This window comes from Leuresthes tenuis, unplaced genomic scaffold, assembly GCF_036924035.1.
Source record: "Leuresthes tenuis unplaced genomic scaffold, fLeuTen1.0.hap1 SCAF_14, whole genome shotgun sequence".
Classification (NCBI taxonomy): Eukaryota; Metazoa; Chordata; class Actinopteri; order Atheriniformes; family Atherinopsidae; genus Leuresthes; species Leuresthes tenuis.
In genome coordinates, this window is record NW_027325368.1 from 3,925,931 (window position 1) to 4,066,113 (window position 140,183).

General features: G+C 42.4%; 7 protein-coding genes across 7 annotated transcripts; 2 read left to right on the forward strand and 5 right to left on the reverse strand.

The window, feature by feature from the left end:
• Nucleotides 1–5,941: 5,941 nt before the first annotated feature.
• dnaaf11 (dynein axonemal assembly factor 11) lies at nt 5,942–50,420 on the reverse strand. Its single transcript, XM_072363795.1, has 11 exons — nt 50,259–50,420; nt 49,746–49,823; nt 47,368–47,540; nt 46,927–47,138; nt 44,822–45,001; nt 32,453–32,530; nt 30,714–30,779; nt 29,189–29,258; nt 20,618–20,713; nt 19,543–19,634; nt 5,942–6,433 (listed from the first exon to the last, which is right to left on the reverse strand). The coding sequence occupies exons 1-11, from the start codon at nt 50,413–50,415 to the stop codon at nt 6,244–6,246; spliced, it is 1,392 nt and encodes a 463-aa protein (XP_072219896.1). The 5' UTR covers nt 50,416–50,420; the 3' UTR covers nt 5,942–6,243.
• A 3,994-nt stretch (nt 50,421–54,414) lies between these two features.
• On the forward strand, nt 54,415–59,716 carry LOC140268685 (uncharacterized). Its single transcript, XM_072363640.1, has 4 exons — nt 54,415–54,841; nt 55,221–55,333; nt 58,114–58,222; nt 58,691–59,716. Exons 1-4 carry the CDS (start codon nt 54,577–54,579, stop codon nt 59,413–59,415), a joined length of 1,212 nt encoding a protein of 403 aa, XP_072219741.1. The 5' UTR covers nt 54,415–54,576; the 3' UTR covers nt 59,416–59,716.
• Nucleotides 59,717–61,524: 1,808 nt separating this feature from the next.
• On the forward strand, nt 61,525–77,169 carry LOC140269381 (uncharacterized). The gene is made up of 3 exons (XM_072364432.1): nt 61,525–62,006; nt 73,741–73,807; nt 74,009–77,169. The coding sequence occupies exons 1-3, from the start codon at nt 61,554–61,556 to the stop codon at nt 74,893–74,895; spliced, it is 1,407 nt and encodes a 468-aa protein (XP_072220533.1). The 5' UTR covers nt 61,525–61,553; the 3' UTR covers nt 74,896–77,169.
• Nucleotides 77,170–78,421: 1,252 nt separating this feature from the next.
• Nucleotides 78,422–85,778, reverse strand: LOC140268644 (E3 ubiquitin/ISG15 ligase TRIM25-like). Its single transcript, XM_072363588.1, has 2 exons — nt 84,047–85,778; nt 78,422–78,653 (listed from the first exon to the last, which is right to left on the reverse strand). Exon 1 carries the CDS (start codon nt 85,740–85,742, stop codon nt 84,075–84,077), a length of 1,668 nt encoding a protein of 555 aa, XP_072219689.1. The 5' UTR covers nt 85,743–85,778; the 3' UTR covers nt 78,422–78,653; nt 84,047–84,074.
• LOC140268643 (tripartite motif-containing protein 16-like) lies at nt 78,673–80,411 on the reverse strand. Its single transcript, XM_072363587.1, has one exon. The coding sequence runs from the start codon at nt 80,353–80,355 to the stop codon at nt 78,673–78,675; it is 1,683 nt and encodes a 560-aa protein (XP_072219688.1). The 5' UTR covers nt 80,356–80,411.
• A 2,420-nt stretch (nt 85,779–88,198) lies between the features above and the next one.
• LOC140269064 (E3 ubiquitin/ISG15 ligase TRIM25-like) lies at nt 88,199–90,768 on the reverse strand. Its single transcript, XM_072364089.1, has one exon. The coding sequence runs from the start codon at nt 90,553–90,555 to the stop codon at nt 88,870–88,872; it is 1,686 nt and encodes a 561-aa protein (XP_072220190.1). The 5' UTR covers nt 90,556–90,768; the 3' UTR covers nt 88,199–88,869.
• Nucleotides 90,769–91,549: 781 nt separating this feature from the next.
• On the reverse strand, nt 91,550–94,041 carry LOC140269065 (tripartite motif-containing protein 16-like protein). Its single transcript, XM_072364090.1, has one exon. It carries the CDS (start codon nt 94,017–94,019, stop codon nt 92,580–92,582), a length of 1,440 nt encoding a protein of 479 aa, XP_072220191.1. The 5' UTR covers nt 94,020–94,041; the 3' UTR covers nt 91,550–92,579.
• Between the last annotated feature and the right edge of the window lie 46,142 nt (nt 94,042–140,183).

A 140,183-nucleotide genomic window follows, 5' to 3' on the forward strand; every position in this document is an offset into this window, starting at 1 on the left:
CATGCATCAGACCAAGCCCATCATCACCTGAACCCAAGGGTAGATGTATGAGAACAATATTTAGGTAGTTTTTAAAGGTTTAAAGCAGCTTCCTCACAGGAACAACAAGCCTCCAGTGGGCTGCCTCAGATTGTGTTGTTGCAGAGCGAAATGCATCAGCCCAGCAGAGATGTTCAGGAGGATGAAGAGGAGGGCGTTGCCACGGGGAGAAAGGTTACATAACGCAGCCAAGAGAGAGAAGATGGAGAGTCCAGCAGAAAAGAAACAGGAAAGTCCTCTCAGGAAACTAAATGTCTTTGGATTTCCTTCATGTGGATCCATAAAAAGCCCATCTGGAGTGAAATTTTCTCCCCAGCAGCAGGGATCCAATCTTCACCATGTGGTTTCTGGGCTCTGCATGCAGCTGTGTGGCGTTCTCACAGCGTGGGACCCTGCAGTGTTGGTGCAACGTTAATTAAACTAAGCTGTTACTACCTCAGATTCACATACTGTTACTGACACCAGGTCAGAGAGAAGCTCCCATCATCCCCCGGGAGAGACCTGCATGCACAGGACTCAGCTTTTTATCTGATCCGTCACAAGTGGCAAACTCCAGAGGTCAGACGTCACTTTAAAAAGGTCAGAGCCTCCTAATATCATAAATACGTTTGAGAGGATGGAAAATTGGCCAAGCAGCAGTTTGTCTGATCACATGACTGCTGAAATGCTCGACTTGCTTCCTGTAGTGTCCATCATAAGAGCTTTGCTGAGCAATGTTTCATCACTGATGGGAATTATGAGCCTGGAAATCCATTCAGTCCATAAAAACAGAGAATTTCTCCCTTTAAAGGGACTCTGGGTAACTTAAGCCACTTTAATGATCACAGACCGTGTTCGAACTTTAAAAGCCAGAAAAGCTGTAAAGTGATGATGACTGAAGTGCAGACAGACATCTGCTGGGTGATGTTTTAAACCAAGTGGATGAGAGGAAATGTTGAATCCTCACGACTGTCTTCTGCCTTGTTGTTGGATATCTGTTAAATAATCAATTAAAAACTGTACAAAATGACATTTGAAGACATTTCTGGGCCCTAGAGAAGGAATCCAACTGATTATTTTGATCCCTGAGTTTTACTTTTACACCAACTACCGTTTAATGCTTCAGCTCAGAGTGAAATATCCACAGATTTCTACTGCGTTTGTTACAGAAACTCGTGAGACTAAATCCTAACTGCAATAAATCCACACTTGTCAGGTTTGGTGGTTGTGGTGTGCGTTGTGTGGGGGAGATTTGGACCTGGATGCAGATATATTTTAACGTAAAAACTTGATTTATTTAAATACAGACAAAAAATTTACAACAAAAAGCTTAAGTATGAAATAAATACTTGGAAAACAAAACCGTGAACTATGACTATGGTTAATAAATATGGAAACAAACTTGTCACGACCAACCTGAACACATGAATGACGGTGAGGATCTGACAGAGTGCGCGGGGGGGGGGGGGGGGGGGGGCTGGAAACTAAATACTGAAGGGAGGTGATTAGTGATGGAGTGCAGCTGAAGATAAAACTAATGACTAAACAGAAACCTAAAACATGAAAAACCTAAAGTCATAACAGAAAAACCAAGAACTAAACCAACAGACGTGACAACATTCATTGATCCCTGAGTTTTACTTTTACACCAACTACCGTTTAATCAGCTCAGAGTGAAATATCCACTGATTTCTCCTGCGTTTGTTACAGAAACTCGTGAGAATAAATCCTATCTGCAATAAATCCACATTCAGGTTTCATGTGTCGTCCCACGATGGTGGAATGACCTACCGAGCGCTACCAGAACAGGGGCGTCCCTGTCTATCTTCAAGAAGCTCCTGAAAACCCAGCTCTTCAGAGAGCATCTCCTATCCCAGCACTTACCTTGTACTTCCCTACCCCCTCTATCTCTGCACTTTATCTTTCTGCACTTCCTTCTATGCCTGCACCCTATCTCTACTCTGTCCCCTCTGACAGAGTCAGACTCCTGGGTTCCTTCTATGTAGCTTATTGTTAGCTTTTTATACAGCTGTTATATCTTCATTTGTAAGTCGCTTTGGATAAAAGCGTCTGATAAATACAGAAACATAAATAAAACATGAAGATCAAACTTAAAACGTGACAGAACCTGAAACATCACAATAATCAGAACATAAACCGTGACACAAACCTCTTCCAGATGAGCTGAAAACATGAATATTGGACTTTTCAGCTGTGCGGCGAAACCTTTTTCTCCTGCTGAAATGTGACGCTTCTCCAGATTTATATTTTTAAGAATGACTTTGACCTAGAAACTGATGAGTGGTCGTCTCTTCCTCAGTCATTATTAATGAAGAATCTCCTGCTCTGACATGTGTCTGCACTGATTTAACTGAGTCTTTTGCGTCTGGGAGTTTGAACGTATCCCCAATTTGTTATTAGAGTTGGCTGCAATCAGTGGGAAATGCTTCATTAATGATATTTAACAGGTCATTTAACTCCTATTTATTATCACTCTGATGTCATGATGTCAGTGTGGGTTTTTTTTATGATCTGCTGTTCCCTCGTCGTCACGCCAACCTGCTTCTGTCTTTGAGTCCAAGCTCTGATTATGTTTAAAACGGCTCGTTCAGGACTTGTTTTAGTCTTTGTTGTTGCTCGGCATCCTCCTGATTCCTGGTGTTAACCCTTTTAAACAAAGTCTTGCTCTGTCACGTCACGTTTTGAGTTCTGTTTTGTTTTGTTTCCAGGTTTTAGGCTCAGTTCTGGTCATGTTTTTTGTCACATTAGGTTCACTCACGTCACCTGTTCTTGTTCACATTTGCTCACCTCTCTCAGTATTTAGTTTCCAGGTTTCCCTCTGTTCAATGCAGAATCCTCACCGCACTTTCCATGGTTCAAGTCACGTTTTGTCAGGTCAGGTTTTGCCTCTTAGTCTTGTTTCATTATTCATAGTCTTGCCTTGTCTTGTCTTGTTTTGTTTGTTCACAGTTTAGTGTTTTTTTATATCCGGCTCAGCCACGCTTTTTGTTCTTGCCTCTCGTTTTTTGCAATAAATCAAGTTTGCTTTTTAAATTCTGCATCTGGTTCTGCATCTGGGTCCCAATATGCCTCCAAATACTTTGGACCACGACCAAAAGTTGAGGAAAATGGGAATTTAATCAACATCAAAGACATCGAATCGTCTGCAAAGAACCTCTGTTGAATGAGTCTCAGAAAGGTACCGAAACTCGTCTCCGGTTTGGAAACGGCGCCAACATTTCTGTGCATTTCTGTGCCAGAAGATCCTTTTATCTGTGGTGTGCCGCGTCCTTCGTTCCTGCCTTTGTGCCTTTTTTTAAATAAATCTCCTTACTTTTGAAGTCTGCATCTGGGTCCTCCCTTCCACCGTCGCTCCTGACAGTTTGAACATCTTGAGCTGCTGTTAACATGTCCAGAACCCCCAAAAATGAGGACTGAGGAGATAAATCTGAACTGTTTCTGTCTTTGAACATCAGTGATACAACCTGTGGAGACAAAACCCAGCAGAAAACTCATGTCTAGGTTACTGAAAGTCAGGACAGCAAGTTAAAATATGAAGTAATCTCCTGCTTCAGCCATCCATCTCATCAGCATTACTCCATGTGGTTAGTCTCATGAATACTGGCTTTAATGGGATGGGATGCTTTAATGAAAAGCTGCTTCCTCCTGATGAGTGAACTAAAACTTAAGTAGTTTGGGAATAAGAGCGCCGCAGCCTGTCGCTGGTAGTTGTTTATAACTGTTCAAATACAACACTGGAAAAGCCTCCTAATATCCACAAATGCTCCCCTGTGAGGTGCGTGTTCAGCTGAAAGAAAACAGCATTACATCACCATGTTTGCGTCATCGTGCGACTCACTGACGTTTGCAGCAGACTGAAGTCTACGCTGCATCTTCCAGCTGGATGGACAACATTTATCGGCCAGTAATAGGAGGGTTTCTGGTTCGATCGGCCTCAGATTGCAGCTTTGTTTGAGTTGGAAAAAGGTGGATTGTTGCTGCCTCAAGGGGAGAAATTGAAGAATCTCTGGGTGAGGGGAGAAGGGAGCAGGAGATTGACAGTGCACATGTTTTACATGCATTAGAACAACAGCAAATCCTCACATTTAAAGATGGCTCATTTCAGGACAAGCATCTGAGGCTCAAACATCCAAATCTACTGGATGGTGCAGGCTGCACAGCACAAATATAGATGGATGGATGATAAAAGGAGAGCGAGGACCTGATTGAAACCTCAAGGCGCTGCCGCTGTAAGAGCTGCAGGGAGGAGGAGGAGGAGGAGGAGGAGGAGGAGGAGTCCTGACCTCCGAGCTTTCCGAGGTGACAACACAGAGGGAAGCGGAGACCCAGGAGACCTGAGTGCAGATTCAAGGAAAGATGAATTCACTTCAAAGTGTGTGTGGACCGATGTCCTCTGGGCCTCTCCGACCGATCAAAGTCTGGCAGAGTTTCTGATTCTGAGCAAAAGAAAATAGAAAACACAAAAGTGCAACAGCAGCCAAAATGAAGCAGCAGGGCAGAGCTCAGCCGACTGATTTTCTGTCCTTCAGCAGCCAAAGTTTAAAGGAAAAACAGAAAGGAGGAACAACAGCAGAAGCTTTCTCCAAGAAAATCAGTTTCTGTTCACCAGCAGCATCATTTATGACACCTGAATACAGATGCTGATCAAATATATGATCAGGTTAATACCAATAAGCTCTGAGCTGCTGTATGAAGGCAGAAATGTTCACGAAAAGTGATTCATGCTGAGTTTAGAAGAAGAGTTTCAGTGATGACATTTGTGTTAAAAGACTGGAATATCTCATCTAAATATGGAAAAAAGTAAGAAATTATAAAATAAAGATCAATGTGGAAACATAAAGACAAATAAGTAAAAGAGTCAATCGATTTTTCATTGAAGTTTCCATTTATATGTTAATTTATTTATGCATGTTTTTGTTTCTATTTATTATCCATTTGTCTGTTTCTGCTTCTGTCTTTTACCTTTTACCAGTGTTTGTTCTGGACCAATCAGATTAGAGTCACAGTCTGGTTCCACCCCCTGGTGCTCTGGACCAATCAGATTAGAGTCACAGTCTGGTTCTGCCCCCTGGTGCTCTGGACCAATCAGATTAGAGTCACAGTCTGGTTCCACCCCCTGGTGCTCTGGACCAATCAGATTAGAGTCACAGTCTGGTTCCACCCCCTGGTGCTCTGGACCAATCAGATTAGAGTCACAGTAGTTCCGCCCCTTGGTGCTCTGGACCAATCAGATTAGAGTCACAGTCTGGTTCCGCCCGCTGGTGCTCTGGACCAATCAGATTAGAGTCACAGTCTAGTTCCGCTCCTTGGTGCTCTGGACCAATCAGGTTTAAAATCACAGTCTGGTTCCGCCCCCTGGTGCTCTGGACCAATCAGATTAGAGTCACAGTCTGGTTCCGCCCCCCCTGGTTCTCTGGACCAATCAGATTAGAGTCACAGTCTGGTTCTGCCCCCTGGTGCTCTGGACCAATCAGATTAGAGTCACAGTCTGGTTCCGCCCCCTGGTGCTCTGAACCAATCAGATTAGAGTCACAGTCTGGTTCCGCCCCCTGGTGCTCTGGACCAATCAGATTAGAGTCACAGTCTGGTTCCGCCCCCCTGGTGCTCTGGACCAATCAGATTAGAGTCACATGTCCTTATATTTATCCAGATGAATGGTTAGTGTGAGTGGATGAAAATAATCAAGCGTCACTATAATTTCAGACTTCTGAAAGATCACACCTTACTGTACTTCCTGTGTAATATAAAATCTGGTGACGCAGCAGATTTTGTGACCCAAACAGGAATTAAACCGTGTCTTCTCCAGAAAAATGCCAAACTTTTCCATCTTCAGAAATAATTTAATTTGAAGACAGAACCTTGCTTTTTGTGTCTGGACTTTGAGAACTTTGTTGCCCTTATTTTATTCTTTCATGTGAAACAACACTGGAAACAAACAGCTGAACATCAGGATTTTACTTTAATTAAAAACGGTTCCACTGTTGCTTGAAGTTTTCTGTACTTTCAGGAGTTGAAAATAAGTTTTCGATTTTCCATCTTAAGGAACTGTGTCAGGAGCTTTGTCATGCTAAAGAAGTTGGTGGTGCTGTCCTCATTATCTCCATAACTTCAAACGTGTTCCTGTTTCTCGGCTTTAGTGAAGCAGAGAGTCTGAGCGTAGATGTTTTTATCTGAACCTTAGAAACTGAACACAGCTCAGGTCTCCTATATGAGTGGCGGCACCTCAGGGTCGTCCTCAAACCCCTCAGAGAGGTGATCCGTGGCAGCAGGTGGCCCCACTCTGGGTGTTTCCAGTGGTCCCGGTCTGGTGCCGTCCCGTGGCACGATGTTGGCGATGTCAACAGATCTGCGTTTGCTGGGATCGACTTCCAGCTTCTCAGGAACGTTATTTTTCCTGTTGAGTAAAAAGATAAGGACTTAAGGACTGAGTGAGTACATGCAAATTAGGTGATTCAATATACCCTGACCTCTGGGTCAGATTGAACACTTTTACCCTGCAGCCTTTTGAAATCTTGTTGTCAAAATGTAAAGTTTTCTTAAAATCCAAGTGCTCTGCCATCCTGAGGGCTGAGCTGCTATATATCATAAAACTGCACAGATATTAGCTTGATTACAGCTGCTAAATGCTTTTAGGAGTTTAAAAAACACAAGCAGGGGTGTGCATAAATGCATAAATAGGCAGTTCAATCCATAACAATGAATACTTTTAAGTCAAATCTCTAAGTAACTAGCAGTAGAATACATGGCTTAATTGCCTGAACTCATATGAAAAATGTCCTGATGAATAAGTGCTGTAATTCACTTCAGCTTTAGCACAAGCACGTCACAGTCTGCACTGCAAATTAAGCCTCCTTCTGTAACTGTTGTACGCTATCTGTTCATAAAGTGGGACCCGCAGGCGAGAGAAAATGGATGAAATGTGCTGATTTTCCATGAAGAATGTGGATATTTTAATTTAATCTCTGCACAGCAGCTGACAATAAACAGCAGCAGGACACAAGAGGAAAAGTCCTTCATTACTCTGCATTCTGCACTAGTTTATTGAGAAGGGAATAAAGCTGCCAGAGGACAGTAAGCACACTGGAGCCTTCAGTTGCAGCAGAAAATTAACTGTGCTGCAGCTTTCCAAGCGGGGAAGTCATTTGGCAAATTTTCCTCCTGATAGAAAAGAAGAGTGGCGTCTATTTTTGAAAGAAAAGTTTCATAATAGGATGATCAAACAGGAGTTTAAGCGATTCTGCATCTTCTATTAAGCCCTAAACGTTCTACAGTAAGGTAACACTCACCTTACTCCAAGAACAGATACAACTCCAATAAAAATGGTCCCTTACATCAGCAAAGGTCCAGTGAATGTAACAAGTCTTACAGCCATAAATACACGTAGTCGGTTTCTGTCAGACCTCGAGTCCAAATGGTTCAAGAACAGCTTTAGATTTACTGGGCATGTCTTTTTAGGCATCTTTAGGTGGTTTTTTAGCAGAAATGATCTGTTCTTGAACCATTTGGAGTTATGTGTCTTTATGGACCACTTCACATCATTCAAATCTCAAGAACTTTAGCTTTCCAACAGGATATAGCACGTGTAGGTAAATAGAGAAGGAGGCTGAGGAAAACCCCAGATTTGTTGTGAAATATTAACATTAATGGGTTAGAGCAACAAGTGAAGATTAGATCTCTTTTAGCAAAGGACTGAGGTCATTAACACCAGCTCGTCTGAGCAGAAGCTTCAGTTTCAAACTGATTAACTGAGCCTTACAGTTTTCTCTTTTAAGGAACCCTCTTTTGGAATTAGAGCTGTTGCTAATAGATTAAAGTGTAAATTCACAAATAATTGATTGTAAGAAAATGGTCGATTCATTGTCGAATCGAATCCACCCAGAAATGTGAATAACAGACATCAATGTACTTCAAAACGAGTCAGAAGCACAGGCTCACAGATTATTCCAGTAAAGAACACAAGACATCCACTTTCTCAGCACGATGTAATGTGTACTATGGTGTGTCTTTGTGAATGAGATGTGATGTAAGCTTGGTAGTTTGTTAATTATTTACTTTGTTTAGTCTGTCGGTAGCCAGTGAGCTGCTGACTCGAGCCAATAATCAGGCTGATGGGGTTCTTCACTTCGCCGTATTTTCATATTAAACAATCTCAACATCACCACTCCAGCTACGATATCATGCAATCCCTCGGTGCCCTACATTTTTCTCGAATGATGACATTACACAATGACATTACCAAGCCTTTGGAGTTTGCTTTTTTTGGGGAATTAACAGGTTGCTCCATCACTGCCGTTAAAGGTGAAAGCTGCCGTCGTAGCCAAGAGGAGAAGCCAAACACATCCAAAACATCTAAATCAGTTAAGCTGACCTGCTAAAGTAACCAAAAAAAAACAAGCTCCACCAAAACGGCTTTGGAGGTGGAGTTGATCTGTCTCTTAAAGTTAAAATGCTTCAATTGTCCTGTTTGCTGATTATTCAACCTGTACATTTAACTGTAAATCCCCTAATATTCCTGAAATAGAACTATTTGTCAAACTCCAGGTTACTAACATCCCAGCACCATTAAAATCCCTGCAGGAGCCACTGAGCACGTGTGAAACTCTGCAGAAGTCCAACTATGACGAAGCTTTTCCCAGGACTGAGCTCCTGCCGGGTTATCGCTCTCACTTCGGTAATGGGGATGTAATCGAGTTGCCACTGGCTGCTTCGACAACATCAGCAGGTTCTGTTTTGTGTCCGCAGCCACGGATCCACAGAGGATCAGGTTTGTGAGGTGATGTCACAGGTCTGATCTTAATCCCATCAGCTCATGCTCAGATAAGAACCAGACGAAACAAGTCACGTTGATGTCATGTTCTGCTCGTCTGGATGGAGAGTCTGATGTTGAGATACTGAGTTCCTTCCTGATGAGGACTTTTATATGTTTGTCGAAGCAAAGATAAAAACATGATTTAAAGATCTTCATGCCTCGAGAAGCTCTAATGGGCGACTTCCAAACGTAAATGGAGAAATTACAGATAATCGCTTTAATACTCAGAATAGAAACACTATTTATACACATGATTTCAGAATAGACTGCAGACACAGCTGATTGTAATCATAATTTGGTTCAGAAGCAGAATCCATGACAGGAGTCCATACTCCATCGAGAGTATGGACCATGTAGATTTTAAAAAGTGGACATTAAATTACATTAAACTTGACTTTTATTTAATTCCAGACACGTTTGGTCTCTACAACTTCATCTTTGTGTTTAATATGAACTCATTTTTGCATTTCAGGCCTGCACACAAAGTTAGAAAACCCTGTAATCATGATTTGGTACAAATAAAAGAATCCACAAAAGGTCTTTCGGGTGCAAAGATGATCAGAAGATCTTCAGTTTGTCCACAAATGTGTTAGAAAATCATTGAACTGCTTAAAAATAATGTTCTTTCAAGGAAACACTGGAAGGGATCTGCATATTTCTGCCTCTACAGAGCAGAATATCCCTAAAGCATTCAGAGAATCTGGAGGAGTTTCAGGGTAAAGGACAAGGGAGCAAGCCTAAGCTGGACCCCGTGACCTCTGACCCCTCAGACGGCGCTGCATCAAGAACCGTCATTCATCAGCAGCTGATAGAAGCACATGGACAAGGGATTACTGTGGAAACCTTTGTCCAGCACCACAATACAGAGTTCCATTCACAAGCTTTACTGTGCAGAGAAGTAGCCTGATGTTAACCTCGTCCACTTCTCTGGGCTCGGAGGCGTCTGGGATGGACCGTCACACGGTGGAAACGTGTGCTGTGGTCAGACCCATCAGTATTCCACATCTTTGTTGGAAGAAATGGAGCAAAGAGCAGAAGCAGCATCCAGCCTGCTGTCAGCAGCCAGTCCCTGCAGCCAGGCTCTGTGATGGTATGGGGTTGGATCAGGGGGCAAAGCTCATTTCCACTTCTGTGACGGCAGCATTAATGCAGAAAAGCTCACTGAGATTTTACAGCAACATATGCTGCCTTCAGGGCCACATCTTTTCCTGGGACGTCCCAGCATTGTTCAACCAGACGATGCAGAACCACATTCTGACACATGGCTGAGGAAGAAGAGGAAGAAGAGGGTTCAGGTGCTGGACTGGACCAACGGAGAAGGATGATGTTGGAAAACTTGGGACAAAATAACACCTGAAACTCTTCATCATTTGGTGTCCTTAACGCCCGAAAGTCTTAAGTGTTTTGAGAAGAAGTGAAACCATTACAAAGTGATGAAAGCTTTACTGACCCAACTTTTTGGAACGTGTTGCCGGCCTGAGATGTAAAGATTGATGTATATTACCAGATAAAAGGCAGGCGGTGAGATAAAAGTTAATTATTTCTACAATAAAATAATAATAATAATAAAATAAAAGTAAAAGTAAAAGCTGGAATCACAACAACAATGACAAATGTAAAGGAATGTTCATAAAATCCCTTAAACTGACAACACAGTGTGGGATCTCCATTAATTTTAAGGTTATTAATGATGTGGACTGGATGGGAGTTGGCAGGTCTAAGCTTAGCTCCAGGTAAACCTCCCTATAAGAGATGGATGGAGTCATTAGTTAGCTCCTCAGCTAATGCCCTTTCTGGTTCGGACCCGAGGCAAAGACCCACCTGGTCGTTATGTTTCTCAGGTAATGAGGAGCGTTCAACACCTCATTGTCAGACTGAGTAATAATGAGAGCCTCAGAGGGATAACGGCACATGGTGCCATGTTCACGAAGTCTTTTGTTGGCAAAGGGAAGGGGTCAAAGGTTAGAGAACTAACACAGGTATTCTTTTGTGAACAAAGATCAACAATCAAGTCCTCAGGGACATGATCACTGAGTCTGTTTGTTACGGATAGACTCAACTCATGTGGATCAAGGGATTTCTGTTGGCCTTAAGAAGCTTTACTGACCCTGAAAGATGCACAATGTGCAGTTTTTAATGTGAAAAATGTCTGAAACCCAACAAAAACCCAAACAATTCTGATATCTGATGAATTGTTTCAAGTCAAAGTGCTGATTCTCATGTTTCGAATGTAGGAATATGAAGCTTTTCTGTGTATCATGTGTCTGGGGTGAAACTGTGGGGAGCTTGAGCTTTTGCTTAGTCATCTGAAGAGTTCTGTTCAGCCTCTGGGAGACTCTGTCCGACATTTTTCTCCATCTTCCAACGTTTAATCAATAGAAAATGTGCAGATAATTTCAGCCCCGAGACTTACGAGGCAGATGGAGCCTTTAAGGACACTGCTGTCACGGAAAATAACAGCAACATTTCAGGATGGAAACATAATGATGACACGAACACGTAAGAGTCTCGGTTTGTGCTCTGTAAACAGATCAGGATGTATGGCCTTTAAGCTTGTTTAGGGTCTCTGATACCTTTACTTTGTACAGTCTTATAGCTATAAAATGATGATAAAATGATAAAACTCATTGTTTCTGTTCAGATAGACAGAAAACTTTTTATATTTTGTGTTTCAATGAGAGGTAAAACATGCGGTAAAAGTTGCGAAGGGGTGTATTTTACAGTAAGACATGATATTTCACTTGCCAAAAACAAGTACCTTATTTTTAAGGCGCACTTAAAATCCTTTAATTTCCTCATAAATTGACAGTGCGCCTAATGCATGGATTAATTCTGGTTGTGCTTTCTGACCTAGAACCGATTTTATGTGGTACCCGGCGCTCAAAAATCTGTCAAAATGTTTTAGCACGGCCTCGGAAAGCTGCGAAGCTGCACTGCTTGATGGATTGAGCATTACGGGCCACCGTAGTCACGAGCCTGGCGGAGTAATACGAACATTAAGGTGCATTCATTTATTCATTTTCTATACCCGCTGCCCCACAAATGGCTCCTGTTCAGAGACATGCTGACGAAGCGGATTCAAACTCAATGCTATCAGTCAAGTTTGACTTATCTGAGTTTTATTTAATTTAATTTAATACGCTTTATAGCCCAAAATAGTCCTTAAAGCCTCAACAAGCCAAACAGTAAGTAAAGGCTGAATTAGTAAGTGAAGGAAATTAAGGTTTAGATTGAGGTGGGTCAGATATGACTGGATGAGGCCATGTAGCCTTTGAACAAAGACTCGTTTTATGCTGTTGGAGCTGGTAAACACTGGTAAACACTTGCTGTTGCAGTATCCTGTCGGAGCTGGTAAACACTGGTAAACACTTGCTGCAGCAGTATCCTGTTGGAGCTGGTAAACACTTACTTTGCAGTATCCTGTTGGAGCTGGTAAACACTGGTAAACACTTGCTGCTGCAGTATCCTGTTGGAGCTGGTAAACACTTACTTTGCAGTATCCTGTTGGAGCTGGTAAACACTTGCTGCAGCAGTATCCTGTTGGAGCTGGTAAACACTTACTTTGCAGTATCCTGTTGGAGCTGGTAAACACTTACTTTGCAGTATCCTGTTGGAGCTGGTAAACACTTGCTGTTGCAGTATCCTGTTGGAGCTGGTAAACACTTACTTTGCAGTATCCTGTTGGAGCTGGTAAACACTTGCTGCAGCAGTATCCTGTTGGAGCTGGTAAACACTTACTTTGCAGTATCCTGTTGGAGCTGGTAAACACTTACTTTGCAGTATCCTGTTGGAGCTGGTAAACACTTGCTGTTGCAGTATCCTGTTGGAGCTGGTAAACACTTGCTGTTGCAGTATCCTGTTGGAGCTGGTAAACACTTGCTGCAGCAGTATCCTGTTGGAGCTGGTAAACACTTGCTGTTGCAGTATCCTGTTGGAGCTGGTAAACACTTGCTGTTGCAGTATCCTGTTGGAGCTGGTAAACACTTGCTGTTGCAGTATCCTGTTGGAGCTGGTAAACACTTGCTGTTGCAGTATCCTGTTGGAGCTGGTAAACACTTGCTGTTGCAGTATCCTGTTGGAGCTGGTAAACACTTACTTTGCAGTATCCTGTTGGAGCTGGTAAACACTTGCTGCAGCAGTATCCTGTTGGAGCTGGTAAACACTTGCTGATGCAGTATCCTGTTGGAGCTGGTAAACACTTGCTGTTGCAGTATCCTGTTGGAGCTGGTAAACACTTACTTTGCAGTATCCTGTTGGAGCTGGTAAACACTTGCTGCAGCAGTATCCTGTTGGAGCTGGTAAACACTTGCTGTTGCAGTATCCTGTTGGAGCTGGTAAACACTTGCTGCAGCAGTATCCTGTTGGAGCTGGTAAACACTTGCTGCAGCAGTATCCTGTTGGAGCTGGTAAACACTTACTTTGCAGTATCCTGTTGGAGCTGGTAAACACTTGCTGCAGCAGTATCCTGTTGGAGCTGGTAAACACTTGCTGTTGCAGTATCCTGTTGGAGCTGGTAAACACTTGCTGTTGCAGTATCCTGTTGGAGCTGGTAAACACTTACTTTGCAGTATCCTGTTGGAGCTGGTAAACACTTACTTTGCAGTATCCTGTTGGAGCTGGTAAACACTTGCTGCAGCAGTATCCTGTTGGAGCTGGTAAACACTTGCTGTTGCAGTATCCTGTTGGAGCTGGTAAACACTTGCTGTTGCAGTATCCTGTTGGAGCTGGTAAACACTTGCTGCAGCAGTATCCTGTTGGAGCTGGTAAACACTTGCTGCTGCAGTATCCTGTTGGAGCTGGTAAACACTTGCTGTTGCAGTATCCTGTTGGAGCTGGTAAACACTTGCTGTTGCAGTATCCTGTTGGAGCTGGTAAACACTTGCTGTTGCAGTATCCTGTTGGAGCTGGTAAACACTTGCTGCTGCAGTATCCTGTTGGAGCTGGTAAACACTTGCTGTTGCAGTATCCTGTTGGAGCTGGTAAACACTTACTTTGCAGTATCCTGTTGGAGCTGGTAAACACTTGCTGCAGCAGTATCCTGTTGGAGCTGGTAAACACTTACTTTGCAGTATCCTGTTGGAGCTGGTAAACACTTACTTTGCAGTATCCTGTTGGAGCTGGTAAACACTTGCTGTTGCAGTATCCTGTTGGAGCTGGTAAACACTTGCTGCTGCAGTATCCTGTTGGAGCTGGTAAACACTTACTTTGCAGTATCCTGTTGGAGCTGGTAAACACTTGCTGCAGCAGTATCCTGTTGGAGCTGGTAAACACTTACTTTGCAGTATCCTGTTGGAGCTGGTAAACACTTACTTTGCAGTATCCTGTTGGAGCTGGTAAACACTTGCTGTTGCAGTATCCTGTTGGAGCTGGTAAACACTTGCTGTTGCAGTATCCTGTTGGAGCTGGTAAACACTTGCTGTTGCAGTATCCTGTTGGAGCTGGTAAACACTTGCTGCAGCAGTATCCTGTTGGAGCTGGTAAACACTTGCTGCAGCAGTATCCTGTTGGAGCTGGTAAACACTTGCTGTTGCAGTATCCTGTTGGAGCTGGTAAACACTTGCTGCTGCAGTATCCTGTTGGAGCTGGTAAACACTTGCTGCAGCAGTATCCTGTTGGAGCTGGTAAACACTTGCTGTTGCAGTATCCTGTTGGAGCTGGTAAACACTTGCTGTTGCAGTATCCTGTTGGAGCTGGTAAACACTTGCTGTTGCAGTATCCTGTTGGAGCTGGTAAACACTTACTTTGCAGTATCCTGTTGGAGCTGGTAAACACTTGCTGCTGCAGTATCCTGTTGGAGCTGGTAAACACTTGCTGTTGCAGTATCCTGTTGGAGCTGGTAAACACTTACTTTGCAGTATCCTGTTGGAGCTGGTAAACACTTGCTGTTGCAGTATCCTGTTGGAGCTGGTAAACACTTGCTGTTGCAGTATCCTGTTGGAGCTGGTAAACACTTGCTGTTGCAGTATCCTGTTGGAGCTGGTAAACACTTGCTGTTGCAGTATCCTGTTGGAGCTGGTAAACACTTGCTGCTGCAGTATCCTGTTGGAGCTGGTAAACACTTGCTGCTGCAGTATCCTGTTGGAGCTGGTAAACACTTGCTGCTGCAGTATCCTGTTGGAGCTGGTAAACACTTGCTGCTGCAGTATCCTGTTGGAGCTGGTAAACACTTGCTGCAGCAGTGAAGCTGCACTTCTGCATCCAGTTACTTTCATGTCTGTCAGTTGGCATGAAGAAAAAAGTTGTGTTTTCGAGCAGGAATCAATAGATTACGAAGATTTTCTTCACAAACTGACGTCAGACTGTTGCTTGTTTAAAGAAATTTTGGATCAGCTTGGTGTGAACCGTGTAATTTAACCCTTTCGATGTTTCAGTGACTGTTCTTTAGCTAACAGAACATTTATGGACGCCCATCTACCCCAAAGCATCTCTCACACACAGTTTAGGCAGCTAATGCTAAAAGAAATGATACTTTTGCCAAAAAGAGTCTCTCCAACCGCCAGACATTAGGGAGTTAATCCTGTCATAATGGACTTAAAATGTAATGGGTTTACTGGTTAATAATTAATGGAAAATGATTAGTTTTGAGCTACTCCAGGTGTTTGGATAGGAATGCTTCTAATATAAGAGACTTTGCACCCGACTTTGACCCTTCTGAATCCAGACTGGGACGAACTCACTCACGACTAGCTGCAGGTTTTAGATAATGTGTGATATTTCATCATTTCACAGATCAATCCACACTCCACTCTGCTTTGTCTCATCAGAAAAATCCATTTGAACCTCACTGTGACCTTCAGCTCTCTCTCCATCCACGTTCGACTCAGTCTTTGGGAAAGCTCGGGGGTCAAAGGCGGCTCCTAATCAGTCCCAGCGCTGAAATCACTCAGCATCCAGCAGCATCTTACTGCTGTGTGGGAGCAGCTTCGCATTTTTATCCCGCTTTAATTTCAGGGTGCAGGATTGAGCTGCGGATCTTTATTGTTCTTAATGGGGGCAGCTGAAGGACAGGAAGCGATTCTCAGTCATAAAATGACGAGGATGGTGATTGTGAGGTGATGAGAGCAGCTCCAGGCTTCAGCAGGGTGGAGGTAAAGCTACACCTCAGTGAGACCCACAGACTTTGTTTAACAGGCCGATGGAGCCGCTATGATGTCACCTGATGAGGATCGTTGGTTGTGCACATTTTGAGGTTGTATTTAAAGGCCTCAGCCTCTTTTTGAGTTTTTAATTGATGCCGCTTCACTTAGAATTTGATTGTTGAAGCTCAACTCTTCCTGGCTGGGTTCCAGGAAGAAGTTCAAGGTTAGAAATAAAAACTACTCCCAGACTTCCTTCTCCTCCTGGGGGATCCGGCGGCGTTCCCAGGCCAGAGGGGACATATAATCCCTCCTGGACAAACCAGAAAAGCCTTCAAAGCGAGGTGATCAGGATCTCTGAGGCTGAGCCCAGCCACCTTCTGAAGGAGGGCTGAAGGTCACGGAGACTCGTCCCCGACCCAGAGGGAGCGCTCCACCCTTTCCTTTTAACCCTGAGGTTCCCAAACCAGAAAGCCTTCGTGCTTCATTGCTTGTTGGTGTGCTGGTTGGCACCGTCGCCTCAGAGGTTTGATTCCCAGATGTGTTCTCACCTGGTTCTCCGGCTTCCTTACGCTCACCAAACATGCATGTAAAGCTGGCCGTGCACTAACGTTACGACAAACTCAAACCTGTTTAATATGATCAGAAGTATTTGGTCTTTTTTATGCGTTTTCAACAACACGTGCGCCGCTGTCCCTCCATCAGCGTGCTCTGATCCCAGCAGCATGAATCCCTGCACCAGTAAATCAGCGGTGAGGCACTGTTTTTATCTCATATTATTCTCACTCTGCTTTCTTTCTGCTCTCGATGTCAGTGGGTCACATTACTATAGTAACTAGATTACTGCAATGCACTGTACATCGAACTGAGCCAAACATCTGTCCACCGCCCACAACTGGTACAAAATGCTGCTGCCGGGCTCCTGACTAACACCCGTAAACACGACCACATCACACCTGTGCTTTACTCCCTCCGCTGGCTACCTGTAAAAAATAGGATCCAGTTTAAAACCTTATTTGTTTTCAGCACAGTTAATGGCCCTGCACCCCCCTACATAAGTGAAACTCTGAGGCTGAGGCAGAACTCTCCGCTCTGCTGGTAAACATCTGCCGGAGTCCCCCAGTCCAGGTGTAAGCAGTGGGGGGGTCTGAAATCTTGGAATACTCTGCCCACTGACCTCAGCTCAAAGCCAGATTAAAAACAGCCTTATTTAACAGCTTTTCTGCATTTTTAAAATGATATGATCAATAACAGAGGCACGTTATTGATTAGGCGCCCCCTCCCCTTCACACCCCCTCGCCACACAGAACACTCGCACTACACGACTACATAATTGAAAGTCATTGTAACCTTATTACAGTAATCTGAGTAATCTGATTACAGTGATTTAAATAATATGACTACAGTAATCTAACTAAAGTAATCTGACTACTGTAATATAAGTTTATGATTACAGTAATCTGATTACAGTAATCTAAGTACTCTTATTACAGTAATCTGATTACAGTAATGTGATTACAGTAATCTAAGTATTCTTATTACAGTGATCTAAATAATATGATTACAGTAATCTAACTACAGTAATCTGAGTAGTCTGATTACTGTAATATAAGTTTATGATTACAGTAACCTGATTACAGTAATCTGATTACAGTGATCTAAGTAATCTGATTACAGTGATCTAACTACAGTAACTTGAGTACTCTTATTACAGTAATCTGATTACAGTAATCTGATTATTGTAATCTGATTACAGTGATCTAAATAATATGATTACAGTAATCTAACTACAGTAATCTGAGTAGTCTGATTACTGTAATATAAGTTTATGATTACAGTAATCTGATTACAGTGATTTAAGTACTCTTATTACAGTAATCTGATTACAGTAATGTGATTACAGTAATCTAAGTATTCTTATTACAGTGATCTAAATAATATGATTACAGTAATCTAACTACAGTAATCTGAGTAGTCTGATTACTGTAATATAAGTTTATGATTACAGTAACCTAATTACAGTAATCTGATTACAGTGATCTAAGTAATCTGATTACAGTGATCTAACTACAGTAACTTGAGTACTCTTATTACAGTAATCTGATTACAGTAATCTGATTATTGTAATCTGATTACAGTGATCTAAATAATATGATTACAGTAATCTAACTACAGTAATCTGAGTAGTCTGATTACTGTAATATAAGTTTATGATTACAGTAATCTGATTACAGTGATTTAAGTCATCTGATTACAGTAATCTGATTACAGTAAACGAAGTATTCTTATTACTGTAATTTGATTACTGTAATCTGATTATTGTAAATTTATCATTGAATTGTTATGAATGGGGGGGGGGGGGGGGGGGGGCAGTCATGTGTCTGCATACCCACACACTGGTCTCCTCTGTCATTTACAGACTGTGGTTTAAAGACCCGGGCTCTGTGATTGGCTGCCCACCGCTCCACTGCACAAGAAGGGGCGCCAGAGCAATCGCGAAATTTATTTATCTTTATTTATCTTTATTTAACTTACCGGCTTTTCACTGAAGCTGTGGCTCACCTTTCTGCTGTTGTCTTGTGTTATATGTGATCTGCTTTTCAATCTATTTCTGGACTTGTGAAGCACTTTGGTCAATCTCCGGTTGTTCTAAGGTGCTACGTAAATAAATGTTGATTGATTGAAATTTAAGATTGGTTAGACATAAAAAATGAGCAGCTGTTTGGTGCTTTGAGTGTCTTCCTGAAGCTCAGCGAAAGATACGTTTTACTGCCGTGAGAGCAGCTTCCTTTAAGTGTGACGCTGCGGTCAGGGTCATCAGCATCATTAGCAGAGAGCGACATCATCAACACGGCTGATAGCGTGAACCGTGCACGGAGTTTAATACACAACAAGCATCTGTAATTAAGACAACAGGGACTTGATAAGTGGAGGCATTTAAAGATGTGTGTACTCAGCTGAAGGCCAAACACAGACCTGATCAGTTCATACAAACACAAAGAGGCTGCCTGCAGGCTTCAGCTCCTTAAGTCTCATTAATATTACAAACATCTCATTCCTTAAGACTTTAGCTGCTGTTGAAACAGCAAATATAACATTGTCTTAACAGGCTGATGTAGATCTGATGGTGCTTTTCTGTTACATGGTCGGGCTTAGTTTGGTTTGGTTCTGTTGGAAATATAAATATAGATAAATATTGTTTTTCCTTTGTCAGGATTTGTGCTTTTTCTGTTTTATTTTGTGACTTTCTGTCAGAGTTCCTTGTTTTTTTTCGTTTTTTCTTGTTATTACTCTGTTTTTCTTGGTTTCTAGTCTCTGTTTGATGGGCCTCACTTGTTGTGCTTTTGTTTTACATTAATCTGATGCAGTCTTTGTGTTTCAGTTCTGGTCTCAGTTTAGTTTCTAGTCTTCATCAGTCGCTGTATCAGTTCCTTTGGTTTGTTTCCTCAGCTCTCCTGCACACCTGTCTTTAGTTAGCTGGGATTAGCTGCTGTCCCTTCTGTAAATAAACCCCACAGTTCATCTCAGTCTGAGTGTTTCTCTTATTTTCCCTTCCTGTCTGCACATCATGGAGATCTCCGTCTCATCAGCTCTGCAGCTGCTATCAGAAAACTCTACCTGTTGATGTCCTCCAGCGAGCTGCTGCGTCCGCTTCGATGCGCTTTGCGTGGACGTGTGACGGTTTTTATCACTTTGATTTCCCCTTCAGCCTGAAAGAGAACATCAGAGGAGAATCGGTTCAGGAGTTTTATCTGCAAACTGCTTCACTCTATGATTCCTGGGCTGTTTATTGCCACTCTGACGCTTCGGGATGTAACCAAAGCCATACGGGTGATCAATAGCAGCAGCTCTGCAGTATCACCTGAGTCTCTTTATAGACACTGAAGAGTTCCTCCAGTAAACCTTACACAACTTTGTCTGTAAGAATGAAAAAATAAATCAGGGTTTTGGTATCAAATCTCTGTTTTTCATCATGTATTTCATTCATTCTGATGTTTCCACCTGCAGGTGAACAACACCCTACATTTGTTCAAGTTTTTGCTTCTTCTTGTGAAGCCGTGCTTAATTTTCCAGTAAATACCCAGGTCCATTTGCTCGTGTTTACAGGGAACGTTGGGCATAAAATCATCACATCACAAAGAGGAGATACTAAAAGATGAACCGGCTTCGTTCACAACTAAATAAAACAACAGAAAACATGGCTTAACACAACAGATCCTTCTTTATCATTGATAAAACTCTCCTGACTGTTTGTTGTTGCAATGTTTCCACCAGAAATCAGCAAAAATCAGCTCATTATATGTGAGAAAATGTCACTTTCACTGTCACACGTTTTATGTTTTCAGGTAGTTTGAAGGTGTTTTGTCCCTTAATCAAAGTGGAGCACAGAGAGGCAGCTGGACTTAAAAATGTTCTTGGTCTTTATAAGCGTCTTACAGAAAGCTTACAGGTACCTCTGTAAAGGAAGTCCGAGGAAATATTAAGCTTAAGTGATTAAGATCTATCCTGTGAATGTCTTCAGCTCATTTAATGGAAATAAAACTAATAAAACTAAAGATATTTAACATCAATTAACCCCGAATCCAGCTTGTGCGTCACCTGTCGGCCTCTTAAAGTTTTCCAGCGTCCTGTACCTGGCTCAGGTGTGCACGTGTAGGCAGAGTGTGCACGTGTAGGCAGAGTGTGCACGTACCCGGGGCATCGTCAGCACCAGATGTCCGGTGGTTTGGGACCTCAGGGCCGTCGAGCTGTCGGGCTTCACTTCAGCCGGCAGGACGATCTGAAATATCTGCAGAGTGAATTATTCAAAACTTTAATTAACAAGATTAATGCGCTGATCTGGTCCCGATGCTGTCCCAGTGTGTCAAATGACTTTAATCATTAGCGGGTCTTTTTATAGATACACTTTCCAGAAAGGACCTGGGAGAGAGACCAGAATAGCTCCGAATGAGAGCAGCGGCAATCAATCATCAGAGCGAAATCCTGTGAAAACTAAAGCCAACCATACAGGAGGACAAATTGGGCATAAAATTAGACTTCTTCTCATTTTTCAATTTACTTTTATTTCCAACTGAATGGGGGTATTTAATGGAAGTTACGCAGGGAAGAGGCAGTGAGGAAGGAAAACTCAGATGTGGCAGATGTGATGTACACTCCTCACAGATGATTCGTCCCCGAATGGGCTCATATTAAAAGGGATTTTTAAAGGCTTTAGTTGATGTATCGCTGCATAAATCACCCCAAATGTGCAATAAGCCAGACCTCAGGCATCAAACAACCTTAATAAATACTGGAAGTGGAGCCGGGGCGTTCAGGACTCTGCAAAAAGTCCAAAACTGCAGGGCTCAGCATTGATAAAGTTCACTGGAGGGGTTTTATTAAAACTATCCAGGTCAGGGACAGTTTTAACACTGGACTTCTACACCTGCATTGATCAAAAATGCCAGAGGAATATTGGTCAGAAACAGCCAAAAAAAAAAAAAAGACTGGAGAGAGCCAAAAATCCAACGCAGTTGAACTTATTCCGGAAAAAAGGAACAAACCTGAGTCCCTTCTGGAAAAAGTTGCACCGTACAGGCTTTTATTCACTATTTATTAAAAACACGGATATGGCACCTGGAGCCAAAGAAATGATATGTCATCACAGCACATGTAAATAACTTAATAAAAGTTTTTATAGTGTGGTTTTAGTAGTAGTTTACCGTTGATGGTACGCTGTTTGTTAGCTAGCTAGTTGTTAGCGCCGAAGCTAACTGTTTAGATTCCCACTTTAGCACTTTATCCCTGCTTTATCATCCATGGAGGGAAACATATGAGCGACTTTTCATGTAAACTGCTTGTGGTTAACTCAGATCATGCCGGCGGTCTCGTCTTATTGCAGCCAACCGTTTATTCCGCCGGTCTACGTCCTTTAAGATGGAATAAAACTGCATTTCGGGGTTTCTTTGTTGACTGATATCACAGCCGACAGCACAACATATTCCTGGCATCTTTCGGTATCTCGCTGACTTTCCTCCTACTCCACCTGTTGTAACGTGACAAAGCTGTGACCTCTGACCTGTGACCTGAGAGCTGCAGTCGGACGCAAACATGGCGGCGTGAAAATACAGTGACGTCATGTGGTCCAAATGAATTGATTTCAAATTTCTTCTGCACCTGCAGCCCTCCTTGGCCTTATCTTTGGGGAAATTCCCATCAGCCCATTTCCCACAGCGCCTTCTCAAACTTTAGTTCTTGCATTAGTGAATATGTTTTATAATCAGCTTTCTGTAGTAAATCTGCACAAAACACGGTATTTCAATGCGTTTTTTACTTCATAATAACAACTAACTTGATAACTTACAGCTGAATGTTGTGGCCTGCACAGTCCCTACTTGCTTCAGCATAATATAGAGTACACGCTGTAATGAGACAGTTTGTAAGGAGGAAGGAAACAGAATATATTACAGCTCTTGGACAATTATACAGCTGTTAAATCAGGCTTAAAGGTTGACCGCGGTGTGCTTGTGGGAGATTAAAATGGTCCCCACAATAAACTCCATTCTTATGATAACGTGTAGGACTGAGCTACAGTCTATTCTGCAGCAGATATCGTGCACATCCGCATATAAACACCTGACACGAGATAAATACATGCTCATTATTTGCTGACACTGAATTTAGCAGCCGATTGTGTCGGTCTCATCCCGACAGCTGCCGTTCCCGATGAGAGACGACCTCCCAGCAGATGTAATAAACTGCCATAACAACGTCAGAAACTGCGGTGATGATTCTGCACATTCTGACAGCCTTTATATGCTCTAAATCTATCGTGTGCCTCAACTCAGCAACAAGCTGCACCCTCTTGAACTCCCTGCAGCCACTTATCATATGAATCAATCCATACTGTCCACAAATCGTCACAGGAGGAGGGAGGGAGGGAAAACATGGAGGTGCAAACACAACACCATGATGTTATGATGACAGAGACTGCAGCAAGTTTTAGACATGAGCACAGCTTTGGTTTTACAGGCTTTTTAAGTGTTCGGCTGTGTAAAGCTGTGATGAAATGCTGCTGTGGGGCAGAGAACAAAGCAGAGCTTCACAGCCATGACACGTGGGGTGCTTCTTAGCCAGAAAACCAAATCAAGTGTGTGAGTAAACTAAGCTGTTCTGTTCAAATCAGCTTCACGATAAAACATCTGGGAACCGCTGTGTGAAAAAGCAGTTCGATCAAAAAGTTACACAAAGGCTCCGTTTCTTAATAAAAATGTTGATGGTAAAGCTCTTTCTTATCAAAACAGATTAAAATGAGGGTAAAAAAAGGATAAATGTGCTTTAAAAATCTCACAAGTGCCTTATTCAGGGGATTACACAAAACAAAGAGAAAATCCAAAGATTTGTGACAAATTCAGGCTCTATTGATAAAGTGAATGTGCTGTGAAAAAAACTAAAGCCTGATGAACAGATTGTTGCAGTTTTTGACAGACTGAGCTCATCTCTTTCCGATTTTACCATTTAATCAGACACTTGTAACACATTTTCCTGACCAGCGGTCTCTTCTGGTCGTATGAACGTCGTCTGTCACCCTCTGAAGGATGGCAGGAGTCATGTGACGCTGCTCCAGAGAGACGTTTGACAGTTGGGCTTACAAAGCATGCATCGCTGTCATCTGCTTTTCACATCCTGTCACCTTCCAACAGCCACAGAGTTCACAAAGTTCAGGAAAGCACAGACGAACATCTGTCGTTGTCATTCTGTAACAAGGCTTGTTGAATATTTCTTTATTAAGCAGGGGGGGGTGATGGTGCTTTGACACTGTGTGATGTTAAGTAGGAGCTGCTTCTGATGCAGTCTGGAGAAGATCTTCGACGTCACAGTGAGAAAACAGAGCTGCCCTGTTCAGGCTTTTCTGCACGGTCAGTGTTTCTGCTTCAGGCATCAGAGGCCAGCAAATCCCTGCAGTAGGCACAAGTGTCACCCAGACTCCCCTATTTGAATTAAATATGACACTTAGTCATTCATGTTTTTGGGGTTTGAAGCCAAAGGTCTGAGGGCGACACATCAAACGCAGCTGGAACAAATCACAATCTTTAAAATAGTGCCAGGATTCATAGCTGTAGCTTGAGAAGGACGATCCAAATGAAGGACAACTGAAGGAGGCGGCAAAGACGGGCAGTTGAGAATAACTTTCTTCCAAAATGAAGGCACTGCAGAGGCAGAAATTACCAAATGCAGACAAAACGAAATGATGGCGTAGATCCAGGGACAACAACGATCTGGCAAATGCCCGCGGTGACTGGAGAGCTATAAATACCGGGAGGGTTGATGAGTCGAGTGACACCAGGTGAGTGAGTGTCAGGAGACGGGTGAGAATGAGACCAGAGGCAAGACCAAGACAACCGAGGACATTGAGGGAGGAGGAAAAGAAACGAGAATACAACAGAATCTATGGCAGAAACTTCATCCGGAGTATGGAATGTTTTCTTTTGGTCGTTCACCGTGACCTGAGCCGGTAAAGCATGGCACAATCCATCTGAGTGTTTCAGCGTCAAAGACCTGGAAGAAAAATATTCTACATCCTTCAAAGAGAACCTCTTTTTAGTGTAAGGTAGCCTCCATAACCTGCTGGCCGGAGACATTGGAAATCTGACAATCAAAGCCCGGAGTAGCCTCGATATGGCAGGACCAGGCATGTGGTGAGCACAGCCCAGCTTGTTTGAGGGATTCACCTCTATAAACTTTACTGCATCACCAGCCTCTGGCTTTTCACGAAAGGATTTTGAGACTCTCTCGCTGTCTTTGGTTTTCATAATCCAGCCCAACGATGCGTTTTTCTTCCTCGGATGGGATCTTATCCACCGTCATTATCCTTCCATCAGCCTCTCCGACCCGGCCCCTGATTTCTTCAACACCTCCTCAAATTTACTGTCCTCTGGACACCTTCATGGTCAAAAGTGTAAAACAAAACAAAGCAGTCTTAGGGTCTGCTGCTGCTGCATCGGCCTTCAATGGAAAAACGGTTGGAATACAGTAAAAAATTCAAATATCACTATTTTTCTTTATAGTCAGTGAGGCATTTTGGCCCCGAAGGCGACCAGAGACATAAAAAAATACAAATCAATTTTGTTGCTAATCTTAGACATTTCCAAGACTCTCGACACCAATAATGACTCATCGAAAAGAGATTGTGTTAGTTTGGCATTTCAGAGTGGAGTTAATACTTTAATTAATACCTTAATTAAGTGGTCAAGAATAATGTCATGCAGTTATAAAGCAGTAGGATGTGCCGGAGTCCCAGCAAAGCGTGGCTGTTCAGCTGCTGCATCACCGAAGGTCCCAATACAACAGAATCTAACACCGAGGACTGAAAACTAAAACAGAATACAAGGAGTAAAGCTAAAAATACCAAAACCCAAACAAAGGCACGAGAAAATAACTAACCCAGAGCAAAGACAAAGAAACCAAAAGATAGAAACACTCCGGTAAACACGTCCATCTTCCTCAAAGTCAAAATCTGATAAATATCCTGCCATGTTGCACAAAACTAGCAGCAGAAAACTCTGTGTGAAGTTAGCCGACTGTCACAGAGCACGGAGTAAATAAACTGTGCTGCAGGGGGGCGTGTGGATGAAGTGGGCCCAGTAGAGTGCCTGTGTAGAAATCCCTCCGTTAGCTCTCCTATAGCTGCAAGTAGCCACATAACAGCAGCTATGAGCTAACAGAGCTATAGCACACGTTCATTCATTCATTCTTCTTAAAGTATTGGTGAAATAAAGACAGATAATGCCTTATTTAGAGGCTGCATTGTATGGAGTCCAGTGGCTGAAGCCAGTTGGTAGAAGGTTGGGTTCGGATCATTTTGGGTAATATTGACATTTTGACTGCAGCTGTTCTACCAGTGAGATAAAGTTCATCCAGCAGTCTAAAATGGTTTTTAGTAGTGGGGTGAAATTTAATTTGAACAACTCTGACAGCTTGGGGGAGAATGTTTATTCCAAAGTATTTAATGCTGCTAACAGGTAAGGGAGGGGGAGCATGCAGGGATGCAGCCATCCAACCCTCCCCCCCACTCAGTGGCAGGATGGTTGATTTAGTCCAGTTTATTGAGTAATCTGATCATTTTGAGAAATGATTAATGAGCTTTATGGCTTCTTGCAGTGAATTGGATGTGGACTGGAAGTACAATAAAATTTCATCTGCTCATGAGCTAATCTTGTGATGTAACTGGAAAACACAGATGCCTTGGATATTGTGATCCTGACCTATTGCTAAAGATAAGGTAAAAAAATAGTGAGTGAATGGTTTTGATATTATTCCATTTCTTTTTGTCTTTTTAGTGCCTTTATTGATAGTACAGTAAAAATCAATATCTACTCTTGAGCAAGTGCTCCAAACCCATCCGTGGGTAAAACCTGTTGTCTGGTAGCCTCGGTTGGGCCATCAGAAATCAGAGAAATGGGGCTGTGAACGGGCGGTCACTCCCCTCTCTGAAACCACTTCTTGGTTAACTCTTGATGGGCGGCCCTCTCACTAAAGCAGGAGCTTTTAAAAGCTCACTACAGCACACTGAAAGTATCGGAACTGCGTGTATCGAGACTTTTGTGTCTGCTAGTGTAAGTTTTTCTAAGTTTCTTTGCTAAAATCAATAGCTACTCTTGAGCAAGTGACTGAAACCCATCCGTGGGTAAAACCTGTTGTCTAGTAGCCTCGGTTGGGCCATGAGAAATCAGAGTAATCGGGGGCTGTGAACGGGTGGTCACTCCCCTCTCTGAAACCAATTCTTGGTTTAACTCTCGGTGGGCGGTCCTCTCACTAAAGCAAGAGCTTTAAAAACTCACTACAGCACACTGAAAGTATCGGAACGGAACGAAAGAGCCTTGTGTGTCTGCTAGTGTAAGTTTTTCTAAGGTCAATACTTGCTGTTGAGCAAGTGAGAAACCCATCCGTGGGTAAAACCTGTTGTCTGGTAGCCTCGGTTGGGCCATCAGAAATCAGAGTAATCAGGGGCTGTGAACGGACCATCGGGCCCCACCTGCGGACCATCGGACCCACTTCCATCAGGATAAGGATGTCGCTGCTGGGTGTAAGTTTTAAAACGTTCTCATATGAGCTTAATTTCTATTGATAAACAAATAATCACTCTACCTTTCTAATGTGAACTGTTCTGATTTCTAACTTCTAGTTGGGTTTAATGGACCTGACGGGACCGGCAGTTCTGAAGAAGATTCGGATGAAGGACTCCACAACTTTCTGAATCTGTGTGTTTAACTGAGAATAAAGTCTTTGTATTCGTATTCCTGTGTTTTCCCCTTCTTTTAAATACAAACCGTATGTTTAATCACATCAGACATGTTATCTCCAACGTTCCGGTTTAAGGCCCAAAGAGAGCAGATGATACCAAGATGTACAGGTCATGAACAGTGTCTTTATCCCAGAACTACATGGAGGAATTTTCTGAGCAACCCACTGTCTTTAAACATGTTGGACCTGCATCATTGTGCCTCAGAAAGGTCATCAGAGCGTGAACCTCAGAGCAGGTTCAACATATTCAGTTAATCTTTAACAGAGTGAAGATCTCACTGAACGCTGCTATGATGCTGGTTATCAGCTGACCAATCACAATCTGCCATCCAGCTGAACAAAAGGGTTTTTGGGTGTTCTGTTGATATAAATTAATCTTTAAAACGTTTATTTTAATTTAATTTTTTTTCCTTCACCAGCCCGCTTTGATCATCTTGTCTAACAAGCTTTATTCCTAAAAAAAACCCAATATTTCTTTAGTCAGAGAGGATGAGAATCATCAACAGATATGGACAGAAAACAGACCAAGACAGGTGTGTGTTGAAGGTGTACGGTGGTGCGTATAGATGAATATGTGGAAGTTTGTGTTGTGGTCTGTAAGTACCCTCCTTATCCACCAAAAAATGGATCCTTCCCACAGTTAGATATAGAGTAGTGATTTTGACCTTCAAAACTTACTCCAGTTACAGTCAGACTCACCGTTAACACACCCAGGTCAGCTTTATGTTTTCATTTCCTGGGAGAGCTTGAAGGTTTCCAGGGTAAGTCACCGTGGTGAAACCTGGTAAGAAGCTTCACGATGCTATAAATCCGGAGCTGAACCTGAACGCACCCTGATAATCCCAGTACAGACCCCCGATCCTCTGAGGGTCTCTTTTATTCAACTAAGTAAAAATACTGAAAACATTAACGTTTCAAAGCCAACAGTTTCTCCCAGTTGTTAAATGGAAAATCCGTAGTGGGCAGATGATATTAAAACAATACAACTCAGTGGAGAGGGCAGCTGGTGGTGAACGCATCCACACTGTCGCTGTTCCTACCTGCCTGGACACCTGGTGGCTCCTGCATGGATTTCTGAGCCACTTTTTGGACGGTGAGATGGGTCGAGAAGGTACCCACATCGAAGCTACTCTAAAGGAGCCAAACACCCAAGTAGATGGGAGGATGGCCCATCTGGTGCCATAGTACCAGTTTAAGAAGTTTCTGTGGAAGCTCATTCAGCCAATAAATGGGGAGCATTACAGGTGACTGGGACAATTCTTAAATACTACCATGTGGAAGGTTTTCGTCAAAGAAACTGCTATCTGTGAGTGGATGAACAGATTTTATGCCAGAAATAAGGTCCAGGTTTAAAAAACCGAACTTCACCTTTAATATTTATTCATATTTAAATTTCTAACTGTTCAGATATCATCTGGATAAACAGAGTTTACATGTTTACTGTAATGTTTTGTTTGTTTATGAATCCGATCACTTCTTTTCTATGTCTGATTGTCATACATGTTGCTAAATTAAAAAAATAAACTTTAGCTTGGATTTCAACGACTGACAGCAGCTGCCTGTGGCTGAACTGGTCAACTTCCAGAGGGAATAGAACTTCTCAGTGAAAAGCAGGTGAAACAAGCACAAACATCTCTGCAGTTCATGAACAAGGTGTGAAAACTCTCTCAGAGATGTTCTGATTCTCTACATCTAATTCACTTGCTTATCTTTTTATTTTCAAGAATCCAAGCACAGATGAGCCATGAATCGGCACCAACTTGCTGAGCAACACTGTGACCTATCGATGTTTGGACAAAGATTGACGGAGTGAGTTTCAGTTTGTGCTGCTGCCCTTTAAGAAGCTAGAAAAATGCATTAATAATACATTTGTCATGTCAAAAGCGTGTAGCCAAAAACCGTGGTGACACACTTCAAATATTGTGTTACTTCATCCAAAAGGTCATCAACTGATCCGGGTATGAGAAGCTCTGAGGCGTACCTTTCCTTTGATGCCGACTCTGGTGTATGTTGGCTGGACGTCTACGTCTATCAAGGAGGTGTCCATGTGTCTGTGAGGAGAGGCAGCAGAGTTTCACACAGTGTTTCCAACTTGAGTATTTACCAGTATTTCCATCAAGATTTGATGCTGCATCAGTGGCCGAATGGGTTTGATTTGTTGTAAACAACCACAACAAAAGAGTTGTTTTTATGAAGTGCTTCGAGCAGCAGGTCTTAGTACACGTCAAGAAGAAAAAAAACCTTCCACCCTGGACCAACAGCAGTTTGCCTTCAGGTCAACTGAAGGTCAACCTCACCTGGAGCAGCGAAAAAGCTGCAGCCATAAACTGAACAAGCTTGGACTGAACACACATCTGTGCAACTGGGTCTCGGACTTTCTCACCAGCGGACCACAGACAGTGCACATAGGTAACCCCACCTCCATCACCCCTTATCACTGGAGCCCCTCAGGGCTGTGTGCTTGCCCCCCTCCTGATTCTAATATCATTAAGTTTGCAGATGACCTAATCATATTAGGTCTGGCCGGAGAAGAGGATGAGAAACTGGAGCCGGGATAGCCGATTGATGCTGTATGACCTTTGAATGGTCAACATTATGATTTATACCAGTAGGTTTATAGAAAACATATGACATGCCAATATGGTGCCAGTATGTTTCCTTATAGAAACCATATGGTGAAAGTAAATAGGACCTTTGTTCGATGTCTTATATCTGATGCATGTGAGCTGTATGATCCTGTCAACACAGTATTAAAGAATATTCTCCACTAAAGACTCTTTCTTCTAGTCTCATTGAGTTCAGCCTCACCTATTTGGACTCTTGGTCCAGATGGCATCAGGATGGCTGCCCAGAAAACCCTCCTAACAAGCCGAGACAACAACCTTACCCCGAACTCCAAATAGACTAAGAAGTGGATCCTGAAATTCAGCAGAATAGAAGCACAGGGGAACAGGGGGTGGTCCAGAGCTTCTGATTTCTTAGGGTCTACATCAGCCAAGACGTGCCATAAACTATTAACACACCACAACTCGTCTTAGGAGCAGGTTTTACCCGTTTTACTTTCCGTCTACCCCCTCATGACCTCAGCGGAATAACATGACATGTATATTTATATTCCTGTGCAATACTTTACTTTTATATGTTGTGTCCTATGCTGTACAACCTACCAGCACCTCATTCAGAGTGTATTTTGTCTGTATTTATGTGTCTTTATACTTTGTACACAATCAACCAGACAAAAATGGTCTTAGGTGCTCTGTTCATGCTCCAAATTTCCATCTTTATACTTTATACTTTAAGTCATTTATGTGCATTTGCTGGCTCGTTCCAATTTTAAAAGAAAATCTACCTATTTAAATGACTTGTCCTGATAAACGGCAAATAAACTGCTACATATATTGCAAAGAAGGATCTTTGATGTTATCCATTGGGTAGAATTGTACACAACACAAGCCAGGTTTAACATAATATTTTAGAAATTAAGCTACGGAGCGTTTTCTGCTCACCTGTAAACTGCCAGGTCCAAAACAATCGTGTTGTTTTCTTCATCTTCAGTTAGAGAGAAATCCAGCCTGATGATACACAGAAAGAAAAAGTCCAAACTTTAACAACAACCTCCAGGCACTGGACAACAGCCAAATATGTCTGTTCATGCCCTTGTTATTGGTTGGGTTAGAGCAATAACATTAGTTGCTAGGGTTAGAAATCAAAAGGATAAAGAATGAGGATAAAATATATTATTTTGACAATGTTACATAATATGTCCTTATTTGAAAGTCTGAAGTCACAGTCAACTCAAAACTGAGGAAATACTCAACCCTGGCATTTTGTTTTGGACCTCGTATATCTAGAAAGGTTTCATTTAGTGAGCCGTTCATATTTTCAGGGGAAACTTTACAAAGTTATCACTCCAACTTTCTCCATATATCCTAACTTCGGCTTCAGATGATGGTGCATTCACTGTACCTTAGAAGTGGGAAGTTTAAAATGCGATATTATTACAAATTACACATGGGAGCCTGATGGATTCTTATAAACTTCACAGACAAACTGTTCATCCTCCCACTGAATCAGACCGGAGACTTCCATCTGTCCTGTTTCTGGTGAAATTAGACCCGTTTACTGGGTCTATACAGTGAGTTTCATATGTTTTATCCGCATTCAAACCACGAGAGGTTTCAATTCAAGGTCTGTTTGACCGAGTTCTCTTTATTTTATGTTGTACGGTCTGAGTTTTCAGGTTACTTTCTTTAACAATGTACTGAAAGTGTTATGAAGAACCACAGATCCGAAAAGATCTCCACAGAACCTAGGGAAAAGGTGGGCAGAATGGATTCCATTGGGTCATTTTACGACCTAAAATGATCCATCTGAACAAAGGTGTAAATTAATGGATTAAAAAGGAGCTGCTGTGCTGTCTCTGAGTTATTTTGATCAAAGCACATCGCAGATATCTAATTTAGACCTCAGGAAATTGTCTCAGCCTGTGAAAAAAGGGCAGAAAACGCCTCCTTTAACTTAATTACAAGTTATTAGTGTCTGCATGAGCAAATGAGTGTGGGGTAATTTAACGTTCAGGAGGAAGATCGTCTCCAGCTGAGGTCTACGTCTGTATTTTACATACAGTCAATAAAAATGCTTATTTAGTGCCACAAAACATCCAAAAAAGACACCACAAACCTATCTTGATATTATATAAACGCAACAAAAATAAGCAGATTCGATCTGATTAGCGATTCAAATCCAGGAATTGCTAATTATTAAAGTTACTCTGCTTCTGGAGGTGTAGAAACTGGTGGTTACAGTAATAGGTAATCAGATATGTTCTCTACTAGCATCCTTCTCAGCTAACAAGCCAACGGATTTCCATTAAAATGCTAATATGAAGCTAATTTGCTTTCACAATGGACACATTTTGCAGTATTTTCTCCTTTCTTTTGTTGGAAATGGGCCTAAACTTAACATTTTTTCTCTGATTTGGCTCATCGTAGTTTGCTCCCATTTGTTTAAATTCATATTCTTGTTTCTTTTTACTAAAACTGTATATTTTAAAATACTTTCAAAAGGCCCGATTAAAGAGATGTTGTTTGGTTTGGGTAAAGCTCGCGATCTGTAAGCCGCTGTTTAAACTCTTTAATGCTCATTAAAAATAGCTTTAAAGGTGGTGAGAAAACTGTCAATCAAGTTGTAAAGAAATACATTTTCTGTCAAAAGTTTTAGAAAACTGTCGTTTCTGGGCTCATACTTGGGCTCGTTGACGTTCATCACTCGTCCATCCGTCGTGATCAGCGTCCTCGGGGCTTTTGGCTTCTTCTCTTTCTCCCTGCAGGGAATCAGGACGGCATTAGTGGGGTAAAAACTCTGGTGTGGATTTGTTTCTAAAGATGACAGCACTAAAGTTATGGCACCTGCCCTCCAAGAAAATCCTTAGACTGGAAATAATATACGACATGAGGGCTTTCAAGAAAATATGTATTTTATGAGGTTAATTTACCTCTTTGCTCTTGATACCTTGTTTTCTTGTGATTTACACCAAACAAATTCTCTCAATTTGATTTTGAATGACATATTGTGAATCAGACAGGAAACCTTGGTCATGATTCATGGCCAGAGCTGATGAAGATAATGGATTTAAACACAGGACTTGGGTTCGAAGCAACCAAGACTTTACTGAAACAATAAAAGGCGCTGCCAGGAAACCCAAGGATTTGAACACAAACCTAACAAACTAAAGATAAGGAAACAACAGGACTGACTGACTAATGGGTGGAAGCTATGATTAAAGAAACTCACACTGGGTCTACATGATGAGATTAACTGGATTATAGCTACAGTTGGGTTCTGCTCCTTATCTGAGGGTAATTACTGGCCCAAAGCATGTCATACCCCGGTACGATAGGTGGCGCTGTCCCCATTTCAGCTATCGCTAATAGAGCCACTTCCTGTTGACGTCTTCCCCGCCAACAACAACAAACTCAGGCATTCAGAAAGATGGCGAACGCAGAGCGAGATGAAGCTGCGTCCCTCTCCATCTGTGATGAGCTGGTTATGGCACAGACGATGCACAACGGCGCATTCTCCATCGCGTTGTTTCTTTCTTTCTGACGACAACAACAGTAATATCGTCTCCTTTGACCCCGGGAAAAAGTCTCGAGCATGCGCAGAACGCTCGATCCGATCCACTGTCGTCTACAGGCACTCGCTGGGCATTTGGATCGAGTTATCTCGGGGTCTCAATTCGATCGCGAGTAACCCGATCCGATCTTTTGTCAGATTAAGGCGTCTACATGAGCTGAATAACTCAGTCTTATTGTAATTTAGCCATTAATCCGATCCGATGGCGCTCATGTAACTGCCAGAGTAACAATAAGAAGATCTGGCACTGAACATAGAAAACCAAGGAGTATGTGTAGTATAACGGGTGATCAGGAGAGTTACAAGAACAGGGAACGGATGGGGTACATTTGGGGATAGTGAACCAGAACAAAGACTAAAAGCTAATCAGAATTCACAAGAACTTAAACAGATACTAACAAATTGCACAAGGGGGGGTCAAACTCAGGTAAAGTACATCAGCAAACCAAAAAAAAAACATGAAAAGACTCATAGACCATGACGACCTCAGCCCTGTTTATGTCACGGTCCATGGTTTTTGTGTATTGGTATTCTGTCTTTTGGTTTCCTTCGTCTTTTCGCTGGTTTGGTTATTTCTTAGTGCCTCTCTGTCCTGTGTTCTTGGTTGACATTTTGTTTAAGCTTTCTTTCTTGCTCAGTGTTCAGATCGGTGTCTCTTGTCCTTAACCGTAGACATTGCCTTGGTCCTTTCCACACCTGTCTCTAGTCAGTGAACTCCACAGTATTTTTGCTCCTTTGTTAATCTCTGTCCTTGTGTTTCTCTTCCTCTTTTATCTGCTTATCTCCCTGTCAGTGTTTTTGTATGGTTTCTCAGCTCAGCAGTGCTTTTGGTTTCTTTTAATAAAGACTTCAGTGCCTCCGGACTACTGTTTCCTACATTTGGGTCCTCCATAACCGTTCTCCACTGACAGCAGAACTGTTTATAACACATCCTTGCTTTGCACCGACAGGCAAGAAGCCTACACAACAAGTTCTCCCCACTGCTTCTGTGTTTTGTTCTGCAAATAATGACAGTGTAATATATCAGGAGGTTGTTTTTTCCCTCATTCTAAGACCTGGTAAAGACCAGATATGTCCTGATATGTAATGCCGTAGAATTGACTATTACAGTTTTGTGGGTTCAGAAGCTGTAAGTACATACATGTGATATGATAAATATGAAATTATTCAACTTTAACCAGGTTTTACAGGGTGCTTTATGGGCTTTGAGAGGTTCAGTGTCTTCTGTGTGGACACAGGCCAGGATTCAAATTACCAAGCTTCCATTGACATTCGATATAATTCTAATTCAACCAAAGCTATTTACTGATTTAGTCATAAATCGGTACATTAATATTGGAATAGTAATGTTTTTTATGGAGATATTTTTAAGCTGAAGCCACATCAGAGTTAAAGGGTTTACTGTAAAGTCATTACTATCAGCAGCACAACCACTTCATTTCCATCCATCTATTAGAGCCACGGAGCTGCAGATGAGTGTTTAGCTCTCTGCTGTGGGTCGGCCATCATGACCTCAGCCACGAAGAGGAGGAGTGTGACAGCTAAGATCCTTCAATCTGCTTAACCGCAGGATGTTAAGTTAATATTTTTATTAGAGTGGTGGGCTGCACGGACTGAGAATGAGCTTTCGTGATGAGCAGCCGGCTGGTGAAACGAAGCGCTCCCTGGGTTAAAAGCTTAATGACCACCATGTTCATCCCTGTTAGAGCCACGGAGAGTCCAGCTTCACCAGATTTATAGTTATGGATATGGATTTGACGCTTTTATCCAAAGCGACTTACACTGGTAGGTGGATAGGGTAAGGGGGTCTTGCCTAGAGACCCCTACTGGAGGTAATACCTTTCATGCAGGGGTTTGAACCCTGGTCCCCCACATGAAAGGTGGCAATCTTAAAGTGAAGTAGCATTTCTCATGTTTTTGTTCCACAAAATAAATGACAAAATCTGAGGTCAATACAACCTCAGATGCCCCAAAAAAGCTCAGAAAGAGGCACCAAATAAGATGGTGGACAAACAAACTCGAGCTGCTCTGGAAATTCTTCTTTCAACATGTTCGAAACACACAAAAATCAGTTTTTAAGAGAATTTTGGTCAATAGGAGGGCAAAAAAGTCAGCAGTTTAAGAATTTCCCCATTCAAACAGTTTTCATTTCATGGTTTTAGTTTCTTCAGAGGCAGTGAAGTTTTCCAGAAAAGCTTTTTATTTATATCCATCTTATTTGACACATGGAAACTGTCTGAGGGAAGCCATCTGAGACCTTTAATGAATGACGTTTGCAGACTGCATGCGAGAATAAAAGGACAATCCTGAGTAAATGAATGAAAATGCTGCAGTACAGTTGAATTAACTTCATATATGAGAATGATAAACAGTAAATCGTGTTCTGCAGCCACCAGAATGAGCAGATGTGGGAGATTTGTGATCCTTCCAGTTGAGTTTAAAGACTTTTCTCCAGAAGGAGACATTTTTGGCTAATAATTTGGTAATTTTCATGTGAATTCACTCTGACTGATGCAAACCTTGCCCCTCTGCATATTTAACAGCTGCGTATTTATAACTCAATTGAGTTGAGCTACAGCTTTTATTTAACCATTTAACACCAGGACACAACTGGGTCCTTTTAGTCACTTTTTAATCCTAATTAGTCAACATTTTAGCTTATGTTAATGCTAATAATATGAGATTTTGTTAAAATTGCAACCTCATTTCTCGTCACACCTTCACAGTTTAAAAGTTACGTGCACACATTGGGTCCCTACTGACAGCCATTCAAACCACATTTTTTGTATATAGTCTAATTTAGCCATCACATAAAGTGATACCTGTGACTGCACTTTCAATTTGAGCCTTTGGGTCCTATATTGTATTTTTTTTACATTTTTAATCACTAGTTGGCAGCAGAGCGAATGTAGGGGTCTAAATGGAGCCCCTCTGGGGTTTTTTTTGTTGTATTATTGCAGAGAAATAGAATGATTATCACAACAAAAACAGTCTGGATGAGTTGGTAGTGAGGTAAAGGTGTGCTATGAATGCGCTTGAGAAGTAATTTTGTGTGTATGTGTCCAAAGTCGCCTCCTTCTCATGGCAACACAAATTGTTTTGATACGTCCACCACAGCCAACTCCTTTTCTTGTGAAAATGGCGGGTAATATGACAAAAATGGCATAAAAATGTAACTATTTTTTAAAAAGGAATAAAAACTTTATAGTTCTAAGCTGGACTGAAGCTGGTTAAAAGATCTAAGCTTGGAAAGTGGAAAAAAATATAAGTGTGTGTTATTTTTATAGCATTTTTTCCATTTGGGACCCCGAAGTGGTGCTTCTAACTTCCTCTGTGGGACATCACGGTCCATGTAAGGACAGCTGAATTCACTGCACAGACGTTGTCTTACTTTGTCAGATGAGGCTGCGGTTATAAAATCAGGATTTTATTAGAGCAGAGCGACCGTCTGAAAATGCTTTTAGTAGTCTGAACGGGCTGATTTTCAGTAAAATAACTGGTTAGTAATGGATTATTATACCCTTATATGTAGCTGTTTTTACTAAAAGATGGAAATTTGGAGCATGAACAGAGCAGCTAAGACCATTTTTGTCTGGTTGATTGTTTACATTTATATCCCAATGATTCGAGAAGCTTGATTTAAACCAGACTAACATGTTTACATGCATAAAAGTCTGCTTTATAAGGCTGTTGATAAGGTCACAGAGTGACTCTCTCCTCTAAGGGATGTGACACGTCGTCCATCAGTCAGCTGAGTAATGGAGACATCAGGGTGACGGCTCCTCTGCTGATTGGAGTGGAGTCCAGAGCTGAGGACAATCTGTTCAGACAGCGTTCAGTTAGCAACTTCACCCTCTCTGGATTTATCTACAGCCTGTGCAGAAGGTAGCTTTGCTGTGTATTCCTGTGACACATAACCGTGTCGTACAGTTTTACATAGCAACCACATACCAAGGACACTCAGATGTGTGGCGCTGATGCTAAAGCTAACGGTCACTGTGTTCTGATGTTACCGCGGTCCTTTGAAATGGTTCAGTTCATTAAAAAAAAAAGGAGTTAACTGTATTATACTTGAACTTAACGGTTTATCATCACATAAAAAACACATTTTACTGAAATTCTGATAAATCTAATGGGAAATTAAGTTACATTTTCTTTTAAAAGATGGAATTTTTATGTATTTTCACTATTATTTCATGTTTACATCTCATGTATACATTATATTACATAAATCTGTAAATATTACATATTTTATTAAGATGTAATTATCTTATTCACTTAAGAAAGAAATGAGCCAAAAATCTTCTAAAAGTACTATGACAAACGATTTAAGTCAAGCAGGAAAAATGTTTATTTACTTAGTAATTAACCTTTCTGTGGTCAGGGTTAATAAATCAAAGGAAAACCTGAGTTCCTGACTTTTTAAGCCTGTTTTGAACCATTCGTTTCCCTGCAAAAGTCAGTTTTAACTTGACCTGAGCAGCCGAAGATGGATGTGATGCCAATAAAAAGACAGGAAACTGTGATTCATCGATATCTAGAAGCAGATTTACTGAGAAGTCTTGAAAAGAAAGCACAACCTCTTTCAATTCTAAGGGTTTAGGTCTGGAAATTACTTTTAAACAATCATCTGGTCTCAAATTCAGTAAATCCAACCAGTCGGAAGTCAACTATGGGAACGCCGTCCTCCCCTATGAGGATTCTTTTCTGTAAACAAAAGGCTAAAACATTTGATATTATATTCAAAATGAATGTTTTCATTTCAGCATTTAGCGACACACTCCCACATGCCATCTCATGCAGACAACCCTTTTATTAAAATCTCTGCCTCCACCTCATCCGCCCACTTGATTAACTGCAGCCATTCATCAGCCTGTCAGACTCCCGGACCTCAAAGCTTCGCTGTGTTCGCGGTTCGGATCCACAGGCGAACGGTTTGATCCTCTCAGGAACAGGGAGAACCGTCTCCTCGTTGACCTTATCACGGATTCCGCCTTAAGAGCAGGAAATTCATCTTCCCTGACATTCTGGTGACGGTACGACTGCATGCATTAAGTCAACGCGCTCTGACAGCTGACCATAAAAAGGAGAGCGCCACATCGCCCCGTTTTAATGCTTGGGCAGCATCCGGGCCTCGGATGTTTCTGTAATATGGTTCAGAAAGCATTCCATCACTGGTTGGCCTCTAATCCATCAACACAAACCCACCTCTTATCAGCAGAGAGGGTTTTTCATTGTGTTTTTGTCATTTCCTTCCAAGACTCCTCAGCCACTAAGGCGGAAAGAGCTCATTTCGGTTCATTTTTTGGCAGATTGTCAGAAGACGGAGGGCTGATGAACCCACTGTGACAGAAACACTATGTGCACAGATAAAAGACACTGGAATACCTCCAGGCCCGTGGGGGTAAAGCGGCGGTGAGAGCCGGGTGTCCTCGGGTCAGCAGAGGGTGAACTCACACTGAAGAAGCTTTTCATAGAGCAGAAATATGACGCAGCACTTTACAAATAAAGTGTGAACAGGCGACGAATCCTGGACTAAGGCTGTTTGTTACAGTCAGTGCAGGAGATCTTATTTTTCCTGAAAACTGTGTCATTATTTGGAGTTTTTGTGATTTATGAGCTTTAGGATTTCAGAGGAGAGTCGTGTGAAAAAGGAAGCACAGTATTAGGACATAAAAGGAATAATCTGGGGATAAAATGAGGTAAATTCAACCTAATATGACATGTTACACTGTGTCAAAGTGAGACAAAACACAGAAGCAGTGTGTGAAAACTAAGTGAACCCTGATCCAGCAGCTTCAGCAGCAGCTTCAGCAGCAGTGAGCTGCAGTGATGGTTTCCTGTGGGACGTTATCAGTCTCTCTCATGGTTCTGGAGGAATCTCGGCCCTCTTCTCTCCAGCGCTGCTTCAGCTCATTGAGGTTTGCAGCATTGGTTTCTGCACAGCTCTCTTAAGGTCCCACCACAGCATCTCAGTCAGGCTGAGGTCTGGACTCTGACTGGACCATTGCAGCACCTTGATTCTTTTCTTTTTCACACATTCTGCTGTAGATCTGCTGCTGTGTTTGGGATCTTTGTCCTGTTGATGAGCCAGTTTCAGCCCAGCTTTAGCTGTGGGACAGATGGCCTCACATCTGACTCTAGAATACTTTGGTATCCAGAGGAGTTCATGGTGGACTCAATGACTGCAAGGTGCCCAGGTCCTGTGGCTGCAGAACCAGCCCAGATCATCAGCCCTCCACCACCGTGCTTGACAGCTGGTATGAGGTGTTTGTGCTGATATGCTGTGTTTGGTTTCCTCCAAACGTGCTGCTGTGCATTAGGACCAAACATCTCCACTTTGCTCTGGTCTGTCCAAAGGACATTGTTCCAGAAGTCTTGAGCTTTGTTCAGATGCAGCTGTGCAAACCTAAGCTGTGCTGCCATGTTCTTTTTAGAGAGAAGAGGCTTTCTCCTGCAGCCCTTCCAAACAAGCCATCCTTGTTCAGTCTTTTTCTAACTGTGCTGTCATGACCTTTAACCTTTAACATGCTAACTGGGGCCTGTAGAGTCTGAGATGTAGCTCTGGGCTTTTTCACCTTGGGGTGACCTTTAACCTTTAGCATGCTAACTGAGGCCCGTAGAGTCTGAGATGTAGCTCTGGGCTTTTTCACCTTGGGGTGACCTTTAACCTTTAACATGCTAACTGAGGCCTGTAGAGTCTGAGATGTAGCTCTGGGCTTTTTCACCTTGGGGTGAACTTGCTGGGACGTCCACTCCTGGGAAGATTGACAGCTGTCCTGAATGTTTTCCACTTGTGAATAATCTTTCTCTCTGTAGAATGATGGACTCCAGATAGTCTGGAAATGGCCTTATAACCCTTCCCAGACTGATGGGCAGCAGCAGCTGCTTCTCTAAGATCATTGCTGATGTCTTTCCTTCTTGGCATCGTGTTAAACTGACAGAACTTCTGCTTTTATAGAGCTGCTCACACTGACTGATGATCAGTTAATCAGTTAATTATTGATTAGCAGCACCTGGCTGCTTCTTCCCCTCTTAATTCCTGTGGAAGCAGTAAAGGGTTCACTTTGTTTTTTGTTGTTCATCTGAGGTTGGATTCACTGAATTTTAACACCTGATGAGGACCAGATGATTATCTACAAAGTAAATGCTAGAATTTATGTACTTTCTCTTTTGAGAATGTGGGAAACTACCATGACTTTTAATTTTCATCATCTGAAGTAACGAGTTCTAAGATGTTTTTTTTTATGACACCAAACATTTTACCCTCTTATCTGTTTTCAGTTAGTCAGTCTGTTCCTGTTGAAAAAAGCTCAAAAACAGTTAAAACCTGGACATGGACAGTTTGTCCTGCGATCGGAGCCGTGATGGTTTGATAATCAGATGCTGCCGTGAGTTCAATGCCTCGACTCGGGAGCCCACTTCCACTGTCAGATCGCCCTTGGACAGAAAATGAATCCCAGACTGACCCTGAAGCCTCGGAGGACCCGGGTGAATGTGGGAGGCTTGCTGGGTTAATCATTATTCTTCAGATCTATTACATGTCGGTTTTATTTGTGTGCTCTTCAATCACAGTTGCTCTCCTGGCTTCATGACACCCAAATTATAGAACAGAAGAGTATATATACGGCACAAAGTGAAAATAACAGTTACACAGCTGCAGACAAGGTACTTTAGTGACAACAACCAGAAAACAGCCTTCATGAAAGGAAGAAATGCAGCTTTCAACCAAGGACACAGCAGCTCAGCCTCAAAAGCTGCTCATCACTGCTATTCCAACAACTCATTTTGTTCTAAACCAGAAAATTATACTGATAAAGTTAGTTGAAAACAGGATATTTCACTCATATTTCAGTCACTCCCCTTCACACGTTACATGAGTCAAACCAAAGTTACATCAATAAGTGGAGGAAATCATTCAGTTTTTAATCAATTCAAGCCAAATTCTTTGGAATACAATAAAATCAAACTTATTCAAATTAGTCCAACTCATTTTAAACCAATTAGAAGAAAGCTGCCCAGCTAAAGGAAACCAACAGATTGGATTAAAGAAGTGAGAAATCAGTCTATCGTACCGGGGTATGACATGCTTTGTGCCAGTGATTCGATTCATATATCCAAGGATAATTACCCTCAGATAAGGAGCATTTAACCAACTGTAGCTATAATCCAGTTAATCTAATCATGTAGACCCTCTGAATAACTTGTTAGGCTGTGCACCAAAACAGGGACAGTATTTGATTTTTCGGCACTCTCAGGTGTCGCTCTGAGACAAACAATGGACCGACATGCGAAGACGTGTTTATTTCACATCACTCTTCTCTGATTTGTTGGCTTGGCTGCACAGCTTTATTGACTGAACATTACGTTAAATTGTCAGAGGAAAACCAACAGCCTCCCAAAAGGGAGTCAAGTGGATTTAAAACAGCGTCAGACAGGCTTTACAGAAGTTAATCTGTCAGAAGCTGGGTTTTCACTGGCGTTTTAGCTTAAAATGTTGAATATTTCTTTTGAATCTGCTTCCTGCTTGTTTATGAGATCTCCAGCGTCAGCGGGAAGATCTACAGTCATTGATGAGGTGAAAACTGATCAGTTCTCTAGAGACAAAAAACTTAATTAACACCCAGGAAAGAGGGTCACCGTAAAGGTGAGCGTTAATTAAGGGGATGGTAGGAAAAATAATTACACTCACAACTGACCAGTGCTGCTGTTTGATTGGTTCAGAGACTTAACAGAATTACTGTTGTGATTTATGGTCAAAGAGAAGGAGGCGGAGCAAAATGCTGCCCAAAGTTGTCTCTTTTAAACAAACCAAGGGCGCCGAAGAATTGGAAATTCAAACAACTCAAAGCAGCAGGACACAAAAACCAAGGTGTGAAGACCATGGACCAACAGACCAGAGTGTTTTTAAAGTGAATTCACATTTATGTTTGCAAATGTTTCAGTGAAGCCCTGCAGCCATTTCTTATTTTACTGGAGATATAAAAAAGAAATGAGGACCTTTGCAGAGTATCGAACCTTTAAAATGATAGATTCTTCGCCTCCTTCCATCTGTTTCATATACTTTCTGCATGTTGGCTTCTAATTGAACGGTTTTTACTTCCTTCCACTCCAACTAAACTCTAATTGTCACATATATAATCACATTTGGATGATTTAAATCCGGTAGTTTTCGACCGATCCAGAGCAAACATCCCTCTGCTCATCACTGACGTCATTCCTGCCTCTTTCAGGATTATTGGCAACCTCACAAACAGAATCCTCTCAGGCGTCTGACCCTGCTGACGCCACCAGAACAGTTTGCTCATTAAGCTCCTCATTAACCCGACAGGTGAACCTGGACCTTCTCAGAACCGACCTGCAGAAGTCGTATTCACATCTGACGTTTCAGCTGAAGCTTCATGCCGTCCTCTAAAAGAATAAAGTGACTGATGAGGTGATTAAAGGGCGTTTTACAAAAAGAGGTCGGAAATCTGCATCCAAAGAAACAGCAGCCATGATGTGGATGAGTTCATAAAGTCGCTGACTTTAAGGCTTTTTCTATCATATTTTTATGATTTCATCAAGCTGCAAACCTGTGGAGGACTGAGGTTTTGCAGTAAATCTGTTTAAATGTATTCTAATAAATGCCTTTGTTTCCCAGCAGGTGTGTCAATGCAGCCAAGCTTGGTTTTTCTTTAACAGCATCCAAATTTCCTCAGCCTTTAATGGCAAAAAGAAAGACTTTTTGACCTGCTGCAGGATTAATGAAGCCGTTCAGTGATTGTTGCCCAATGTGGGAAGAATTCAGAGGATTTTTGTCCCTTTTTATTAACCGTAACTAGAAAAACATACAAAAGCACCACAGTTTCCCTTTATTTAATGGATGTGTTAATGCAGTTTTACTCAATGAATTGTGAGAAACTACAGAAACACACCTGAACTTTCCTCTTTTAGTGTTGAAGCCTGTTTTGAACCATTCGTTTCCCTGCAAAAGACAGTTTTAACTTGGCCTGAGCAGCCGAAGATGGATGCGATGCCAATAAAAAGACAGGAAACTGTGATTCATCGATATCTAGAAGCAGATTTACTGAGAAGTCTTGAAAAGAAAGCACATCATCTTTCAATTCTAAGGGTTTAGGTCTGGAAATTACGTTTAAACAATCATCTGGTCTCAAATTCAGTAAATCCAACCTCAGATGAACAACACATGACATATTACACTGTGTCACTGTTTACTGAGCAAAAACTGAGGCAAAACACAGAAGCAGGGTGTGAAAAACTAAGTGAACCCTTACAGATCCACAGGAATTAAGAGGGGAAGTAGCAGCCAGCTGCTGCTGCTCCTCTTCTGTGTCCTGATACATGAAATCTTTGAAGCAAAAGAAGGTGTACTCTCTTTTTTACTATAACTGGAACACCTTTTTAAAGCATCTTGTATAACTAAGAAAATACAGATTTAGACAACATAATCAGTTGTTCTTCATCAGCAAACTGAGCAGCTGTTCAACAGTTTTATAACCGAGTTTGTTCCCCACAAAAAGGCATTTTTCACATCAGTATTCCCTCAATTTCCAGCGTGTTCACATGCATTTTGCTGCTGTTGGTGTCAGCAGTGATGTGTTCACAGCGACGCCTAGTGGCTGATATGTAAACTGCAGTCAAACCTCCTCAGTGTTGACTGATGCTCACAGAAGAAACTTCTTTACTTTTAAAGAGTCTTTATAATATTCTAACCATATTTGACCTGTTTCTCACCATGTTTAGTATTTTATGGTGCTTTAAAAGCCCGTGTTTGACTGTTAAGGTCACGACTAGATTGAGCTACAGGAGAAGGAATATTTGGTGACAATCCTTCTCAACCTCATTATTATAAACAAACAATTATCCATTCAGGTATCAAATATCTTTTTTTTTTTATAATTCTCTGGTATCTGGTAACTTATCTGTTAATATTAGGTAGTTTTTTGTATTTTATGGGTTAATAACCTCATTATTATAAACAAACAATTATCCATTCAGGTATCAAATATCTTTTTTTTATATAATTCTCTGGTATCTGGTAACTTATCTGTTAATATTAGGTAGTTTTTTGTATTTTATGGGTTAATAACCTCATTATTATAAACAAACAATTATCCATTCAGGTATCAAATATCTTTTTTTTATATAATTCTCTGGTATCTGGTAACTTATCTGTTAATATTAGGTAGTTTTTTGTATTTTATGAAAAATAACCTCAACATCTTTGGGTTGTTTGACAGAAAAAAGACACCTGAAAAGGGCAAAAATGTTGCTTCTAATCATTTCTAACATTGTTACCCACCGATTTGTGAATTCATAAAAGAAAATTGCATCTTCAGATTTCTCCCACTGCAACAACACAGGCTTGCTGGTCAAGGCCATAAGATGGAGGACTCCACTAAGCTCACATGGAGCTAATTTCACATCCAGCCAAATACGATAAAGCCAAGAAATGATGAGTGTTGAGGGCACTTACTGCTCCTTTGACCTCCTCTTGTCCTCCAGGTGGCGGTGAGCCTCCAGACGGGACTCAGGGGTGAAAGAACACGGCGTTTGCCAGAACTCTCGCTCCCGTTCCTCCTCATCCAGCTCCAGGTTCTTCATGTTCTGACCCAGCTCCTGGTTCTCCTGGTTCTCCTTGTTCTCCGACTCCGGACTGCAGAGGAAGATTCAGAGACCTCAGAGACTGAGATGATGACCGAGCTTTGAACTCTTTGAGGGATTTAATGACACAGAGGCTGTGACAGATGAAAACTTCAGTTTGTTTTTAATCTGTAAGTATATTTTCTTAACTTTTTGGCCTTTGAAAAATTCCCAAACAAGACATAAAAGTGTGAGGAAATAATCTTGCTATTTTTCTCACAGGGTTGAAGATAAACCATCCCAACCAGATGAAGCAGCTCAGCTGAGTCCTTTAAATGTGGAGGAGCAGATACCATTGAGATGCCTAAACTTTGCCTCATCCCCGATAGGGAGGGAGCACTCCACCTTTTTAAGAAGCATGGAAGCACAAACTAAAGATGTTAATATAAAAAAACTCCAGGTGGTGTGGTGGTTCGCTCTGTTGCACCACAGCAGGAGGCTTCCTGGCTCAAATCCCGACTGATGCACAGGCTCCACGTTTTCTGCAGCTACTCCACCTCCCACCATCCAAAACCATACATGTTAGATAAATGGTGACTTTAAGTTGACCCAGTCTGAGCATTTATCTCTGTGATTGACTGGCAACCCATCCAAGGTGTACCCCACCTCCAGGTGTACCCCACCTCCAGGTGTACCCCACCTCCAGGTGTACCCCACCTCCAGGGTGTACCCCACCTCCAGGGTGTACCCCACATCCAGGTGTACCCCACCTCCAGGGTGTACCCCACCTCCAAGGTGTACCCCACCTCCAAGGTGTACCCCACCTCCAGGGTGTACCCCACCTCCAGGTGTACCACACCTCCAGGGTGTACCCCACCTCCAGGTGTACCCCACCTCCAAGGTGTACCCCACATCCAGGTGTACCCCACCTCCAAGGTGTACCACACCTCCAGGGTGTACCCCACCTCCAGGGTGTACCCCACCTCCAGGGTGTACCCCACCTCCAGGTGTACCCCACCTCCAGGTGTACCCCACATCCAGGGTGTACCCCACCTCCAGGGTGTACCACACCTCCAAGGTGTACCCCACCTCCAGGGTGTACCCCACATCCAGGTGTACCCCACCTCCAGGGTGTTCCCACCTCTCGCCCAATAGGTCCCAGAACCCCCATGACCCTGAATTTGATTAAGCAGGCATAAGAAATGGATGCCTGGAAAACCTTTGTTCGTCTTCGCCTCCTTGTCTGTGGTCATATGAGTCGTATTTCCCTTCTGACACTTTAAGAGGCGGTCCCTACAGGCCGCATCATGCGCCATATTTAAGGGTATGAACAAACCGCCGATGTGATCGTATCAACTGGAGGATTCATTTGATTTAGATGGAAATGGGCAGTTTCTCATCATTAATTTCAACATTTCTGTCACTTCTTTATAAGAAATTCGTTCAGCCAAATTAAATTCTTCTTTAAAAACATACTTATTTCAGATGGCTTTTAATACCCAGTAGTATGGTGACACTTTTATATTATCTTATTCAATTTTGCTGTATTTTATTTTATTGTGTTTACTGTTATTTTATTGTTTTGTACTTATTCTTTTCTTTATTTATTATCTGCTGTAAAACACTTTGGTACCGAAATGGATTGTTGTAAAGGGCTCTAAATAAATTACATTTACATTTGTTTTACAGTCACTTTTGACAGCTCGACAGATCAGTATTTTATTGATCTCAAAGCGATCTGCACATAAATGACATAAATGAGGGCGAACAGAGACTACAGACCGAACTGCAGGTGCACTGAGCAGAATTGTCCCTTTTAAACAGAAATAACGATACAAATGTTTACTGGTTCCATCTTTAGCCATTTCCTCACTTCATTAGTTTCACTTATTCCACTTGTAACATGTGTCCACATCTGTTTTGTTCTGCTCTCCTCTGATTTACGGGAACTGAAGGGGTGTAAGAAGCTTGAATTAGTGAAACACAGCAGAAACTCACGCTGTGGTGTTGATGTCGGTGTACCAGCGGCCATCGAAGCCCGGTTTCCTCTCCTTCTCATTTCCTGTTGCCCTGCTCGGTGCCTCCTGCTTCTCCTTGGCTCTCCTCCTCAGGTATTCCCTCTCCTGCCCGCCGACTTGCCTCCTTACCTCTTCCAGGCCCTGCAAGGCTTGAATCCTCTCTGACCGACTGATCTCCATCCCGTCCAGCAACTGAAGAACAGCAAACACTGGGGAGTGATTTAACTGACTCCTGGCCCATTTTGGTCCAAAAATAAAGAGGAAAATGCACTTGTAAGGTTGCTAAGACCATCCATTTTGGACAGTAAAACACCTTTTTTTCCCCCACAGTTTCAGTATCCAGCAGAATTCCCAAGGACTGAATGAATAATATTAGAATGACGAGTCCCTGATGAACCTGCAGGAGGATGGGAGAGGTTACCTTGAGCTGAGGCAGTGCTGCCACCACAAACTGCCTGTAGCCCTCAAACTGAGTGCAGGGGTTCCCCACCAGAAACAGCTCTCTCAGGTGGATGTTGTGTTTCAGGGACTCCACGCTGCTCAGACTGCCCACAAAGTTCACCGTCAGGTCCAACTTCTGGAGGCTCTCGCAGCCTGAAGGCAGGAAGCAAACGTCACCTTTACACGTTTTACAGGTCAAACTGGAAGGAGCACAAACTAAAACATAGAAGAGAAGATCCACAATGACTTTGGTGTTTGTTGTTGCCTGTAGTTTTGGTCCTTTTATCACGTTTTTATTTTTTCCTCCCACCTGTTTCCACCTCAGCCCGGATAAAAACTCTTTGCCGTGACACACCCAGCTTATCAACTGTCCTTTTTGTTATTTTCTAGACTTTTCCTTTCCTAACAGTCATTGTTATCTCAGTAAGAGTAATGCTGTGTCATTTACTTGTATCTGGATCCAACAGAAAACCAAATATGACGACAATCATGGAGAATATTAGGGTATGTCACACTGTTACAGCGCTCTCCCGTTACCTCGAACAACCCCCTGGTTAGTTTTTGTTTTATTTGTCTAAAAACAGTCAAATCTAGTGGAAAAGGGAAGAGATTAAGAAAGAAAAGGAGACAGAAGATGGACCTTAATTTAAATGTGTAACTAAAGGAAAGATTTGCTAATAAATAAGCTGTTTTGTTCGAAAATCTCATCGTCCCTGTTACGACCAGCTCAAAGTCACAACATAATAACCACCACTACAGCCTAGCATTTGACAAAATCTACTGCGCAAAACAAAACAAAATTGCTCTAACTCCCCATACTCACCCAACAAGGTTTCATGTGGAAAACAAAGGCCACCACATGCTATCAATAGCTTAGAAGTTATCTTAACTAACCTATTCTAGAGTTTACCTGGTTCCCTCTCCATCTAAGACTGTTTACCTAACTTACTAGGACTCAACTAGCTTTCCTGGGCACGCCGGGGGCCACCCCAGGGTTACCGCTCAAAAACAATAAAGTGGTGATGGTCACACCAACACCCGCCGGCAAACTCTCAGAAAAAAAACCCTACCTCATGTGGCAACACAAGCATGGACCTCCTAACAAACAAACAAAATGGAAAACGTGGGTCTAGGGAAACAAAGCACTTACTCACCGACTCCAAACTAAACTTTGGATGAGCCCCCATTATGTTACGACCAGCTCAAAGTCACAACATAATAAGGAAAACCATACTGAGTGGAAAAGAATAACATTTATTTACAACCAAAAAGAAGTGCAACACAAACTAAGGATGGGATCTTGAGAGGGCGGAGGAAAGATCTGCTTATATAAGCCGCACCCTCAGCTTCATGCAGGTCAATCATCTCTCAGGGAACTGCACCTTAAACATAGAGACATGGCAGACATGGCAACAAAAACATACATGTAACATCCCAGAGAAGATGACCTGCTTTTTTGGGCTAATTTATCACAGTGAATGAATTTAATACTTTTAAATTAATTCAATAGTGGGGTTTTTAAGAGTCATATGCTGTGAGTTTTATATGTCTCTATACTGCTTCTGCCTACTGTCCTCGCTATGCTTGACTCTGCTTTGATCAATCAACATTCAACACACCTGTGAGCTTAGTATTCAATCTATGAGCATAAATATGCAAGAAAGTGTTGAGAAGGTGGAACGAAACAGTTGTAGATACTCTCAGTGAGCTAAAATTACACTAAATATACAGATAATATGCAACTGGAACTCATGACAAATCACTAAACCTGGTTAATCTCAGTTAGGGGTTGGTCCAAAGCGCGAAGTGATGCACCTTCAAAACAAGGGTTCAGGAAGTGTACGATTCCTGTTTTCCTTACTCTGTTCCTGACCCATGTACAGTTTAAACTTCAAGGTCCAGCCTGATTAGGGAAATTAAGTCAACTGACGTGTAAAACATCTTTGCTGTGCAACCAAGAGTTGATAGATTTTACAAGCTATTTGGAACATTAAACATGAGACAAAAGGTTTGAAATAAAATGCTGAGAATACTCAACCAGTCAGAAATGTTCCACCACATCAGGGACATCTCAAAAGTACCATCTCCCTACCAGGGCTGATTCTGAGGTAAAACACTGACCCCAGAACACTGTTTAGCTTGTGATTCCTGCTGTGTAACAAATGATCCAAGCTCCTGGAAAAGGTTCCTGTTGCTGAGATGCAGCTTTAAATCACTGTGTACTGCTGATGCTAAAGCGAAACAAGGTGGCGCCACTTGGTGGTTGGAGGAGGAATCTCAAAAGGTAACACAAACAGCTTAAAACTAAAGTATAATATTCTTCCAACAAATGCAGCTATTTCAGTTCCATGCACTAACCTTCAAGGTTTTCAATGACTTCAATGTTGTTCAAGGTCAGATTCAAATACTCCAGCTTCTTCAGATGGCCAAGATTTTCTACAAGAGGAAACAAAACCCAAAGGCATCAGTGGAAACTGTCTAATAATGTCTGAAAACTGTCTGAAACTGTCTGAATAATGAAGATTTTACAGGGACTTTTCAATCCCATTCACTTCTGTGTTGAGGTTATTTTTGTGTTCATATAACTGTTGTTTAGCTTTTTAATATTTCAGCAAATTAGAATACACAGTAATCCCTTTACGGTGGAAAAAACAACAAAAAAATGTGTATCTAGCACTTTTAAAGCACAAATGTAACCAAAAGTGCCTTAGAATTAATGATAAAAAAACACAAGAACAAAGAATAATAAAAAACATAAAAGATAAGCAACTATTTGGTCTATAGAACATAATAATAAAGAGTGCGGGGTCCCAGTTTGAATCTTATCTAAGCTGTAAATCAGCAGTGTTTGTTTCTTGGGTCACATCTCACCAATCCTAGGAATGAGGTTGTTTTGCAGGTAAAGGATCTTCAGGTCCCGGCACCACCTGTCAATGTGTTCGATCCGCTCGATGTCCTGCTGATGCAGGGAAACTTCCTCCAGGGAGAAGATCTCACAATCGTTGTGTTCAGCCCGTCTTCGGACCATGTCCTCCGTGACTGACCGTACAAAAAATACACAACGTGTGCCGATTACACGAAAACAGAGGTGTTTTCTAGTAGAGTATATTGCAGCGCTGGACTCCGTCAGGCCGAGCCCCGATATCCGGAAACATGTCATATTTATATTCAGCTTTATCTCACAGAGGTTGTATTCACACTTGAGTATAATTGGCCAGTTTTGAGTGGCATGATCAGGCCAGCTGCTGTCCTTGTTGTGTTCTTTGGATGTGAGAAACTGTTTTAGGCGTGGATCTAATGTACCAGACCTATCTGCCCTAATAGAGATGTTTTGTCTGACCCAGTTGTTTATGTCATTCTAAGGTCTTGGACCATTTAAGGTCATCTATTGTTCAGTATGAGCAGAGTGGAAAAGTACCAGCTAGGAACAGAGGTTATTTAGTAAAATACAGAATATGAATTTATAATGTCTAAGATCAAAGCCAATTATAACAAACAGTTAGATTAAAAATTAGATTATATCTTCATTTGTAAGTCGCTTTGGATAAAAGCGTCTGCTAAATACATAAACATAACATTAAACATCATCCAATGATGTTTCTGTCTTAGTTTTACTACATCTCAGTGGTGGATTTGACCCAGTCAACCACAACACATTGATCCAAAGAAAGGAAACTGCTTGCAATTCTACTTAAAAGACAGATACAACGTTGTGTCTATGGGCAATCATACAGCTGATCAGATTAAATTGGCAGGTGGAGTTCCTCAGGGTTAAATTCTGGGGCCTCTTTCATTCAATGTTTACATGCTCATATTTGCTCAGATTGTGCAGTGAAACAAAATATATCACCACAGTTACTATTTCATTTTAAGATGGAGGATAATGCTCCTGTTTTTGGGGGGTTAAAAAGATTTTTTACCCTGGTTTCTGCTGAAATATGGAGGTTGTATGTTTGGAATCCAAAGGCTTTGGCTAAAAATGCAGCTTTGGGCTCAAACTATGAAAAGAAATTTACTAAAAAGTGACACATTTTCACCCCAGAGATGATGGCTTAAATTCACATTGTCAAATGTTTATTATTAGCAGCTTGATTTGTTGTTTAAAGGCAAATTATTTCCTAAATATCTAAAAATAAAAAATTTAAAACTAGCAAACAGATGTGGTTCCACACGGTTGTGTGAAGGTGTGGATGTGTTAATGTGCATTTTAGACTATAAAAAGCTGCAAAGAATCAATTGATTGTGTTTTATTTCTGCATAACACCCTGCTGTTATCCTAAATTCAATGAAAACTCAGACTTTTCAACCTCCACCTTTAAAAAAAAATAAATAATCACACAAAATGCCACAAAACCTGAATTTCCAAGCTGGTTATTTGGGTAAGTGCTTCCCTGTCTTTTAAGTAGTCTGTTTTCCTACCTAAAATACAGACTACTTTGCATCTTTGAGCATGGGTTCCTCAGGGTTAAGTTCTGGGGCCTCTTTTATTCAACATTTACATGGTCCTGCTTGCTCAGATTATGCAAAACTACAAAATAAACTACAACAGATCTACGTCACTGTATCGTTGGGGCATTTTAATACCTTACAAACTCGCCTTGAGTGCCTCAAACAAATAAAAAACCGGATGGTTCAGAGTTTCCTTCAGTTAAACAAAGACAAACTGTAATGTTAAAACCCACAAACTAAGCCAGAAATCTGGGTGTTATCAAGTCAGTTATCGGGTCAGCCTTCTATCATTTAGAAAAACTGCTCCGTGCATTTATCTTCAGTAGACTTGACGAATGTAAACAGTGTATTTCCTTTTCTGTCTAAATAGATGGATCAGACAGCTGCAGCTGATTCAGAACACTGCCTTTAAGATATTCTGGTACATTATGACCCTCAAGAACAGCTGCTTTCAACTGCTTTTCCGTCCCCCGAGTTGGAACTAAACACGGAGAAGCTGCTTTCAGTTTTTATGGACCATTTATGTTGAAAAAGCTCCCAGATAAGTGAAGATCTGTGTCAGTTCTTCTTCTTTTAAATCAAACCTGAAGACTTTCACTGCATTTAATTCACTGATTTAGTTGCAGGAAATAACTCTGATTTATGACTTTGTATTGAGAATACTGGACTCTGTTGACCTTTTTTTTAAAACTTTAAAATTTGTTTTAGTTTTCCTATATTCTGTGGAAACAACTCCGTATCATTTTGTTGTTGAATTAAGTAATGTAAATACATTTGCCTTAATCTTACATTAAGAAAACCACCACATAAGGCTTGTTGAGACAACAAAAAACCCGTTTTAGAGTAGAGGAAAGAGGAAGATGACCAATTAATTCAGTTAAAAAACTGAATAGTGTAAAGTCACTTTGTATTTAAAAGGTTATTACGGAGACTGTGTAATTTTTACTAAGCATACGTTAACTAACGGTGTTTAAAGTGGAAGAAAACGTCTTTAAACGTCGAATAAGTAACTTCCGGTTTCCAAACTGCTACGTAACGTTCTAAAAAGGACGCGAGAAAGCTACAAATCTTTAAATCTACTAATTCATAAAACTCACAACAGGGATACAGAGTAAAACTGTTAAATACGAAGCGCTATAGTTATATTTTTCAGTCTCATTTTTTTAACTTACTGTAAACCATGTTTTCCTCCTCTGTTGTCAACCGTTGCTGTGGAAACAAAACTCCTGCTGCGTTCGAGGACTATAGGGGAAAAATATCACTGTTTTTCAGAATCGACCCTAATCAGGAAAATAACTGACATATTGTGTGGTAAATGTTCCTAATTACATCTGAATTAACTTGAAACCAACAAATAGAGATATCCCTTAACACTAAATGTAAATACAAACAGATTTAGATAAGATGTAAATTAAATGTCCTGGGCAGGTGCTGAATAGACCATGAGGGATGTAAACTTGTACTGAATAATTATTACTTTCCAGCGCTGAGTGTATATCAATAGAAACGCATGAAATTACGCATTTATGTTTAACTACATTAACAAAAAGGTGTGAAAATATGTTTGGGCGATTCTAAAGTGGGAAAATGCTTTTAAAGGCAGTTATACACTCTTTCTTCATTCAGAGCACAAGGCTGGAATTGTATTATTAAAAGCGATTCTTATTAAACTGACTTAATGGTGTTAGATAACATATTCTATGGCTTTATTAAGAATATTTTTTCCTATTTACTGATATAAATTCATGCAACGGAAACAGAAAAACATGAAGCTATTCATGTAGATTTGGTCCTCGCCAACAATTTCCTTCCCAATATCTTGAAAATAGAAAATAAATAGTTAGTAAAACATACAATAACACAGGTGAATCACTCTACTATATAATAAATACATGATGGTCTTATCCTAAGCTGAATGACAAGTAACAACTGGACTAATTTATATTTTATTTATATTAAACTAACCGGAGTAAAAATTGGCTTGAATTGGACAGTATCTTTAAAGTGCCCTGAAATGACATTTGTTGTGATTTGGTCCTGTGAAAAACTCCTGAAAAGCCCTCAGTTTTTATTTTTTCCTTCCAAGCAGCCAGACGTTCTTACAACCTTTTAAAATGGTCTTGAGCAATAGTTCTCCAGGCTTTCTGAAGGTCTTTCAAAAGTTTTCCTTGGACATTTTTCTTTGTAAAGCCACTTAACTCTGACTTATGAATCATTCAAGCATAAGAAAGGCTCCTAACTCGAGTGATGAACAGATAACTTAGCAAATAACCAGTTTTTAATAGTATTTTTAGGCACTTTGTTACGAGCAGCCTGTCACAAAGACACATCCTTTGTTCCCGTTTCTTTAGTTGCATCGCAGAAAAACAGCAAAGAAAACACAGTTTGACAGACAGAAAATAGTAGGTGATTCCCAAATAGCCTACTTTTATAGCCTATTGATTCGCAGTATTAATATTAACACAAATATTTCGTGTTTACGAGGCGCACTTAAACGCAGCACCGTGTGATTATTTCAGATATCTTATTATGAAGGTGGTTTACGGAAATCCCTGAACGTCACACTGAAGAGGGGCGAACAACGGTCAACGGCTGCATCCGTCCGCGGTTCAACCGCTACATGACCCGGTTTATAAAAAAGGACCGAGACCTTGGGCGACCCTGGATGGTGTTCCCTCCTCTCTGAAGCGTAAAGTTGGTGTTTTTGTGGTTGTTTCCGCGATTTTTTTTTTGGGTCAGAATGACGACTTGCAAGGCTTTCCAGTCTCAGCTGACGTCCATCATGGAGGCGCTGACTAAAGCGGCGGTGGCGGAGATCTGCGAGCTGGTGGACGGCAGCCAAGCCGTGTTGCAGCTCGAGATCACCCGCAGCCACAAGGAGAACGAGACGTTGAGGAGGAAGCTGAAGCTCATCGAGTCCATCATCGGCCGGGGAGACCGCGGGATGCTGGACTACTTCCGGCCGGTGGAGGAGGGCGGTGGGGGTCTGGTGGATTTCACTGCCGGTGAGTTTCGGGGCTTTAAGACCTACAGAACCGGCGGTGGTTCATCTGTCTGTGCGACATGTTAATACCAGGGACACAGATGATGGATAATCTGACCAGCAGAGTCTCAGATAACTTCTTTTTCTCCATGTTTGCACCAAACTTCATGAGAAAACTCAGAATAATTCGCTTTATTAGTCATAGAGACATGTTTCTGATCGGTTTATCTGCTCAATATATGTTTTTGTGGCTCATATTAAATTCGGCATATTGTACAAATGCCAAAAATTATGTGAAAACTTATGGAAAAGATTGAGAAACAGCTGATGAATGGTAAATAGATCACTTAAACCCTCCCTGAACCCAGTTAAGCAGCAGGTTTCCTGTGTTTTTGACCCAGAATGCAGCTTACAGTCCGAACTGCGCTCCCATCAGCCGAAAGCCTCAAACCTCAGAGGACATGGGCTGGTTCCTGTGTTGGAGACCACAGAGGTGACTCACGCCACAGCAGAGGTGAGAGCAACAGTGCAGCACATCTGCGGTCACATTATCTCTGAACCAGAGAGGAAATGTCGCCGTTTTCAGCCCCCAAAACATGAAGTCTTCACATTTCTATGAACCATTATCACCTGGTTGATGCTTCGTTATTTTAGACACCTGTTAGCACCTGTCTTTGTCTGGGTGTTTCCATAAAGTTTAAAACAAAGTAGAAACACTTGAACTAAACAGCCACCGCATGAGAAAAATGCTTTTTTTTTTTTTTAGAAAAGCTGTGGCTCTGGTGCTTCGATGGACCATTTAACTGTCAAATTATCTTTTGAATAAGTTTCACCATGATGGCAAATGAAAAGACAGAAGTGATTCAATGAAAGCAGGTAAACGTGGTCATTATGGTGCGACCAAACTGAAAGTTTCCCTGCTGCTGAACCTTTTTACACACAGCTTCACAATTTACTTCAAAGTCATTCTTTTTTCTGTCTCATATTTATCAATCATGGCACCCAATCCAAGGGTTGGAACAAATGAAAGCTTCTCCTTCCAGAGCAGCGCCCTCTTCACTGCTGACGAAGCATCTCCAACCTGCCATAGAGATAAACTCCTCTGCCTGAGGCGGAGACTCGTCTCCGACCCGGAGAGAGCCGGTGGAGAGCCATGGCCTCAGATTTGGAAGAGCTGAACCGCTCCAGTGCAGCTGAAGGTCACGGTTTGAAGAAGAAGAAAACAGAAGCACAACATCTTCAGAAAGCAGAGATGTAATCCTGAGGTTCTCCACGACTACGCCTTGAGATCCTGGCCATGAAAAGCACAAACTGGGGCAGCCCTGGTGGAGTCCAACAAACAAACTCGACCAAGAATGGGAACACAGCTTAGTTTGGTTTTACAGGAACTGAATAGTCTGCAAAAGCAACGGTGGCACCTTCAGAGTCCTGAGGGGGTCTTCAGCCCTCTCATGGTACCCAGCTGACATCATTCATCATCTCCCTGTGAGAAAAAACAGAACATCAGCCCAGAGTTTAACCAATAAAATGGTCTGCAGTTAGCAGACTGTCGGGTCTGGATTGAAGCTCAGGAACCGACCGGAGGGCCGAAATGACTTGTTGTTAAGGGTCTTGCTAACTTTCTACGAAACGCAAACCTTTCCAAGCCGCGACCGATGCGCCTTTGTTGCACTTCGTGTCGTGTTTGTAAGTAAAGAGGTGGAGCGAGGTCATTTCAGTTGATCCATTGCCGATACGCCTCTGATCCTGCCTCCCTTGCAGGATCAGATATAGAGATATAGTTGCTGTTAACGTCAGAAAATGGCGTGTGGAATTTTCCATCAAATTCCTGTAACGTGCTGAGTTTTGGGACCTCGTCGACCATAAAGGAAACCGCCGCTGCCGCTTTCTCTGTCGAGATCTTAAAGGGGAACTCCGGTATTTTTAAACCTAAACCTTTAAACCTTCGTTCATCTCCTCACCGAGAACAGTTTGGTGAAAGTCGGCGTCCTTTGGAAGATATTTAGATAACTGGAGATCCATATAACGGAGTGAACGGGGCTTAGAGCCTCTAAATAAGGCATTATCTGTCTTTATTTCACCAATACTTTAAGAAGAATGAATGAATGAACGTGTGCTATAGCTCTGTTAGCTCATAGCTGCTGTTAGCTAATCCCCCAGCTAACGGAGGGATTTCTCTACTGGGACCAGTAGAGATAAATGTATTTAAATCCAGAAATAAGGTCTAGGTTTAAAAATACCGGAGTTCCCCTTTAAGATCAGCAAAATGCTCACCTCTTCTATTGATGCCATGTTTGAGTGCTTCTGCTTATATCCTGTAAACTCCGGTCCAAGTGATCAGGTGCGCCCCCTTGTGGAATCACGCCGTAACAAGCGCACCACACAGGAAGTATGTGAACAGGAGGTGAAACAGCTGGTATATTTCCAGCTTAATGACACGGTGATGTCATTTTTTCTGGCCTCTATGGTGAAGCAGATATGTGAAAGATGTTTCCTGCAGTTAAACTTAAAAAAAGACTTCTGGTTTCTCCACGTTTCTGAAGATTCGACATGATGTCAGAAATACGTTAAATGATCTCCCAGGATCTGCCATCCTTGAAATAATCGGAAAAATCTTACATTTTTGCTGCATAAGCGCTTCTTGGAAGTAAATTAAACACATGAATTGAATATCTGATTCACTGCTAATAATAACAGGAGGAACAGGAACCAGAGAAAGAAGAAGAAGAAGAAGAAGAACGGTAACAAAAGGGCTACAGCAGCTTTGCTACTGGATCTGGAAGCATATCGGGTCTTATCCTGCGTCTCTCATTGATTTCAGTGCCAACGCAGGATGTGTTGTGATGATACTAAGATTGTGGTTTATTAATACAGCAGAGCAGAGTTTAGAGTCACTTCTTTACATTTCTACATTAGAATTATAGCATAATTTATCTAAAGTGCAATGCAGACTTGGAATAGAGAAGAAAGCCTCGACTGAACTCATTAAAACAAGCATTGACGTGTTTAAAGTCACTTCTTTTGCATGATGTGTAATTATATATATAGTTACTCTTTGAATTTTCTTGACTTTTACATTTAGTTTGAGCCCAACTTCTTTGTCTTACGGTCAGACTTAAAAATAAACTTTTTTTTCCTATGTTTACCACATTTTCTATGAGAAATAAAGAAATTTAGTTGTTTAAAATAGGCTGCAACTGTCACTTTTCCCTTTGAAAAATCAGGTGATGGACTCTGTGTGTGAACTGGTTTGAAAACAGTCGTAAAGTGTTCCCTCTTGTTGCTTTCTGTCAGGATCCTCTGGCTGCAGAGGAGCCCATCAGCATCCATCAGGATGTTGTTGTGATCAAAGAGGATGTGACGAACGAGGTCGACGCAGACGAGCTGCTTCTGAACGAAGACGGTAAGGCAGGGAGCAGGAAGGCTGTCATTACAGCTGTTCACCAACAGAAAAACGGGCTGATGGCAGCAGCTTTCAGCTCATTTAGCTACAGGACAGGCAGGACAAGTTCAGATAAAACTCATTCAGAGTTTACAGATTTACTTTGGGTTCCAGCTGAAAGCTTCCACAGCTCAGAGAAAGATGTCGGAGGGAATTCTGTCAACTTAATTCAAGAAACACTAATTAACAATTCAAGAACAGTAAGCCTCAGTCTAACACTTTCAAAATATATCAGGGAAACGTTCATTTCAGTCTGATGCGTTCGACCAACAGGACAAAAAGTCATGATGTCATTGTTTCGCTCACCCTGAGGAGATGGAATCAATGCAAGCAGCTGCTCCTGATCCAGCCCCATTTCTTTATATTTTAATATATTATAATATATTATTATATATTTTATAGGTCGTTTGTTGATGTTTGTGTCTCCAGGAACTGAGGCGCCGCTGTCAGAAGCAGCTGATGGTGAGGAGGGGCCCTCTGGGATGAAGATCCCCCCCTCTGCTGGCGTCATGCGGGCCTGGGACCAGAACAGCAACAGGCTGTCAGAGTCCCACAGTGCGCCAGGGTCTCCGGCCCCCGCGGGGGCCGCTGAAAGCAGCTCTGCGGAACTTGTGTTGGACTTGGTGTCGGACGGTGACGCTCCATCGGCCCAGAGGAGCAAGCCGTTCCTGCTCGGCTGCAGAGGAGCTCCGGTCTCGCTGAATCGAGGCTCGGCCCGAATCAGCTCCGTCCCCTACGACACAGATCTGGATCTGAGCTCCTCGTGGACCAATCAGAGCGTGCCCAGTCTGGTGTCCGTCCACCATCAGCCGTACCTGAAACCGGACCACGGGACCGCGCTTCTGGCCCTGCGTGGACCCAGATTTGACTCTGTGAGCAGGTACTGCAGGGACGGCCGCTTCTCCTGCAGCTACTGCGGTAAATCCTTCACGTCCTCGCGCAGCCTGGACACGCACATGCGCGTGCACACGGGCGAGCGGCCGTACAGCTGCGCTCAGTGCGGGAAGCGCTTCACGCAGTCGGGTCACCTGAAGACGCACCAGAGCGTCCACACCGGAGAGCGGCCGTTCGGCTGCGAGCACTGCGGGAAAAGGTTCGCCGGGAAGCAGAACCTGCGGATCCACCAGCAGAAACACCACAGAGCCCCGCTTTAACCCGGCAGCACGAGCAGCCAGAACCTCACTGCCGGCACTGAACTGATCACTGGGATCTTTTTCCTTCAAGGTCCGTCTATAACGGATCAATACCTCTGATTGATGAATTCAACCATATGAACTGACGTGTTTGTTGATACTGAGTCAGAGCGGTACCACATACCCACGTTTTAATGTGGTTCTGTTGGGTTTGGGACCAGGCTGCCAGACTAAAACTCTTAAAAGAAGCATTATTATTATAATTATTATTGATTTATCTGCTGATCATGGATCAATATTTGATTTCATACAGATTTTTCATACGGAGACACGATAAATAAAAAATGTCATTCCATCGTGGATAAGTTGTTTTACTTTTACCTGCTGGATTGCAACAAAAAGGGTAAAAATGAAGAGAAATGGTCAAAATTGAGGAGTCGAAATAAATAAGCCAGAATTATGAGGAAAGATTAGAAAAAGGTCCTTTTATTTTTGTTTTGTCAAAGTTACGGAAAGAAAAAATACTGAAAATTAAGTAAAAATATTTCAGATTCTGTCATAAATGAAAGAAGATGAGGAGTGATGAATAAAGTTTAAATTAAATGATTAAATTAAAACAATTTCGTTAAAATAACTCAACCTAAGTGGAAACATTTAGGAAAATGTGTTTCAGCTAAAATGTTTTATAAGAACTCAGCTGCCCCTGTCAGCCAATCGGAGGCGAGGATTTTCTGTTACCAGGAAGAAATTCTGATAAATGAACGAGCAGTTTATGGCTGCTGCCGTTTCCTGTTCTCAGATGAACAAACCAAAGAGTAGCAGTTTTATCTTGGTTAACATGGACAAAGTGAGCATAAAAAACTGCTCCAGCTCACTGAGAGGCTCAGATGTTCAGTTTCACTGCTTTTCTTTCAGTCATGTTGGACTTCTTCAGTGTCAAACTCATTTCTCCCTGAATCTAGAAGCAAAATTTCCTTCCAGACCATTGTTCAAAGTAGCTGCTTTGAATTAAATTAAATTTAAGATGACATATACTTTACATTTCACTCTTTTTACTTATTTTACTTATTTTCCATTCTACTTCCATTGTTTTTAACCCTTCAACTTTTTCTGACTTTTTCAGCCATTTAATCAATTCTGCACTTATTCCTCGCAGGTTCAAATCGATCTGCTATTGTTTTTCACATCCTTCAAAAAAAGACTTCAGCAACTGCTTTACTGCTGAACCTCACCACCAAACTTCTGATCCAGCCCCATTTCTTTACATTTTCCTTCCATTTAGTCAGACTTTCTTATCTCAGAAAGTGTTCTAGATCAACAGTTTTTCAGGCTTTCTGAAGGTCTTGCAAAGTTTTTCTTTGGACATTTGGACTTTTATTCTCAATAAATTAGTCAAGAGACATATTTTAGTCACAGTTATGAGGAAAAATTAGCTTCAAACATCTTAAAACATTACAATAGAACTGCTTCGAATTTATCGTCTTTTGGTTATTTTACACATACGTACACAGAAAGAACTTATTTTATTATTACTTCATTTTTAAGTAATTATTCTATCCAATTTTATTTGGTTTTGAGATCTTTTAGATTTAATTAAGACCATATATATATATATATATATATATGTATGTCGTTTAAAAATATATTGTTATTTTGATATTATTTACTGTTTATCTATCAGTTTAATACGACGGAGTATTAGGGCCACATTTACAAAAAAATGGTATTAATTACGAGATTAAAGTCGTTATTAAATATGGCGAGAATAAATTACGAGAATAAAGTCTAAAATATATCAGTGAGCAGAACCGTTTAATTAACTTTTAACTTGTAGCATTACATTAGCCTTATATGCTGTTTCACTCTGGCCTTTTCCGTTTTAAGTAGAACAGCCTACCAATTACGACTTTATTCTTGCCCTATTTGATAACGACTTTAATTTCGTAATTAATTCCAATAATGTGGCCCTAAAACTCCATCATAGTTTAAAGTATTTAATCCTGTTTTTATTTATTTTTCCGCTGTTCTACAAAAAATAAGCTCTTATTTTGAAATAAGCGTGTTGTTTCGGAAGTGACGTCACTGCAAAGGAAAGCCGTTTATTTTCTTTGTAGTTCTTTTAGACAACTTGAAGTCTGAGGTAGCTCGGTCAGCCGCCGATGTCAGCTAGTGTTTCCGGGGCCGCTTCGGGTCCATTAGGAGGGATTTCGGTTCGGTCCCAGTTCCTTTCGAGTAGCGGGATGTCGGTTTTAAGCAACACGGCTCTCCGGGAGCAGCTGTCCGTCATCATGGGGGCGCTGACCAAAGCGGCCGTGGTGGAGATCTGCGAGCTGGTGGATGAAGGCTACGCCGTGCTACAGATGGAGATCTCCCGGAGCCACAAGGAGAACGAGGACCTGAAAAAGAAGCTGCAACTCATCGAGTCGATTGTGGTCCGCGGCAGCGGCGGGGGGCAGGCGGCCCTGGTCGGACCGGGGGTGACGGAGATCGCACCGGCCGCCGAGAGAGCCCGGGAGCCGGAAACACCGCAGCAGCAGCGGGACGGTGACCGGGGAGAAGCCGCTGCTGCCGCCGGAAGAGACAGAGGACGCGTCGGGGCTGACCGGGAGGAGGTAAGCACACCGTTCATCCTCAGCTCCGTTAAGTGAGTAAAAAGCAGTTTAACAGTGTGTTTATTGATCCTCGTCATCGGAAACTGATTTAATACCATGGAGAGCATTTCTGATGAGGCTTGGGCCAACAGCAGATGGATCAGCTGAAGGTCCAGATGCATCTCTCAGGTCAGCTTCCAGTTTCACTACCAAAGTGTTGAGGTCAACCTGTACCTCTTTCCGAGTCCGTTGATGCAGTGAAGGAGGAAGACAGAGGAGACGATATAAGAATCAACACAGTTTTATTTGCGCAGTTTGCAAAGTGCGGAGAACAGTTCAGTACACCACATGCGAACAGCACAAAGTACGGAAAAGCTCTGTCTTTGTCTAGGGGTGTGATGTTATATAGACTTGAGTTCAGTCTCAGCCTTATGAGATGTGTGTGCGTCAATATCTTGTCTCTTCCTCTATGTGTGTGCGTGTGTGTACTTGTTTAAGGCGTTACTTTCAGAAGACCGTTGTGGGTGCGGTCCTAGTTTTACAACCTGTTGTTCTCAGAGATATTTCCTTATCAGGCTGCTGTGCAAGCACAGAAATGAGCAAGCCAGTTATACATGATATTTCCTTATAAGGCTATCCCCACTCACAATACCCCCTTTTGATCTCTTTTAAGAGATCACACAAATAGTTGAGTAACAATACATGACTAAAAAGAAATTGAAAAACCTCACGCCCCCTTTTGATCACTACAAGGTGATCACACAATCTCTGACATTCTGATGATATCGTCTTCATCTATATCAGGATCGGGAGGGTTCAGCAGTGGCATTACCAAAGGGGAGGGAGCCTTCCCCTCTATAGTGGTAGTTATAAGTCTAATGGCAAGTGAACGGATACATGGGATACAGCAACAACCACACGTCACCAAAATAGCGACGAATATAGCAAGAGATACAAAAAGTGACATTATCAGAGTCTTCCATTTCCCAAACACCTTGGTCAGCCATTCATCCAGCGGATTGTCAATCCCAGAGTGTTCATGCATCGTTTTAGAGAGCGTGCGCAAACCTTGTAGGGCTTTCGATACCGAACCATCTGGAGCCGTATTATTGGGGATAAATGTGCAACACATATCACCAAACATGGCACAAACACCACCTTTTTCCGCTAACAACATGTCTAAGGCCATCCTATTTTGCACCGCCATGAGCGAGGTGGGAGCTGTCTGTTCTGCCAAACCTGCAACAGCATCCCTGGTCAAATTGGTCAGTCGCAACACGTTATAATGTACATAATTAATCCGATCCACATTTTTATTCGGAGTCACCGGAAAGAAGGCCGCTATAATAGGAATACTCTCGAATCCTGCCGCAACTTGATCAGCCAATTTAAATTCGTTAGGAACTCCACGTGGTACTCCTATAGCATCCATGTAGGTGGGGTTATCCACTGATAAATCAAAATTGTGTGTGCTGCGCCGTGTAAGAATATGGCGACGTCGTCGGCTAGTCAAAGCCGCACTGCTGTCCCGTTCCCCATGTAAATGTCTTAACCTATCTCCTAACAGGATAAGAGGAGTACGTAATCTGACCATCGCGCAAACCCCCGTGCTGTGAGGTGGGACCCTGACATGTAATTTAGGTTGACCACAATAGAAATACAATCCTGCTCTCGCCCACCCTCCTAATTCATTACCTGGCCTCATCCCTCGACACCATGAGGGATCTATAGCGCCTAACTGAACATCGGGTGATGGCTTGGTATGATTAACCGTGCAGCGCGGGGATGTAATGTTAAAGCACACATAAGACCCATTACCCTTCTCTGGCGTAAATGGGCCAACTATAGTCTTGTTGCTAATTGGTGGGAAAAGACTGCCCAGAGTCTGGCAGCTTGTATCTCTGCCCCAAGTGAGATTCATCATACATTGATACCCTGATGTGTCATTAGTAATTAGAGGAGCTGGGACGGTAACCAGTTTAGGGCGCGCAGACGCACAGGCCACGCAATCTCCTTTACTATTTTCCTGAGCAGTTTGAGCTACCCAAGATAGCCATAAATTTTCCTCTGAGACGCCAGTGGCCATACGCACTACATCTGCGGGTTTCAGTTGAGAAAAGTCAATTACCTTAAACTTAGAATTGCTGTCTTGGATTACCGATTCGGCCAGTTTCTTATCCTGTCCAACTGGTGGGTTTACAGTTGTGTCTGGCGAAGGGGTGCTAGTTAAATTGACTGGTGGTGTGATGAAATTGACTTTTACAAAAGCCTGAGGGTCATTACCTGAGGTCTCCACCCCGAGAATGAAATACACTGTTTTGTCATGATTTTGCCCTTCCGGGTGAAATCCGCCTGTCATTTTATCAATTGATAACATGAGAGGGTTCAGACCTTGCTTATCATTAACCCATCCTTCTCTGGCTAAGGCGACTTTCGCAGCTTTGGTTGCATTCCCATACGTATAAGTGGGCGTCCATGGCCCTGTATAACCCACCGCCTGACCCCACGAGTGGCACAGACGCTTCCACCACGTGGAGCCACCTGGCGTTCGGCGCCTTGCGCAATCTTCACTTACAAAGGAGTCAGCACAGAGATAAACATCATATCCTCTCCAACTCGCTGCATTGCCTCCGCATTTAATAACGTCGCACAAATCGAATTGAAACGCCGTGGTGGAGCCTACTGTGTAATTCAACTCCAAGCCGCCATATTGGTTCAAACAAAAATCTTGTTTTTGAGTGTGTCTTTTGGGTCGTATGTGTTCAGGACTGGGTTCACATAACCAGAAGATCAGGAGGACAATCACGCACGTGATGGCTGCACAACATGTGAGAATTTTCCAACTCCCAAACAATAACATTCTAATATGTTTCACTGTGTCTCAAGTATGATAAAAATAGCAAGCAAAACTTTCTTGGTAAGTCAGACCTTATCCGTCAGGGTGCTCTAGGCGGGGTTACCCCTAGAGGAGCTTAAAACCTTATAGTTTGTCAACATTACCCAACTCCTTAGCAAATAGCACACATTATTAAAAGATAACATAAGGGTGATACTGCAATGATTATAATTTGGTATGACCTGTAAGAGCAAGTTTAAGCAAAGCCCCAGCAAACACGATTATGAGTATAACAAATCCAAAAATAAAAGAATTCAACTGCGATGACGTCATCTGGTCCCGTTCTTCTGAGAAGCACAACTCCGGGTGCTCTTTAAGGAAAGTCAGTCGCTGGTAATATGAAGAGGGTGAGGGCTGACGTTTCCAGATGAGGGTTGAGTTGGAGCCCGGGTCTAACACCCGTCCTGCTCGTCAATGATGTCGTTGCAAGGAGGCAGAAGTGTACTACTGCTGCCTGCACAATGCCACCAGGGGATTATTCTGCCCCTTGTTGGTTGGTGGTCTTTTCCTCTGTACCAGCCGGTACAGTGTGCAAATCTTTCAGCGCCTGGTGAGTCGCTGCTAGGGAGCGTTGAGGTTCCTCGGCTGCCGCACACTGGCTCCAATGGAACCACGTATCACCTTTCCCTTTGACTCGGACTGCGTGGGAGGTCCTCTCGGTCACCTGATAGGGCCCTGTCCACCTTGGCTCCGACCACTTTCTTTTGATGACCCTCAGCAATACCCACTCAGCCTCTGGAGCCGGCGCTGGTTGGCCCTCTCCTCTGCTACTCGCCACCTGCTTTGAAAATTCTGCAACGAGACTTTGGAGTTCATGGAAATACATTTTGTGGGTTAGGTGTTGTTCAATATGTCCTGTTCCTGGCAACTTAGATTGAGGTCCAGGAAAAGCTCTCCCTGTCTGGAGCTCATGTGGTGTAAACCTTGTGGACTGATTAACAGAGCTCCTGATGGACATTAAGGCTAAGGGCAACGCATCTAGCCAATTCATTTTGGTCTGTGCACAGATTTTAGCCAATTTGCTCTTCACTGTCTGATTCATTCTCTCAACCTTACCCTGTGATTGTGGATGGTAGACAGTACCAAACTTGTGTTTTAGCCCTAGCATGGCCTCAACCTGTTGCAACTCTTGGTTTTTGAAGTGAGTGCCGTTGTCTGACCTGATCCTTTCTGGAAATCCATGCCTGGGGATATAATGGTTGATCAGAAATTTTATTACCGACTTACCATCCTCTTTCTTGGTAGGCCATGCTTCAGGCCATCCTGAATATGCGTCCACACACATCAGAATATACCTATACCCTTTCACCGGTGTGATCATGTCTGTGTAATCAATGATGATTTCTTTCCCTGGCTTTACCTCCAATGGATAACGTCCAGGGTGTGGTTTCACTGTTGGTCTGACATTGTACTTTAGACACTCCTCGCATGACCCCACAAAATGTTTGGCCATGTCCTTTAGGTATGGATGCCACCAGTGCTCTAGATTTCTCATCATTTGAGCTACCCCCACATGTCCCACTCCATGTGCCTCCGCCAACGCTGTCTGTCTGATCCCTGGAGGTAGTATAGGTCGTCCATCTGGGCCCCTCCAGAGGCCGTGTACTTCTGTCGCCCCTCTCGCTTTCCATAATGTCTTTTCTTGTGGAGAGGCCGCAGCTTGCTCAGCTATCAGTGCGGTCATGTCTGTGTCTTTCTCTGTCTCAGCGCACATGAGGATCGCCTTCACCACATATCCTGCCGCGGTTTTAGCTGCCATATCTGCTGCGTCGTTTCCCTTTTTTGTAGGTGAGTCATTTTTCTCATGGCCCTTACATTTGATAACAGCTACTTTGCTCGGGAGTAGTAGGGCCTCCGCTAGCTCTTTCATTTCTGCCTCATGTCTGATGGGTTTATTTGTTGCGGTTAGAAATCCAGCCCTCAACCACTGTTTCAGTTCCACATGTACTGCTCCTGCTGCATAGGCTGAATCTGTGTAAATGTTTACTTCCTGCCCTTCCCCTAGCCTCAGTGCTGCTATTACTGCCAGTACTTCTGCTCTTTGTGCTGACTGCTGTCTTTCCAGTCTCTCTGTTTGTCGTGTGATCAGTTCCCCTTGCACGTCCTCTACAACTGCATATGCTGCTTTCAGTCCTTCTCGTTCATCCCTGAAGCAACAGCCGTCTGTGTACAGTTCTCTGGCCCCTGGTATCGGTTCTGTTTGTAGGTCCAGTCGTACTTTCTCCTCTTTCTGCACTCTGTCCGTACACTCATGTGGCTCACCTGTTCCTAGCTGATCTGCCATGTTTATGCCTTCATGAGTGAAAGTCAGGTTTGGTGCCTCGAGAATTTTGCTCAGTCGTCTTTGTCTCAGAGCAGTCAGCGTAAAAGTCTGTGAGTTCACATAGGCCACAACGCTATGTGTGGTCAGAATGTGCAGTTGATGTCCCATGACAATGTGTGCAGTTTTTTGAATGAGCTTTGCTATCCCTGCTGCCTGTTGTGTACACATAGGATGGCGCTTTTCCATATTGTCTAGCATCACACTGATATACATTAGTACTACTCTCTCACCCCCTTTTCTCTGGAACAGGACGCCATTAGTGCAAAGTTCTGTTCCAGAGACATCCAAGTAGAATGGTAAGCTATAATCGGGTATAGCTAGGTCTGCTGCTGTGGAGAGGGCCTGTTTTAGTGCAATAAAGGCTTCCTCCGCCTCCTGAGTCCAATTCAGGGTCGCTGACAGGTTGCGCATGCCTTGTTCTTTCACTAGGGCCCGCAGAGGTCTAGTTAAGCCGGTGTAATTGGCTATGTAAGTCCTACTATAGCCCGTCAACCCTAAGAAAGACAACATGTCCTTTACCTTCACTGGCTTAGAGTGATGGAGAATAGTAGACCTGTGCTGAGGGGAGAGCCCTGCTCCTTTTTGGGAAATTTGCCTGCCCAAAAACGCTACCTGCCGCCGTGCAACCTGAAGTTTGGCTTTGCTGACCTTGAACCCTGTTCTTGCAAGATGTAAAAGGACATTTTTAGTTGCTTCCAAACACAGAGCCGCAGTGGGCGCTGCCAACAACAAATCATCTACATACTGAACGAGAGTCACCTGCTCTGGTAGTGGGCAATCACTCAGGATATCTTTTAGAACCTGGTTAAAAATCCCTGGGGACAAAGCGAACCCTTGTGGCAGCCTGGTGTACTGTAGCTGCTTGTGCTGATACGAAAACGAGAAAATGTGCCTGCAGTCTTCCGCCAAGGGAAGACAAAAGAATGCATTAGCCAAGTCAATGCAGGTAAACCACTCATGTTTAGGATCCAAATTGGTTAGAGCCACATATGGATTCGGAACAGGAACTGTAGGAGTGAGGAGAATATCGTTGATTGCCCGTAGGTCATGTGCCATGCGATATTTACCTGTCCCTTTCTTTTCAATAGGTAAAATGGGTGTGTTCCACTCTGAGGACGAGGGTTCTAACACCCCCTTTTGTAACAGGCCATCAATAGTGTCCCTAAGTCCTTCTTCCGCCTGAGGTTTATGAGGATACTGCCTTATCCAAATAGGAGGACCCTCACGCACCTGGAATGTAATGGGCTTGTACTTAACTTGTCCAACATCTGTCGGACCCTGTGCCCATAGGTGTTCAGGGAGGCTGGCGAGTAGAGCTGCCGCCTCCACGTGATCTGTACGTTCACGGCCATGATGTCTAGAGATCTGTGCATGCTCTAATGTGACTGTATCTTCCCCTGAAACCTGAATGCGATATGTGCAAGCTTGCGCAGAATACTGAACTTGTGGAAGTTGTGTATTTACCCAATCGGATTGTAGGAGTGCCCGTTTAACAATACTCCCTAGCTCTTTTGCCTGATGCTGTGGGTGTAATGCCAATGATACATGTGGGGCCGCTTCTTCTGCCATCATATACCAGGGAAGTTGTGCAGAGGTCAGGGCAACACCTGCCGCCACGCCTTCAGGCGCCACATAAATATTATGTGTCTTAATTTGCCAATCTCGACCTTCAAGTTGGTCCTGAAAATTTTCCTGATACCAATCTGTCTGTAACCCATCATAAAATAGAGTAACATGGGGGGAATCTGGAGGTGAGACATAGGGTTCGAGTTGGGAAATCCAGGGTTTCCACTGGAGGTAAGCCGAGAGGATACCACGCCGCTCAGATGTTTCCGGCTGTAATAGACCCCAGTATATGTCCGCGTATTGTTCATTCACTGGCTGCACAAGATATTGACCAGTGATGTTCTCCATCGGTCCAGAGCACGGCAAATGAGATCCATCAGGCATGACAACAACCAGGCCATCGGCGCTGCAGAGTATCGTGGCCCCCAGTTTTATCAGGAGATCTCTTCCCAGCAAGTTCATCGGTACAGAAGGTGAATGTACAAATGGATGTGTCACAGTCTGTTTTCCCACCTGGGTGAGTAGCGGCTTAGTGAACGGCAGTGTCTTTTTCTCCCCAGAGAAGCCCATAAGCGTGATGGTACGTGATGACAGGGAACCAGATGGTACAACTTTCAATGTGGAACATGTGGCTCCAGTGTCAACCAAGAAAGGCAGATCTTTTTTCTCAATCTGAACTGACAGCATCGGTTCTGCCGTAGTGATGCTGTCTGAGAGTCTCTGTGGGGTGTGTCAATATTGACCGGACTGGTCAGAGTTCTCCCCATTGTCCCACAATGGGAACTGACCAGCAGCAGCTGCTCCCCAAGGCTGCTGAGGATACATAGGTGCAGTAACAGGAGGTCCGGAGCCGCGACCCCTGCCTCTCCCAGGAGGACCACTATCCACACCTTTCTGTGTTCTTGGATTATGTGGGCAGTTTCTTATCCAATGATTAGGGTCTCCACAGAGATAACAACAACGAGTCTCCCCTGACTGTCCTCTTCCTGTACCGCCCCTTAGTCCCCGACCTCTTCCCCCAAAGCCTCCACCCCGCATTGGTCCTCCCCCATGTCTTCTCCCGCCTGATGGGGGCTGCGGTACCCATGGTGGGACCGGAAATAAATCAGGAACCTGTGGTGGCTCGGCAGCTAACATGACCTTCGCAGCTTCCCCTTTTTGTTTTTTATTTTTATCATTACATTTCTGTCTAGCTTCCGTTAACTGTAATTTTAACAGCTGAACCTGCAATTCTTTTAAGTCATCCTGTTCCTTCTGCGTATTATCTTGAGCACGGGTGAGGTGGTGTATTAAGTGTTTCTCCCAGACATGTGATTCACTACCGAGCATGTCCGGGTTATTTACCATGGCTGTTTTGACATTCTCCGGCACTCCTTCCAGTATAGCCTGTCTAAACCACTCCCTCTGAGCTCCAGCTTTCCCTGGGTGGCATCCTGTGTGTTTCAACCATAAATCCTTGCTCTGATCTACATACTCCCTTGGATTCTGTTTGGGGTCCCATCTCATCTTTGGCATTACGGTGGCGTTAGGTAGGGGATATTTTTCTCTCATAGCTTTCCCTATTTCAGTGCTATGATGCGTGAAAGGGGTGTCATCTGTCACCCTGTCTGTATGAGCGATAGTCTCAATTTCTCTCATGTCCCCACCCGTCATGCATCGTCCTGCAATAGCTCTAAAGTCCCCCAATGCCAATTTCTGTCCTGCCGTCAGAGAATCCAATTTGCTGAGCCACAAATTTCCACCCTCGGCTACAGGTGGTAATTTCTCCACTATGGCCTGTATGTCCCCTATAGTAAATGGTCGGTACTGGTCACCTTGTCCTGGTACTGCTGTTAGTGGGTACATTGTGACCGGAAGGATTGTCCCACCACGTCGGCGCTGGCTAACTCTTCTGCCTATCGTATCTGTCAGTTCCTCTGCCACCTTCATTCCTTTCTCTACACTTCTCACCAGTCCGTCCCTTTTTTGACAGAGCTCTTCTATCTCTCTCCGACATAACTCATCTAGCTCTCTCTCTTTCCTGACGGCTGAATCTTCATCATCCTCCCTCCATGTTCCTGCCAAGCTAAAACTTACTGGTACTTCTTGTCTTTCACCTTCCCACTGTCCCTTTCCTTGAAAAGAAGCTGTCCCTGCTGCTTCTGCTTCCTCCTCACAATCTGAAATCTCACTTCCCCTCCTGACCTGCCTCCGTGGCTGTGGTGTGACTTCTCATTTTACCGTGGGCTGTGGAGCCTGTTCCCTTGCCCGTCTCTGCGAGAATGGGTCTGGGGGCGCCGAGAGGTTATCACCTGTGAAGGGGTTATAAGAAGATTTGGACGTCGTCCCTGTCCTTACTGAAGTCTCAGAGATTGATGCTGTAGGAGTGGCTGCACCTGCTTCAGTCACACTGTCACTTACAAGTGTCTCTTCTGAGGCTCCAACCTGAAGTGTACCACTAGTCACATATAGTGTGGGATATAACCCTGGTGTCGGTGCAGCAGGCGGTGCATATGGAGGTGGGCATGTAGGAGTGTCAGGTGCAGTTACCATTTGTTTGCCTCCTGGTTTTCCTGCGTTCTCATGGAGATGTCTCACACTTTGCCAGAAGACCGCCAGCTCAGACCAGCCCCGTCGTCGCTCCTCCTGCTCTTTCGCCTCCTTTTTTAATTTTGAACGTTGCAGCACACCTGCCTTTTGTCCCTGCTCTGCCAGCTCTTCTTTCCTCACCTTACATTCTTTCTCCTTTTCCTACAACCAGGCCCCTAACGGACCGGGGTCTGACATTTTCTTGCCCTTATATCTCACCAATTGTTCCACTTGTCCCTTCATGTCGGCTAATTTCCTGTCCCTACCCTTTTTAGGTAACACTGCCCCTGCTGCTTTTAACGTATTCTCTAACTGCAGCTCGAGGGGCCTCCAGGCACCCATACCTGGGCCCCATCCCCCATCATCTATTTCCCTGTCAAACTCTCCCTCCATTTTACTTCTCTTTTTCTAAATTCTGAGGCCAGCCGGTTTGTATGACGTACGTCCGAGCAACAAGCCTTGTAAGGTGATGGTTTATTAACGGCCAGTCAGTTTGTATGGCATAACACCCGAGCAACTGACCCTTTTGACAAACCAAGCCACTTGTGTTAACACCGCTAGGCTTCAATGGCTCAGACAGATTACGTTATCACCGTTAGGTTTCCTCTGTCTGATTGTCGAGTTTGTCAAGACACCGTTTTATGCACCATTCACCTTTAGACACCTCAGAATTTTGTTCTTCCCACAGCCCACTTCTCCTTCTCTCTCTCAAACAAATACAAAACACACAAAGCACGTTAAAATCTTCACAAACTTTTTCAAAATGCACTTATAGAAAAATACCTCAGGAACCCTGTTCCTGTACTCTAGTATAGAGGACTCTAGCCCCAAACAGACTTCAAGAATTTATGAGGAGTATAACCTCAAGGGACTCTAACCCAACTCCGTAGAGTATACTACTTTAGGGGACTCTAACCCCAGGGACTCAAACCCAGTAGAATTCGGGGTGTCTTCACCTCCCCGGGACTCTAACCCAGCAGCCTCTCAGGCTTCCGGTTCCTCGTCAGGCAACCGGTGGGGTCCGCCACGACCAAAGACAGTCTGTTTTATCCTCTTTTATATTCACTTTTCTCTTATAGTTTTACGCAGTTCTCGACATTAATTCTTATCGTCTTTTGCTGATTCAATCACCAGTTTCAGGACAGGACACGTTGTTTTAAGATATTCAATGTGCAGAGTTTGATAAAACAGGTTCTGCTTACCTCTGTGTTAACGTCCCGTCTCTGTCACCGTGAAGGAATCTTTTATCCGAATGAACTCCGTCCTCTCCTCACCACATCCCGGGCGAGCCCCCAAAACTGTTGAGGTCAACCTGTACCTCTTTCCGAGTCCGTTGATGCAGTGAAGGAGGAAGACAGAGGAGACGATATAAGAATCAACACAGTTTTATTTGCGCAGTTTGCAAAGTGCGGAGAACAGTTCAGTACAATACATGCGAACAGCACAAAGTACGGAAAAGCTCTGTCTTTGTCTAGGGGTGTGATGTTATATAGACTTGAGTTCAGTCTCCGCCTTATGAGATGTGTGTGCGTCAATATCTTGTCTCTTCCTCTATGTGTGTGCGTGTGTGTACTTGTTTAAGGCGTTACTTTCAGAAGAAAGTAACCTAGTTTCAGTTTCAGTTAGTAAAGTTCCTAGTTTCACAACATGTCTTTCTCAGAGATATCTCCTTATAAAGCTGTTTTGCAACCACGGAAATGAGCAAGCCGGTTATACATGATATTTCCTTATAAGGCTATCCCCACTCACAATAGCAACAGCTGTCGAACTTGCACCTGTTGAACTCCTGCAGGGATGCCCCTTTTCTCCGATCCTGCTTGTGATTTCGCGGTATAGTCGCTGAGAGAAGGCCACATCGTCTATGAACCTCAGGGTCGCATCTCTGCTTTTTGAGGATGATGTGGTTCTGTTGGCTTCTCCAAGCCCAGACAAAAGGTTTCAGAAAAAAAGGCGGAAAGCTCTCCGTGGGTTGGGGGATGCCTCATGGAGGAGTTCAAGGGTCTCTGGATCTCTGGGTCTTGTTCATGAGTGACGGCAGGTTGAAGCGTGAGATGTTCAGGTGCTTCATCAGCAGTAATGAGGGCGCTGCTCTGGTCTGTTGTGTTGAAGAGGAGGCTGAGCCAGAAGGAGAAGAAGATGGATGGATGAATCGTTGCAGGGGAAGAAAGACTCATTTTCATTATCCTGAGAAACTGGAGTCAGAGCTTCTATGAGAAGCTCCACGATCCCGTTAATATTTGAAGTTATTCCCGTTACAATCCCTTCCTCTAACCCTTTAAAGTCTTTAAACACCTGTGATTTACTTTATCTCGGTTTTGACATCTGTCGCGGTCGTTTGACATTAAATCCTTTTCGTCTCGGGCTTCTTTGGCGATGATGTTGTTACTCTGTGGCCTCTGCAGCTTCCAGATGTGGTGCTGATCAAAGACGAAGACTCCGACAGTGAGAGTGACAACGCCGAAGAGGAAGGTGAGAGAGCAGGTTCTGCTCCACATTTCTGACTAACAGAATAAGAAGTTGTGGCTCTACTAAAGGAATCATTTTGCAGTCATTAATTTTTCAGAAAGAGCAACAAACCGCATGTCAAAATCTGTTTTTTAAAGGTTCTGTGGCTTAAAAGCAACTTTTCAGCTTCAGATGCAGAAGTACAACTGTGGTCTTTCCCGTCAGGTACCGGGTCAGCCGCTGACGGGGGGGTGTCGGTCGTCAGTGAAGGCGTCACGTCGGCGCCACTCAGCCGGCGAAGGAGACGACAGAGTCGTAGAAATGAAGCCTCTGGGAAGTCCCCTGAGGAGCTGGCGCTGAAAAGGTCCAGACCGGGTTCAGGGACGCAGGCCCAAGTGTCCGTCTACACGCTGGACTCTCCTCGCAGCGAGCCTCAGCCCGGCGAGGCCGGCGAATCCGTGTGTTCGTACTCCTCAGAGATGGACCCGGACGTCCACCTGGTTCCTCCCAGCTCCAGCAGGCAGGTGTATTTCATCAGCAGCACCATGATGGAGGCCAAGTCCCCGTCAAGCAGAGCAGAACTGGACCTGAACGTGGACCTGGCCTGGAACAAACAGTCCAACAATCCGATGAGTTTCGCCTTTCAGCAGAGTGACAGCGTGGACGGCGACGCTTTCGGACTGAAGCTGATAAGCATCTCTGGCTCTGCCTCCACGGACTGCCAGCTCTCCAACAGTAGAAGCGCCACCTTCGAGTACGAAGATGGCGGCGAAGTGATGAACTTCGGGCTCTACGGCGACCAGCCGGGCCGATCCCAGCTCCCCGACGGGCCGCCGAGTCCCGGCTCCCTCAGGAATCGCTTCATCTGCTCCATCTGCAGCAAGACCTACGCCAACACCCAGAACCTGGAGGTCCACATGAGGATCCACACGGGCGAGCGGCCGTTCTCCTGCGAGCAGTGCGGCAAGAAGTTCACGCAGTCGGCGCACCTGAAGTCGCACCTGAGCGTCCACACGGGCGAGCGGCCGTTCGTGTGCACGGTCTGCGCCAAGAGCTTCATCGTCAACTACAGCCTCAAGCTACACATGAAGAAGTATCACCCCGACACCTGAGAGGTCCCTCCAGAGTGACTTTTAATGGACGTTTCCAGCGTTAAGAGACCGCTTTACCGGTCAGCTGATCCCCTAATGCAGGGGTCGGGAAATAGGGAGCCATGAAAGCAAAAAATTTGGAAATTTATTTCAATGAGAGCCATATAATATATTTTAAAAGTGAATCAGGCTGGCTAGCTTGCTAGTTTGCTGGCTAGCCTGCTCAGTAGCTCTCGGCACGCTTTCTTTCTGCCGTCTCCTGCCGGGTATTTTGATGCAAAGGTAGCATGGCGCGTGTCGAAGTGCCGTTTCATCGATGTAATTTTGTCTTTGCAAATTAGACACACCGCAGAATTTGCTCTCTCCACAAAGGCGAATTCTTCAGTCCATTCGGCCTGAAATGTACGATACTCGTCATCTTTTTTTCTTCGTCGAAGGGTTAGCTTTGAGCTAATGACCGAGCAGACTGATTCAAAAGGGGGCGTTTACCTGTTTTACGCTGCAACGTAGTCCAGTATCATCCAATTAAAATAATGCTCCTGCAGCCCTGAACAGGACATGAAAAATCGATGGATGGATTAAAACAAGTGAGAATATTTAGTTTTATCTGTGAGCCAGATGCAATCATCAAAAGAGCCGCACCTGGCTGGCGAGCCATAGGTTCCCGACCCCTGCCCTAATATATGAAGAAGTTTTGATAATCAACCTTAAACTGTAGATTATTGAGTTTCGGTGTGTTTTTTGGACAACGAGGCTTTCAAAGATGTCATTTCTGTACATAGCAACCTTTTTAAAGACCAAATCATTCATAGAAACACCCACCAGACTAAAACTGCTGCCCTCTGCTGGTGAAAATGAGTAAACTCTGTGAAAATAAGAGTGTACAGTAAAAAAACAACAAAAAACAGGCAGTTTTGGCAATAAAACATCTTCAGAAGTAGTTTTGAATCACTTATTTCCTTTTTTTACCTTATTTTTGTACATAAAAAGTGATTTAAAAGGAAAAGTCAGTGTTGAGTAGAACATTTCAAACTGTTGCTGTTCCCCAGGCTTTCTGAAGGTCTTTCAGGGTTTTTCTTTGGACATTTTCTGCTTTTTCGCTCATTTTCAGTCCCATTTTTGTACCCGACCATCTTCAGATGGAGGGATGAATCCTCCCCAGAGCCCGGACCTCAACATTATAGAAGCAGTGTGGGATCATCTGACAGAGAACGGAACAAAAGGCAGCCCACATCCAAAGAAGAGCTTTGGGATGTCCTTCAAGAAGCCTGGAGAACTATTCCTGAAGACTCCTTAAAGAAATGACAGAAAGCTGGTCTCAGAGGGTTCAGGCTGTGTTGGAGAATAAAGGAGCTCAGACCAGATATTCACTTTAAAGCTCACAACGTCACAATAATTGTGTGTAAATTATAATTTCAGCAGTTTATGCTAATTTAACAATGCAGAACATGGTTTTAAAAGATTAGATGAATGAATTTATCAAGTCAACCAAAGTCTGGGAATCTGCTGAAATAAGTTGATTTTGTGCCAGAATCTCCGTTAAATTTGCTATATTTATATATATTGAGGCGTGAAAGTGAAACGTAATGAAATGAGGGATGATTGAGACTTTTGATCAGCTCAATGTGAACTTCCTGCTAACAGAATAAAAAATAAAAGATTCAAGTTTCTAACTGCAGGAGGCGCTAAAGGCGAGCCTGAAGAAGTCCTTTTTGTTCTCCTGTTATTGTGCTCATGTTAAAGTTTGTTAGGTTAGAAAATGTTTCCACACTCAGAACAACACAGGATAATAACTAATCATCTGAAGCACGTGGATCAAACCTTTGAGTGAGAGACGGAGGAAAGAAAAGTCATTTGTTCAATTTAATTAATCCAGTTATGTCAACAATTTGTGTTCAATATAATTCTGAATGATTAATAACTGAACTAATTAAACTAAATGCTTAACAGGGTTGATTACAGCCAACATAAAAACATTTCATACTGACTTAATTCAGTTAAGTGAATGAAACTTTGCCGTATTTAGTAAAAATCAATGAAACAACACTTTATAGTTCCTGCTGAACGCTTCAATGAGCAACCACTGGATTCTGTTGCACTCAACTGGTTTAATGGTTATAATGGTTAATAAAATGGTGTAAAATCACAGCACTTTACGCTGAGGAAGACTCTCAGTCTTCCAGGTCATGGAAACACCTTGAACGGAGGTTTTGAATGGTCTCAGGCATCGTCTCTCCTCTCCAGGCTGTTTCAGTCACATCTTGGATCCTGTGACTGAAACTTTCAGGCGGCGTGCACGTTGGTGGGGGTTCAGTGACACGTGACACTGTCCCTGATGGCCGCCACATGCGACCGGACTTGAAGGTATGGCCACCGGACGCGTCCATTTCGAAATGACATTCCCATGTTAACGTGTAATAGACAGAATATTCACTTTAGGGTGTTGCTGATGAGAACTGTTATGAATAAACACCAAAACACAAGTGCCGAGAACACACTTTATTCAAAGTTAACGAAACAATGTTAATAAATGTTAAAAACAGTAAAAAACAAGAAGCCAAAACTTAATTTTCGTGTCTTTGTTCTTTCAATCCTGCACTAAATATCAAATTAAATGAATGCATGAACAGCGGTGCTTTGAATTATTCATCGTATCATGCGAGTTAGATGAGTTGACTTACTTATTTTGACTTATTTTTGCTGTTCTTGCTGCCACTGGACTGAGGAGCCACCAGGAAAATATGCTTAGAGTCAACGGGAACAAACGTAAACACCGATTTCCATGCGCGTTGCCACCGATTGTTTCGCACCAAATGAAGGCGACTGTTTTTTGGTCACTCCACTTGTATCTAAAGTTTTAAGGCACGCCACTTTATCTACAATAGCTCTTCAAACATCCACAGGGAAAACCAAAGCGCTGTACTTTATCCAGTCAAATTCAACAAAGTTAAGACACAGAAGTGGACACGAGACAAAAAGTGATAAAACATTAAAGGTAAGAATAAAAATCACTCTGGGGTTAAAGCTAAGGCATAAAAATGCATCTTTAAACTGGAGACTGTCTGGAGGCTCGTTTCAGATCAATGAGCAGAACTTAATCTTTTGAAGAGATCCATTTCATCTGAATCAGGTGTGTTGAAGCAGCATCTAAAACCTGCAGGACATCTGGTACCTACACCGGGTTAGATGAACCGAGCGCACAGCCCAACTCTGACGCTGCTGCGTTAATACGTCATATGACGTCTTCTCTGGCGATGCGTTAAATGGCCACCGTAATAACTGGTGTTACTTTGAGTCTGCACTGAATGTTCAATGGTGGGTTTAAACAAGTATCTTTGAAACAAAGCAGTTACTGGTGGTGTGACAGCCTCACTCCCAACTTTCACAGAAACACAATTAATGATCAGGATGAATCCACAATTTATTATTTACAGAAAAAAAAATCCAGAATCAGAACATTTAGTTTCCGGGTTGAAAGTAAAAGTAAGTTTTTTTTTACAGAATTATTTTCACATCTAAGAAGTGATGAGATCTGAACAGAGTCTGCTGATTTCTCTCTTTGGATCCATGAAGTGGAAGAGAAACAACAACATACAGACACATCAACACAAGCATCCAACTGATATTTAGAGCTCAGAGAAGTTTAGATTTTCATGTGGAGAAATATTTCTGTGAATAAAACTCATCATTAGCAGTGATATCCTCCATGGCTGCACAAACCCAGGAAAAAGCAGCAAATAAGCAGCAGAACAGCAGCGCAGAGACATCACAGCAATAAGCTGACTAAATACATTTATTTTACTTTATTTTACACAACTCAGCCGTGGATCCAGAGCCCCAAATCCTAACTCCAGCATAGAGCGGCTGAATGAAAGTGGTCTGGACTCTGTGGAGCAGAGTCATGGTTTCAGAGATGCTGTAGAAGGACAGAATACCTGCTCTGTGATCCAGGTACACTCCGACTCTGGAGGACCGAGGACCTGAGATGGAGGTTCTTATCTTGTTGTACCAAAATTCCTTACTGTTTTGGTAAAATTTTAATGACCAAGATTTGTCATTAAATCCAAATTCACATTCATCTCCTGCTCTGCTGATATTCTTGTATGCAACTGCTACATCAACTCCTTTCCCAATCATCTCCACCTCCCAGTAACAACATCCAGTCAGACTCTCTCTGCTCAGGACCTGAAACCATTCAGTGAATCTGTCTGGATGATCAGAATAAGACTGAAGTTGATCCATAAATGTCACTTTTCTGTTCCCCTCTGAAAGTAACAGATGTCTATTTGCTGTGTTTGGATCCAGTGTGATTTCACATGAATATTGTAAGAAGTCAGCTCTGCTCTCTGGTTCTGGTTGTGGCAGTGAGGTGAAATCAAACATTTCCACATCCATCTGAGAGCTGTTGGTCCATTCCTCTCTCAGGATGTCCTGTAGTTTCTCTCTGAGCTCTGACACAGCTGCTGTCACAGCCTCAAAGTGCCTCAGAGGACGGATCTTGATGCTGGATGAGGGTGTAGACTCCCTGAGTGCTGACACTGAGGGGCAGTTCTGTAGAAACTGGATGTGATCCTCTGTGTGTGAGAGCTGCTGCAGCTCAGCATCTTTCCTCTGCAGCTCAGTGATCTCCTGCTCCAGCTTCTCCTGAAGCTCTTTGACTCGACTCACTTCAGTTTCCTGCTGGGATCTGATCTGCTGCTTCACCTCAGAGCTTCTTTTCTGGATGAGACGGATCAGCTCAGTGAAGATCTTCTCACTGTGCTCCACTGTTTTATCAGCAGACTGATTGATGGCCTCCACCTCCTGCTGAAGCAGCTTCACATCTTTCTCTCGGTCCTGGACTCTCTGCTGGATTTGTTGCCGACTCCCCTCCAGCTCTCTCTGCCTCTCAGTCCTTTCTGCTGCAGCTGACACTGTGTCGTGGCCTTTATGTTCCTCCACAGAGCAGAGATAACAGATAGACTTCTGATCAGTGCGGCAGAACATCTTCATCACCTCATCGTGACGAGAGCAGATGTTCTCCTGGAGGTTCTTGGAGGGCTCCACCAGCTTGTGTTTCTTTAATGGAGCCACATCATAATGAGGCTGAAGGTGTTTCTCACAGAAAGAGGCCAGACAGAATAAACAGGACTTGATGGCTTTCAGTTTTCTTCCAGAGCAGAAATCACAGGCCACATCTTCAGCTCCAGCATAGCAGTGATCAGCAGGAGCAGTTTGGTCTCCAGTCTTCTTCAGCTGCTCCACTAAATCCGCTAACATGGTGCTTTTCTCCAGGACAGGCCTTGGTCTGAAAGTTTTCCTGCATTGAGGGCAGCTGTGAATTCCCTTCTTATTATTTCGATTCCAGTAGTCTTTAATGCAGTTCATGCAGTAGCTGTGTCCACAGGGAATAGTCACCGGATCCTTCAGCAGATCCAGACAGATCGAACAAGAGAAGGTTTCCAGGTCCAGTTTAACCCTTTTCTTTGCCATTTCCTCCATCTGGCAGAGCAGTGTGTGACTCTCAGAGCAGAAACACCGTCTGTGCTGTGTTACAAAACAAATGCCACCTCCTTTTGTTGCAGCTGATCTTCATTTAAGAGCTCCTCTACCATCACACAATGGTTTCACACATCCTCCCACCTTCAGATCAGTTTGGGGAGGGAACAAGGAAGTTTCTTTCATTGAAAGTGACAGTGCTAGTTTCACCTCCATCCTACAGTAAAGGCAGGATTGATCAAGGATTTATCAAGGATCGATGGCATCAAGGCACATATATTGCTCTTGTGCATACTTATTTTTCTCCTGTTTCCATCACAAATTTTGCTGCGTAACCAGTCCGTCACGGTTGATTCGACCAGGATTGAAAGCATATCCCTGCCCTTCCATCGATAGGATATAGTGTGCTATGATTTTTCTCTCTCATTACACGAACGGATTCCCGGAAAATGAGGAAAAACTGGGAATTCCGGCCCATTGGAAACGCATTAAAACTCACATATAATGGGACAAAAATAGCCATAATTGGAGGCCTCATAACTCAGCCATACTTCATCATAGAGCCATCATTCAAAGTTTCAACAGTCCTGGAAAGACTCAACTTTAACTACACTAAAGGGTTTGTTGATATATTGTATAGCTTTGACACAATGGCAGTTTAAGTTTTAGGAAAAATTCTTTCTGGATCTTGAAGACCTTTCACCTCTCATCCAAAAGGTTTCTTTAGTCCCAACTCGATGGTGGGGAGTATCAGTTTATACACAGAGAGGGTCGTTACAGTCGTATGTGTCATTGAACCCCCACCAATGTGCATGTCGTTAGAGTCTTTATCGCCTCTGAATTGTCTACCTGCCTGAAAGGGTGAGTTTTGGTCACAGAATCCAAGGTGTGAATGATTGTGAAATTGCCTGGGGAAGAGAAACAATGCTGCATTGTAGGTGCTGGGAAGGTGAAACCTGAGACCACCTCTTCTGTTCAAGGATGGTTTTTCCAGTTTTACACAGATGGCTTCCTTGACTCCTCTCTCAAACCATCTGTCTTCTCTGTCCAGAATATCGACATTACTGTCCTCTAAAGAGTGTCTCTTCTCCTCGAGATGTCGGTGCACTGCTGAGTCTTGACCTGAAGAGGTGGCTCTTCTATGCTGGGTCATGCGCTTGTGGAGCTGTTGTTTGGTCTCTCCTATAAAGAGGTCTGCACAGTCTTTGCTGCACTGCATACACGACACCACCCAGTTTGTGTTTGGGTGTTTAATCCTTTGGGTGAACCAGTCTCTGTCTGAGGGTGTTCCTGGGTTTATTGAAATTATTTGTGTAAACTCAGGTCAATAAGGCGTACAAGCCATGAATAGTTGAAAGAGACTTTAGGTAATATATATGTTTTACGGATTTAAAATCAACTAAGATGTTCTGTGTCAAAGTGACCAGAACACAGGCAGAGATCAGTCTAAATGAACAGAACAGGAGCTTTAACCTCCTCTACATCCCTGTGAGCAGGATGAAGGCGCCCTCTTGTGTTAGTTTTCAGAATTCAGATGTGAACCTGCAAGAAGACATGAGAAAGCTTCACTGAGCCTTTGGCAGCTTCGACAACATGAGGAAAGAGAGATTTAAAAATGTGTAATATCACACTGTGTCAGTTTGTTCACAGGACTCACAACCTGTAACACTGATGCTGCTTTCAGGGAACTTCTTCCTGTTATTGTTTGTTTTTTGTAAACTTCAACTTTATCAATAAGTGAAAGACTAAACAGCACAGTTTCATCTCCATCTGCAGTCCATCACTGACAGCAGCAGAAAGTGCCGAAGGCATCAAGGCACACATATTACTATTGTGCATACTCATATTCTCCCGTTTTTGTCACAAATTTAGGCGCATAACTAGTCTTGCATGGTTGGTCTGACTGGGATAAAAGGCACCTCCCCGTGTTTCCACCAATAGGAAATAGTGTGCTATAACTTTTCTCTCTCATTACTCAAATGGATTTCCAGAAAATTAGGAAAAACTGAGAATTTCGGCCCATTGGAAACGCATTAAAACTCACATATAATGGGACAAAAATTGCCCTATTTGGAGGCCTCATAACTCAGCCACACTTCATCATAGAGACATCATTCAAAGTTTAAACAGTCCAGGAAAGACTCAACCTTAACTGCACTAAAGGGTTTGTTGACATATTGTATAGCTTTGACATAATGGCAGTTTAAGTTTTAGGAAAAATCAGGACTCCTCTCACTCTGCTGTCCTGGGGTCTCACACTCTATTTTGACAAGTTCAAAATTAATACCAAAATAACTCAAACAAACTTCTCTCACATCCAAAATGTCTGCTGCACCAAGACAAATTATACTTTAAAATGTAGGTATTTTTGTCCTCTTTCACCCAATGTCACTGTCATTGTGCTTGGCCTCACGGTTTTCTCTCACATGACCTCTGAGCACAAAGAGCGACCACTCGAGCTGCCATTGACGGCAATTACAGCGAGGTCGCCTCATCTACTTTTTATATCAATGTGATGGCTGTTTTTAAAACTGCCATTAAAAAATACCGTACATAGGAGCAGAATAAAAATCACACCAGTGGCTTCTGCCTTTCCTTCTGGTGCTTACGGTTAAAAAACTTTTAAATATGACTTATAGTTTCCGAAAAGAGCCAGTTTGTTCGAGGCACACATATCAGTATTGAACACCAAGGTCTCATGGCAGCCTCTGTCTCTCAGCGGGCAGTAGCTCTATTGGCACCCATCAAAATTTCTTCAGAAATGTTCTTGTTCCTTCTGTCACTGCCCAGTTTGTGACCATCTGCAGGTATACAAGTGGCTCTGGTTGGGGAGGGACTGAATGGCTCATAACATTGTGTGAGTTACACCAGCTTCTTGAAGTATCTCCACAGGCGAACGCTACATAATGACATGTTTTTTTCCATGTCTGCTGACATTATGTTCCTCTTGTTCCCTCAAGCTAACTTCAATGAGTTTGTGATCCTCTCTTTATCTTGACTGATGCGTATCAGCCGGTAGTGAAGATCAATACCTCGTTATTCCCCAGCTCTCATTAGATAACATCACATATTCATAAAGATCATATATATAGAGAGAGAGAGCTGTTCCTTAGTACATATATCTATGTGTTTTATTGTAATTATGTTGAACCATGTTAGTTTATAGTGTCCCTGCTGTTTGTTCTTATGAGTCATCTAAAAATAGTTCCTCACTGTTAAAGAATAAATGTCAGAACAATAAAGTGGTATTTCTTATAAAAACTTTAATTTGTTGTCACATTAAACATGAGAACTGATCTCCTGATTTATTCTGATCCTGGAAATGAGAGTTTCTGAAAGCCTCAGAATAGACTTCCTCATTTGTTGGTTGATTTAGAAAACAGCAACAACATTTGATCTCTGAAACAAATCAAAGTCAGTGTAACTACAGAATTATTTTCACATTTACAAAGTGATGAGATATGAACAGAGTCTGCTGATCTCTCTGTTGGGCTCCATGAAGTGGAAGAGAAACAACAACATACAGACACATCAACACAAGCATCCAACTAACATTTAGAGCTCAGAGAAGTTTAGATTTTCATGTGGAGAAATATTTCTGTGAATAAAACTCATCATTAGCAGTGATATCCTCCATGGCTGCACAAACACAGGAAAAAGCAGCAAATAAGCAGCAGAACAGCAGCGCAGAGACATCACAGCAACAAGCTGACTAAATACATTTATTTCACTTTACACAACTCTGCTGTGTCTCCAGTCCATCCAATCCTAACTCCAGCATAGAGCGGCTGAGTGAATGTGGTCTGGACTCTGTGGAGCAGAGTCATGGTTTCAGAGATGCTGTAGAAGGACAGAATACCTGCTCTGTGATCCAGGTACACTCCGACTCTGGAGGATACAGGACCTGAGATGGAGGTTTTTATCTTGTTGTACCAAAATTCATAATGGTTTTGGTAACAATCTAATGCCCAAGATTTGTCATTTCGTCCAAATCTACATTCATCCCCTGTTTTGCTGATATTCTTGTATGCAACTGCTACACCAACTCCTTTCCCCCCCCTCTCCACCTCCCAGTAACAGCGTCCAGTCAGACTCTCTCTGCTCAAGACCTGAGAATATTCAGTGAATCTGTCTGGATGATCAGAATAAGACTGAGGTTGATCCATTACGGTCCCTTTTCTGTTCCCCTCTGACAGTAACAGACGTCTGTTTGCTGTGTTTGGATCCAGTGTGATTTCACATGAATATTTTAAGAAGTCAGCTCTGCTCTTTGGTTCTGGTTCTGACAGTAAAACATCCACTGCAGTGCCTCTCAGTGAGATGTTGGTCCATTCCTCTCTCAGGATGTCCTGTAGTTTCTCTCTGAGCTCTGACACAGCTGCTGTCACAGCCTCAAAGTGCCTCAGAGGACGGATCTTGATGCTGGATGAGGGTGTAGACTCCCTGAGTGCTGACACTGAGGGGCAGTTCTGTAGAAACTGGGTGTGATCCTCTGTGTGTGAGAGCTGCTGCAGCTCAGCATCTTTCCTCTTCAGCTCAGTGATCTCCTGCTCCAGCTTCTCCTGAAGCTCTTTGACTCGACTCACTTCAGTTTCCTGCTGGGATCTGATCTGCTGCTTCACCTCAGAGCTTCTTTTCTGGATGAGACGGATCAGCTCAGTGAAGATCTTCTCACTGTGCTCCACTGTTTTATCAGCAGACTGATTGATGGCCTCCACCTCCTGCTGAAGCAGCTTCACATCTTTCTCTCGGTCCTGGACTCTCTGCTGGATTTGCTGCCGACTCCCCTCCAGCTCTCTCTGCCTCTCAGTCCTTTCTGCTGCAGCTGACACTGTGTCGTGGCCTTTATGTTCATCCACAGAGCAGAGATAACAGATAGACTTCTGATCAGTGCGGCAGAACATCTTCATCACCTCATCGTGACGAGAGCAGATGTTCTCCTGGAGGTTCTTGGAGGGCTCCACCAGCTTGTGTTTCTTGAATGTTGGTGAATCATAATGAGGCTGAAGGTGTTTCTCACAGTAAGAGGCTGGGCAGGTTAAACAGGACTTGTTGGCTTTCAGTTTTCTTCCAGAGCAGAAATCACAGGCCACATCTTCAGGTCCAGCATAGCAGTGATCAGCAGGAGCAGCTTGGAGTCCAGTCTTCTTCAGCTGCTCCACTAAATCAGCTAACATGGTGTTCTTCCCCAGGACAGGCCTCGGTGTGAATGTCTGCCTGCACTGAGGGCAGCTGTGGATTCCCTTCTGATCCTCTCCATCCCAGAAGCCTTTAATACAGTTCCTGCAGTAGCTGTGTCCACAGGGAATAGTCACCGGATCCTTCAGCAGATCCAGACAGATCGAACAAGACAAGGTTTCACGGTCCAGCTGATGTCCTTTCTGAGCCATTTCTCCTCTCAGCAACAGTGACTGAGTGAGTTTTGTTTCCTCAAAAGTGAATCTTATCTTTGCTCTGATCTACGAATCACGTGTTTGTACAGAGAATGTTGTCTGTCAGCTTTTATCTCACCAATCATCAACCTGCAGATCAGAAGGGGAGGAAACAAGGAAAGGACAGAGTGAAGTTCTTTTGAGAGCAGAAAGAAGAAGGAGTGTTATCAAGTTTTTCCACATTCCAAAGTAACACGTAGCTCTGTGGATCAAAGTTAGTTTCCTCTTAATTTTATGAGGTGTAAGTCAAGGTGTAATTTTTATCCAGGGTTTGGTGCTGTTGGAACATTTACATGTGATAGTTTCAAAACAGATGAGCAATAAAAGTGAATCATCCATCCATCCATCCATCCATCCATCCATCCATCCATCCATCCATCCATCCATCCATCCATCCATCCATCCATCCATATCTGCATGCTCATCGTGGCTGATGTCTAAAATAACTGAGAAACAGTCTTTCCACAGAGTCCTAAACTCAGTCCTCTAGAAAACATGCTGACCTTTTACGTTTCTGGTACTTTATGTCCAACATTTTAGTGATTGCTTTGGCATGAATTTAAAACCGAAGGGAATTAAAAAAGATGGGAAAGTCATCAGTGAAAGGACTTACCACTACTTCAAAGAGCCATATCAAAGGTAAAACGAGGAGAAAAAAGATACGTTGTACGTATCTCCTGTTTATAGAAACATAAAATAACAACATATATTCATGGATAAATTAATTGATTTTCTAAAGTCCAGCCAAATATCTCCCCCAGGTTTAACAAGCCCAAAATATTTAACTTTCAAGATATCTAGTAGACATCCTTGAAAATGAACCAACGAACATCAAATGGTTCCTTTCAACACAGAGAAGCAGCAACTCCACTCTGAGCACTTTCCAAATGACAGAAATCCTCATGACATCATGAAGACTGAGACAAGAACATTGTCTGAGCTCTTATCATGGATACCATTGCCAAAGTCATCAAGGCACACATATTACTATTGTACATACTTATTATTCTCCCGTTTCCGTCACGAATTTCGGCACGGAACCAGTCCTGCACGGTTGGTCCGAACGGGATAAAAAGCATACCCCCGCATGTCCATCGATAGGGAATAGTGTGCTATGATTTTTCTCTCTCATTACTTGAATGGATTCCCGAATAACTGGGAAAAACTGGGAATTTCAGCCCATTGGAAATGCATTAAAATTCATATATAATGGGACAAAAATAGCTTTATTTGGGGGCCTCATAACTCAGCCATACGTCGTCATAGAGACATCATTCAAAGTTTAAACAGGTCAGGAAGGACACAATCTTACCTGAACTAAAGGGTTTGTTGATATATTTCAAAGCTTTGACACAATGGCAGTTTAAGTTTTAGGAAAAATCAGGGCTCCTCTCACTCTGCTGTCCTGGGGTCTCACACTCTATTTTGACAAGTTCGAAATTAATACCAAAATAACTCAAACAAAGTTCTCTCACGTCTAACATGTCTGCTGCACCAAGACATATTATACTTCAAAATGTAGGTATTTTTGTCCTCTTTCACCCAATGTCACTGTCATTGTGCCCGGCCAAACAGTTTTCTCTCAAATGACCTTTGAGCGCAGAGAGCGACCACTCGGGCTGCCATTGACGGCCATTTTAGCGATGTTGCATCATATCCTTATCAAATCAATGTGATGGCTGTTTTTAAAACTGCCATTAAAAAAATACCGTACATAGGAGCAGAATAAAAATGACACCAGTGGCTTCTGCAGTCCATTCTGGTGCTCACGGTTGAAGAATCTTTTAAATATGACTTATAGTTTTCGAACAGCGACTGTTTGTTTGAGGCACACATATCAGTATTGTATGATTACACAGCTGATAGTTCTTATGAGGGCATAGACAAATAAAATAAAAGAGTTCTTATAAAAGAAGAGTTCCCATGGCTCGATTTTACCATGGTTAAATTGTGGCAGTGGGGCGTTTTTTCCAGAGGCCAAGGAAAGCAAAACATCTTCTTTTTATTTCTTTCTCAGACTGTGGCATGATTTTTTAAAAACATCTTTAATTCAAGAGTGAAGACAAGATGATTCCCATTTACTGATCCTCCCATCACCGACTCTGAAAGGAATGAAACAGCGCCCCTGTGTGGTGAAACACTTCATTGCACTTCTCCTAAATAAATGTCAGGTCGGCCTCACCAGTCGGTATCCAGTGATGAAATAACAAAATAATGTTTAACCAATCAGATGAGGTTTCAACCAAAGTGTGATCAGCCAAGCCTTTTAAAAATCCAAAGCACTTAGCCAACGAAGGCAGAGGCAAATATGTTCAAAGTTTTTATTTTCCAAGAGAACTCAAAATTATTACAAAAACCTTAAGAAGAATATTAAATGGATCCATAAAAGACATCAGTTTGAATATAACCATTCTCAAAATAAGATGAATTAACACCAGTTTAACCAAATCAACAAATTTATCTGAATAAAAACACAAAGAAACATGAAGGAAACATATACTGATGTAGTCAAACCAAATTAAACCAAATGAATGTGAATTACTAAACATAAGACAAACCAACTCTACCTAAACCCGCACCATATCAACACAGTATGGTTAATATTTCCTGTAGAAAACGATTGAGTGCTATTGTTGGAGTACAGTATTTTATGAATGTAGAGGTCTGGATTTGGAAATGATGGTTAAAGATTCTGCATCACTTCAGAATAAAAGGCCAAGAGCTGATTTGAAAGTGTACACAGAAAAAAACTCCTCTTTCAACGTTTTATCATTTTTTAAATCACAAATCTCTTCATACCGTCGATTAACTTGTAGGTACTCTGTGGATTAAACATACAAGCTTTCCTCCGTTATGAAGATCCTGTTTGCATCACAACTACTCTGAGCTCACACAGCATGATCAACACACATTTGGGATATTTGTTTCACTGAAAAGGAAGATTCATGTGTTAAGAACTAAATTAAGATCCCTCCAAATAGTCACAGATTTAGCAGTTAAGAAGACATTTGTACAATAATCCAAGCAACAAAAATGGCATCATGAACCTGACCCAGCAATAACATCTTAAAAAAGATAATATTGACTATGCATCAAGTTCAGGTTCACGTAACTCAGCTGTGTCTCCAGTTTCATACAACTGAAGTCCAGCATGGAGCGGCTGAGTGAATGTGGTCTGGACTCTGTGGAGGAGAGTCATGGTTTCAGAGATGCTGTAGAAGGACAGAACACCTGCTCTGTGATCCAGGTACACTCCGACTCTGGAGGATACAGGACCTGAGATGAGAGTCAGGGTGTTGTTATGCCTGAATAGATACATAATTTGACAGCACTCCAGTGCCCAAGAATTTTCATTGCGTCCAAATGCGCTCAGTCTGCCTCGTCTGCTGATATCTTTGTATGCCACTGCTACAGTGCATCTACCAGACCTCTCCACCTCCCAGTAACAACGTTCTGTCAGAGTCTTTCTACTCAGCACTTGGCCAAAAGACTCAAACCTTTCTAAGCCCTTAGAAATGGATTGTGCATCTTTTTTTTTCACTGCCCTTTTGTTCCCTAAATCCACTGATAAGTACTCGTTTGCAGAGTTTGGATCCAGTGATATTTCCTGTGAGAACTTTAGGAGTTCAGCTCTGGTCTTGGACCCCTTTTGTGGACTTGATGATGAGGAATCCACTTCAGCCTCTGCCAGTGAGATGTCCCTCCACCCATTTTGAAGAATGTCCTCCACTGTAGATGCAGCCTCTGATGCAGCTGCCTTCACATCCTCAAGGTACCGATTGTAGAATACAGGAAGTTTCAAATCTATCTGTGGAAACCCAAGTTTGTATTTCGGCGGAGAGTAATTTTGCAAAAACTGGACATCATCCTCTGTGTGTGAGAGCTGCTTCAGCTCATCATCTTCCTTCTTCAGCTCAGTGATCTCCCGCTCCAGCTTCTCTTGTCGCTTTTTAGCTCGACTCACTTCAGTTTCCTGTTTTGATCTGATGAGCTTCTTCACATCAGGGCTTCTTTTCTGGATGAGACGGATCAGCTCAGTGAAGATCTTCTCACAGACCTCAACGGTTTTATCAGCTGATGTATTTATATTCTCAACTTCCTCTTGATCCCGCTTCACCTTTCTCTCTTGGTCCTGGACTCTCTGCTGGATTTGTTGTCGCCTCCCCTCCAGCTCTCTCTGCCTCTCAGTCCTTTCTGCTGCAGCTGACACTGTGTCGTGGCCTTTATGTTCCTCCACAGAGCAGAGATAACAGATAGACTTCTGATCAGTGCGGCAGAACATCTTCATCACCTCATCGTGACGAGAGCAGATGTTCTCCTGGAGGTTCTTGGAGGGCTCCACCAGCTTGTGTTTCTTGAATGTTGGTGAATCATAATGAGGCTGAAGGTGTTTCTCACAGAAAGAGGCCAGACAGAATAAACAGGACTTGATGGCTTTCAGTTTTCTTCCAGAGCAGAAATCACAGGCCACATCTTCAGGTCCAGCATAGCAGTGATCAGCAGGAGCAGCTTGGAGTCCAGCCTTCTTCTTCAGCTCTTCTAATAAATCAGCTAACATGGTGTTTTTCTCCAGGACAGGCCTCGGTGTGAAAGTCTTCCTGCACTGAGGGCAGCTGTGGATTCCCTTCTGATCCTCTCCATCCCAGAAGCCTTTAATACAGTTCATGCAGTAGCTGTGTCCACAGGGAATAGTCACCGGATCCTTCAGCAGATCCAGACAGATCGAACAGCAGAATTTTAGTTGTTCCAGCTGATTTTCCTGCTGCGCCATTTCCCTCTTCACAGTAACTGTCAAACAGTTTCACTTTCCCTGAACAGAAACGATCCGTGTGCTCTGAAGGGTAACAGATCTCTGCTGATACTCACACAAACCAGGAAATGAGGCTTAACAGCAGCTGCATGTCGCTCACACCCATCCTTATGAAGAGAGATCTGTGGAGGGGCGGGAACAAAGAAATATCTCACAGGAAGGCCTAAAAGCTTTTTCACAGAGAGGCAGGGCGTGTTACGGGTGATTTACAACACTTCCCATAGAGCCGTGGTGAAAGACACGTCAGTGAAGCATAAGGAAGCAACAGTTTAGCTGTTAAAAAGGAATAACATGTCCTGCCTCTGCTGTGTTATCAGTGCAGGGTCAGAACAGGAACATTTCGACTTCTCTTTCCAGCCTCTTGTGCTGTTTTTTGTTCAGCTTCAGAGACTCTCTCCTGTCCTCAGTTACCTGATGAAGGTTAGCAGTTAAAGCTAAAGCTTAAGCAGAGATCCATGCTTACATTCATTATTCTAACATGTGACATCAATAAACCAGCCGGAGAGGAAGAGGAAAAAGAAGAAGAAACACTTTAACTTTCTCAGTAAATCGGTTTTATGACGTGTCAGAAGTTAGTTATGTTCAGAAAAATATCACAGTTTGGGTTCAAATCATCTCAGTATCAAATGGAATATACTTTGATGTGCTAATATAAATGTGCACGGGTTCCCCCTTCAGTCCACCCTCAAAGAGCTTCAGCTCAGCACAGTTTACACATGAAGGATGACGGTGCTTCTCTGTGCATCTTACATAAAAAAAGAAGAAGGAGTCTACATCGTGACTTCCTGATTCACACATTGTTGGAAAACCGTGATCCGAATGACTCAGAAAACTAACAAATATGGAAAGATGAAACTATCCCAACATAGTGAGTGATCATGAACAAAGAGTTTCTGAGACAGAAAAACCATGAAAATGAGGTGAGATTTTTCTGAGTTGTAATTTTAATCTTGTTTTCATGACAATTTCTACAGAGATGCGTCGGCTTTTCATGTTTCCAACAACAGTTTTGATTCGTTTTCTTTCTTTTCACATGCTGCAATTTTACAGTTAATGAGGAAAAAGTTCACGTTTGATCTCTCTTTACATCACAAAAAGCTGGCGTTTCAGATTCACTGTATCCTTTTTTTTAAAGATGCTCCTTCAGTTTCAGAGTCTGTCCAAGGTGCAGCACTTCATGTAAGACTTAGGAGACAGAAGTAAAGGGTTACATGATGCAGGCGACATGAAAAGGAGGCCTGGCTGAGAAACACAAGCTGACAGCTATTAACCGTCTATACTGATGACTGGAGTAACCCAAAAGCTTTCTAATTAAACTTTACTGTAAAAAAACTTCTCAAACGTGTTGATCTGAGATGCTTCAGACAAACAGCTGCAGCTCTATCACATGTCAGATGGAGGTGAGCCGTCAGCAGATCCAACAAAGAAGACATTTCCATTCTCTCATCAAAGTCCAGAACACGTCAAATTACAGAAAAATTCCCAACAAACAGCAAAACGGTACAAGAAACAGACGTTTTTGTATTTCAGAACTTTTCCCCTCCTTTAATCATCTCCCAACCCCTCAGATTCATCATGTGAGCTCTTTCAGAACCATCTTCAAGGCTGAGAATATCTGGATGTCCAACAGAGTGTAAAGCAGATGCAGAAAGTAAAATAATACAGGAGGATTCATGCTTCCTTTTTAACAAACTATTAATGTCATGTAGTAGCATATCAACCACAGGGAACATTTTCTGTTCATCATTCACACTGTATCTCTGAGGGAAAATATTCCCTTTAAACACCAGTTTTTTCTTTGTACTGTTCCTTTAAAAGGGATCTTCTGGCAGCACATCCTGAGGAGCTGAGACACTCTGCAGTGATAAAGGATGCGTGTGATGAACTGCAGACATGATTAAAGAAGTGGAGGATGGGTCACAGGGTCATGGAAAAACAAAAAAAAGACCTGGAAAATGTCCTGGAATGACACTGAAAGATCCTCATCAACATCCGTCGTTCAGCTCACAGAAGTGGGCCGTGGCTCCGTTGTAGCCACTAAACCAAAGTCCAGCATGGAGCGGCTGAGTGAAGGTGGTCTGGACTCTGTGGAGCAGAGTCATGGCTTCAGAGACGCTGTAGAAGGACAGAACACCTGCTCTGTGGTCCAGATACACTCCGAGTCGGGACGTCCACGGACCCGAGATGTGCGTTTTCACAGAGTTGTGAATGAATTTGTAACTACTGCTGCTGTTACACTCTAAGGCCCACGACTGGTTGTTGAATCCAAACGCACACTCCACCATTGAGCCTGATCTGCTGATGTTCTTGTATGCGACGGCCACCGTTACTCTCTTCCTGGCCCACTCCACCTCCCAGTAACAGCGTCCAGTCAGACTCTCTCTGCTCAGGACCTGACGCCACCGGATGAATCTGTCTGGGTGAGCAGAATAAGACTGTTCTTCTCTCATCAGTGTAGCTCTTCTGTCCCCCTCTGACAGCAACAGACATGTGTTGACTGTGTTTGGATCCAGTGTGATTTCACATGAATATTGTAAGAATCCAGCTCTGCTCTTCGGCTCTGGTTGTGGCAGTGAGGTGAAATCAAACATTTCCACATCCATCTGAGAGCTGTTGGTCCATTCCTCTCTCAGGATGTCCTGCAGTTTCTCTCTGAGCTCTGACACAGCTGCTGTCACAGCCTCAAAGTGCCTCAGAGGACGGATCTTGATGCTGGATGAGGGTGTAGACTCCCTGAGTGCTGACACTGAGGGGCAGTTGTGTAGAAACTGGGTGTGATCCTCTGTGTGTGAGAGCTGCTGCAGCTCAGCATCTTTCCTCTGCAGCTCAGTGATCTCCTGCTCCAGCTTCTCCTGAAGCTCTTTGACTCGACTCACTTCAGTTTCCTGCTGGGATCTGATCTGCTGCTTCACCTCAGAGCTTCTTTTCTGGATGAGACGGATCAGCTCAGTGAAGATCTTCTCACTGTGCTCCACTGTTTTATCAGCAGACTGATTGATGGCCTCCACCTCCTGCTGAAGCAGCTTCACATCTTTCTCTCGGTCCTGGACTCTCTGCTGGATTTGCTGCCGACTCCCCTCCAGCTCTCTCTGCCTCTCAGTCCTTTCTGCTGCAGCTGACACTGTGTCGTGGCCTTTATGTTCCTCCACAGAGCAGAATTTCTTCATCCCTCCAGCCTTCTTCTTCAGCTCTTCTAATAAATCAGCTAACATGGTGCTTTTCTCCAGGACAGGCCTCGGTGTGAAAGTTTTCCTGCACTGAGGGCAGCTGTGGATTCCCTTCTGATCCTCTCCACCCCAGAAGCCTTTAATACAGTTCCTGCAGTAGCTGTGTCCACAGGGAATAGTCACCGGATCCTTCAGCAGATCCAGACAGACCGAACAAGAGAAACTTTTCATGTCCAGTTGAACTCCTTTCTGAGCCATTCCCCCACGTGGCAGAGCAGTGTGTGACTCTGCAGAAGATCTAAAACTAACTCCACCTCCTTTTGTTGCAGCTGATCTTCACCGTGTGGGGCTCAACATCCTCCCACTTTCAGATCAGTTTGGGGAGGGAACCAGGAAGTTTCCTTCATTGAAAGTGACAGTGATAGTTTCACCTCCCTTTTTTAAAGCGACAGTGACCGTTTGGGGGCTGGAGCCGATCCCAGGCGGGGGAATGCAGACATTTATTCAAAAGCAGTTGTTATGACGCTAAAAAATAGTTTGAAATGGTATTTTGTGCTTTGAAGAAACAAAACACACAAACAGCCGTCAATAAAGTTATAAAATCAACTAAAAGAGCCAGAGATTATGTGGTGACTTTCACTTTTATTGTTTCATTTGATAAAAGTAAGGGTTGGAATTTTAAGTTTCATACTTATCAATTTAAGTCAAACAGGTTATTTCTCATGTGTTTTTAACAAAAAAAGCCACATACTGTGCGAAATGTTGACTGCTCGTGCGGTCAGAGGGGATTCAGTCTGTAATTAACTGTACAGCCACCAGGAGGCGCCAGAGTCCCACTGAGTTCAACGTGGAAATCTGTTTTCTCTGAATCAGTCAGAGCTGCACTGTCAGATACTTTTAGCAGGCAGCTGGCCAGGGAATGGAAATTTTGCTATTGTTCGCCAGATTCTTTCATTGGAGGCCCAAGAACAAACCGGAGAGATCTTAAAGCAAACTAAGTATTTATTTGGTCGCAGGTAAAGTTTGGCAGCGCTGGACTCGGAGGGACATCTGACAGCCTGAGCCCCGATATCCGGAAGTAATTCACATTTATCTTCTTATCACAGAAGTTGGAGTAGAATTGGTCAATTATTCGTGAAATGAGCAGGCCAACCACTGTCCACGTGGTGTTGTTTGGGTGTGATAAACAACGTGCGCGCGCGTGTGTTTTAGGCGTGTATCTAATGTAACAGACCTGTCTGATAAGATGGAGAAGATTCATCTGACCCTATCTTAAAGTCTTGGACCATATATTGTGTAGTATGAGCAGAGTGGACAAGTACAGGACAGGAAGAGATTATTTAGAAAAACACAGAATATGAATACAAAGCCAATTACAGCAGTTTCTTTTTCTACTTTCATTTCTATAATCAGCAGCAGGTTGAAATTCATAAATCATGATCTTGTGCTGAATCTGAATCTTCCGACTGATGCATGAAACGTACATGAAATGCAAATGTTGCTATGTTTCTTAGTATTTTCATGCGTTTCATTCATATTTATATAATCAGCCCTGCTCTGCAGCAACTTGAAATGCATGAATCCTGATCTGCAGAAATGCTCATCTTAATGTTCTGTCTGATGCATTCGAGTGCATGACATGAAACAGGAACTCTCTTACAGCTGTTAGGCTTCAGAAGAGGTAAAAACCTGCAGAGCTGAGCTGCCTAAAACCTGAACCTGACCCCTAACCTGCAAACTTTCTGTACTCCCGGGTGGCTGGAACAGAGTCCAGAGAAGAGTCAAATATTAGCTCTTAGTTCACATGTGGATGTTACTGATTAAAGGTTTTTTAAGACTGCATCAGACATGTTTGATCATTATCTATCGAGCTCTGTGTACTGACTGGCGTCTTCAGGCTGAGCCTGATAGAAACCCTCTTTGTCTCTTTGTATAAAAGAAGCTGCATCTTAAGATGGAGTTCCTGTGGTGTTTTATCCACTCTCGTTCACACTGAAAACGCAAACAACATAAAACAGCTGAATGACTTCTTTTTAGGCCCTTTTCAGTTGGCAGGAAACAACAAAACACTTCACAGCAAACATCTGTTCAGAAGTGAGAAAACCCAGCTGAGCAGATCAGCGTTTCCTCGGATAAAATCTGCATAAATACAGATTAATGGCAACAGCTGTGTTTTATCACTGGATCTGTCAGCATTAGAAATACGTGAACAGATAAAACTTCAGGAACAGAAGATGCTTGGTGTCACAAACAGCCAGTTACAGTGTGGAGGGTCAGGCTGTGGTCACATTGACGGATCTGAAGTAGAAAATCCTTAAAGGTGCTGTTCTTAGGTGCATATTTTAGAGATTTTCAGCTTTCAGAAACCTGAATGAGCAATAAATGTTTATTTCTGTGTGGCTCAGATAACATTTCATGGGAGGCAGCAGTCTGAGGAGCTGATAAAGTCTTTATTTATTTTACAACCATGATGTTTTGCAGCTAAATGGATATAGATTCTGTTCACCGAGGAGCATTTCAACGAAAGAGGCAGACTTAAATTTACCTCTGATGATTGCTTCTGAGAAGCTCAGCTGCTTGGGGGAGAAAAGCATCATTTTTATCTGGACAGAGGGATGAACTTGAAAGAAAAAAAGAATATTTTAAGCTCCAATAATGGGACTGTACTCTCTAAAGCACTGCAGGGATTTCAGTATATTTGTAATGGAGGAGTGGGAGATCCTTTCAGAACTTCTATCTGTGATGAGTATCTGAAGCAGAAGATGTTTCACAGCTTTGAAATGTAACCTGTGTGGGGACAGAAAAAAAAAGAGACAAAAAGTGGAGGCTCCAGATGGTGATAGAAGCTGTAATCAACAGACTCTGTTTCTTCAGAAGAGGCTTCAGACACATCACAAACTGACCTGAAGAGTCCTGCATGATGATCACATCCATGCAGCCAAAGACCTGAATAAGTTGCACTGATCTGAAAGACAAAAGGACGGTGATGCTGCCATCCACCCCCCACGATTTCAGACATTAACTCAACCCCAAACTTGGACAAACTCCTTCACAACAACAACTCCACATCCTGGCGAGGGACATTAAAAACAACCATTTCTGTGACTTAATTAATGATCAGATAGTCACACATTTACTCAGTCCAGCTGTCCAAAGTGAGCTTTCTCTTTATGTGACAAAAACACTCTGAAGTAGAAAAAAAACAACTAAACACGAATATATCTGCATTAAGCCTCGCTCTGGAAATAATTACCGCTGAGTATTTGTCCATTTAAAGTCCACATTAGTTCACTTCAATGCTTCTCGTGTCAATTTCTCAACCAAACAACCGTCTCTGAACTTAAAACACGCCCTATACCCATAAAAAACCCGTAAGAATAAGTTTTCACTTGCTCTGCCCTCTCAAGAGCGTTTTACCTGTAAAGTCAGACCGGTTACAGTTCTGCCTCACATTGATCTAATCTCACGTCTCTACATGCAGGGGAGTCTACTTTGGTTTCTGCAGCTCTGTTCAGGGTTTCCTGTTGGTTCTGCAGAGCCAAACAGGTTTCTATTCTGACTGAGGGACTGACAGCGATGCTATGAAAGACATCAATCATCTGGCAAGGAAGGAGCGCAAAGGAGGAGGTTTAATACAGAGTCACAGGTGAAGTGCACGAGGGCTGATTACAGGAGGACAGGAAGTGAAGAGGCCTGAAACTAGACAATAAGAGCACAAAATAAAACAGGGAACAGGCTGTTCAGTGCAAAGTAAACAGAAAAACTCTAGAAAAGAATTCTAACAGTGTTTCACATAAAAAATTAAATGAAGTTTGATGGCCAGACGTAAGCGTTTCAAACGTTTCGGTCTAAAAGAAGTGAATAAATGCATTTTTTTTTTTGGTGAAATACATGTTCAAAATTGCTTGGTCTATTTCAGGAGATTGAGGTCACTGTGTTGCTCCCAGTAAGAGATTTCTGAGCTGGTTACCTGGTGGTTAGTTTCATCTCTTTCAACAGATCTTCAGCTGGATAAAGACTTTTCTTTCATTCATTCTTGGTGCTTTCGGTCATCTGTGTCGGATTATTCGCTTGTTGGGGGAGTCGTGATCTGCCTACATGCACGTGTGACAGTTTTCTACGTTGTGTCAACCCTCCCCTGCCTCACATGTATACTTTCAATATTTCTAAGGCAACAGAACCTATTATCTCCCACCTCAAGACTAACTATTGGTGACGTAAGTGAAGGTTGACGCTTTGTTATTAGGCCTAATGAATGATAATAATAAAAAATAACATTGAAACATCAGTAAAATTCTGCCATTCAAACTATTTTTAGGATGAAATGAAAAAGCTCAGAAAAATGGATCGACTATGAGGTCCAGTGTGTTTGAGCCAGTATCAGAGGAGGAGCCGCAGACTCTTCTTAACCTTATCTCACTGAGGCGATCCAATCTGCAGTTTGAATGCTCCGTGATCCGGGGGGGGGGGGGGGGGGGGGGGGGGGGGGGTCCTCAGTCCCCAGCATGCAGGAGCCCCTAAAACCGCTGTGATGAGGTTTTGAACGGCTACATTTTCTATCAAACTTTTAATAACTCTGACACGACTGAGTCAGTTTCATGACATTCGGGGAACAGCACGAGCTCCTATTTCAGGCTGCAATATCCTTTACTGTTAAAGTCAGCCCATCGGAAGATTCTGCCTCAATTTAACGAAGAGCCACACGCCAAGCTTTGGCTGAGACTGTGATTGAAAGATGATTGTCCTTTATGCCCACATAATCATTTCATTTCTGTGTACAACTGCCTGCAGCCAGAAGGGAACATCCCACTTCTCTACCCTATGAAAGTTACCCGAGAACTCTTTGTCTGTGTCTTTGAACATTTGCATCACGGCCTCTGTGTGTAAACTGATTAAACGTCCTCTGCTGGTGAAGTTCAGACAGTATCTTTGTTAATCTTCCTAACAGACTGGATCCTTGGTATCCAAGGCTAAAGAGAGCTGACTCACTGAAGCTGAATGTCTCCTGCACAAATGGCCACTCATTTTCTTCTACCTTCATACTGTGCGCTTGTTTAAAAGTTAATAAGACAAACAAACGATTACTCGTCAACCCCCGACCTCTTTCCTGTCTTTGAAAACCATATTTTCTTCCCCTGTGAATGTGCAACATGGCCTGAGAGAGCTTTGAGAAGCTGCCACGAAACGTAATCTATAGCTTTGCCAACTTTTTTTCACATAAGTGATTGCAAAATTCAGAGCACACGTGAACATAGTCCCAGTTTTGTTAAACTGTTCAAAAAGGCATGAAAATCAGAAATAATCCACGACCTCTTTCTAATTGATAATGAGCGGGACAGACTCAGTGCTTCTGATTTCCAGTTCAAATGAATTAAAAGGATAATTGTACAGAAATATTTAGATAATAAAGAGCATTTTGTCGGAATGACACTGGTCTAGATGAGCTTTTACTTACTGTTTAATTACATGTAGGTTTTAGAAATAACCCCGTAAGCACGGCTCGTCCTGCGCTAAAATAGGCACGAAATTTTGCATGCTGCAGATTTATTCCATTAAACAGTGAAAAATCATTCAAATGGAGAGATCTTCGGCTCGAAATTGTAAATCCCATCACATACATTAAAGGGAAACACAATGCAGCACTGACGACTGAAGAGGTTCGGTTCAAACAATAAACTCATTAAAATGGTTGCAGAGTAATTTTCTGCTTCTTAACTGATTATCCAAATTAGAGTCTTCATCGAAGAAAGAGAAAATTAGATATAGCGAACCAATTCGAACTCTTTATAGATAAAGATTTCAGCTTTAAGTGAGATAATAAGACGGGAGGGAAACGCTTCGTCTCCGCAGCATCCAGCAACAAAAAGTATCGCGATGCTCTTCGTCCCTCTGGAGTCGTCTGCCTGAGATGAACTCTGAGACCCGTTTCTTCAACACTAACCGCGCCTCAAGTCTTCCACACCTTCTGTACATCTCCATCCCCAGTTCGCTGCTCTCCAAAAGCCATCAGATGGCTTAGACTTCCTGTAATTGTAGCTGCAGGCATCGACTCTTTGTTAAACAAGACAGGCTCAGTCTCAGCTGAATGTCACAGCAAAATAGCTTTTGTTTCACACAAATCTGTCAGGCTTGGAGTCGTTCGCAGTTGTTAGCTGTTGATGTGATGGTTAACTCAGATTTGATCAAATGTAGCTTTGGCAGCTGAATTTTAGGGATATGCGAAAGTTTTCCTTAAGTTCTGTTCTAAAAGTCGAAATATTTCACACTTTGACTTGATGGGAAAACTGTAGAAAATAACTTCACTTCTGTCCCTTTTTGTTAGGGATAGACACAGCATTCCTGGTTAGGAACAGTAGATCTGTTCCTTCCATCCTTCCTTCCATCCATCCATCCATCCGTCCGTCCATCATCCATCTATTTATCCATCTATCAGTCCATCATCCATCTATTTATCCAGCCATCATCCGTCCATCCATCTATTTATCCATCCATCTATCCGTCCATCCATCTATTTATCCATCTATTTATCCATCTATCATCCATCCATCCATCCGTCCATCATCCATCCATCCATCCATCCATCCATCTATTTATCCATCTATCATCCATCCATCCATCCATCCATCCGTCCATCATTCATCCATCCATCCATCCATCCATCCATCCATCCATCCATCCATCTATTTATCCAGCCACCATCCGTCCATCCATCTATTTATCCATCCATCCATCCATCCATCCATCTATTTATCCATCTATCATCCATCCATCTATTTATCCATCTATCATCCATCCATCCATCCGTCCATCATTCATCCATCCATCCATCCATCCATCCATCCATCCATCTATCCGTCCATCCATCTATTTATCCATCTATCATCCATCCATCCATCCGTCCATCATCCATCCATCCATCCATCCATCCATCTATTTATCCATCTATCATCCATCCATCCATCCATCCATCCGTCCATCATTCATCCATCCATCCATCCATCCATCCATCCATCCATCCATCCATCTATTTATCCAGCCACCATCCGTCCATCCATCTATTTATCCATCCATCCATCCATCCATCCATCTATTTATCCATCTATCATCCATCCATCTATTTATCCATCTATCATCCATCCATCCATCCGTCCATCATTCATCCATCCATCCATCCATCCATCCATCCATCCATCTATCCGTCCATCCATCTATTTATCCATCTATCATCCATCCATCCATCCATCCATCCATCTATTTATCCATCATTCATCCATCCATCCATCCATCCATCCATCCATCCATCCATCCATCCATCCATCATGCTCCGGGGGTCGGGGGGGCAGCAGCTTGAGCAGAGAAGCCCAGACCTCCCTGTCCCCGGCCACTTCCTCCAGCTCTTCCGGGGGGACCCCGAGGCGTTCCCAGGCCGACCGAGAGACGCATTCTCTTCTTCCCCGGGTCTCCTCCCAGTGGGACGGGCCCAGAACACCTCCCTAGGGAGGCGTCCAGGAGGCATCCTAACCAGATGCCGGAGCCACCTCCTCTCAATGCGGAGGAGCAGCGGTTCTACTCCGAGCTTCTCACCCTATATAAGGGACACCCTGCGGAGGAAACCCATTCCGGCCTCTGCTCTTAGACCCGTTTCCGTTTTCTCATTTTGTTGGTTAAATCAGATTTCATGAGAGAAAAAAAGAATGATCTCGACAGCTTTAATGAAGCCATTCAGCTCTGTTGTGAATGGGACCAAATGTGGTTCACTGTAATCATATTGAAGCACATATAAGCGTGTGTCTTTTGCTGGAAACAAATAAAGGAGTGCAATGAATGTGCAGTTTGTAAAGGTCACAAGGATTAAGCCAGAGGTAAAAATCAGGTCACTGAAGAGTAAAAACCAGCTTTGGGCAAAAAAGAGTTGCTGCTTCATTTTCAAGGCTCTGAAGGAGACAAAGACAGCGAAGCTTCTGTTTGAAATGACGGCATCAAAGCACGATGTCTTCATTTAAAACGTTTCTCTGACCTCCTTTCTTCTCTACTCATCCGTCTGTCTGTCCTGCCTCCTCTCTGGTAACAGACACTAAGACATGAAGAGAGGTATCAAATATGTGGAATTTGGGAGATGAGAAAAGAAGTTTGTTTCTTTTGTCATTTGTCACTTGCTTCCAGGCAGTTTTTCTTTGCTTCTGGGTGTGTGTTTGATCGTATTCCTGTTTTCCTGGCAGTTCAGATGTTTTCTGGTGTCTTTACAACACGTGCTGACTTTCAATGGACAACCCCAATTCCAACTAAAGTGAAAAATGTTGAAAAGAAAAGAAAAAAAGCAGCTTATAACGATTTATCTTATTCACAACAGAACATAGGAAACATATGAATGTTGAAAATGAGACATTTTGCCATTAATGAAAAATATTAGCTCCTCTTAAAGAAGATGGCAGCAATGTTTCCCACTGTGTAGCATCCCCTCTTCTTTTAGCAACATCTGCACACATCTGGGAAGTGAGGAGACCAGCTGCTGGACCTTTGGGAAGGAAATGCTTCTCTGACAGAGGCTTCTAGCTGCTCAGCAGTCCTGGGTCTTCTTTGCTTTATTTCAGATGTTTTCAGGTGTTGAAACATCTGGACTGCAGGCAGATCAGCACCCGGACGCTTCGACGATGAAGCCGTGCTGCTGGAATAGATGCAGTTTGTGGTTTCCCATTGTCCTGCTGACATATGCAAGGCCTTCCCTGAAGAAGACGTGTTCAGGAGGGGAGCTGATGTTGAACTAAAACCTGTATGAACCTTTCAGCATTGATGGAGCCTTTCCAGATGTGCAAGTTTCCAGTTCAATAGACACTAAGGCGACCTCACACCATCAGAGATGCAGCTTTTGGATGGTCCCTCTCCTGAAGTGTTCCTGAGCCCAAGCAGTGATTTCCAGGACAGAATCAGATCTAATCCAATAATAGAGACTCTCAGAATCTTATTTATATATATTATTATTATATTATGTCCTGGAGATGATGAAATATTCAAAGTCTTCAGGAACTTTATTCTGAAATTACGATTTAACGAAGCATTTTTTAGCAGATTGTTGGGCCTCAGCCCATCTTTACCTCTGAGATACTTTGCCTCTTTATGGTGCTTTTTATACCAAATCATGTCACAAAACTGTTCCCACTTAACCTTATCAGTTCCATTATGTTCCTCCAGCTGTTTCTTTTTCATGCAACTGAGTTTTCCAGACTTTTGTTTGCCCCTGTCAACCAATACCATTAAATTTGGTGCGTTTTTTAACGTTCAGCTGTTATGAAACATTGCATTCGTTACATGTTTATTTATTTATTATAGTGTTTTTTTTAGAATTGGGATGTATTTCAATCCACATCTGGAAATAACTGTCGCCCAGTGATTGTAGAAATCTTTTTGTAAGAACCAATCGATATGGCTAAAAAATACAGCTCCACAGAGCTTTTGAGGATTTGTTTTCAGGATTTAAGGATCACAGTTGATTTGAAGCTGTTATAGATGCATGTCAGAGAGAAAATTCAGTTTGCCTGAACTGCCTTTGCATAAGATAATCAATTGGGTCGTTTCTATTGCTGCAGCATTCATTTGTAAAATGCTCGCCTATTAAATGATTTTAAATACCTGAGGAACACACTTGGTCAGCCCACCATACACACAGATGGACAACCACGCTCCAGTCGGGCGATTTCGACCCCACAGCGGCGCTGTGGTGCGTGGAGGTTTATAATGAGAGCGTCAACAGTCCTCGTGGGATTCACTGAGCTCCTCAGGCAATTTTAAATTCAAATGTTAGTCCTCGGCTCAACTTTGTTTATCCCTATTTACACCTGTCTTCGTACCTCATCTTGTTACACACCGTCTCGAGAGTAAGGCCCAATTAAATCACCAGATACTCTAATGAACACCTGGCAGGCTCACCGTCTCCTGTCAGTCTGTTATACATGTTGGGTTTCAGTCACTGCCTGATTCAAACAGGCCCTGTGGTGAATATTTACACATGATGGAAAAACTGAATAACATCAACCTCAAGTAAGCTATGAAAGATGACTGTCAATTATCTGCAAAAAGACGAACTGACTAATTCCAACAGGCTGCCAAGATTGAGGCTTTCAAACTTTGACAGGTCTTATCTCGCAATCATTTTTCTGATTAAAGCGCCGGTCAAACAAAAATTGGTGGCAAGTAGCGTCTGATTTTTTTGCTGTTTCGGTTTCCTCTTCAAAAACCTAGTTATGGGTATAATTACATCAGTGTTAAGTGACTTCTACCTGATCTCATGACAGATGAAGTATCATGAAGTAGTTGCCGTATATTGGTCCCCAGCCCAGTTTTCTACAGTGATGCAGCTTAAAGGGGAACTCTGGTATTTTTAAACCTGGACCTTATTTCTGGCATGAAATACGTTCATCTGCTCACCAAGAACAGTTTGTTGAAAGTCGGCGTCCTTCAGAAGATATTTAGATAACTGGAGATCCATATAACGGAGTGAACGGGGCTTAGAGGATGCAGCCTCTAAATAAGGCATTATCTGTCTTTATTTCACCAATACTTTAAGAAGAATGAATGAATGAACGTGTGCTATAGCTCTGTTAGCTCATAGCTGCTGTGTTGTTGTTATTGGCGGCTATCGGGGGGGCTTATAGAGGGCTTTCTACACACTCTTTACTGGGATGACGTCATCGACGCCCGCATGATCTCATGATCAAAAAGCTGATGTTAGCTACCATATGCTAATGCTAATGGTTACGCCAACCATTTAAATTCTTTAAAGCACTGAACTTAAAGAGGAACTCTGGTATTTTTTGCTGCTGCAGCACAGTTTATTCACTCCGTGCTCTGTGACAGTCGGCTAACTTCACACGGAGTTTGCTGCTGATAGTTTTGTGCAACATGGCAGGATATTTATCAGATTTTGACGACGTGGACGACGACTTTGAGTACGATGGACGTTCTTGCCGGAGTGAATGAGCTGTGCTGCAGCGGCGGTGATGCAAACTTTCTCAGGAACTTGGTTGTAGAATGAATTGTTTAGACTTAGAGTTCAAGAAGAAACTCTGTGGAAAATAGCAAACCTCTGGAGATCAGTAAGACGCTGCTTTTGTTGGTAGAAACAGCTATTTAGAGAGCAGCTGTTGTTCTTCCATCGATGCGTGCCTGTCTTTATTTCACCAATACTTTAAGAAGAATGAATGAATGAACGTGTGCTATAGCTCTGTTAGCTCATAGCTGCTGTTATGTGGCTACTTGCAGCTATAGGAGAGCTAACGGAGGGATTTCTACACAGGCACTCTACTGGGACCACTTCATCCACACGCCCCCCTGCAGCACAGTTTATTCACTCCGTGCTCTGTGACAGTCGGCTAACTTCACACGGAGTTTGCTGCTGATAGTTTTGTGCAACATGGCAGGATATTTATCAGATTTTGACGACGTGGACGACGACTTTGAGTACGATGGACGTTCTTACCGGAGTGAATGAGCTGTGCTGCAGCGGCGGTGATGCAAACTTTCTCAGGAACTTGGTTGTAGAATGAATTGTTTAGACTTAGAGTTCAAGAAGAAACTCTGTGGAAAATAGCAAACCTCTGGAGATCAGTAAGACGCTGCTTTTGTTGGTAGAAACAGCTATTTAGAGAGCAGCTGTTGTTCTTCCATCGATGCGTGCCTGTCTTTATTTCACCAATACTTTAAGAAGAATGAATGAATGAACGTGTGCTATAGCTCTGTTAGCTCATAGCTGCTGTTATGTGGCTACTTGCAGCTATAGGAGAGCTAACGGAGGGATTTCTACACAGGCACTCTACTGGGACCACTTCATCCACACGCCCCCCTGCAGCACAGTTTATTCACTCCGTGCTCTGTGACAGTCGGCTAACTTCACACGGAGTTTGCTGCTGATAGTTTTGTGCAACATGGCAGGATATTTATCAGATTTTGACGACGTGGACGATGACTTTGAGTAAGATGGACGTTCTTGCCGGAGTGAATAAACTGTGCTGCAGCGGCGGTGATGCAAACTTTCTCAGGAACTTGGTTGTAGAATGAATTGTTTAGACTTAGATTTCAAGAAGAAACTCTGTGGAAAATAGCAAACCTCTGGAGACGCTGCTTTTGTTGGTAGAAACAGCTATTTGGAGAGCAGCTGTTGTTCTTCCATCGATGCGTGATTAAAAGCCCGCTGCATGTGCACTACATATTCAAACAAAAGATCCGGCCTTTGGCTTTGTGGCACCCAAAAGGGTCCCACAATCAGCTCACCAGCATACAACACAAAGCACTGTGCCACTGTACAGGACCTGCATTGTATGCTTTAATTGGAGAACGAGGTTAGTTCCCAGAATATGGTGGACGAGGTCAGTGACCTCTGAGCCTTTATGTGCCACTTATATATGTTCTGAGTTTGTTATTCCCTGCTGAGACATGTAAGCAGTCAAATCAGTGGGGATAAAGTAATTGTCATGACATAGAACTTCGGTGGAGTCGGGCTTCATATGCTGGGGAACCACAATTAACCTCTAATGTGAGGCATAATTTATTCCTCATTACTCCAGTTCACATAGTGATATTCTGGACTTATTATGGAACTGAAAGGAGAACATTTCTGCTATTCGTGACAGGATATATAGGATATCCCTAAAGGAACTCCTTGAGCTTGGGAAACAAAGTATAATCTGAAACAGTGCGATTTGAATAATATGCTCAGTAAACGGACTGGTTGGTGTCTGTTATCACATGCTAATGTTAACAGATACCGACCTGGACATTTTTTCAAAGATGGAGTCGAGCTTTATTCAACAAATAACTGCCTGGAATGAGTGAAAAATACAGCATTGATGCCTCATTTCTGTGTCTTCACATGCGGCAGAGTTGGTGTTTTGTCTATTTTCTTTGTTGCAAAGGTTAGCCACTATTTTCTTCTTCACCATCATCATGTTGTTATTCAGTATGTGATTTAAGGTTTGTGACAGGCAGAAAAACACGTGTTTATGAGTTCCTCTTTCAAAAGAAGAAAGCTACTCCTCTGTAAGCAAAGATTATCTTCTGCCTCTGGTTTAATATCAGCTCAGCTGATTAAATTCTCCCCGTTTTAGACTTTGTGTTGAGGAAACATAATAAAGAAGTTTTACAAAAGAATATGTGGAAAATTAATAATAAATGAGCACCATTTGTGGAGATAATGGAACATTTATCCCAGCCATAATAACCCTGGTACCACCTCTACAGCTGTATGCCCAGAGAGTATCACTCCTTCCATAGGTCTTTTTATTTCTCTATAAAACACTTGAACCAGCCTCATTTCTTTAAAGATGTCCTTGAAAAACAGGGAATCTGTGCAAGTTATGTGGCAACATAAATGGTAGTGCGGTATATATGGCTTCTTGACTTTCACCCCCCTCCACTGAGACTTTTTCTGATGAACAGTAGATGGATCAGATGCATCTCTCAGGTTCCTATTCCCTAAGGACATCACGATAAGGACAATGCTCTGATGAAAACCCTCTGAAAATGGTTTTGTAGATGGACTACAATGAAAAAGCTAAACTTTAAATGATCTTCAGAAAGCCTTGATAACAAGAAAGTCTGGCTGCTTGAGGTAAAATATAAATAAATGAGGGGACTTGAAGACTTTTGCACAATACTGTAGCGATTAAGTGATAATAGGGCTGACAGAGGAGGGGAGTTCAGAAAGGTTTATTGGTGCAGGTAGGTGGCAGGTGAGGGGAGTCGAAGTTCCTTTATCCAAACACAGAATGATTTAGAAAGCACAGGAGTCCAAATCCACACTGAACAGAAAAAAAACTAATTAATTACAAGTTCAGGGAGCAAGCAAGACTCAAATCCAGGTCCGATCCAAAGGTTCCAGAAATATCCAAACATACAATCCAAAAAGGTATAATCCAAGAGGCAGAAGAAAGGTCAAGAGAGGTAAAAAAAAAACCCCGATCAGGGGCCCGGGGTCCCATAACTCGAGATAATAAGACGGCGGTTAAGGCTGGAGAAGAAGTTTGTAGAATCCGGCAACAGGTAAGAGCTGCAGATCTGTGCGTGAAGGTCGGCACAGGAAGTGAGCTGGAAACCATGACTACGTGTTCAACCTGAGATGAACAGACAGATGCTGTTGCTAAAGTGTCTCAGCTACTTTGACAAAACCGCTCATCTTGCAGGATGTTTAACGGTGAGATGCGAATGTGGCGTATGGTCATGCAGGTGGACATAGACATATTATTGTGTTAAAAATGTATGCAACCTCGTGTGTTTGGGCGAGAAACTATGGATCAAATGTAAAAAAAAAAAGATGTAAAAATGCTGTCTATGACGTCCAAAAGAAGGTACTTTAGCCCTCATCCCGATACACGTATAACCCTAACCAGGGGGAGCCAGCCTAAAGCCAGCCTATAAATGACAAAGTTTCATCTAAACTTATCGTGTTTACTTGTAACCATGGCAACCTTTTAAATGTCATCCATGAAGCTGACATTCACATTGTAAAAAGAGTTTTTTTTTTTTTTAACACAGCGCAGCATATAGCTGCTCCATCCAACCACCACCTGCTTCCTCATTATGCAGACTTTGTGGCTTGTTAAATTAATAGACATAAGCTCAGATGTAAAAGTGCTTATTCGCGGCACATTTCCCACACACGAGCTGTACTTTCCGGGACAGAATCATGAGTCACATTCGAGGGTTTAAACAAATGATAGATATGATCGTTTCACTTGTTATTCTGGTATGCACTAATGGGAACGACTCAATGATGCATGTGGGGAACAAAAGCTGACTTGTGTGGACTGTTCCAGCAGAAGCGCCGCTTTAGCACAATGTTGATGCTGGCTGTCATAGAAAGGCCTCAGTTTCATTTCATATGGTTCTGCATAGTCACACGTAGCTCCTGCTGACTTCTGTTGACCGCCCCAAGTGCCCACAGTAAGTTGGATAGCAGAACTGGACCATGAGGGGTCAATTGGTCTAAATGTGTTGATTTTGAATCATGGCTGGATGCACATTTGTGGGCATTATTCTTCATGAGGTAATCATTTTTATTTAGCCACATTGACTCATACCACATTGTTGCAGACCATGTACTGTAGTCCTTCAAGGTAATGCTAATGCTAATGGCAGCGGCCTCTTTTAGCTGAATATTGTGTCACAGTCTGTTCTGTCACAGTTTGTTTTTCAGATCACAGTTTATGTCTTAATAGTCTTGTGTTTTCAGGTTATGTTCTTGTCATTGTTCACAGCTGCACCTCGTTCACTGATCACTCCCACAGTATTTAGTCTCCTGGTTTGCTTTCAGTCATCGCAGAATCCTCACTTACCCTTCATGCCACAGTCACTGAAGATAAATCTGGTTTTATTTCAGCCATAGCCTTGTTTTGCTAACCCAGTTTGAGTATTTTCGATGATCCGGCTCAGCCGCGCTTTTTGTTCTTGCTCCTTGTCTTTTTGAAAATAAACCTTTTTTTTAACCTAAAGAGCTGCATCTGGGTCCTACCTCTCCACCGAACCTGGACATATTGTGCCCTTCCACTTCACAAAAAGTGTTCAGGAATGATTTGAGGGAACTGATAAGAGTTCAGGGTATTGTTTTTAGGGGGTTAGAGCTTGTTCTTTGGCATTTGAAATGAAGATGGCTCCAAACCAACACTGGAACCACTTCAGCGGAAAAGAGGCATCTGTCAGTTTAGTTAAACTTTAAAATGTACTGGACACACAAGCCCAAAATGGCTGTTGATAAGTCAATGTTGATATATTCACATGAAACAAGAGTTCTGCAAAGACGAGTCAAGGCTTCTTTGAATTTGTACCTGAGTGGATAATCAGGTCCCAAATGAGCTGACAGACCATGAGGTCTACGGCTCATTTTCTCTGCTGTGATCAATAATTCAGCTATGGGGAAGCAAACAAGAGTGAAAGAAGACTCGCAGTGTTTGAACGAGAGAACTCACTCATTACAGACCTGACAGACTAAAATCAGAACATGAAAACGAACTGGCATTAATACAGAAGTCAGAAATCTGTTTCAACTTTGAAAGTGTATGTGAGCACGAAAGTCAACGGAAGGATATGCACAGAATTAATTTGGTCTCGTTTTCTTTTGACTTATTCTTTGGGCAGATTGCCTCTTGACGCTCTGTGAGAACTCAATTATATGACTGCTCCTCGTTGTTTGGTCTGACGAGGACAAAGAAACCGAACCCAGCCTTTGAGTTAAAAAAACTTCCTAACGAGGCTAACAATGTCAGCCACTTCATCAACCAAACTCTTGAAATAAAGCAACTTTTTCAAGTGATATTCCCAACAATTTGTAGGTGCCTAAGAGCATCTTCAATTCAGCGTAAAGCAGCAATGAAAAGAAAAGAATGATTCCTGCTTTTAAATGCTGGTAAAAGTTTGGAGGCCAGAGTAACACATCTGTCTGACAGGACATCAACTTTCTATCTTTAGTTTTTAAACTTGTTGTATTGTTTTGTTTTGTTTTCAGTCTTTTCTTCTGTTACTTTTGGTTTAAAAATGAAGAACTACACAGTTAGGTACATAGATTACTAAAGTAACAGTACTTTTTGCTCTTTGGCTTCCTCAGAGATTAAAACAACTCTCCTTCTGAGCCCTGCACATGCACAGTTTCACATGTGGATTCGTTCTCTCGCTCCTCATCTCGCCATCACCTCCTTCCACTTTCACACCTGTTTCCAGTCTTCTATCCACCGTCCCACAGTGTTTGCACAGACATTTCTTTTATCCGTCTCTCTTCTTCTTTTGCGATCTACATTTAGTTCTTTTGGAGGTTCCTGAGTTTTCTGGACATCTTCTTCTGCAGCATCTTTAGTTTGATTTTGTTCAGTAAATACATCCTTTCACCATCCTCCCGTCCACATTTGGATCCACCACCATCTCCTCAGCCATGGATCGCAACAAATAAAGTTATTGATTTCATACTGGAATCGACCGATGTCTGCATCCGTCTCTGATTCACAGCCTCCTCAGAGAAAAGGACTAAATGACTGTATTATTTTAATGATTTTAAAGCCGAATTCCAGTAACTTCACTGACAGATTCAAACGTGACACAACACAGAACAAGAGAGCTAATCGCTTATTATCCGTCTCCAGCAACAAGGCTAATGTCTGTCATCTTGTGTTTAGCATGAAAGCTCTTTCCAGCAATAAAATCCAATCAGTTTCTCCTTGTCTCATGACTTTCTTGCACACACCAACTCATTTTCCACACTTCCTTGTTTTGTGCCTGTTCTCTGCATCTGCCACAGACACTTCTTCCCCTCCAACTTAATTCATCATGGTGAAATTGAGCTGTTATCTAGCTGCTGAAGTGTGATGTGGCACCACAAAGCCGAACGGTGTGTTGCCAGGCTGGAAACCAAAGTTGTAAACAGCGATTGTGCAGCCTCTGGGTGCTTCGGGGTATTTTCATGCTCAGGAATGTTCACAGTGAATGTCAGTGCACTCTGAAAGGAGTCAGTAATACAAAGATTAAACTTCTCCAGCGTTTTAACAAAAGTCTTTGGTATGTTTTTGTTGATTTTTTAACATGGACGGGAGTGTTTTTTGTTAAATAAAGCATGATATAAAGCATAGGTTTAGGTTTCATTTACAAACTACTCAGGAGAAACAGTCTTCGATCACTTTTTAAATTAAAAGATTATAAAGCTCAACATTTACCATCTGATCTACTTGATATAATCCAGAGTTTTACAGATATGCCACCTGATGTTTGTTCCTCACAGCTGTTCATTGTGGGATAACTTGCACTTTATTAAATCCCTGCAGGCTTTAAACTCCAGCACACTGACATTTACTCTTCTTGCAGATAATTGAATTATATCGATTCCATCAGATGCTTTACAGTAAACATAATGTAGCTGCAGTCAGTGTGTTCTGTTGTCTCTCTGAAAGCAAAACCTTTGACACAAGGCTGTTATTATCCCTCAAACCGAAATCGGTTTAATCAATTGACGGTTTGGTAAGAATAAACAAGACAAAGGTGCAAAATCTCTGCTCGTAAAACGGGCAAAAGGGGTCAGAAACGTGAAAACTAGACTTGGTATAAAGGCTGGGACGACTGACAAATGACAAGGCGAACACGCGACAAACAAGGCGAAGGCCGGGGTATAAATACACTAAACAATGACGCACAGGTGAAAACAATCAGGATGATGACAATAAGACAGGAAGTGACTACCAAAATAAAGCAGGAACAAAGACAGTTATCAATCTTCTCATTTAACCAGCTGGAGTAAACAAGTTTTCTACAATACTACAGAACCTGAATGCACCTGGAGAAAGTTTTAACTTAATTTAACTTTCTTCGGTAGCCTTCTTTGTTTTTTTTTTTTTTTTAAGAAACAGCAACATTTTTCTCTGAACTCCTGTGGACTCGGGCAAAGATAACACACTCCGTGAGTAAAATGATGAATTCGGATCCCTCCTGCGCGTTCTGGGCTCAGTCTAAAGGGCAGCAGTGACACCTTTATCAGGATTCCCTTATGGCGAACTTTAAAAAAAGAGAGAAAATTATACTAATCAGTTTATTCAATATTAATGAAACTGAAATTACCTCACAGCTAAAAACAGGCTGTCGGACTGTATCACTACCTCATGCTCCATTTTTAATCGTCCAACAGTTCCGATGACCTCAGGCGGAAGACTCGACTTGCTGCTGAGCAACGTGTATGACACACTTTGGTGCTCCATTATCATGAGACAAGGCGCACTTCTACAGAAATTAAGATATTCTGAAGTCTATTTTCATTTTATTTTTAGTCAAACTGCCGTGACTCTGGGGAAGGCAGCGTCGGACAGTTATTTCACCATTTTGCTCATGCAACTGACCTAAAAACGCAGCGAAACACCTCCGGGATGGATGAAGCGCTGTAGTAAAGAGCGCCTAAACCGAGACCAATTCCATATCTAGATCAGAGTCTTTGGGAGGTGAAGAACATGTCAAGACCAGAACCGGACCAATTAAATGTTGAACTTGGAAACCAAGGGACTCAAACTCATCTAAGGCGTTCATATTACAATAAAACACCCACAAAAAATTAAGATTTTTCTAATTTTCTCTTCTGTCCTGTTCAAAACACCATAAGAAAATCTTGATAAGGTCAAAGGTATAACAAAGAGGGATTTTAGGTGGTAGTATTTACTCTCCTTGGTTTATTTCAGTTAGATACTTTTCTGTTTTTTTTTCATCTGTTTCATCTGTTATTTAGTTTTTGTTTCCACAGTTTAGTTTCTGGTTTTCCTGCCTTGCCACGTTTTTTGGTTTCAGTTCTTAAATAAACCTCCAGTTAAGTTTCCAGGAGCCTTCGGTTTGCCGTCTTCTCTCCACACCCACAAAACCATATCAATAAAGTACTAATTTATAATAATAGAAAGATGCAGAAAGTCTGGCAGCGTGAGCTCTCCTGCATGCTGAAACTAGCTGAACCAGGGTAGGTGAAAACAGATCTATATGGACTTATTTTGCAGGGTCTTTTGATGGATTGCTCTTCGGTTAAGGAAAAGTGAACTTCGTCGGTACAACACACTGATGAATGAAAACAAGCTGAAGAGCAATACAAAGCACAGGGTAGGTGAAAACAAATCTATATGGACTTAGATCCTATGTCTTATCGGTTGAGGAAAAATTAGAGGCTGCACATTCTGGGAAGAGCATCGATTTGCTGTGATGTCTTAACAAAGCAAGTAGCTCTTCGCTGCTGAATTAAGGTTTGAAAAGTACTACCTCCTGTTTGTTTTAAAGCTCTGCTTTACCTCGTGTCTTTGTGCGAATATTAAACTGGAATTAAACCAAAACTGAAACCATCAGAATGGACACTTAACCCTTTTTTCAGCCAACTAAACGATGTAGTTTTCCACCAATAAGGAGCACAGTTCTTTCTTTGAACAATGTTCCTGTTGGTCACAGGCAGAAATACTGTCTATACACAACTAAAGTAACACAATTAGAGTAAAAAAAGACAGATTTTTCCAGCGGAATCTGAAAGATTTACCCAAGGAAAGCATCCGTTTCATACCAAACGTTGTCTTTCAAACTTGTTAGACTTGTACAAACACACTTTATGCATTAGCCGTCCAATATATAAACAGGAAACAGCGGTGGCTCATAACAAACTGGGAGCCCAGGTCACCATCATCATGCTGCATCTTTAATCTGCTAAACCTACTTGGAAATATAAAATAGGATTAATTCGATATGAAGGATATAAGCTGTGTTTAGCTGTGCAACTCTGTGTAAATTACATGTTGTTTAAATGGTTTTAACCCAAGTTTTGAATCCAGTAGTTTGTTTTTAATAGCACGGGGTCCCCGAGGGTTGTCCTGCAGGTTTTAGACGTTTCCCTGCTTCAACACACCTGATTCAAATCAGTGCATCGTTGGCAGGCTTGTGCACAACTTAACAATCTTTTAAAGAGTTCTTTTTCATCCGAATCAGGCGTGTTGAAGCAGGGAAACGTCTAAAACCTGCAGGACAGCGGCCCTTGAGCCGCTGCGTCTGCAGGTCTTTCCTCTGCTTTTTGGTGGAGAGGCTGTGTAGTGTTAGCTTGGTTTTTAATGCTTTAGATGTCTGACAAAAACTCTGAAGGAGAGTTGTGACTAGAATCAAACTGGATGCCACAAAACTCCCTTTTTTCTCCCCATTTGTGTGGATTTGATGATCCTCCCTGTTTTTTTTATTTGTCAGGGGTGGTGGAGGAAGCAGACAGAAGTACAGACAATGGAAAAGATTTGTAGATTTATTAATAAATAACTGAAAAAACTACAAGGAAAACAAACTGAGAATCTTTGGGGAAAGACCTCAGGGAGGTGAAAGGAGACAGCATGAAAATATCTGACAAGGAGCAGGAGTATTATCCAGAGGGAGTAATGAGGGAATGGCAAACAGGTGTGACCTGACGAGGGGGAAAATCTACAAAATAAAGCAGGAAGTGAACTGAGGAGCAAGAAGAAAACTGAAGACCGAAAGGAGAACCAGAACAAAGGAAAACCCAAAACACATCGGCTAAGATTTATGTGCAAACTGAACAAAAACATGGAATCTCCCGTTTATATCCTTCCTGCCATCCATTTCCTATTCCTGCTTAATCCAGTTTAGGAGGAGCTGGAGCCCATCCCAGCTGTCATTGGGCGAGAGGCGGCGTACAACCTGGACGGGTCGCCACCCATCACAGGGCCACACAGAGACAAACAACCATGCATGCTCACACTCACTCCTGGGGGCAATTTAACCGAACAGGCATGTTTTTGGACGGTGGGAGGAAGCCGGAGAACTCAGAGAACCCAAATCCCAGCCGGGATTCAAACCAGGAACCTTCTTGCTGGGAGCTGACAGCAGTGTTTCCAAAAATGTCTGATGAATCTTTAAACCAAGTAGACATTTTGTTAATTTTTTTCCCCTGGATACTGAATGCTGGATTGAAGAAACTGCATCAATCAGTGTAAGCAGACAATCGCACACTTCAGAGCAGCACATGAAACCCCTGCTGCAGTGGCAGCAAAGCCTTCTGGATTCTTGTGTCAGTCTGCGTTAGAGTCACGGTGTCTTCAGATCACTCATACGTCTGGCTGACATCCTCAGGATAACATCACCACTCACTGCTGCCATCACACATGAAAGAAACGTCTCCCTCTGAGAATAAAGGAACCCTAAAAGCTTCCCAACAGCAAATTAGTAGCTCCTGAAAAACAAGAAAGAGAACATTTTCCGTTCTCTGTGGAAAGCTGTGCCCTTCGAAAGCTTCTCAAAGTGCCTTTGTTCAGACAGTCGTCACTTTAAAGAGCCTGGTAGTTTTTATTCCAGCTGTTTGAAAAATGTGTGAAAGCTAACTGACATAAAGGTAATTATTGTGTGTTCGTTGAAGCAGGAGCTGCAAAGCGGTGAGTTCGTTAGCACCGTCCACTCACAGCAAGAAGGTTCCTGGGTTGAATCCCAGCTGTCTGTGTGGAGTTTGCATGTTCTCCAGCTTCCAAACCATCCAAAAACATGCATGTTAGGTTCAATTGTCCCTCGGAGTGAGCGTGCATGAGCTCCTTTGTCTCTGTGTGGCCCTGTGAGGGACTGGGTGCACTTTGCCTCTCGCCCAATGACAGCTGAGATTGGCTCCAGGCAGGACTAAGCAGGTATAGAAAATGGATGGATTTAAACACAGGAGAGAAAAAGCACAAGAGTTTCAGAGTAAAATGCAAACAACACTAAATGCCTTAAACTGAGCAGTGTTTACAAATAAAAACCATCCATATAAAAGTTTGATATCTTAATAAATCCAACAGAAACCTCCATCAGATAAGATCTTATGGCACGTCTTCATCATAGTTTTTTTAAAAGTATTTCATGTTAGCTTTATTTGATCTTATTTGTCTGTTTTATTTCATTTTATTTAGTACTTTTAGAATCTTGAATCAGCATTTTGGCTGCAGCAGGAAAGGTTGATGGACATGAAGAGTGTCACAGGGTGTGTTTTTTTTTTGCTTGTTACTTTCCTCATTCTGGACATACCTTCTTCTCTTAATTTGCTTTGCTTCCTGATTGATTTTGCAGAGCTTCCTCTGTTAGTTGCGCTTCATTAGCTTTGCTTCCTGTCCTTGTTGCTCACCTGGTCTCAGTTTTCTGATTGCCACACAGCAGTCACGTATCATCTTTATCATATAGTGTCTTTATCACTTTCAGAATATACATTCCTTTGGTTTATTTGTTCTCTGCCAGATCTGTACCATTGCTTTTCATGTTTTTGCATTTCCATTTGCTTTGCCTGCAACTGGAATGCTTTTGTTAGAAATAAAAGTTGATTTAATTCTCATCCACATGCCTCCCATCTGTGAGTCTCGGCTTTGGATCCACCATAAGAGAGAGATGGAAACAATTTTTGAGAACAGCTTGTGACATACAAACATTTTACTCACAGCTCATTGCATGGACAATCAGCTTCTTCTGCTCCTAAAGATTAACCTTGACTATACCTCACAATTATTATCCCTATGCACAAAACAGGAGGAGAATTAATTGAGATGAGAACGGCAGAAAAATTAGCTAATTTAAAACTCGATAGCAGCGAAATTGTCTCGTAGTCAGTCACACTATTTTCTGGATGAACCACCATCCAATTACAAACTTTGTGCTGCAGCTGGAAAGCTAAATTTCAACTGACAGCAGTGACAACTGCACATCCTAATTTGCATTCACTGAGGTAAACTCACAAGTTTCTATCAGTCTTCTATACTGACAGATTTGGTAAATGGCTCTGTGATGACATCCTGTCAATCTCACAGTCATGGAGGCTACCATGAGGAATGAGAAAAATAGGTTCTATTAAATAGAGCTGGAACATTTGCAAACCTGTGAATTATTCACAGTAAGAGGGAGACTCTTCAGAACATAAAAACTCAGACTATCTGCTCAGTTTGCTGCATCATTGATTCAGCAAAGTGCTCTATGTGCGAGATCCTCAAGGGCCGCTGTCCTGCAGGTTTTAGACGTTTCCCTGCTTCAACACGCCTGATTCGGATGAAAAAGATCTCTTTAAAAGATTGTTAAGTTGTGCACAAGCCTGCAAACGATGCACTGATTTGAATCAGGTGTGTTGAAGCAGGGAAACGTCTAAAACCTGCAGGACAACCCTCAGGGACCCCGTGCTATTAAAAACAAACCACTGGATTCAAAACTTGGGTTAAAACCATTTAAACAACATGTAATTTGTGAGTTACACAGCTAAACACAGCTTATATCCTTCATATCAAATGAATCCTATTTTATATTTCCTAGTAGGTTTAGCAGATTAAAGATGTAGCATGATGATGGTGACCTGGGCTCCCAGTTTGTTATACTGGATCTAAATGATTCTAGACTTCTCTAAAGCTTCACGGTCAGTGGGAGATCAGAACAGAGCACGTCTGTCAGGGTTCACTGGTTTTTATTCTTAATCAGGCATAGATCAGCATACAGCATGATGTGCAGATCCCTTTAATATTTCCTGGAGATAGGGTTTAATCATCTTGCTACATCTGCATGTTTATAATTAAAAGTGAGTCTGTAAACTCTCCAAAAGTCTAAATCTGGGGCAATCCGAGTAAAAAAAAAAATACATCTCCATTTGATTTATCACCATAGACACATTTGTCTCACTGCTCATGAATTAAACAAAAGAAAGAAGAGGAAAAGAAGATAAAAATAATGCCAGTGGGCGCCTTTTATTGAACTTGTGAAACCAACTGGAAGACGGTGACACAGCTTCCTGTTTTAATTAATCCAACTCAGTCTTCTGACACAGACTGTTTGCTGAAAAGCAGCTTGAACTTTAACTGATTGAAAAGCAGAGTTTTGATATAGAGCGAATGCAAACCCAGAGCACGCTCAGAACCTTGGTCGGGTACTGGTGGGCATTAGTCTAGACAATTTATTTAAAAACTACCAGGAAAACTGGAAATAGTTGCAGAGATTTACTGACATATTTGATCTGACTCTTCTTCTTTTGTCCTCCACTTGTCCAGTTTCCTCAAATGTTTTAAGGACACACTGCACACCATGCTGAGATATGCCAAGTTTTCAGCTAATAGCTCTTTGGGAATCACCTTGTTGCTGCAGAAATCCTATTTTCTGTCTGTCAAACTGTGTTTTCTTTGCTGTTTTTCATAGATGCAACTAAAGAAATGGGTTTTCAGTCCACTTCTTGTGTCATTTGGCATAGCTCAGCCTTTTCTCCCTGTTTCCCTTCCTTAAGAATGGCTTCTTGACAGCCACCCTTCCATGGAGACCATTTCTGATGAGGCTTGGGCCAACAGTAGATGGATCAGCTGAAGGTCCAGATGCATCTCTCAGGTCCTGTCAGGTCACAGCTGGATTTTTTCCTCTTTCTTAAGGACATCACTTTCAGATCCTGTTCACCTGCTGTAGATAGTTTTTTAGGCCTGACTCTTCTTCTTTTGTCCTCCACTTGTCCAGTTTCCTCAAATGTTTTAAGGACACACTGCACACCATGCTGAGATATGCCAAGTTTTCAGCTAATAGCTCTTTGGGAATCACCTTGTTGCTGCAGAAATCCTATTTTCTGTCTGTCAAACTGTGTTATCTTTGCTGTTTTTCATATATGCAACTAAAGAAATGGGAACAAATGATGTGTCTTTGTGACAGGCTGCTGGTAACAAAGTCCCCAAAGATACAATTTAAAATGGCTTCTTTGCTAAGTTGTCTCTTATGTGTCGATACAACACAACATCTTACCTAATGAGACTATTTCACGCCCAGCTATGCAGTCACTTTCCCATTTCATTGAGGATCTAGGTTTAAGGCTGTTTTATTGCCACATGACCAATCCCTCCATCTTTCCACCTCATGGAAAAGTGGTTGGGCCAGTTGTCACCATCTCAAACTTACTTTGAATAATGAAGCATGGGAGTGACTTGATTTCCCAGCTGTTCAAAAACAGCTGAGTCAAAACAGAGTTTTGAAAACTAGTTGAACTGTTAAGACTCGAAATTCTGTTCACTTTGCAGAAAGCTGACAGAGATCCTTGAAGGAAAGGAACTAACACTAGTTTACAGAATTAAGGCCAACAAAAGCTCACAGGCATCAGGAAATAAATCTGACTTTCATTTGAATCGATTTGTTTCAACTTCCTCCAAGGTGACAAGGTAAAGCGTTGGCGCCGACGACAGACAGTGGCTTGATAGTTACGGGTTCAGCCTCAGTCTCAGACACATGTCTGAGTGGTCAACTGCTGAAATGGAGTGACAGCTCAACCTCCCGAAACCCTCTGGGCATCACTTAAGCATCATGCTGTGCCAGTGACCTTCGATCCCTGACAACATCGAGCCTCACAATATTCAATGACATGTAGAGGACATAGCTATGGAAAGGAAGAATAATAGATTTAACATATTCTAGTGTGTCATAAGAGCTTGGATAAGGGCTGCTGGAGTCCTCTTCCAAGAAAAAGTCTCTTATTGAAGCTCTTATTCAACCATGACCTGGATGATTCATCAACCTCTTCTAGTACATCTTCCACAAGGTTAAAATGCTTTGACCTTAAAGCGACTTATTCCTCAGCTGAGTTGTGGGTCGAGTTTGTCTTTCAGGTTGGAAAAACCTCTTGAGATAGAAATGATTTATTCGTAGATTCAAAATAGACACAAGAAACTTGTGCTAAAGAAAAAATGGACCAGACTCAGTGAATAATTCTCGATAATCCCTATAGATCAGTGAGCAGTGCTGACCAACATGTCATTGGGGTCATCAAGTGGGAACCTTTCATCTAGTTGGGCCCACGACACGACGCCAGGAGGCTAGACAGTCATCACTGGGGTCCCAGAGTCACTCCCCTAATGCCAGCCGTCACTGCTCCTCTTTGCCATCTTTTCTTCCACAAGATTAGCATTATTATCAGCTTCCCCAGCCTGCACACCTGTCATAGAGACCCTGGTTAGGGTCGGGGGTAATGAAAGTATAGAGGGTGTCGGAGGTGGAGGCAGGACAATAAACACCCACAGATTCAGCAGAAAAACTCACCTAAACAGTTCTATAGTCACTAAAAATGCCAGCAAAAACAAGGCCATACCGGCCAACTCACCTAAAATGGCCGCCTGGTTTCAAAAGGCTCACCTGCGCCACACCCTCCACTTAAATACATCCTGGATTTCTTCCTTGCTTCTTCCCAGAGTCTGTTTATCCTAAGTGTTCCCCCTGCTGGGCCCCCAGCTACTATTGCTTCTTCTGATCCAAACCCACTGACTGGACTTTACTGCCTCATCTGACATTTCCTTCACTACTTTCCTCACATTCTGTCCACTTACACCCAACTCCCCCAACAATTAGACAACAGACTTTGCAATAAATCCTCTACATCCTGCTTCCACTGGACAGATCCTAACCTTCCATCCTTCCATGCTCTGCTTCTGCCCCCAACTCCACATACCTAAGCTTTTTCCTTTCATATGCTTCTACTACTAAGTTCTCCAAAGAAACAGTCGGCTCTATGAAATAGATTTATTCTACCCCTAGAACACAAGACTATATCAGGCCTTAGATTTGTAGAGGCTATTTCCTGGGGAACAACAAGCTTTCCTCTTAAATCTACCTGCATCTCCCAATCACAAGCACCCTCTAAGCTGCCTTTCCTCCTTAATGCCTTATTAACTTTCTCCCCCTCTTGAACAAACTCAATTGCTACTCTCTTCACCTTAGACCCTCCTAAATTTACCTCCCTTCGTTTATCTTCAATACCTGATATAAATCTACGCGTAAAGTGAAAAGATTTCACTGTGTTTCAGACCTGAGAGCCCTGCCTCTTTTAGGCAAAATCTCCAGTCATGCATCAAACCGGCACACCAACAAGATGTCTGATTTCTAAGCTGTGAACTCCAGTAAACCCTGGCCCCCCGGTAGCCTTCAAAGTTAACTTAAAACCCTTCATCTCCTATTCTTCAGCTAATAAAACACTAGTGTTAACTCTTTTCTCAAGTGAAGTGAACTTTCAGGTCCAACTTCCATAAAACAGTGAATGCAGCTCGATGGGAAGCTGTGGGTGGTCGTAATTATTGGTGGATCACTGTGACAGACAGCGTTTATGAATCAGTAACCACTTTGTTTTCAAAGTTTGTGACTAACAGATGGAGCAACCAGATGGCCAAAGACGCCTCTCCATGCCTACTAATACATTTTCACAGATTATCCTACTGCTCATTCAAATAATGCTGTTTGCAAAGTGGCCACGGGAGAATTCATGTGTGATGTGTTCAGTGAAGGAGCGAAAAATGGTATTATACAGCCTGAAGCTTTGAAAACAGCACAAATCCATATGAAGCCAACTTTTTACAGACCGCACAATGAATTGTGGGACATCGCAGCACAGTATTAATCAAAGTAATCATACAAAGACCGCCGGAAGGTTCCTATCCATGTTTTTCAAGCCAAAATATAAAGAGTCAAGCCAGATGAAAACGTCTCAGGGAGTCAGTGACAGCAGCCTAAAATTACCCACATCACAGTTTTTAACTGAAGTTGAGACGTAAGTAAGAACATAAACATGTGAATGTCTGCGTTTGAATCCCTTTAAATGAACTAGTCACTGTTTATGTTTGATTTTGGTGTAAAAAATGAGGACGTGTAGAGTCCTGAGTTGATGAGCTGCAGGGAGAATCTGTCAGTTAGCTCTGTGAAACTCTCCCATCACATCGCAAATTAATTTAGTTTAGCCACCTTTCTGCCTTCTCTTTGAAACCAAACTGTCTATCACATCCATCACAGATACAGCGCTGTGGCTTGAAGTCAAACAGATGTGAGGAAAACAATCATTTGACGACTTTCTTTTTAATATTGCTGACAAGGCTGACAGTTTTTGCAAGGTTTGAGAAGGTTTTAGTAATGCAGGACAAGGTGTTTTTGCTTTGATAACAGCTTTTCACCCTCAAGGTGGTACGTGGAGCTTTTCCAACAGTCTTGATGCCTGACTGACCTACATGTGATCAATTAGAAGACACATCTGACACTTACAAGTGGGGAGTAACTTTCAAGCTTCAGTAAAGCAAGAAACTGTGGTTTGCATTTTCAGTTCTACATGTATTTAAAGGGCAGAACACAAACACAACAGGAAAACGAGTGTTTTAAAGGCACGTGGCCCTCCGCAGAAATGCTAAAATATAACGTCTCTGTGGAGCACAACAGTAAAATTAAGAGGCTATAACTGTATTGTTTTTGCAAATAAAGCTAGGACAATAATCAGGATTCCACCTGCTGCTATTTTCTCTACTGTTCTCAAGCCCACTCCTGTGTTGTCATGCCAACGTGGAAAATATCAGAAGCTTTCAGCAAATAAATGTGTTTTATTGAGTTTAAAACATAACCAAGATGTGTTCTGGATCTTAAACAAGAGCATTTAATGCCCAACACCAGGAACTGAACGTATATGTGACCAAATTCTTGTAAAACCTGAACTTAAGGAAGAACTTTATTGCTGTGTCACGAAGGGATGTTTTTTCTTTTTATTTCTATGTGGGTTGCATCTAGTATCTAGTATCTAATACTGAGTATTCAGGGTCTCACCAGCAGTCAGAACGCTCTCAGTTTGGGATATCGGAGGCTTTCCTGACCAGTGAGCTAAAGCTACTCAGAGCAGGGCCACAAGAAGAGCACATTTAGTTATTTTTTGCAACCTAAAACAACTCAAACTTTTAAAAAATCCTACCAGTTCATGCAAGAACTACTTTATTATTTTTTTACACAGTGTCACTTCAACATAACATCATTTTTTACTTTGAAACTACACTTTCTCTGGACTTTTGGAGGTTTAAGTGCTTCTGGTTGGTCACTTAAAAAAGTAAAAGAAAACTAAAGAAAACTGCTTTTTAAAGAAGAAAGAAAATAAAAACGAAATATAGATGCAAACAAAAATAAATTACTTTAAAAAAAGGATCAAATAGAAACTATGCAGGCTGGGTGGATGCAGGTGAGTACCAAGAACATGTGGTAACATGGTGCTGGAGTGTCTGGACAAAGGCAGCGAAGGAGAAGAAATGACTGAGAAACTGACCAGAACCAAAGATTAAAGACGAACCCGAAGCCACGAGGACTTAACCAGATACTCACTAAATGTGCAACGGGACCTGAACAAAGGCAAAGAACACTTAGAAACCAAGAAGAGCCAAAACCAAAAGCTAAAACTCAACAAAGTCCATAGAAATGTCAAACCGAGGACTTTTGTTCTACATTCTTAATGCATGTTCCTAACCTGGTGCTTTTAATGTATAATGCAGTCGTATAGCAGCAGAGTGAATCAAGACAAAATACAGACGAGATGTCAAAAACAGCAGTGTTAAGCCTGGATTTAAACCCTTTAACACCATATAACTATGCTTTCCTGTCACCAATGTGTCACCTACTGCCGTAAAAGAGATAGCTGGTAATATGCAGCAGTTCTCCATCCGTCAGAAAGTGATGAGAACGCATTGATTTTCCCTTTAAAAGCACTTCCAGTCCATTTAAAGATGCTGTTCAACAATCATTCCCTCTTTTACATTAAAGCAAGATATTCAACATTTATTACCTTCCAACATGCTCGTAAAACAAGATTCTTTCCATTTTTATTTGACATAACCTCAGCAAGAGCCTTTAAAAAGTTTCACCGAATTAGAGGAGTTGGGAGGAGAAGTTCTCATGGGAGACGGGTCTTCAAGAGATTCTTGAACCTGAAAGCTCAGTTCATAGTTATTTCTGGGTTTTTATTGCTTTCTCTCGGAAAACGACACATCTTTACTTTGTTTTCACTGGCAGCTGTTGAAGGAACATTGTTAAAGAATCACTTCCCCCTGGAGGACTGTGGTTTCCACGCACAACAACCAGTGATGCGGAGCCAAGTGCTCAGTCATTACATTAACACGAGCCCCTAACCCAGCACATATTCTCCCTACCAATTAGTGGCATCTTTGCCTAAAGTCACTCTGTCAGCTCTGATCAACACAGTCTTGTCTTCTCGGAGATGACGAACACCCATGTCACCACCTGGAGGCCACACTCCGAGGAGGGAGCAGCCAACACATGGAAAAGGACACTGGAGAGGTGAAGGGCGAAGGGAAATTAGGGAAATGTATCATATTCCAGCTCTGATGTGTCTCTCAGAAAGTTTTAAAAGTGCTGCTTTAGTCTTGGATTTTCTGTTGTAAAGTTTGAGCGGAAATATTGAAGCTGTGTGTGTTCTTGAGGCTGCTGTTAGAGATGCTTGTTGCTATGGCTGAATATTACAAATTCCAGCAGCTTTTTGTGGCAACCAGACTCGTGTATTTGTCACCGTGTCACGGCCTCGGGACACAGGACACAGGTGCAGGGTCGGTTCAGGTTCAAAGATGTTTGTTAAATAACCAAAGCACAGCAAGGCAAGGCAGGAGGAGGATCTCCTCACAGAGCAAAAGAACAGGGCTGTGAAGATCCAAAGCACTCTCCTCAGTAAATATGTCTGAGGATGAGTGCAGCTGTGAAAGTTAAAATAAACTCTCCACAGTGGGAGGAAAACAGAAAAGCTATGAAACGGTAACCAAATAAACTCATTCTCTCCTATTCAAACACAAGATGCTCTCTCATAAAGAGAGGCACTATGAAACGTAACAATTGACTACAGGCACACCTTTAACAAAGATCTTTACGAACAAACACAAATCGCTCCGCTAGCCGAGGTTTCTATGAAATATTATCAAACCAAAGATCTCCCCAAACGGGAGGAACAAAGCAGGCCATGAAACACTTACTGTGGATTTGATAAATACATAAACCATGGACTATTGTCTCATCTCAGGCTAGTTCTAAATGCAGGTAAAACTAAGTCTATATTTCAAATAAAAAGAAGGTGCCTGCTGTTTTACCCTGTATTATGTCTGCTCAGGGCACCCATATTGAGTCTGTGGCCACTTATAAATACCTTGGCATAACATTGGACCATAGCCTTTCTTTTAAATGCCATAAATGACCAATTACTGAAGAAACTTAAATTAAAACTGGGGTTTTTCTTCAGAAATAGAGTCTTTTAATGCAGGAAAACGTATTGTTGCAGCCACTTTCTTGCCACTCCTGGATTATGGTGATGTTGTTTATATGAATGTGTGACGGAGTGACCCCGTCCCTTATTTTCCAGGACCTGATCTGTAGTCTGCAGGCTATTAGGGGTGCACACCTACTAGTCTGTGGGTTTGGGGTTGGATCAGTATGGAGACTGGGACATCACTGGCACTGATGGGTGCTAATCTAAAATCTGTTATGTTGGTGGTTGTGTATGAGTATTTCTGTGTATTGGGGGAATCTATGTCGGCTGCAGGTGATAAGGAGCACCTGTTACCCGGAGGTTGATGATTATGGGGGAGGAGTTCAATTAAGAGAGGGAGCCCTTTAAATGGAGAAAGACGGGTGGAGAAAGGAGCGAAAAATGGCTGGGAATGATGTAAAAGCTGGAGCTGATGTGGGCTTGATTGGTAAAAAAGATATGTACAGACTGTAGTAATTTGGGGACACATGTGGGGAGCAAAGGGGGCACAATAAATAGCTCCACCAAGAAAAAGTCTGTGAGTTATTCCGGTGACGCTGAACCCGGTCACCGGGAGGTGGAGTGGCGGACAGCAAACACCTGGGCCCGTGATGAAGGGCGATCGCCATTCGCACCTCATAACAGATGCTCAGGGCACCCATATTGAGTCTGTGGCCACTTATAAATACCTTGGCATAACATTGGACCATAGCCTTTCTTTTAAATGCCATAAATGACCAATTACTGAAGAAACTTAAATTAAAACTGGGGTTTTTCTTCAGAAATAGAGCCTGTTTTTCTTTTAATGCAGGAAAACGTATTGTTGCAGCCACTTTCTTGCCACTCCTGGATTATGGTGATGTTGTTTATATGAATGCCTCTGCTCACTCCCTGCATCTACTGGATGCTGCATATCACGGATCTTTGAGATTCAGAACTGGTTGTAAACCCCTCACACATCACTGCACTTTGTACTCTGGTATCTGTTTATCTACAGATCCATCATTGGACTACTCCCCTCCTATTTGTCCACAGACTTGACACAGAAACAGTCTGATCATAGCCTCCGGTCCCTGGATTTCATCACATTTCATCCCCTCAGTCCGTACTGAACTTGGCAAAAAGGCGTTCTCCTGTAATATGGAACAGGCTCCAACAGAAGCTGAAGCCGTCCAGTTTTATTATTTCATTAGAGGACTTCAAATTGTCACGGTTCGGATAGGTAGGACCCAGATGCAGTTCTTCCAAAATCAAAAGGTTTATTAACAAAAACAGGGAGCAAGAACAAAAAACAAGACAAGGCCAAAAAAAACATAAAGCGCGGCAGAGCCGGATCAAAAATACTTAACAATGAAACAAAAACGAGACTATGAATAAGCAAAGGAACACAAAACAAGACTGAGATCAGCAAACCGAGACTTATTTGTGTGGCAAGGCATAAAGTGAGGTGAGGATTCTGCAGTGACTGAAAGGAAACCAGGAGGCTAAATACTGTGGAGGGAGTGATCAGTGAATGAGGTGCAGCTGTGAACAATTAACCAGGTGACTTGAGTGAACTGAGGTGGCCGGGGAAAAACAGGACTAGAACATAACTGAAACCATGATTAAACAAACTGTGACATAACATAAACTTCTATAGCAGACTGTGACACAAACATCATCATCATCACAAATCATCCCAGGGATGTTTAGGCTGGAGCCCATCCCAGCTGATATTAGGGCAGGGATGTTTCCCTGGGATGATTAGATGTTTCCCTGCTTCAACACACCTGATTCAGATGAAATGGATCTCTTCAGAAGTTCTGCTAATGATGCATCGGTCTGAATCAGGTGTGTTGAAGCAGGGAAACGTCTAAAACCTGCAGGACGGTATTAGGGCCACACAGAGAGTGCAGCTGGACCATCTCAGTCTTCCCCTGGTGCTGAGTTGCTGTACAAGTTCTAAACTCTTTATATTGCTGCTCTTTATGATTACACTTCCTGTAAATTTTTATTTTTTTTTGTCAAATTAAATCTACATGAAGAGGGACCTGTGGACAGAAATGCCAGATCAGCTTTAGATGTTCTCATGGTGCAGAAATATGTGAATATGTGAGGCCTTTATGTGTCCTTGGGAACCCAGAAGCAGAACCTGTTGGACTTGTTCAAGGTTATTTAAAAGGAACAATGTGACACAAATTACTTGTAGGAAGGCTGGTGAGACAGTCAGTGGGGGTCTGCACATGTTCTGTACTTAACTAGCTCCTTTTTTCTTTAATTTTATTATTATTAATTATCATATGTTCCTGTTTTTTGTCTCTTGTACGTTCAGTTAATCTGTAACTTTGTGTTTTGCTGCCTCCCTAAAACAGGTCTCTCTTGCAAATGAGACCCTGGGTCTCAATGAGATTTTACCTGTATAAATAGAGGTTAATAATGATTAAAAAAAAGTTACAAATAAATATGCTCTGCAGGAGAGTCGCTCGACTGCAGGATCGAGGCAAGACTGTGATTCAGGAGGCGAGTAATGCAGGTCGAAACAGGACGCAACATCCTGGCACGAGACAAGGGGAGACAGACTATTATTATAGACACCCTATTATTGGGAGAAGAGGTGGAAACACTTTGGAATCAGGGGAGACAATCAGATGTTTGACATGGAGGAAGGGCAAGATACCTGGAACTAGAGGGGAAAGTTAGTTATTTTTCAAAATAAAACAGGAAACAGGACAGAAATCGCAACACACTGCAGATAAAGCTGGCATACAGTTCAGTGCCTGGCTCAAAGGCATTTCAGCATTCGACCCATCTGCAGATATTCCTGAATACACAGTTTGCTGTACTTTCATGTTAGCAGTACAAAGGAGTTTGACGATTCACCTCATTGTCATATTTTTCTTAATCAATACTTTGTATGTCTCATACAGTGACTCAGCAGAAGTTCCATCAACACAGGAACTGAAACACTGTTAAACAAGAGTAAAAACCGAATTAAATCAACATTTTATTCACAGCAGAACATAGAGAGCACATTAAATGTTGAAAGTGAGACATTTGAATATGAAAAATATCAGCAAATACTCATTTTAAAGAGGCTGGGACAGGTTTCTCCACCGTGTAGCATCTTCTCTTCTGTTAACGGCAACATCTGGAACAGAGGAGGCCAGCTGCTGGACCTTTGGGAGAGGGATGTTGTCCCATTCTTAGCTGCTTTTCTTTGTTGTATTTCATGTTTAATGACATTTACTGCAGGCAGGCCAGTCCAGCACCCAGCCTCTTTGTTCTAATTGATGTAGAACGTCACAGTTTAATCTCTGATATGTTCAGTTTACCCTGAAATTGCACCGACATACCACCAGAGCTGGGCTGGATGGTCCCTCCCCTCTTTAGTCTGAAGGACTTCCTAACTCAGAACAGTTTTCCACTTTGCTTCGGTCCATTTTAAATCAGCTTTGGTCCGGAGAAGGCAGCGGTAACCAGCTTTAACCTGTGGATGGTAGGGATGCAGGGATTTCCATGACAGAATCAAGTTTGTTTTAATCCAGCACCACCTGAGGCATGAAGATCACAGGCATCTGAGCTAAATTATGCCTCCAGATTCTCAGATTCTTTTGATATTATGTGTCACGGCTCATGAGAGCCTATGCAAGGTGGAGTCTACAGCAGCAACTCCAGGAAGTGAGTTAAAGTGTTTTATTTTGTCAGGTGGTTGAGCCGGGGGTCAAGGAAGTGATCCAGGTGGGTGGTCTGAACCTTAATCCAAGCTTGGTTATATCCCTGAAGAATTCCAGGTGTTTGCTGAGATAAATAAATGAGTTTCTGCCTGCTTGTCAGCTCAGAAGTCTGCCTCTTAAGGGGGAAGGCACTGGCTGCGGTGAAGAGGAACTGAGCCGTTGGAGGGTGAGTAGACAGGTGAGTTTTCCAAGATATCTCCACAGGGACGACATGATGGAAACAGGCAGGAAACAGCGTCGGGCTCCATGGACGAAGCCGAGGGACAGAAGGAAATGCAGGTAAGACAAAGATCCAGTTAGGATTCAGGGTTTGTCACGAGAGAGACCTGAATCTGCAAAGACTGGCTGCAGCTGCTGGTCGTTGTTTAGGGCTGATGAGGCAGAACGAGGCTCAGGTGTGCAAGCAGGAGCCCAGGAACACAAAACAACACCACAGACAGGCATAATCATGACAATGATGCACCGTAAATGATGGAATATTCAGTGTCTTCATAATTTCACGTTGATTTATTGCCGAACCGCTGCTCATACTTACTTCTGAGAGACTCTGCCTCTCTAAGGTGCTCTTTTTAAAACCCAATCACCTTGCTGACCCGTTGCCACTCAACCTAATTAGTTTCGCTCCTTCAGCTGTTTCCCTTTTGTACAACTTGCTTTTCCAGTCTTTTGCTTTTGAGACGTGTTGACGCCGTTAAATAAAAGATGAGCGCATATTTCTCATAAAGACGTGTCTCGTTTTCAACATTTTCATACATCTTCTATTGTAAATAAATCATTGCATCTGTTTTTCTTCACATTTTGCAACGTGGGGTTGTTTTCATCTACATATAACAACCTTATTTTGCCTCCAATCTCTATCAGAAAGCAGCTAAAATTAGAATTGTACCACAGCTTGACACACAGCCAGTGACGGTCCCTTATGTTTAATTAACAGACTGGAACTTGTCCTGTAACATAACTTATTAAACAAAGCATCAGGCAAACTGTTCCCGGATAAATCTGCACTGCTGGTGTCAGTTTCCAGGCTGCAGCACTTTACACAGCTGGTAATGATTTGATCCAGTAAATGCTGAATGTGGCTGCGTTTCTTCACTCTTCATAGCCACTAATCACACCCTCAAGATAGCATACTGCATAAAAGATGTTGGTGCGGCTTCTGTCATGTTGCCTTTAGTTTGTTCGCTGCCATTTCCAAGCCTTGGCTGTCACTGTCGTTTTTAGAGCCCGAAGTGACAAGTGAAGCGGGTGAAGTTGGAGAGTCAAACTGTTTTGGCGTCAGGTCTGTTTTAGCTGAAGCTTCATTTCCTCATTTCAACTGCGATATTTTCTTAGCTCGGTCAACAACGTGTTTTCTCAGCCTCAAAGTAGCAGCGTACTTTGATGTTTTTTAGTGGCTCACATTAACACAAACACACAACAATGCTTGCATCAGAAACAATATTTCATTGTAATATTTTCCCTTTTTTTTAAATAAGTTTCTTTTCTTTTTTAGACTGAAGTCTGCAGTGCTTTATTATGCAAGTCTAACATTTTCCAATGACATTAAAACAGTTTTTCCCCCTGTGACAGTTGCATGAATCACCTGCAGAGTGAGATATACAGTTCACTGCTCATGCTGTTTGTAATCTTAACTGATGAGTGAAATCATCCTAATTAGAGAGCAGTTCACAGCACTGGAGGATATATGTTCGACAACACTGTTTAATAAGGCAGAATCAAATACATTCAGCTTGTTTTAATGGCTTCATGATGATATAATTCTCCCCATTCATTAAAACATCTGTAACACATTTAAGATCAGGATGAGAAATGGACTATTTTTCTTGGCTCAAGTGAGCAAACATCGAACACAGAGAGCAAACAAAACTAAATGCTTTGCCTGCTGGAAAATAGGTTCTACAAAGCTTAGATGAGATGAAAACGCCTTCTGATCAGAAAGATCCTGATCCTGAGAGGGTTTAACTGTTAACAAGCAGAGGAGTCAGAACAGCAGTCAGTGTCTTTAAACAAGGAGGGTGTGTCGACCCCAACCGAGTCCAGCTCAGGGTCACGGGGGGGCTGGAGCCCATCCCAGCTGATATTAGGGCAGGGATGTTTCCCTGGGATGATTAGATGTTTCCCTGCTTCAACACACCTGATTCAGATGAAATGGATCTCTTCAGAAGTTCTGCAGCAGCCTGCTAATGATGCATTGATCTGAATCAGGTGTGTTGAAGCAGGGAAATGTCTAAAACCTGCAGGACGGTATTAGGGCCACACAGAGAGTGCAGCTGGACCATCTCAGTCTTCCCCTGGTGCTGAGTTGCTGTACAAGTTCTAAACTCTTTATATTGCTGCTCTTTATGATTACACTTCCTGTAAATTTTTTTTTTTTTTTGTCAAATTAAATCTACATGAAGAGGGACCTGTGGACAGAAATACCAGATCAGCTTTAGATGTTTTCATGGTGCAGAAATATGTGAATATGTGAGGCTTTTATGTGTCCTTGGGAACCCAGAAGCAGAACCTGTTGGACTTGTTCAAGGTTATTTAAAAGGAACAATGTGACACAAATTACTTGTAGGAAGGCTGGTGAGACAGTCAGTGGGGGTCTGCACATGTTCTGTACTTAACTAGTTCCTTTTTTCTTTAATTTTATTATTACTAATTATCATATGTTCCTGTTTTTGTCTCTTGTACGTTCAGTTAATCTGTAACTTTGTGTTTTGCTGCTGCCTAAAACAGGTCTCTCTTGCAAATGAGACCCTGGGTCTCAATGAGATTTTACCTGTATAAATAAAGGTTAATAATGATTAAAAAAAAGTTACAAATAAATATGCTCTGCAGGAGAGTCGCTCGACTGCAGGATCGAGGCAAGACTGTGATTCAGGAGGCGAGTAATGCAGGTCGAAACAGGACGCAACATCCTGGCACGAGACAAGGGAGACAGACTATTATTACAGACAACTCTATTATTGGGAGAAGAGGTGGAAACACTTTGGAATCAGGGGAGACAATCAGATGCTTGACATGGAGGAAGGGCAAGATACCTGGAACTAGAGGGGAAAGTTAGTTATTTTTCAAAATAAAACAGGAAACAGGACGTAAATCGCGACACACTGCAGATAAAGCTGGCATACAGTTCAGTGCCTGGCTCAAAGGCATTTCAGCATTCGACCCATTTGCAGATATTCCTGAATACACAGTTTGCTGTACTTTCATGTTAGCAGTACAAAGGAGTTTGACGATTCACCTCATTGTCATATTTTTCTTAATCAATACTTTGTATGTCTCATACAGTGACTCAGCAGAAGTTCCATCAACACAGGAACTGAAACACTGTTAAACATGAATAAAAACCGAATTAAATCAACATTTTATTCACAGCAGAACATAGAGAGCACATTAAATGTTGAAAGTGAGACATTTGAATATGAAAAATATCAGCAAATACTCATTTTAAAGAGGCTGGGACAGGTTTCTCCACCGTGTAGCATCTTCTCTTCTGTTAACGGCAACATCTGGAACAGAGGAGGCCAGCTGCTGGACCTTTGGGAGAGGGATGTTGTCCCATTCTTAGCTGCTTTTCTTTGTTGTATTTCATGTTTAATGACATTTACTGCAGGCAGGCCAGTCCAGCACCCAGACTCTTTGTTCTAATTGATGTAGAACGTCACAGTTTTATCTCAGATATGTTCAGTTTACCCTGAAATTGCACCGACATACCCCCAGAGCTGGGCTGGATGGTCCCTCCCCTCTTTAGTCTGAAGGACTTCCTAACTCAGAACAGTTTTCCACTTTGCTTCGGTCCATTTTAAATCAGCTTTGGTCCGGAGAAGGCAGCGGTAACCAGCTTTAACCTGTGGATGGTGGGGATGCAGGGATTTCCATGACAGAATCAAGTCTGTTTTAATCCAGCACCACCTGAGGCATGAAGATCACGGGCATCTGAGCTAAATTATGCCTCCAGATTCTCAGATTCTTTTGATATTATGTGTCACGGCTCATGAGAGCCTATGCAAGGTGGAGTCTACAGCAGCAACTCCAGGAAGTGAGTTAAAGTGTTTTATTTTGTCAGGTGGTTGAGCCGGGGGTCAAGGAAGTGATCCAGGTGGGTGGTCTGAACCTTAATCCAAGCTTGGTTATATCCCTGAAGAATTCCAGGTGTTTGCTGAGATAAATAAATGAGTTTCTGCCTGCTTGTCAGCTCAGAAGTCTGCCTCTTAAGGGGGAAGGCACTGGCTGCGGTGAAGAGGAACTGAGCCGTTGGAGGGTGAGTAGACAGGTGAGTTTTCCAAGATATCTCCACAGGGACGACATGATGGAAACAGGCAGGAAACAGCGTCGGGCTCCATGGACGAAGCCGAGGGACAGAAGGAAATGCAGGTAAGACAAAGATCCAGTTAGGATTCAGGGTTTGTCACGAGAGAGACCTGAATCTGCAAAGACTGGCTGCAGCTGCTGGTCGTTGTTTAGGGCTGATGAGGCAGAACGAGGCTCAGGTGTGCAAGCAGGAGCCCAGGAACACAAAACAACACCACAGACAGGCATAATCATGACAATGATGCACCGTAAATGATGGAATATTCAGTGTCTTCATAATTTCACGTTGATTTATTGCCGAACCGCTGCTCATACTTACTTCTGAGAGACTCTGCCTCTCTAAGGTGCTCTTTTTAAAACCCAATCACCTTGCTGACCCGTTGCCACTCAACCTAATTAGTTTCGCTCCTTCAGCTGTTTCCCTTTTGTACAACTTGCTTTTCCAGTCTTTTGCTTTTGAGACGTGTTGACGCCGTTAAATAAAAGATGAGCGCATATTTCTCATAAAGACGTGTCTCGTTTTCAACATTTTCATACATCTTCTATTGTAAATAAATCATTGCATCTGTTTTTCTTCACATTTTGCAACGTGGGGTTGTTTTCATCTACATATAACAACCTTATTTTGCCTCCAATCTCTATCAGAAAGCAGCTAAAATTAGAATTGTACCACAGCTTGACACACAGCCAGTGACGGTCCCTTATGTTTAATTAACAGACTGGAACTTGTCCTGTAACATAACTTATTAAACAAAGCATCAGGCAAACTGTTCCCGGATAAATCTGCACTGCTGGTGTCAGTTTCCAGGCTGCAGCACTTTACACAGCTGGTAATGATTTGATCCAGTAAATGCTGAATGTGGCTGCGTTTCTTCACTCTTCATAGCCACTAATCACACCCTCAAGATAGCATACTGCATAAAAGATGTTGGTGCGGCTTCTGTCATGTTGCCTTTAGTTTGTTCGCTGCCATTTCCAAGCCTTGGCTGTCACTGTCGTTTTTAGAGCCCGAAGTGACAAGTGAAGCGGGTGAAGTTGGAGAGTCAAACTGTTTTGGCGTCAGGTCTGTTTTAGCTGAAGCTTCATTTCCTCATTTCAACTGCGATATTTTCTTAGCTCGGTCAACAACGTGTTTTCTCAGCCTCAAAGTAGCAGCGTACTTTGATGTTTTTTAGTGGCTCACATTAACACAAACACACAACAATGCTTGCATCAGAAACAATATTTCATTGTAATATTTTCCCTTTTTTTTAAATAAGTTTCTTTTCTTTTTTAGACTGAAGTCTGCAGTGCTTTATTATGCAAGTCTAACATTTTCCAATGACATTAAAACAGTTTTTCCCCCTGTGACAGTTGCATGAATCACCTGCAGAGTGAGATATACAGTTCACTGCTCATGCTGTTTGTAATCTTAACTGATGAGTGAAATCATCCTAATTAGAGAGCAGTTCACAGCACTGGAGGATATATGTTCGACAACACTGTTTAATAAGGCAGAATCAAATACATTCAGCTTGTTTTAATGGCTTCATGATGATATAATTCTCCCCATTCATTAAAACATCTGTAACACATTTAAGATCAGGATGAGAAATGGACTATTTTTCTTGGCTCAAGTGAGCAAACATCGAACACAGAGAGCAAACAAAACTAAATGCTTTGCCTGCTGGAAAATAGGTTCTACAAAGCTTAGATGAGATGAAAACGCCTTCTGATCAGAAAGATCCTGATCCTGAGAGGGTTTAACTGTTAACAAGCAGAGGAGTCAGAACAGCAGTCAGTGTCTTTAAACAAGGAGGGTGTGTCGACCCCAACCGAGTCCAGCTCAGGGTCACGGGGGGGCTGGAGCCCATCCCAGCTGATATTAGGGCAGGGATGTTTCCCTGGGATGATTAGATGTTTCCCTGCTTCAACACACCTGATTCAGATGAAATGGATCTCTTCAGAAGTTCTGCAGCAGCCTGCTAATGATGCATTGATCTGAATCAGGTGTGTTGAAGCAGGGAAACGTCTAAAACCTGCAGGACGGTATTAGGGCCACACAGAGAGTGCAGCTGGACCATCTCAGTTTTCCCCTGGTGCTGAGTTGCTGTACAAGTTCTAAACTCTTTATATTGCTGCTCTTTATGATTGCACTTCCTGTAAATTAGTTTTTTCTTGTTAAATTAAATCTACATGAAGAGGGACCTGTGGACAGAAATGCCAGATCACCTTTAGATGTTTTCATGGTGCAGAAATATGTGAATATGTGAGGCTTTTATGTGTCCTCGGGAACCCAGAAGCAGAACCTGTTGGACTTGTTCAGGGTTATTTAAAAGGAACAATGTGTCACACAAAAAAGGCAACAATAAACTAACAATAAAGCATTGACAACACCATACAGAGAGCAAATTAGACACGCGAGTGGAGACAAAATGTAATGTGAGTGAACTTTTAGTTAGTTTTACGTGTCAGACCATAATACTTCTACCTGAAGCATTTGGCTTGTTATTTGAAGGATGTTAAATGTAAATGTAAAGGTAATTTATTTCTACAGCCCTTTACAACAATCCATTTCGGTACCAAAGTGCTTTACAGCAGATAATAAATAAAGAAAAGAATAAGTACAAAACAATAAAATAACAGTAAACGCAATAAAATACAGCAAAATTGAATAAGATAATATAAAAGTGTCTCCATACTACTGGGTATTAAAAGCCATCTGAAATAAGTATGTTTTAAGCTTAGATTTAAAGAGGCCCAGGTCAGAAATAAGATGCATCTGGGGGGGGAGCTTATTCCAGAGCCTGGGGGCAGCAACAGAAAAGGCTCGGTCACCCCAGGGCTTTTATTTTGACCTGAACACTTCCAACAAAAGTTGATTTGTTGACCTCAGAGAAAGGACAAAAGCTTAAAATGCACAGAATAAGCGGCCAATGTGGCGAGGTAATATAAGCATTGCCTTGAGATGTGTTCACAGAATCATCTTTAAACCACTGTCTCGTGTGAAAAGTGTCATTTTAAGAACGTTTTATACGTCCCTGGTTTACATTCTGCTTTTCTGCACTGTTACATTTATAGATAATCTAACTAGCTCCAGAGCAAGGCCATTAACACTAATTTTACGAGTGAAAAATCATCCAAAATGATCAAACATCAAAGATTTTTACTTCTCACATTGGTGCTATTTCACTGGCTTTCGATCCAAAATGTTCAAAGCTGGTTTGTATGATGACATCAAGGATTTCAAGGTCGATTGGGTTTCTTGGCCCCAAATGGTGACCCTCGAAGAAAAGTGTGGAAAAAAAACTCCCGTCAGTATGCATGGAGAACTGAAAACATTCTCTTATCGGATGGAAACAATTGGGATTTGTTTTAATGGTTCTGGACACTTTCCTAATGTGAGCCTCAGATTTTAATTGGGAATCCAAAACAACGAAATATGCAAACTCATCTACTTTTTTAATTTTCCTCTAATCAGTTTAAACTGTAAAGCCTCTGATTGAAACAGACTTTGTACAGTTCAGTGGCAGAAGGATTTACCTGCTGAGTAATTTTGCAGCCTGCTGTGGAGTCTTTATGGGCATAAACTGTGTGTGAGGGCAACATTAATTCACCTGGAATCACTAAAACCTGCACAGTCCTTCTTTAAGTACTTTATTTAATGCTTTCATGCCAGTTCCAGCTCACATGTGAGGCGTGATTGAAGTGTATGGAGTCTAAATTGGGATTTAGTCCTGACTGGCACATTATTATCACTTTTTTATCCTCTCACTTCTATATCTCACAGCCATGGAAAAGCCAGATTTCTCACCAAAGGAGTGTTTGGGAGGCGAATTAGAGAAATACATTTCCACTGGGAACTTTTGGGTGGTTCAGGAACTCGGTTTCTGTCTTTTTGAGGTTCAGTGAGGTCTTTATTTCTAATTTAAGTCTCGAAACAAAAAGAAAAAATAGAATATGATAAAACACTGCAAAGGAACACACTTCTTGGAGATTATTGATTATGATGTTACTGTAATCATCAAATATTGTGTTCAGGGTGTCTGAATGGGATGGATATGCTTTCATTTAACTACAAACGCTAATTCAAGGGAGCAAAGATTGCAAAGAACCCCAAAGATTGCGTCTTTATGAGGTCTTCGTTGCATCTGAGGTTTGAATTTTAATTGTAATTTTAAATAAATCACATCCACACAGTGCGCTGCTTGCAAAGATAGCCTTTATCATCATCTTTTGCATGACATTCATGGTGTCTCAATACAAATATTTATAGAGTTTAATAAAGACAATACTCAGCATAACGTCAGTCAACATCAAATATGAAATCACTCAACACGCCAACACTAAATGGCTGTATATACACTCACTGAGACATCCAATCACACACAACGTAACACGGTGACACTGTTGCAAGATTTTGGTAAAACGTCTTAAGGCATGCAGCTTCTTTAAACCTTATTCTCATTGCGGTTTGTGCAGCTTATCTCTTAAAATGCAGAATAAAGGGCTGTTTGTTTATTATCTTTTGCCAAAAAAAAGCTACGATCTGCCGTCAATTACATGATCCTGACTGTGAGCAGCAAATCAAACTAAAACGGGGCATTTAAACCTGCTTCTGCAAGCTTTTTATGTTGTATATTTGTTCAGTTTTTCTCCAAACTTAATCTGAAATGTGGCGTTCCACACGATCCTGTCACAGGCCCCTGTAACTTGTAATTTGTGAGTATAATGGTAATATTCTCTGTTATTACAGATGATGCTGAGGTTCATCTATAAAACAAGGAAACTATGTCCCTGGACTGTATAAACCTTTATCCACCAGATTTGATCAGGATTTTAGTTTAGAGTAATATATATATATAAAAAAAGAAAAAATATCTATGAAACGTAACTCAAAGTATGATGATATTCTGTATGCCTTAAGTCAGTTTTTCTGTATCCTGGCAACAGTAAAACACAACATGTAAAAGAATCTGCAAAAGTGAGCTTTTAATTTTTACACTGGAATACAATCTATAATAAGAAGAATTACACTTACTGCCATTTACATAAAGCAATTAAATAAGCCAAACACGGAGAATATCATGCAACAGCTGCACATATGGCTGCATGAATAAAGCCAACATGCTTCCCATTAATAAGCAATTACCAGCATCCACCAGCCACCTTTAATTCAACTGCCTGGATGTCTGGAGACTCTGCTTCTGTGAGAGGAAAATCACATGAAAACACGTTTTTTTTTGCAAACTGTCGAGAAGTCGGCACCACAGCGACGGTGCTTTGTTAGTTTGTAAGATGAGCGTGAAGACGGCAGCATTTATTCAACCTTTTCTGTCACCTGTAGAGGCAGCTGATGCCTCCAGTCTAATAGACAAAATGCTTCGGGTCATTTTTGCAGTGAAAGCGAAGGTGAATGTTAACTGGTTAAAACACTGAAGTAAGAACAAGATTTTTAGATTAAGTACCATTTTAAAACACCACAGCACAAAAAAAAAAGGTTATTTTTGGAAAATAAAACCTTGTAAAAGCCCAAACGGTGATACAATTTACATATAAACTGTATTTGTTCTTGCGGTACTTTAAAATCGCTGCTATGAAACATTACTATCATGGACTGAATCAGTACATTCCAGCCTGGTTTAAGGCTTGTGAAGAACAAAAGAAACAATCAGGAAGGGGTTACTCTGTTGATAATAACTGGATGTTGAGTGAATAACCATTTCACACCACGTTTGTGTGTCAGACTCAGCTGAAATTAACCTGTTGGCCTGCAGCACCAGCAGCAAACTAAATGTACTTCTGACCTGCAAATGAAACACGAATCCATTCAATAAACTCAAAAATAACTAACCTGAAAACAGCTATTCAAAGGGTTTTACTGACACGTCGAGCACATTTCTTGAGATGTAAAATGATATTTTCTCCTTCAATATTGTTTTCTCTTCAAGTATTTAGGATTTGGCTTCCAACTGTGGGGCATTTGCATTTCTTCAAATAAAACAGAACTGCAGGCTGCATGTATTTAACTGTGGGATGTCACAGAGAGGATTTTCTGCAGTGCTGTGGGTGGCTGTGATCAAAATCTCTACATCAGCAAGTGAGAAAGGATGGATATCCTTCTTTAGGTCTAAACAAACCTCCACTTCAGTAATTTACAGTGAGAAATTTGTTCCATTTGTGCTTCAGAAAACAGACGAGTGCATCCAACACCGGCTTCCCACCACAGCCTCGGTCTGTTCAAAAAGCAGGTTGGAAATATGTCAAATAAATCCTCTGCTCCCCGAGCAGAAGCTCCCATAATGTGTGAAAAGATCAGTACAGATGCAGTCTGGGGATGACAGCTGAGGTCAAACCAAAGAAAACACAAGAGCCTTGTGGACACGCCTGCGTTGTCAGAACCATCCAAGCATACGTGCACAACTATTCTGAAGAAAAGCAGTTCCTTAAATGTACATTAAATTCATATTATTTCCCAGAACAGGTTCTGAATTGGTATAAAACAACCGTGTATTCACTGGTGTTTGCAGCATAAGCTCAGACAACCGGAGCCTATGTGCTGACCTCGTCAAATTAAGTCAATTATTAAGAATCAGATGGTGGGTGTGAGCATTGTGGACTATTTGGAATATAAAATGACGTCTCTATTCTTTGCTTTGTGAGGCCTGATGGGCTGGACCCAAAGTCCAAAGGGCTTCGTTAAAGTTATCCACTTGGCTAACCAAGGTTTTCTGTTCAAAAACAAATGATACAGAGACAGCATTTTACACCAAGGTCAATGCAACAATCTCCCCAATTCTAGCTCTGGGTTTGGTTAAATCGTATGTTGCTGGTGGTTGAAATCCAACAGAAGAAGTAATTACCTGAACCAGAAATAAATCTCGAGGAGGGAGAAATTAAACAAAACTG

Bases quoted from the DNA above. Each gene is read 5' to 3' on its own strand.
- dnaaf11 (XM_072363795.1), bottom strand. From the start codon at position 50,415: ATGGTCCGAAGACGGGCTGAACACAACGATTGTGAGATCTTCTCCCTG. The intron at 49,824-50,258 runs GTGAGATGTGAC...TTCCTCTTGTAG, and splicing joins CAACCTCATTCCTAGGATTG to AAAATCTTGGCCATCTGAAG. The intron at 20,714-29,188 runs GTACGCCTCAGA...TTCACTCTGCAG, and splicing joins GAGTCGGCATCAAAGGAAAG to ATATTTCAGATCGTCCTGCC.
- LOC140268685 (XM_072363640.1), top strand. From the start codon at position 54,577: ATGACGACTTGCAAGGCTTTCCAGTCTCAGCTGACGTCCATCATGGAG. The intron at 55,334-58,113 runs GTGAGAGCAACA...GCTTTCTGTCAG, and splicing joins TGACTCACGCCACAGCAGAG to GATCCTCTGGCTGCAGAGGA. The intron at 58,223-58,690 runs GTAAGGCAGGGA...TTGTGTCTCCAG, and splicing joins GCTGCTTCTGAACGAAGACG to GAACTGAGGCGCCGCTGTCA.
- LOC140269381 (XM_072364432.1), top strand. From the start codon at position 61,554: ATGTCAGCTAGTGTTTCCGGGGCCGCTTCGGGTCCATTAGGAGGGATT. The intron at 62,007-73,740 runs GTAAGCACACCG...TGGCCTCTGCAG, and splicing joins TCGGGGCTGACCGGGAGGAG to CTTCCAGATGTGGTGCTGAT. The intron at 73,808-74,008 runs GTGAGAGAGCAG...CTTTCCCGTCAG, and splicing joins TGACAACGCCGAAGAGGAAG to GTACCGGGTCAGCCGCTGAC.
- LOC140268643 (XM_072363587.1), bottom strand. From the start codon at position 80,355: ATGGAGGAAATGGCAAAGAAAAGGGTTAAACTGGACCTGGAAACCTTC.
- LOC140268644 (XM_072363588.1), bottom strand. From the start codon at position 85,742: ATGGCTCAGAAAGGACATCAGCTGGACCGTGAAACCTTGTCTTGTTCG.
- LOC140269064 (XM_072364089.1), bottom strand. From the start codon at position 90,555: ATGGCGCAGCAGGAAAATCAGCTGGAACAACTAAAATTCTGCTGTTCG.
- LOC140269065 (XM_072364090.1), bottom strand. From the start codon at position 94,019: ATGGCTCAGAAAGGAGTTCAACTGGACATGAAAAGTTTCTCTTGTTCG.